The sequence below is a fragment of the Salmo salar genome, chromosome 14, assembly GCF_965601325.2.
Source record: "Salmo salar chromosome 14, fSalSal1, whole genome shotgun sequence".
In the NCBI taxonomy this organism is placed as follows: Eukaryota; Metazoa; Chordata; class Actinopteri; order Salmoniformes; family Salmonidae; genus Salmo; species Salmo salar.
This window is the reverse complement of record NC_138304.1, coordinates 41,911,996-42,056,174: the sequence shown is the minus strand read 5'-3', so window position 1 is coordinate 42,056,174 and position 144,179 is coordinate 41,911,996. Positions and strand designations below refer to the sequence as shown.

The 144,179-nt window shown below is 45.6% G+C and overlaps 2 protein-coding genes and 1 long non-coding RNA gene across 4 annotated transcripts in view; 1 reads left to right on the top strand and 2 right to left on the bottom strand.

Moving 5' to 3' along the window:
• Window positions 1–3,320, bottom strand: part of LOC106569688 (uncharacterized) — a 6,903-nt gene extending 3,583 nt beyond the window's left edge. The window contains exon 1 of the long non-coding RNA XR_001320538.3: window positions 2,712–3,320. This is a non-coding gene — a long non-coding RNA (uncharacterized LOC106569688). The remainder of the gene's footprint in view (window positions 1–2,711) is intronic.
• A 4,238-nt stretch (window positions 3,321–7,558) lies between these two features.
• Window positions 7,559–24,500, top strand: LOC106569687 (transmembrane 6 superfamily member 2). The gene is made up of 10 exons (XM_014141249.2): window positions 7,559–7,863; window positions 8,172–8,293; window positions 8,470–8,567; window positions 8,718–8,821; window positions 8,917–8,999; window positions 9,123–9,247; window positions 10,245–10,346; window positions 21,281–21,373; window positions 23,172–23,291; window positions 23,479–24,500. The coding sequence occupies exons 1-10, from the start codon at window positions 7,778–7,780 to the stop codon at window positions 23,686–23,688; spliced, it is 1,143 nt and encodes a 380-aa protein (XP_013996724.1). The 5' UTR covers window positions 7,559–7,777; the 3' UTR covers window positions 23,689–24,500.
• A 1,291-nt stretch (window positions 24,501–25,791) lies between these two features.
• Window positions 25,792–131,503, bottom strand: LOC106569686 (neurocan core protein). 2 transcript variants are annotated; one of them, XM_014141247.3, is made up of 20 exons: window positions 131,155–131,503; window positions 122,039–122,084; window positions 88,560–88,624; window positions 80,512–80,730; window positions 79,687–79,869; window positions 75,083–75,257; window positions 74,809–74,936; window positions 68,903–69,217; window positions 65,455–65,604; window positions 65,270–65,359; window positions 64,937–65,139; window positions 64,643–64,796; window positions 56,543–57,775; window positions 48,129–48,245; window positions 43,479–43,592; window positions 42,064–42,115; window positions 41,469–41,658; window positions 40,950–41,094; window positions 27,321–27,503; window positions 25,792–27,162 (listed from the first exon to the last, which is right to left on the bottom strand). In XM_014141247.3, the coding sequence occupies exons 3-20, from the start codon at window positions 88,615–88,617 to the stop codon at window positions 27,038–27,040; spliced, it is 3,834 nt and encodes a 1,277-aa protein (XP_013996722.3). In that variant the 5' UTR covers window positions 88,618–88,624; window positions 122,039–122,084; window positions 131,155–131,503; the 3' UTR covers window positions 25,792–27,037. The 2 variants fall into 2 exon arrangements, with proteins under 2 accessions (XP_013996722.3, XP_045550314.2); XM_045694358.2 differs by lacking the exons at window positions 122,039–122,084; window positions 131,155–131,503 and adding an exon at window positions 92,584–92,608.
• Window positions 131,504–144,179: the final 12,676 nt, after the last annotated feature.

The following is a 144,179-nucleotide window of genomic DNA, read 5'->3' as shown; positions in this document are numbered from 1 at the left end:
TGAGTAAATGTAGGGCAGGCAGAGTGCTAATAGGATTGAACAGGAATCTGTCATCATGTCCAGAGATATCAGCTCTCCATCTGGGAGGATTAGTGATATGACAGGGGAGATGTACAGTAATGTACCAAAGAGGCTTATGGTCCCTACTGATCCTGATCCTACACACCACACCATACCTCAACTTATTTCCACCATGGACTAGGTTATATTGTGTGTCAAACCTGAACCTCTACATTTACTGCATTTTTTTGTATTTCTTATCAAATGTGAGGTAGAGCAAGGGAACGACTGAGAAATAGGACAGTCCATCAGGAACTGGTTATGGTGAGCAAAGGAAACTTTCCAGAAGAGAGCAGTGAAGGATTTGAAGACACAGATGTATTCTGACAATAATAAAGGACATGTCCATTGATTTTACAAGGAAGTTATCATGAAGGGTTTAGATGATTTCCTGGAAAGTTACAAGGAAGTTATCATTAAGGGTTAGGTGATTTCCTGGAAAGTTACAAGGAAGGTATCATTAAGGGTTAGGTGATTTCCTGGAAATGTGTAATAAATGGAAAACAAGATCCTGAGTGACTATAAATTCATTTCCATTTTGAATCAGGGATGTGCCGCTCTTACCTTACAAACTTGATGTATAGCTTCCCCTCAGCTATGTTGTCGCTGAGAGAACGTCTAGAAAGTTCTTTGTAAGCAGAAAAAGTCTGTAATCCTGGATGGAAACACGGTAGACTGTTAGGGCCATCACAACAAACCATGCTGACTTCTCTATTCGCATGTTTCTCTACTCAGTGCCAACAAGAATGCTACGTTTCAGGTCAGAGTTTTTGAAGGGGCACGTCCTATCGGTACGTCGGTCTAGCAGGCAGGGTTAAGATTAGAGTTGTTTCCATTGTCAGACTTGAGGGACCTCATCTTCCTCTTGTCTCATGACTCTAGACAGTATCCAGGCCCACCATATGATGGTGATAAGGATGTTGAGGGTGACCTGAATGGCCGTGAAGGGACTGATCATCACCATGGTGGCAGAGGAAGGATGGTCGTAGTGGGATGGAAGGATCTCTCAGGAGAGAGAAATGAAGAGGTGGAGCAAAGAGAGATTAAATGATGGGAGCGATGCCAGCGAAAGGTGGAATTCTTGAAAGAGAGGGGATGGAGAAATGATGAAATAATGAAATGTTCCAGATGTTTTCTCTAGTCGACACTCTTCCTTGGAAGAATCGGTCCACTCTGTTTCACCCCCTACGGCTGCCCTGCTGGTAACACATTGTAACTAGGCCAACACACACAGGAGAGGTAGCAACACAAACTCTGTAACAAGTCCACTCTGAGGTCGCAGACCACCTCACAAGCAATGAAGGGATGAATGGTGGTGCCATGGTGGTGGTGGGTGACGGAGAGAGAAGTGAAGAGGTGAATGAAAAAGGGATGACGAGATGGTAGTCTTGGAAAAGAGGGGTGAAAAAAAGGATGAAAATAGGAGGAGGAGATAATGGACTTGACCTTTTCTCTTCCTGAGACACAAACGCCTACTCAGTGACTAGCCGCTAGTCAGTCTACTCAGTTTTCACCGCCCATGGCTGCCCTGCTGTAATCCTTGACAGGATTTGGTGACTAATTGGGCCAATCCACACAATCCACACCCTAACAACGGTTTCATTTTGTACTATTACAACACATTCTATTCAAAATACAGAATACAGAGAGAAAAGGAGAAGTAGCAACAAGTCAGATTAGTTTTCTTTCCCTGAACATAATGTCAGCTCTCCAAACAAATTCACGCCATTCTTACCTTGTAGCATGCAGAATTGCTCTGTAAGTCCAAGCAAGCATAGAATCCTGGAAGCAACCATGAAGACAGACATAGAGAGTACGCTATTAGGAAAATTGTTTTTCTACTCAGTGGAGTTGAGACTAGATCTTAAGAAGGTTATGTTTCTTTGTCATTCTGGAGAGACATCTTCATCTTCAACCCTGAGGATCCTAGACAAGATCCAAGTCCACTCTGTGATGGTGATTAAGAGGTTGAAGGAGACAATGAAAATCATGATGGGATGGAGCCCCATGGTGGTGGAGGGTAGTTGTGGGGTGGGGGCAGTTGCCAGGGGGAGAGGGATGAGGGTGAAAAGGGTTGAGGTTTGGGAGTTTGGGACAAAGAAGAAAGGGGTAACTATCAGGAGAAAGAGAGGGATGAGGGATGCTAGCCACGTGTATGTGACCAATAAAATTTGAGTTGAGTAGAGTTTGAGGTGAAGTTAAGACGGATCAAAATAGGATGGAGAAATTATGTTAGGCTGAAGTGGTCTGGATCTTTTCTAAGACTCCCAGTCCTCTTCAGGTACTAAAGTAATGTACTTTACCCCCTCCTGGAATCCTTGACAGGATTTGATACTGTAACTAAGCCAATAAACAGAAGCCACACAGAAACGCAAGTGGAGTGTTATTAGCTTGTGAAAATGATATGCAACACCTGTCTGGGACAGGCATTAGAGCTATAGACTTACATGATGTGTGATAAGTGATAATCTGCAGTTTAAGCCGATGAGAACAACAATTCAACCCCTGTGTGACCTTATAATTAAGTAATCTGACCAATGTGCTAATGATGTAAAACAATGAGAGAAATGTTAGATAATAGAAAATAAATGAACAATCTTCAGGCTACTTGAAATGAGAGATGATCATACTGAAGATATAGCCTACTGTACCTGTTTTAGAATGATTCCAGATTGATCCAGATGACCCGATTCTCTACAGATGTGAAACAAGTGAAAAACAGCAGAAAGAGAACCAAAAACAGGATTCCCAATGGAATTCTAAAAACAAAACAAAACCAAAAACATAAAATGTGTAAAGCGATACAAGCTGCTTATATGCCTAGTAAGCTGTCGGTGGTTGTCATAGTAAATTCACAGGTAGGTAGTGGGTTCCATGGCAGCGCAGGCTCAAGCGGGGGTGACCTCACTAAGCTTCTTGGGCTTGTCTTCTTCTCGAGACATCATGTCAATGAAGGTCCCTCCCAGGAGAAAGGACCAGTAGAGGATGGTCAAGGAGGTGTTGAAGGTCACGATGCCTATCATGATGGGGTGCAACATGGTGCCACAGCGTCTGGGTGCTCTGCCCTTAGATATAGGAGTGTATGTGTGGTTAGCTCGTGCAGCAAGAGAGTGTGTGTGTGTTTGTCCTTTCCTCGATCTGACTGAACTCTCTCTCTCTCTCTCTCTCTCTCTCTCTCTCTCTCGCTCTCTCTGGCCCTTGCCCTCTATCTGTTTCTCACTTGGTCTGCTCCGACCCCTTCTCTCTTTACGCCTCCTTCTCTCTCCCTCCTCCTCCCTTTGCATTTACCATGATCATAATTCTCTGAAGCTGCGGTATGTAATCCTCTATTACCACCTCTTTCCATGGAGACGGAGGGGAGATAACCGGCTGTAGCGTATATCACGTCTGTAGCTGAGACCCACAATTAATGGGTTCCTTTTGGGTCACGAGCCTTGGCTTAAGACTGGGTCCTGGCAAGACATTGATTTTGTTTAATCAGTTTGGGAGAAGATTATTTTTTACTTGGTTTAATGTTGAAGAGGACATCTCAACAGTGGATTGATGAACCAAGTCCCATACACAACCCTGTCTGAATGTGTCATCTTTGTCTGTTTGTTCTCATAAACTGGGTAGTTTGAGCCCTGAATGCTGGTTGGCTGACAGCCGTGGTATATCACACCTTGTACCACGGTACGACAAAACATTTATTTTAACTACTCTAATTACATTGGTAACCAGTTTATAATAGCAATAACGCACCTCAAGGATTTGTGAAATATGGTCAATATACCACGGCTAAGGGCTGTGTCCAGGCATTCTACGCTGCGTCGTGCCTAAGAACAGCCCTTAGCCGTGGTATATTGGCATGACAGGAATTCTTGCTTTTCACTGTCACAGAGGGTTCTCTGAGATGAGACACAGATACACTGTGAGAGAGACAAATGATGATTTTGGAAAGGTGTCCTATAGTAGGCTATCTGTCCATAATAATAATAATAATAATAATAATAATAATAATAATGATGATGATGCTGATAATAATAATGACAATAATCTTCACTATCTGTAGTTTATGTATTGCACAGTATTTTATAGTATTTTGAACTCTAATCAGTCAGATAAGTCAGTGAATGTCACGTCCTGACCATAGAAAGCTGTTATTTTCTATGGTAGAGTAGGTCAGGGCGTGACAGGGGGGTTTTCTAGTTTAGTTTTTCTATGTTGGCATGTTCTAGTTTTGTATTTCTATGTTGGGTTTGTTTGGGATGATCTCCAATTAGAGGCAGCTGGTCCTCGTTGTCTCTAATTGGAGATCATACTTAAGTAGGTGTTTTTTCCCACCTGGGTTTGTGGAATATTGTTCTTGAGTTAGTGTTTCAACTCTGCGTCACGGTTTGTTGGGTTTGTTTGTTCGTTCAGTTCAGTGTGTATGTATTGCATAGTTTCACAGTGAAAATAAAATGTGGAATAACACACATGCTGCACTTTGGTCCGCTCCTCCTTACGACAACCGTGACAAAATCTCCCACCACCAAAGGACCAAGCAGCGTGGTATGGACCAGTGGACTATTGAGGAGATAAGGAGGAGTATATCCAGGACTTTGGAGGAATTAGGGGCAGGAGAAAAGCGCCTCCCATGGGAACAGGTGGAGACAGCGAGAGCACGGCAACAAGGGAAGCACGAGAGGCAGCCCCCCCCCAAAAATTGGGGGGGCACACGGGGAGATTGGCAGAGTCAGGTTGGAGACCTGAGCCAACTCCTCATGCTTACAGTGTTATGCGGTGATGCGCACTGTGTCGCCAGTGCGCATTCACAGCCCGGTGCGCTCTGTCCCTGCCCCACGTACCAGGCCTCCAGTGAGTCTATCCAGCCTGGTACGCCCTGTGCCTGCTCCTCGCACTCGCCCTGAGGTGTGTGTTATCAGTCTGGTGCTACCTGTGCCAGCCCCACGCATCAGGCCTCCAGTGCGCCTTCCCAGTCCAGAGCTTCCGGCGACAGTTCCCAGTCCAGAGCTTCCGGCAACGTCCCCCAGTCCGGAGCCTCCAGTGACGTTCCCTAGTCCGGTGAGACTTGTTCCGGCTCCACGTAAGAAGCCTCCAGTGATGATCCATGGTCCGACGCCTCCAGTGATAATCCATGGCCCGGAGCCAGTAGGGATGATCCATGGCCCGGAGCCTGTAGGGATGATCCATGGCCCGGAGCCTGTAGGGATGATCCATGGCACGAAGCCTCCAGTGATAATCCATGGCACGGAGCCTCCAGTGATGATTCATGGCACGGAGCCTCCAGTGATGATCCATGGCACGGAGCCTCCAATGTTGATCCATGGCACAAAGCCTCCAGTGGTGATCCATGGCGCGGAGCCTACAGCGACGATCCATGGGATAGAGCCTGTAGCGACTATCCCCAGTCCGGAACCTCCTGAGACGGTCTGCAGTCCGGAACCTCCTGAGACGGTCTGCAGTCCGGAACCTCCTGAGACGGTCTGCAGTCCGGAACCTCCTGAGACGGCCTGCAGTCTGGAACCTCCTGAGACGGCCTGCAGCCCGGAACCTCCGGTGATGATACACGGGGTGGTGACACAAAAGCGGAGGGATCAGCGGGCGGAGTGGGGGTTACGCCCCGGAGCCGCCTCCTCTGCTGGAGGATTCGCGGGATGAGAAGGTTCTGTATACGCCATAGACATTTGTCACCCTCCCAAACCCTCCCTTTGTTTTTTTTGTTTTTTTGTTTTAGGTGCATTCGGAGTCTGCACCTTTGGGGGGAGGGGGGTACTGTCACGTCCTGACCATAGAAAGCTGTTATTTTCTATGGTAGAGTAGGTCAGGGTGTGACAGGTTTTTTTTCTAGTTTAGTTTTTCTATGTTGTCATGTTCTAGTTTTGTATTTCTATGTTTTCTATGATCTCCAATTAGAGGCAGCTGGTCCTCGTTGTCTCTAATTGGAGATCATACTTAAGTAGGTGTTTTTTTTCCACCTGGGTTTGTGGGAGATTGTTCTTGAGTTAGTGTATGTTTCAACTCTGCATCACGGTTTGTTTTTGTTCGTTCAGTTTAGTGTGTATGTATTGCATAGTTTCACAGTGACAAAATGTGGAACGACACACACGCTGCACTTTGGTCCGCTCCTTCCTACAACAGCCGTGACAGTGAATGTTTAATTACATTTATTTTGGACAAGGTCTGCATGTTCAATTTCCTAAAATGTACATATTTCGACATTGTACTCAGCTCAAATTCAATCCCTACTCTCTGTTCGCTCTTCAGTTAATTATGCCAACATAGTTAGTGTTTTTAAACATGTGTATGCCTACTATTGCTACTCCACTCATTGATAGCAAGTTCTCCAGTTATATCTTTGTAGCTCCAGTGAAATTATTTTCTTACAGTTTGTGCATTCATTTAGAGTATCTGTTTCCGCTTCTCGGAGTTCCGCTCGTGCACATACGCGCTCTACTACAAGGCGCGCCCTCAGTGGAAACATGTACTTACAAAAACAAACTAATCAAATAATATTGTATTTTTCACATGCGCCGAATACAACAGTTGTAGACCTTACAGTGAAATGCTATTTCCAAACGATGCAGAGTTAAAAATGAAAAATACAAAATAAAAACATGTGAGAAATAAAACACACAAGAATTAAGCTATTTACAATGAATCAAGAAGCGTGCACCCCTTTTCCCACGGGTTCTGTCATTTTGTGAACATACTATTCAATGAGATTTGTCGTATATCAGATGGTATACCTGTTTGAGAAAGGCCTGTGAATATTATGTGGCGTTATCTACATGTGTGTATAGCCTTCAGCTCCTTTAAACAGGTCATTGGGTATAGGTATCAAGTTACAGAACCCGCTGGGAAAAGGGGTGTATGCCTCTTGATGCTCAAGGTATTTCCTTAGGCCAAATGCTGATTTTTGGATTGAGTTCAGTTTTTTATTTACACTGAACAAAAATATTAACGCTACATGTAAAGTGTTGGTCCCATGTTTCATGAACTGAAACAAAATATCCCAGAAATTGTGCATATGCACAATGTTTATTTCTCTCAAGAATTACGTTTTCTGTGTGTATGGAACATTTCTTGGATCTTTTATATCAGTTGTGTTTATATTTTTGTCTATGTTTAGAGAAATACATTGTTTGTTTTTGTTCATTTGCTTTTGTTCATCGTTTGACTACATTGTTATTGACCTCTACCACAGTTACCATCACCTTTATTTTGAGAATAAAACATATTTTTGCCACATACCACAAGATGGCAATGACATGTAGACCTACTGTAGGACTAGGTTCCAGTAATCCATTCTTTGTCGATAGATCCAAAAGTCGAAGCCTTGACAGAAAAATATATATACATTTGACAACTATTTAAAACTGGAATGTAATTAATTTATGCATTAATGTATTTTATGCACAACGCACTCTGTGCATAGCCTACGCATTGCGTAAAACTATTTATAGGTTTATAGGCTATATAGACTAGGATACTCTGAGAATAATGCAATCATGAAGTTTGTGAACTTTGAACCAAAGCAGTGAACAGCTGATGTCGAGGGTCAATGAAAGCTTTGTAAAAAGAGTGATCACAATCACCATTCAGGAGACAAGGTGTGGACAGCAGCAGTAATCTTCCACTGAAACTCGGGATATATAGTTTTCCTGTTCCTTTTCAGTTCACTGTTCAGATTATTCACTTTGGCTGAGGTGTTATATGAATCAACGGTACAAAGATGCAGCTGCCTGTGGACATATGTGTTTTCCTTCTGTCTCTTGTGGCTCCTGCGGTTCTCTACACTATGAACAATGTCATAAAACAGTAAGTTGGGTTCATCTCACACACCATTTTATATTGTGTAAAGTAATCATGATCACTTTTACCATGACACACAACACCTGATCATCCATACTTTTTAGTCAAACGTCTTTCCTAGGCTACACCTTCATAGACGGCAGCTACAGTTAGGTCATCATTCTTCAGTGGCTTAGTCATTCATTCGTTCAGTCATTCATTCAGATCGGTGATACCTTCGAGGAGAGGAAAAAAGGCCCCAGAGTTTTTCCCTATGTAGTTTCATAAGGTGTGTGAGTTTGTATTACTGATACATGTGTCTTTCTCCTCCACAGGCCTGTAATGGTGTTGACACTAGGAGCTGCCGTACTGTACATTATACCCTACGTCATGTCTTTCCTCGTCCTCCATCTTCTCGCATTGCAACACTGGGAAAACATTGACCCCTTGTTTTATGGTATGTAGTAGTCAGAGACCGTAAAGGTGGTAGTAGTATGTGAGCACATTATAAAGGGGTGTTGAAGATAATTGAAAAGAATGCGCGAGTGAAACTGAATGAGAGAGGTCTCTCTCTCTCTCTCTCTCTCTCTCTCTCTCTCTCTCTCTCTCTCTCTCTCTCACTCTCTCTTTCAGTGTTGGCTGTGTTTTCCTTCACATGTCTGGTGGGCCTGACCAATGCTTTGGAACAGGATGGCTACATCTCTGGTTACATGGGCTTCTACCTGAAGAAGGTTAGTTTAACTAACAAGTCCTTTCCTTTACCTCATTAATTAATCATTTGTACTAGACTATTGATTGATATGTGGTTTGGAAAATGCTTTGTAGAAACCACATTACCAAGCAATATATCAGCTATTGAACATGACCTGTTGATCTGTCAGGGGGAGCCCCATCTGAGTGCAGCCTACGCTGTGATGATGAATTACTGGGAGGGAGTCCTTCACTTCCTCCTCTTCCTCATCATCATCCATCGCATGTTCAGGGGGTAAGTGGCACTTCGTTACAGTGATTCTACAGTAGTACCAATAGTGGCAATAAGATTTTTGGCGAGATGATTAAATCTATTTCCTATTCATAAAGGAAGTCCTATCGCAGCCTGGCGTTGTTCTGGGCTGGGTCTTCCATCGCCCACCAGATCGTCTTCATCCCAGGAGTAGTCATCGGTGAGTGTGTTTCAAAGAAAGTGCCATTACTGTTACTCTCTGGTATAGTCTAACACGGCCAAATGGTGGCAAACAGGTATATCAGGAACAAACATGTTAATATTGTCATGGCTCCTCACGCAGGTAAATATGGTTCAAACATTCATCCCGCCTTCTGGAGGAATACTCCCTTCCTGTTGCTGCCCGTCTGGGGAGCCATCCTGCTCTTCAGTAGAGAGAGAGAGCTGCCAATCATTCCTGCAGACAAGGTGAGATACACAGATGGAACAGCAGTGCAGTAAAGCTAACTTTCGACTGGACTGATATGTTTGTTTCATCCATGAACTGAATATGATCAATTCACTTTAAGAGAATAACTAACCATCGTGGTGCAGTCACTAATCCCTCCCACACAAAACACACATTCATTACGGCAAACCGTAGAAAAACATTTCTCAACGAAAACAAGGACAAATTCAGGTAGGTCCGTCCCCAGTGACTTCTGTTTGCTTCCGTTTGCTTCCGAGTGACTACAATTGTTGGCTGCTTTTCCTTCACTCTGTGGTCCAACTCATCCAAAACCATCTCAAATGGGTTCAGGTTGGGTGACTGTGGAGGCCAGGTCATCTGATGCAGCACTCCACACACTCTCCTTCTTGGTTAAATAGCCCTTACACAGCCTGTAGGTGTTCTGGGTCATTGTCCTGTTGAAAAACAAATGATAGTCCCACTAAGTGCAAACCAGATGGGATGGCGTATTGCTACAGAATGCTGTGGTAACCATGCTGATTAAGTGTGCCTTGAATTCTAAATAAATCACAGACAGTGTCACCAGCAAAGCACCCCCACACCATCACACCTCCTCCTCCATGCTTCACGGTGGGAACCACACATGCAGAGATCATCCGTTCACCTACTCTGCGTCTCACAAAGACAAGTCGGTTGGAACCAAAAATCTTTCTACTGATTTCTACTGGCCTAATATCCATTGCTCGTGTTTCTTGGCCCAAGCAAGCCCCTTTTTCTTATTGGTGTCCTTTAGTAGTGTTTTCTTTTTCTTTGTTCAACACTTTTTTGGTTACAACATGATTCCATATGTGTTTCATAGTTTTGATGTCTTCACTATTATTCCACAATGTAGAAAATAGTAAAAATAAAGAAAAACCCTGGAATAAGTCGGTGTCCAAACGTTTGACTGGTACTGAACCTGAACCGTACAGTAACCCAGTTGGACTGACACAGGTTGTGTTTGTCTGTATTCCTCAGATTGCAGTAGCACAGAAGAGAAGTCTCCTCTACAGGCCTGTTGACCTGATCCTGTCTCTGCTACTGCTGGGAGCCATGGCCTTCTCTGTCTTCAGGGGCATTGTAAGTAACAGACCAACCACTCACTTCACTATGGGGGGGATTCCAACTCGAGTTGCACACTTTTCTCACCTTCCAATATTTCATGGTTTGAACAATTGGATAATATGACAACTGTCAGGATGAATCAAACCAGTGTATTTTTGATTCATCAATATGCTATTTACCCGCTATTCGGTTGCTGGGGAGCTCAAGTAAAGGAAGATATGATGTAGGTTTGTCTACATATACTCTGTATTCTGACCTTGACTTAATTCCCCTCATAATTCCACCACCTTTATGTGCGATGGAATGAGGAATAAGGTGGAGCAACCTGTCGGTCCTAAGTGGAACAACGTCTACTTTCTGTTTTCCCGATAGAAATAACACCGTTCTCCATGCACTGTAAAATAACACCGTTCTCCATGCACTGTAAAATAACATCGTTCTCCATGCACTGTAAAATAACACCGTTCTCCATGCACTGTAAAATAACACCGTTCTCCATGCATTGTAAAATAACACCGTTCTCCATGCACTGTAAAATAACACCGTTCTCCATGCACTGTAAAATAACACCGTTCTCCATGCACTGTAAAATAACACCGTTCTCCATGCACTGTAAAATAACACCGTTCTCCATGCACTGTAAAATAACACCGTTCTCCACGCACTGTAAAATAACACCATTATCCACGCACTGTAAAATAACACCATTCTCCATGCACTGTAAAATAACACCATTCTCCATGCACTGTCATTTACACATTGATAAGAGCTAGGTAAATAAGTAAGCCATTTGGATTAGTGGGTTGTAAATATAAATGACAATAGTTTTAGATCTATTTTACCTGATCGATGGAGACAAATGTGAAACCAGTAATATGGCTGCAAACTGAAGCATATCAACATATCACCTTTTCCACAGTGAAGTTTATGAAATGCTGGCTTTATAACCAGCAGGGATGAAATTTGGAGACCCAAGCTATAAGCTTCTGTAGCCATGCACAAATGACAGTATAGCGGAAAACCTAACGAGTGGATTTAGGATGTCTAGAAAGTTTTTATTTTATGCCTGGACTTTTCACTGTATGAAAAAAATACATGTATTTTGTTAAATATTAGCCACTATTGGTAGCCACCGTCAGTTAGATATACCCACATTTATATCTGCCACTTTAGTGTTAGTTTCCTTACATTTATATCCTGTCAGCTTTAGGTGTTAGTTTCCTTACATTTATATCTGTCACTTTAGTGTTAGTTTCCTTACATTTATATCTGTCACTTTAGTGATAGTTTCCTCACATTTATATCTGCCACTTTAGTGTTAGTTTCCTTACATTTATATCTGCCACTTTAGTGTTAGTTTCCTCACATTTATAACTGTCACTTTAGTGTTTGTTTCCTTACATTTTGCATCATTCCATTACATCGTTAGTTGACCTTTCTTTCCTCTGTCGAGTTCGTGTGGGTAGCCATAGTGGATCATATTAGGCTAATGTATTCCAAGTTGTGCAATAATTTGGAACAGGTAGCCTATTTGAATCATTAAGGAACACAGACCATAAGTAGCAGTTTAAACCTGGAGCCTGGCTCATGGTTCGTGACAACTGGACCATTTTCATACAGTTCCATGATTAGTGAGGATTATTAGGGTAGATTTTTTGGGACTACGGTTCAATCCCTATTGCACACTTTTCTAAACTTCCAATATTTAATGGATTGAACAATTTAATAATATGACAGCTTTCAGGATTGGATTTTTGATTGATCAATATATTTAGTGCATAAAGGATCTCCAAATGTGTTTAAAAAAAATGATTCATACTTTCCTAACCCCAAAATGTGCCTAAATAATCTACAAAACAAGAGTATTTAGAAATCTACCAGTTGGTGCTGAAACAAAGACGTGTATGTATATATTTAGTTGGCTTTCTTTAATTAATCCCTGTATTCTGAACCCATTATCTCCATGTATTCTAGTGCCTGTCGCCAAAATTCGAATTGAAGATACACCATATTTAAAGGGATGGCTTAAATAAATGTACTGAAAACACTATTGAATGGAAACATCGATGAGTAAATCTGTTGGCCGGCAAGTGGGAAGGTTTTCAGTGATTGAATTAAATGTATTCAGTGCAGGCAAAAAAATCATATCAAATTGTATTGGTCACACACACATGGTTAGCAGATGTTAATGGTCACACACACATGGTTAGCAGATGTTAATGGTCACACACACATGGTTAGCAGATGTTAATGGTCACACACACATGGTTAGCAGATGTTAATGGTCACACACACATGGTTAGCAGATGTTAATGGTCTCCTACACATGGTTAGCAGATGTTAATGGTCACACACACATGGTTAGCAGATTAATGCGAGTGTAGCGAAATGCTTGTGCTTCTAGTTCCGACCGTGCAGTAATATCTAACAGGTAATCTAACAATTTCACAACAATTACCTTATACACACAAGTGTAAAGGAATGAATAAGAACATGTACATAGAAATATATGGATGAGCGATGGATGAACGGCATAGGCAAGATGCAGTAGATGGTATAGAGTACAGTATATACATATGAGATGAGTAATGTAGGGTCTGTAAACATTATATAAAGTGGCATTGTTTAAAGTGACTAGTGATGCATTTATTACATCCAATTTTTAATTATTAAAGTGGGTAGAGATTGAGTCTGTATGTTGACAGCAGCCACTCAATGTTAGTGATGGCGGTTTAACAATCTGGTGGCCTGGAGATAGAAGCTGTTTTTCAGTCTCTCAGTCCCAGCTTTGATGCACCTGTACTGGCCTCGCCTTCTGGATGATAGCGGGGTGAACAGGCAGTGGCTCGGGTGGTTGTTGTCCTTGATGATCTTTTTGGCCTTCCTGTGACATTGGGTGGTGTAGGTGTCCTGGAGGGCAGGTAGTTTGAGCCCGGTGATGCATTGTGCAGACCTCACTACCCTCTGGAGAGCCCTGCGCTTGTGGGTGGAGCAGTTGCCGTACCAGGTAGTGATACAGCCCGACAGGATGCTCTCGATTGTGCATCTGTAAAAGTTTGTGAGTGTTTTCGGTGACAAGACAAATTTCTTCAGCCTCCTGCGGTTGGGTATGAGGAATTTAAGACTTTCCACCTTCTCCATTACTGTCTCGTTGATGTGGTTAGGGGGGTGCTCCCTCTGCTGTTTCCTGAAGTCCACGATCATCTCCTTTGTTTTGTTGAGTGTGAGGTTATTTTCCTGACACCACACTCTGAGGGCCCTCACCTCCTCCCTGTAGGCCGTCTCATTGTTGTTGGTAATCAGGCCTACCACTGTAGTGTCGTCTGCAAACTTGATGATTGAGTTGGAGGCGTGCATGGCCACGCAGTCATGGGTGAACATGGAATACAGGAGAGGGCTGAGAACACACCCTTGTGGGGCCCCAGTGTTAAGGATCAGTGGGGTGGAGATGTTGTTACCTACCCTCACCACCTGGGGGCAGAAAGCCCAGGACCAAGTTGCATAGGGCGGGGTTTAGACCCTTAATGACAAGTTTGGAGGGTACTATGGTGTTAAATGCTGAGCTGTAATCGATGAACAGCATTCTTACATAGGTATTCCTCTTGTTCAGATGGGTTAGGGCAGTGTGATTGCGATTGCGTCAACTGTGGACCTATTGGGTCGGTAAGCAAATTGGAGTGGGTCTAGGGTGTCAGGTAGGGTGGAGGTGATATGATCCTTGATTAGTCTCTCAAAGCACTTCATGATGACGGAGGTGAGTGCTACGGGGCGATAGTCGTTTAGCTCAGTTACCTTAGCTTTCTTGGGAACAGGAACAATGGTGGCCCTCTTGAACCATGTGGGAACAGCAGATTGGGATAGGGATTGATTGAATATGTCCGTAAACACACCAGCCAGCTGGTCTGCGCATGCTCTGAGGACGCGGCTAGGGATGCCGTCTGTGGCCGGCAGCCTTGCGAGAGGGTTAACACGTTTAAATGTCTTACTCACGTTGGCTGCAGTGAAGGAGAGCCCGCAGGTTTTGGTAGCCTGCCATGTCAGTGGCACTGTATTGTCCTCAAAGCAAGCAAAGAAGTTGTTTAATTTGTCTGGGAGCAAGACGTTGGTGTCCACGACGGGGCTGGTTTTCTTTTTGTAATCCGTGATTTACTGTAGACCCTGCCACATAAGTCTCGTGTCTGAGCCTTTGTCTTGCGACTCTACTTTGTCTCTATACTGACGCTTAGCTTGTTTGATTGTCTTGTGGAGGGAATAGCTACACTGTTTGTATTCTGTCATGTTTCCGGTCGCCTTGCTATGATTAAAAGCAGTGGTTCGCGCTTTCAGTTTTGTGCGAATGCTGCCATCAATCCACAGTTTCTGGTTGGGGAAGGTTTTAATAGTCACCGTGGGGTACAAAATCACTGATGCACTTGCTAATAAACTTGCTCACAAAACGGATGGCCCTGTGATAGACTGCATCTAATTTGCTGAGTAGAGTGTTGGAGGCTATTTTGTAAATGACATCGCCAAAGTCAAGGATCGGTAGGATAATCAGTTTTACAAGGGTATGTTTGGCAGCATGAGTGAAGGATGCTTTGTTTCAAAATAGAAAGCTGATTCTAGATTTAATTTTGGATTTGAGATGCTTAATGTGAGTCTGGAAGGAGAGTTTACAGTCTAACCAGACACCTAGGTATTTGTAGTTGTCCACATATTCTAAGTCAGAACCGTCCAGAGTAGTGATGCTGGGCGGCCTGGCAGGTGTGGGCAACGATCGGTTGCCGAGCATGCATTTAGTTTTACTTGCATTTAAGAGCAGTTGGAGGCCACGGAAGGAGAGTTGTATGGCCTTGAAGCTCGACTGGAGGTCAGTTAACTTCTTTGAGATAGGGGGCAGTATTTTGACATCCGGATGAAAAGCATGCCCAAAGTAAACTGCCTGCTACTCAGGCCCAGAAGCTAGGCTATGCATATAATTTATAGATTTGGATAGACAACGCTCTCAAGTTTCCAAAACTGTTAAAATAATGTCTGTGAGTACAACAGAACCCATATGGCAGGCAAAAACCTGAGAGAAATCCAACAAAGGAAGTGGGAAATCTGAGGTTTGTAGTTTTTTTAAAGTGATTGCCTATCCAATATCTTGTGTCTGTGGGGTCAGATTGCACTTCCTAAGGCTTCCACTAGATGTCAACAGTCTATAGAAGTTGTTTCAGGCTTGTATTGTGAAAGGGGATCGAATAAGGGCTGTTTCAACAAGTGGTCAAGCTGAAAGACATTAGTTTAGTCTCGCGCGTGGCCGTGAGCGCGACGCTCGTTCTCTTTCCTTTCTAATGACAATGGAATTGTCCGGTTGGAATATTATTGAAGATTTATGATAAAAACATCCTAAAGATTGTTTATATAGATCGTTTGACATGTTTCTACGAACTTTAATGGAACTTCTTTGACTTTTCGTCTGGACTTTGTGCCCACGCTTTGTGTATTTGGATTACTAGACTAAATGCACAAACAAAAAGGAGGTATTTGGACATAAAGATGAACTTTATCCAACAAAGCGAAGATGTATTGTCTAACATGGAGACCTGGGACTGCCATCAGATGAAGATCATCAAATGTAAGTGATTCATTTTAATGCTATTTCTGACTTTTGTGACACCTCTCCTTGGTTGGAAAATGGCTGTATGGTTTTCTGTGGCTAGGCGCTGACCTAACATAATCGCATGGTGTGCTTACGCCGTAAAGCCTTTTTTGAATCGGACACAGCAGCTGGATTAACAAGAAGTTTATCTTTAATTCTATGTATAACACTTGTATCGTTCATCAATGTTTATGATGAGTATTTCTGTAATTTGATGTGGCTCTCTGCAATTTCAGCGGATGTTTGTTTGAGACAATGCATTTCTGAACATCACGCGCCAATTTCAAATGAGGTTTTTGGAGATAAAGATGAACTTTATCGAACAAAATACACATTTATTGTCTAACATGGAGTCCTGGGAGTGCCATCCAGTGAAGATCATCAAAGGTTAGTGATTCATTTTAAAGCTATTTCTGACTATTGTGACACCTCTCCTTCTTTGGAAAATGGCTGTATGGTTTTCTGTGGCTCGGCGCTGACCTAACATAATCGCAAGCTTTTTTAAATCGGACACTGTGGCTGGATTAACAAGAAGTTTATCTTTAAAATGGTGTATAATACTTGTGTGTTTGAGGAATTTTAATTATGAGATTTCTGTTGTTTGAATTTGGCGTCCTGCAATTTCACTGGCTGTTGGCGAGGTGGGACGCTCACGTCCCGAACGATCCCAGAGAGGTTAACACAGTGTCCAAAGAAGGGCCAGAAGTATACAGAATGGTGTTGTCTGCGTAGAGGTGGATCAGAGAATCACCAGCAGCAAGAGCGACATCACTGATATATACAGAGAAAAGAGTCGGCCCGAGGATTGAACCCTGTGGCACCCCCATAAAGACTGCCAGAGGTCCGGACAACAGGCCCTCCGATTTGACACACTGAACTCTGTCTGAGAAGTAGTTGGTGAACCAGGCGAGGCAGTCATTTGAGAAACCAAGGCTGTTGAGTCTGCAGATAAGAACGTGGTGATTGAGAGAGTCGAAAGCCTTGGCCAGGTTGATGAATACAGCTGCACAGTATTGTCTCTTATCGATGGCGGTTATGATATCGTTTAGGACCTTGAGCGTGGCTGAGGTGCACCTGTGACCAGCTCTGAAACCAGATTGCATAGCGGAGAAGGTACGGTGGGATTCGAAATGGACGGTGATCTGTTTGTTAACTTGGCTTTCGAAGACCTTAGAAAGGTAGGGTAGGATAGATATAGGTCTGTAGCAGTTTGGGTCTAGGGTTTCTCCCCCTTTGAAGAGGGAGATGACCGTGGCAGCTTTCCAATCTTTGGCGATCTCAGACGATACAAAGGAGAGTTTGAACAGGCTAGTAATAGGGGTTGCAACAATTTCGGTGGATAACTTTAGAAAGAGAGGGTCCAGATTGTATAGCCCGGCTGATTTGTAGGGGTCCAGATTTTGTGGCTCTTTCAGAACATCACCTATCTGGATTTGGGTGAAGGAGAAATGGGGGAAGGCTTGGGCAAGTTACTCTGGGGGGGTGCAGGGCTGTTGACTGGGGTAGGGGTAGCCAGGTGGAAAGCATGGCCAGCCGTAGAAAAATGCTTATTGAAATACATCGGTGGTGACAGTGTTTCCTAGCCTCAGTGGGCAGCTGGGAGGTGTTCTTATTCTCAATGGACTTTAAAGTGTCCCAGAACTTTTTGGAGTTTGTGCTACAGGATGTAAATTTCTGTTTGAAAAAGCTAACCTTTGCTTCCTAACTGCCTGTGTATATTGGTTCCTAACTTCCCTGAAAAGTTGCATATCGCAGGGGCTATTCGAAGCTAATGCAATATGCCACAGGATGATTTTGTGCTGGTCAAGGACAGTCAGGTCTGGAGTGAACCAGGGGCTATATCTGTTCCTGGTTCAATTGTTTTTGAATGGGGCATACTTATTTAAAATGGTGAGGAAAGCACTTTTAAAGAATAACCGGACATCCTCTACTGACGGAATGAGGTCAATGTCCTTCCAGGATACCGGGGCCAGGTTGATTAGAAAGGCCTGCTCGCTGAAGTGTTTTAGGGAGCGTTTGACAGTGATGAGGAGAGGTTATTTGACCGCAGACCCATTACGGACGCAGACAATGAGGCAGTGATCGCTGAGATCCTGGTTGATGACAGCAGAGGTGTATTTGGAGGGCAGGTTGGTTAGGATGATATTTATGAGGGTGTCCATGTTTACGGATTTGGGGTTGTACCTGGTAGGTTCATTGATAATTTGACTGAGATTGAGGGCATCAAGCTTAAATTGTAGGACGGCCGGGGTGTTAAGCATGTCCCAGTTTAGGTCACTTAACAGCACGAGCCTTGAAGAAAGATGGGGGGGCAATCAATTCACATATGGTGTCCAGGGCACAGCTGGGGGCAGAAGGTGGTCTATAGCAAGTGTCAACGGTGAGAGACTTCTTTCTGGAAAGGTGGATTTTTAAAAGTAGGAACTCAAATTGTTTGGGCACAGACCTGGATTTTAAGACAGAACTCTGCAGGCTATCTCTGCAGTAGATTGCAACTCCGCCCCCTTTGGCAGTTCTACCTTGTCGGAAAATGTTATGGTTAGGGATGAACATTTCTGGGTTTTTGGTGGTCTTCCTAAGCAAGGATTCAGACACGGCTAGGACATCCGGGTTGGCAGAGTGTGCTAAGGCAGTGAATAAAACAAACTGGCTTCTAATGTTAACATGCATGAAACCAAGGCTTTTACGGTTACAGAAGTCAACAAATGAGAGCACTTGGGGGATGGGAGTAGAGCTAGGCGCTGCAGGGCCTGGATTAACCTCCATCACCAGAGGAACAGAGGAGGAGTTGGATAAGGGTACGGCTAAAGGCTATAAGAACTGGTCGTCTAGTACGTTCGGAACAGAGAGTAAAAGAAGCAGGTTTCTGGGCACAGTAGAATAGAATCAAGGCATAATGTACAGACAAATGTATGGTAGGATGTGAATATAGTGGAGGTTAACCTATGCACTGAGTGACGATGAGAGAGATAATGTCCCTAGAAACATAATTTAAACCAGGTGAGGTCACCACATTTGTGGGGGGTGGAACTAAAGGGTTAACTAAGGCATATTGAGCAGGGCTAGAGGCTCTACAGTGAAATAAGGCAATAATTACTAACCAAGACAGCAATGGACAAGGCATATTGACATTAGGGAGAGGCATGTGTAGCCGAGTGATCATAGGGTTCCAGTGAGTGGCTCGGGCCGTAGACACGGCGATTCAGGCAGCTAGCGGGCCGGGGATAGCAAGCTAGCAGAAGGGCCTTAGAGGGATGTCGCGACGGAAGAAAGTCTGTTGTAGCCCCCTTGTGCTGTTACGTCTGCAGACCAGCCATCGTGGATCAGCAGAGCTCCGTGTGGTTAAAGGATCCAAGCCAATTGGCAGAATAGATGCGTATAGTGGCCAAAGAATTTGTTCGATGGGCCTCTTAAGCTAACAGTCCGATATGCTCTAGACAGCTAGCGGGCCGCGGCTAGCAGGCTAGCAGATGGGCATTCAGGGGACGTTGCGACGGAGGAGCCAGTTGATAAACCCCCTCGGGCGAATTACATTGGTAGTCCAGTCGTGATGGGTCGGTGGGGGTCCAGGCCGATTGGCAAAATAGGTATTGTAGCCCAAGGAGTAGCTGATGGACCTCTTCGGCTAGCCGGGAGATGGGCCTAGCAAGGCTAGCTCCAGGCTAATTGGTTCTTGCTTCGGGACAGAGACGTTAGCCAGGAGTGGCCACTCGGATAGCAGCTAGCTAGCTGCGATGATCCAGATGAAAAGGTTCAGAGCTTGCGGTAGGAATCCGGAGATATGGAGAAAAATAAGTCCGATTTGCTCTGGTTTGAGTTGCGCTGTGCAGACTGAAGAGAGTTGTCCGGTCTAATGGTAGCTGATGACCGCTAGCAGTGGCTAGCTGGCTAGCTTCTGTTAGGGTTCCGGTTCAGAAGTAAGGAAATAGCAGATCCATACCACATTGGGTGAGGCGGATTGCAGAAGAGTATGTTGAAGTTGAGGTTAAGAAAAACATTTTTTTAAATAAATGCGAAGAAAAAAGATATATACATGGGACACGAAAAGACGAGGACAAAAAGACGTTTGACTGCTACGCCATCTTGGAGATTTGCCGAAAGGAGGACTAGGAAGGACTTTGTATGTGTCGCGGAAGTTAGAGTAGCAATGATCCAGAACGCTGCCAGCCCGGGTCGCGCATTCGATATGCTGATAAAATTTAGGGAGCCTTGTTTTCAGATTAGCTTTGTTAAAATCCCCAGCTACAATAAATGCAGCCTCAGGATATATGCTTTCCAGTTTACATAGAGTCCAATGAAGTTCTTTCAGGGTGGTCGAGGTGTCTGCTTGGGGGGGGGGGGGGGGGAGGTATACACGACTGTGATTATAATCGAAGAGAATTCTCTTGGTAAATAATGCGGTCGGCATTTGATTGTAAGGAATTCTACGTCAGGTGAACAAAAGGACTTGAGTTCCTGTATGTTGTTATGATCACACCACGACTCGTTAATCATAAGGCATACACCACCGCCCTTCTTCTTACTAGAGAGATGTTTGTTTCTGTCGGCGCGATGCGTGAAGACACCAGGTGGATGTACCGACTCAGGTAACATCCCGAGTGAGCCATGTTTCCGTGAAACAGAGAATGTTACAATCTCTGTCTCTCTGGAAGGCATCCCTTGCTCGAATTTGGTTTACCTTGTTGTCAAGAGACTGGACATTGGCGAGTAGTATACTCGGGAGCGGTGAGTGATGTGCCCGTCTACGGAGCCTGACCAGAAGACCGCTCCATCTGCCCCTTCTGCGACGCCGTTGTTTTGGGTCGCCGGCTGGGATCCGATCCATTGTCCTGGGTGGTGGTCCAAACAGAGGATCCGCTTCGGGAAAGTTGTATTCCTGGTCGTAATGTTGGTAAGTTGACGTTGCTCTTATATCCAATAGTTCTTCCCGGCTGTATGTAATAGAACTTAAGATTTCCTGGGGTAACAACGTAAGAAATAATACATAAAAAACTAAATACTGCATAGTTTCCTAAGAACACAAAGCGAGGCGACCATCTCTGTCGGAGCCATCTTCCTAACGGGAATCATGTCTGCAAAGCCCGTTAGGCACCAGGATAAGGTAAGTCTGAATACCAATTACTGAGAAGTGCGAAGGCGTGCGTAGGAAAGGCGTACATTTCCTAAGTCTGAATCGTAGGGTTCATATAGCCAGTGTGTTTCTTCTTTAGCCAACAAAATTGTACATCATTGATTGATTGATTGATTGATTCATGTGTTCATTCATTGATCCATTAATCCATTCATTCATCCATTCATTCATTCACTCTCTCTCTCTCTCACTCAGGTGGCCCTTGACTGTCCTCTGGATACCTGCTTCACCTATATCTACCAGTATGAGCCTTACCTCAAGGATCCTGTGGTCTTCCCTAGGATCACGGTGAGTTGAGCCTTACCTCAAGGACCCCGTGGTCTTCCCTAGGGTCATGGTGAGTTGTAGAAAATATACTGCTCAAAAAAATAAAGGGAACACTTAAACAACACATCCTAGTTCTGAATGAAATAAATAATCTTATTAAATACTTTTTTCTTTACATAGTTGAATGTGCTGACAAAAAAATCACACAAAAATAATCAATGGAAATCCAATTTATCAACCCATGGAGGTCTGGATTTGGAGTCACACTCAAAATTAAAGTGGAAAAACACACTACAGGCTGATCCAACTTTGATGTAATGTCCTTAAAACAAGTCAAAATGAGGCTCTGTAGTGTGTGTGGCCTCCACGTGCCTGTATGACCTCCCTTTAACGCCTGGGCATGCTCCTGATGAGGTGGCGGATGGTCTCCTGAGGGATCTCCTCCCAGACCTGGACTAAAGCATCCGCCAACTCCTGGACAGTCTGTGGTGCAATGTGGTGTTGGTGGATGGAGCGAGACATGATGTCCCAGATGTGCTCAATTGGATTCAGGTCTGGGGAACGGGCGGGCCAGTCCATAGCATCAATGCCTTCCTCTTGCAGGAACTGCTGACACACTCCAGCCACATGAGGTCTAGCATTGTCTTGCATTAGGAGGAACCCAGGGCCAACCGCACCAGCATATGGTCTCACAAGGGGTCTGAGGATCTCATCTCGGTACCTAATGGCAGTCAGGCTACCTCTGGCGAGCACATGGAGGGCTGTGCGGCCCCCCAAAGAAATGCCACCCCACACCCTGACTGACCCACAGCCAAACCGGTCATGCTGGAGGATGTTGCAGGCAGCAGAACGTTCTCCACGGCGTCTCCAGACTCTGTCACGTCTGTCACATGTGCTCAGTGTGAACCTGCTTTCATCTGTGAAGAGCACAGGGCGCCAGTGGCGAATTTGCCAATCTTGGTGTTCTCTGGCAAATGCCAAACGTCCTGCACGGTGTTGGGCTGTAAGCACAACCCCCACCTGTGGACGTCGGGCCCTCAAAACCACCCTCATGGAGTCTGTTTCTGAACGTATGAGCAGACACATGCACATTTGTGGCCTGCTGGAGGTCATTTTGCAGGGCTCTGGCAGTGCTTCTCCTGCTCCTCGCACAAAGGCGGAGGTAGCAGTCCTGCTGCTGGGTTGTTGCCCTCCTACGGCCTCCTCCACTTCTCCTGATGTACTGGCCTGTCTCCTGGTAGCGCCTCCATGCTCTGGACACTATGCTGACAGACACAGCAAACCTTCTTGCCACAGCTCGCATTGATGTGCCATCCTGGATGAGCTGCACTACCTAAGCCACTTGTGTGGGTTGTAGACTCCGTCTCATGCTACCAATAGAGTGAAAGCACCGCCAGCATTCAAAAGTGACCAAAACATCAGCCAGGAAGCATAGGAACTGAGAAGTGGTCTGTGGTCCCCACCTGCATAACCACTCCTTTATTGGGGGTGTCTTGCTAATTGCCTATAATTTCCACCTGTTGTCTATTCCATTTGCACAACAGCATGTGAAATTTATTGTCAATCAGTGTTGCTTCCTAAGTGGACAGTTTGATTTCACAGAAGTGTGATTGACTTGGAGTTACATTGTGTTGTTTAAGTGTTCCCTTTATTTTTTTGAGCAGTGTAGAATGAGTAAAACACACATAGATCTTCATTCCATTGTCCGTTATGGCGTACTATCCATATTTGTTCCTGTTCGATGCTGCTTGATAGTGTAGTCGCCATTGCATCCATCTTGATGTCGAACGACACGTGTCTTGTTATTTGATTGCTCTAGATGCTGGTGTATTTGTTCTATGCGTTGCCTCTGCTGGCTGCATTCATATACGGGTTGAGGAACCCTGGTTGTACCTGGATGTTGGACTGGGCCATCTTCTTTGCGGGGGCCATAGCCCAGGTAATAATATTGGTCGCTTCAATGGCAGTTCACACGCAGTGTGATGTACCAGGGATTTAACAAGCAGCTGTGATACAAATTATATTTTTGATGATTTTTTACACAATTGTTGTGTTTCTATTCTGTTCCTATTATTCATCTTCCATTAACGCCCCCTCACACCCACCCTTCTCCTCCCCTTCCCCAGACCCAGTGGTGCCATATCGGGGGATCACTCCACTCCCGAACCCCCTTCACATACCGGGTCCCAACAGACAAATGGTTGACCGTTATGATTCTAAACGGGGTGTATGTAGCTGTACCGATCCTCCTAGCCATCCGATGCCGCCTCAGCCCCACTTTCTTCATGCCTAGTGTACCAGAGGGACAGACTAGCCCGGAGAAGAAGGACAACTAAACCCAGAACACTACAATTCCCACTGAGCATGGACTCAGTGAGCGAATGGTCTAGAATGCTACTGTAAGATCAAGAACTACTGTACCCACGATCCTAAAGAACCCAAACGTTTTGGTGAGGCGAACCACCTATGTTTCTGGAAATGTGACCCTCCAGATTTACAAAACAATGTTATATCAATCTAGAACACATCAAGCAAATTAACTAACATTTCTTACATTATCCGCTCCCTCTGTCGGTTAGAGCCTTTTGGAGTAAAGTTCAGGCCCATGTCTACAACAGCGGAATACAGTACAGTGCATTAAACAGCCAAAACCAAGCCCTGCTACAAGCCATCTATTCTGCAGTAGCACTCCCTATATGGACTATTGGATCGAGATAAAGCCTGTTTGTGGACATGGCTTTATCTATGTGGCTAGTGAGTCAGTGAGACAGTCTCAGGCGGTATACTATAGTAGGGCCTAAAAGGCCTATAAACCTGGACTCTGATCACTGACATTGATACAGCAGGACAGCATTGCCTCATAGAGTTATCACAGAGGAACTGTGAAACTATGGACCATGTTGAGGACTCTTTTTGTTTTTTTTGCTGAACAACTGTGTTGTAGTGCTGCTGATAAGACCAGATAACAAGGCATGTTTCACAAGATGTGGTTGGGATTGGAGAGACCACTATAGGAAGTCATGGTTTGAGGGGACAAATGTTAAGTTAGTATTTATGAAACAAATGATGGCTATTTTTGGAGGGGTTCGGACAGAATTACTTCAATAAATGTTTGTTATGTGAATATATTAAAATATGTGAACAACTACACTATTCTGTTTCTTTGAGTAGTTGTACTCTGGTCCTGGGTTGGTCTGTATCCTGATGTGTCCATATCTCTATTCTTGTGAAATACTCTGTTTACCTTTTTCATGCAAGTCTGCCTGACTGTTGAGGCAACAGGGCAGAGATTCATCAGATACTGAAAGTGGTGGGATGCTCAGTCTTTCACTGGAACATTGTTTTTATCATAATAGTTGCCCAAAACCACTGATGTTGCGGCAGATTTTCCCACCACCTAATGGATAAGCTTTGGACTGGGGGAAATCCTAGGTCTGTGGTTTGAGGCAACTTCTGGCTGGAGTGTTTTTTTCTCACAATCATTGGTCTATTCCAGTTCAAAACTCTCACTGAGTTGTATGTGTTGCTCTAAGACCTCTGAGCTTCCGTCTCTGGTTGATGTCATTGGATCCTGTCTATAGTCAGTGACAGTGCACATGTGGCCTAGTAAACTTTGCCCTGCCTGGCAGGTGGCCTCTGCTGTCATCAGTTGATAAGAAGTGAACACCAGCTAGACAGTATTGTCATACAAAATCAAACTGTTGACAACATACGTGATTTCAGACTTCTGTTTTGAACTAAGTTTGACGTCTGGAAAGTAAAAGCCCAGCATGCTCTCTCTTCCCACATGTTCAGCTCTGGTTTTAATGTCTGTGGTTCACCTGTACGGAAATCACTCTCACCTGATTTCAACAGTCAAGCAACTTTTTAAATATTGCCTTCTTTTTACTCTCAAAACCTCTCTCTGCTCCACAGTTTATATCCCAGTGAATCAGGCTGTGACAGAGAGGGGGGTCAGGTCTCAGAGCCAACGGAGCCAACTGAGATTAAACTAGCAGTGGTTGTCTAGCAGTGGTTGTATTGGACCAATTCCTTTAGATTAACTTTCTTTTATTGGGTTGATTCTTTTAGATGTATTTTCCTCTATAGGGTCCATTCTTACATGTATTTTCCCTCCACAATCCGTTCAAAACAGAGACCAAAGAGAGGAGAAAATATCCTGTTTGTTCCTGACAGAATGAAAACTATTGGCCAGAATGGCCTCTTTCTCTGGGCGGAGAATGAAGTGAGGTGAACAGAGCTGGTAAATGAGTAGAAGATGTTGAAATTATTATTCGGTTTGTTTTGTTCCTGAATGCTGGTTTAGGAGGCATGGGTTAGCTACAAGCTGCTGTCAGTCTTCCGTGTCTGAGGTACAGCGATGGGGTAGAAACGTACAAAGAAATAGAAATACAAGCGTTAAAGCACAGCTTCAATCACAAAACTGACCAGATACGCTGTTGTCGTTCATTTGTTTGTTTTTTAGCTTTATTAAGAATGGAACACAACAGCTGGACAGGACATCATAACAACACCAAAAAAGGGATGACGACCAATCAAGGACCAGATTCATGGCATCCTACCCATCACATATTGGAGGCAAAGACTGGGTCTATTGACGATCGAGTAGATATCTTGGGAATGTTTTGTCTCAGTCCGTAGTATTTTAATCTCTCCTATTTTATTCCATTTAGATCGATGGGGCTGTTTTAGAATATTAGTTGAGATGCCGATGGGAAACACATGGCTGGACAAGGGTCAGGTACCAATCAGGTGTCAGTCAATAACAAACAAACAAACAAAACCACAGTATTTACAGTACAGGCAATCAAAGGGTTAACTTGTTTTTTGGTTAACACTTTTTGATTGTAAGAGAATGGTACATAAAAGAAAACAGGTATTACATTGTTGGATTATGTAAAAAAAAAAAAAAAATCAACATATTAACTAGCGAAGAGTCCATAATAAATAGTGACGTGACATGAAAAGTTAGCAAATATTAGAAAATGGCACATAAGTTGAATAATAAAACAGCCCTACTATTCAGGAGCCCTAAGGGAACATAAGTACAGGATACAGACAAAAGCTCTGGGTTAATTGGGACTGAAAGCTAACTAGCTAACATATTAATTACATCTGTGCTTTATAAACAGAACACAAACATTAGGATGTTCTGAGATGTAGAACAAGCTTCAAACTTATCAAAACACACTCGCATAGGATACACACTTTCTCTCACACACATACACACGCACGAACAGACACACACACACACACACCTCACTTTATTTATGTTTCGACAGTGAGAATAGGTTATTCATAGACATGCCAAGGATTTGCTGTTTCTAAGGTACAGTATTAGCGACTGTGTTAGCGAGAAAGAGACTATTACTGTTGTAAGTAATGGACATGGGTTAAACAAAATCAACAACAAAAGGACAAATCCAAACATGAGATATGGGTGCGTAACACAGAACTTTTTTTGCACTGATGTCAATCGGACATTTGCATGAAAGTTAAAGTTTTGCACACATACAGTATCTCAAGTGAGATTTCAATCCAAAGAGACAGCCTGAAATAGGTCAGGAAAAGAGAACGTTCAGATGTCAACTATTGTCCATTGTGAGGCCTGATTGGTTGGTCCCCTCAGCCCCAGGATAAGTCAGCGGTCAGGTGCAGAGCATTGTGGGAGGTGTAGTATTTGGTTCAGTATTGGCTGTGTGCGTCCTCTCCCCTCTCCATGTGTGCCTCTCCTCCGTATCTCCTGTGGTTCCTACGCTCTCGGCGCTGGCCGTGGCGGTGGTTGCGGCGGTACCGGTGGGATCGCCGAGCTGAGGGAGGGGAACACAGGTAGTTACACCTCAAAATTGGTGCAGTAACAACATTTACCATTCTGTTTCTCATTCAGCCCATACTAGAAGGAATACAGAAAAGCCTACCTGGGTGAATAAAGGTTTGTTATCCGAAAAAAGTGCTGTTTGTCACTCACACTTTGTGCAGATGATCTTGGGCCGGTCCCAGGTGCCATCGGCCCGGCAACGCGCGGTGGGGATGTGGCGCTGGTAGAAACCTTCGGCACACTGGTAACGCACCACCGCATGGATGTCATAATGGGACCGTCGACGGCCAATCAGATGGGCATTCTCCACAGCGGGCGGGGTTCCACACAGCACTGTCAGACGGGACAAGATGAACAATTAAGTCAATTAAGTCAGTGTTGAGCAACAACGAAGAAGATACAGTGTGTACTGTATCTATGGTATCTGGCTTGCTATTTCTTTTTTTCTCCCTAGGTGAAACACTTGCTGCTGAATCCTATTCGCGAGAACAGTTGGAGAGAGATTGAGTGCTGCTCAAAGGGAGAATCTGGGTGCTCTGCAGTTGGCGTGCGGTCCTCTGCAGTTGGCGTGCGGTCCTCTGCAGTTGGCGCGCGGTGCTCTGCAGTTGGCGCGCGGTGCTCTGCAGTTGGCGCGCGGTGCTCTGCAGTTGGCGCGGTGCTCTGCAGATGGCGCGGTGCTCTGCAGATGGCGCGGTGCTCTGCAGATGGCACAGTGCTCTGCAGATGGCGCGGTGCTCTGCAGATGGCGCGGTGCTCTGCAGATGGTGTAGTGCTCTGTCAAGAAATAGAGAACCAAGGCAGCTCCGATATTCTCTCTCTCTCTGTTTCTCTCGCTCTGTTTCTCCCTCTCTCTCTCCCTCTCTCTCTCTCTCCCCCCTCCAAGGAGCTAGGATTCAGGCTATCCCATAAATCCTTGCTCTGGGTCTCATTCCAGTGTCACAGTTACATCAGGGCACCTGACACAGAGATGCATGGTGGGACTTCAGTGAATAGATCTGAGGGCAAGACAGTCACTGGAAATTTAATGCCAGCTTTAAACAAGATGGCAAATATTAGCTTTACAGTCCAAGTGAACATGTGGGGTGAGATAAAACAGCAACAGAAAGAGGCGACGGTTTCTGTTTAGATCAACTGGAAGTTTTAAATATTACAGTTTTTCCCAATTACACACTGGTCCATGAGGAATATTCAGCCAAACCTGTAACTAATTTCGTAGAGCCATACACCAAACCTGTAACTAATTTAGTAGAGCCATACAACAAACATGTAACTCATTTAGTAGAGCCATACACCAAACCTGTAACTCATTTAGTAGAGCCATACAACAAACATGTAACTCATTTAGTAGAGCCATACACCAAACCTGTAACTCATTTAGTAGAGCCATACACCAAATCTGTCACTCATTTAGTAGAGCCATACACCAAATCTGTCACTCATTTAGTAGAGCCATACACCAAACCTGTAACTCATTTAGTAGAGCCATACACCAAATCTGTTAACTCATTTAGTAGAGCCATACACCAAACCTGTAACTCATTTAGTAGAGCCATACACCAAATCTGTAACTCATTTAGTAGAGCCATACACCAAACCTGTAACTCATTTAGTAGAGCCATACACCAAATCTGTAACTCATGGATAAAAAGGCCACAGGTGAGTACTCCTGTGATTGGAGAACAATGGAAGCAAACTTGGAAGGTGGAGGTAGAGGTGGAGGTGGAGGTAGAGGTACTGTAGAGGTGGAGGTGGAGGTACAGGTACTCAAGAGGTAGAGGTGGAGGTACTGTAAAGGTAGAGGTGGAGGTGGAGGTACTGTAAAGGTAGAGGTGGAGGTACTGTAGAGGTAGACGTAGAGGTGGAGGTACTGTAGAGGTAGAGAGGAAGTGGAGGTACTGTAGAGGAAGAGGTAGAGATGGAGGTGTAGGTACTGTAGAGGTAGACGTGGAGGTACCGTAGAGGTAGAGGTGGAGGTACTGCAGAGGTAGAGGTGGAGGTACTGTATATGTACTGCAGAGGTAGAGGACGAGGTGGAGGTAGAGGTACTGCACAGGTAGAGGTACAGTAAAGGTAGAGGTGGAAGTACTGTAGAGGTAGAGGTACTGTAGAGGTAGAGGTAGAGGTACTGTAGAGATAGAGGTGAAGGTGGAGGTACTGTAGAGGTAGAGGTGGAGGTGGAGGAAGTGGTACTGTAGAGGTAGAGGTGCTGTAGCGGTAGAGGTGGAGGTACTGTAAAGGTAGAGGTGGAGGTGGAAGTGGAGGTACTGTAAATGTGTTATAAATGATGTTCCGGAACTCCAATTTGAGCAGCAGCAGCTGAAAAATGAGCTCCTACAAATATTGAAATTTACATGGTTTTTAGAGTGAAGTACATCGGAAAAAAGCAAAAGAAAACTGCAAGACTGAATAGGAGAAAAAACAAGCAACAAACAAAGAAGATAGGCTTTTGAAAAATAACTATTTTTCATAAAATTGTAGTTATCTTAGCTAGCTGAATTGTTTACCAGTTGCTAAGCAGTTGCTAGGGACTCTTTTGGAAGAAGCTAGCTAGCTAACGAAGAACAACAAAGAATATCTAGTTAACAGAAGAAAAGAAAGAGAAAATCAGGACAGAAGAAAAAGGATATCAAAGTGAAACAGTTCTCTAAAGACACAAGAGACAATAATACAAGAAACAACACTTCTGTAGCTTGTCAACTATGTGTCTGTCTATCCCTGTTCTCTCCCCTCTGCACAGGCCATACAAACGCTTCACACCGCGTGGCCGCTGCCACTCTAACCTGGTGGTCCCAGCGCGCACGACCCACGTGGAGTTCCAGGTCTCCGGCAGCCTCTGGAACTGCCGGTCTGCAGCCAACAAAGCTGAGTTCATCTCAGCCTATGCTACCCTCCAGTCCCTAGACTTCCTGGCGCTGACGGAAACATGGATTACCACAGATAACACTACTACTCCTACTGCTCTCTCTTCGTCTGCCCACGTGTTCTCGCATACCCCTAGAGCATCGAGCCAGCGGGGTGGTGGCACTGGAATCCTCATCTCTCCCAAGTGGACATTCTCTCTTTCTCCCCTGACCCATCTGTCTATCTCCTCATTTGAATTCCATGCTGTCACAGTTACCAGCCCTTTCAAGCTTAACATCCTTATCATTTATCGCCCTCCAGGTTCCCTTGGAGAGTTCATCAATGAGCTTGACGCCTTGATAAGTTCCTTTCCTGAGGATGGCTCACCTCTCACAGTTCTGGGTGACTTTAACCTCCCCACGTCTACCTTTGACTCATTCCTCTCTGCCTCCTTCTTTCCACTCCTCTCCTCTTTTGACCTCACCCTCTCACCTTCCCCCCCTACTCACAAGGCAGGCAATACGCTTGACCTCATCTTTACTAGATGCTGTTCTTCCACTAATCTCATTGCAACTCCCCTCCAAATCTCCGACCACTACCTTGTATCCTTTTCCCTCTTGCTCTCATCCAACACTTCTCACTCTGCACCTACTCAGATGGTATTGCGCCGTCCCAACCTTCGCTCTCTCTCTCCCGCTACTCTCTCCTCTTCCATCCTATCATCTCTTCCCTCTGCTCAAACCTTCTCCAACCTATCTCCTGATTCTGCCTCCTCAACCCTCCTCTCCTCCCTTTCTGCATCCTTTGATTTTCTCTGTCCCCTATCCTCCAGGCCGGCTCGGTCCTCCCCTCCTGCTCCGTGGCTCGACGACTCACTACGAGCTCACAGAACAGGGCTCCGGGCAGCCGAGCGGAAATGGAGGAAAACTCGCCTCCCTGCGGACCTGGCATCCTTTCACTCCCTCCTCTCTACATTCTCCTCTTCTGTCTCTGCTGCTAAAGCCACTTTCTACCACTCTAAATTCCAAGCATCTGCCTCTAACCCTAGGAAGCTCTTTGCTACCTTCTCCTCCCTCCTGAATCCTCCTCCCCCTCCCCCCCCCCTCCTCCCTCTCTGCAGATGACTTCGTCAACCATTTTGAAAAGAAGGTTGACGATATCCGATCCTCGTTTGCTAAGTCAAACGACACCGCTGGTCCTGCTCACACTGCCCTACCCTGTGCTTTGACCTCTTTCTCCCCTCTCTCTCCAGATGAAATCTCGCGTCTTGTGACAGCCGGCCGCCCAACAACCTGCCCACTTGACCCTATCCCCTCCTCTCTTCTCCAGACCATTTCTGGAGACCTTCTCCCCTACCTCACCTCGCTCATCAACTCATCCTTGACCGCTGGCTACGTCCCTTCTGTCTTCAAGAGAGCGAGAGTTGCACCCCTTCTGAAAAAACCTACACTCGATCCCTCCGATGTCAACAACTACAGACCAGTATCCCTTCTTTCTTTTCTCTCCAAAACTCTTGAACGTGCCGTCCTTGGCCAGCTCTCCTGCTATCTCTCTCAGAATGACCTTCTTGATCCTAATCAGTCAGGTTTCAAGACTGGGCATTCAACTGAGACTGCTCTTCTCTGTGTCACGGAGGCTCTCCGCACTGTTAAAGCTAACTCTCTCTCCTCTGCTCTCATCCTTCTAGACCTATCTGCTGCCTTTGATACTGTGAACCATCAGATCCTCCTCTCCACCCTCTCCGAGTAGGGCATCTCCGGCGCGGCCCACGCTTGGATTGCGTCCTACCTGACAGGTCGCTCCTACCAGGTGGCGTGGCGAGAATCTGTCTCCGCACCATGCGCTCTCACCACTGGTGTCCCCCAGGGCTCTGTTCTAGGCCCTCTCCTATTCTCGCTATACACCAAGTCACTTGGCTCTGTCATATCCTCACATGGTCTCTCCTATCATTGCTATGCAGACGACACACAATTAATCTTCTCCTTTCCCCCTTCTGATAACCAGGCGGCGAATCGCATCTCTGCATGTCTGTCAGACATATCAGTGTGGATGACGGATCACCACCTCAAGCTAAACCTCGGCAAGACGGAGCTGCTCTTCCTCCCGGGGAAGGACTGCCCGTTCCATGATCTCGCCATCACGGTTGACAACTCCCTTGTGTCCTTCTCCCAGAGTGCTAAGAACCTTGGCGTGATCCTGGACAACACCCTGTCGTTCTCCACTAACATCAAGGCGGTGACCCGATCCTGTAGGTTCATGCTCTACAACATTCGCAGAGTACGACCCTGCCTCACACAGGAAGCGGCGCAGGTCCTAATCCAGGCACTTGTCATCTCCCGTCTAGATTACTGCAACTCGCTGTTGGCTGGGCTCCCTGCCTGTGCCATTAAACCCCTACAACTTATCCAGAACGCCGCAGCCCGTCTGGTATTCAATCTTCCCAAGTTCTCTCACGTCACCCCGCTCCTCCGCTCTCTCCACTGGCTTCCAGTTGAAGCTCGCATCCGCTACAAGACCATGGTGATTGCCTATGGAGCTGTGAAGGGAACGGCACCTCCATACCTTCAGGCTCTGATCAGGCCCTACACCCAAACAAGGGCACTGCGTTCATCCACCTCTGGCCTGCTGGCCCCCCTACCTCTGAGGAAGCACAGTTCCCGCTCAGCCCAGTCAAAACTGTTCGCTGCTCTGGCACCCCAATGGTGGAACAAGCTCCCTCACGACGCCAGGACAGCGGAGTCAATCACCACCTTCCGGAGACACCTGAAACCCCACCTCTTTAAGGAATACCTAGGATAGGATAAAGTAATCCTTCTAACCCCCCCCCCCCCCCTTAAAAGATTTAGATGCACTATTGTAAAGTGGTTGTTCCACTGGATATCATAAGGTGAATGCACCAATTTGTAAGTCGCTGTAAATGTAAAGGTAGAGGTGGAGGTACGGTAGAGGTAGAGGTACTGTGGAGGTACTGTAGAGGTAGAGGTACTGTAAAGGTAGAGGTGGAGGTACTGTAGAGGTGGAGGCACTGTAGAGGTACTGTAGAGGTGGAGGTACTAATGAGGTAGAGGTACTGTGGAGGTACTGTAGAGGTAGGGGTATAGAGTAGAGGTGGAGGAACTGTAGAGGTGGAGGTGGAGGTACTATAGAGGTAGAGGTACTGTGGAGGTACTGTAGAGGTAGAGGAACTGTAGAGATAGAGGAACTGTAAAGGTGGAGGTGGAGGTACTGTAAAGGTAGAGGTGGAGGTACTGTAGAGGTAGAAGTACAGTAGAGGTAGAGGTGGAGGTACTGTAGAGGTAGAGGTGGAGGTACTGTAGAGGTAGAGGTGAAGGTGGAGGTACTGTAGAGGTAGAGGTGGAGGTGGAGGAAGTGGTACTGTAGAGGTAGAGGTAGAGGTACTGTAGAGGTAGAGGTGGAGGTAAAGGTACTGTAGAGGTAGAGGAACTATAGAGGTGAAGGTACTATAGAGGTGCTGTAGCGGTAGAAGTGGAGGTACTGTAAAGGTGGAGGTGGAAGTGGAGGTACTGTAAAGGTAGAGGTGGAGGTACGGTAGAGGTAGAGGTACTGTGGAGGTACTGTAGAGGTAGAGGTACTGTAAAGGTAGAGGTGGAGGTACTGTAGAGGTGGAGGCACTGTAGAGGTACTGTAGAGGTGGAGGTACTAATGAGGTAGAGGTACTGTGGAGGTACTGTAGAGGTAGGGGTATAGAGTAGAGGTGGAGGAACTGTAGAGGTGGAGGTGGAGGTACTGTAGAGGTAGAGGTGGAGGTGGAGGTACTATAGAGGTAGAGGTACTGTGGAGATACTGTAGAGGTAGAGGAACTGTAGAGGTAGAGGTACTGTAAAGGTGGAGGTGGAGGTACTGTAAAGGTGGAGGTACTGTGGAGGTACTGTAGAGGTAGAAGTACAGTAGAGGTAGATGTGGAGGTACTGTAGAGGTAGAGGTGGAGGTACTATAGAGGTAGAGGTACTGCGGAGGTTGAGGTACTGTAAAGGTAGAGGTGGAGGTGGAGGTACTGTAGAGGTGGAGGTACTGTAAAGGTAGAGGTGGAGGTGGAGGTACTGTAGAGAAGGGGTGGAGGTGGAGGTACTGTAGAGGTGGAGGTGAAGGTACTGTAGAGGTAGAGGAACTGTAGAGGTGGAGGTAGAGGTACTGTAGAGGTAGAGGTGGAGGTAGATACTGTAGAGGAAGAGGAACTGTGGAGGTGGAGGTAAAGGTTCTGTTGCGGTAGAGGTGGAAGAACTGTAGAGGTGGAGCTTCTGTAGAGGTAGAGGTACTGTAGAGGTAGAGGTGGTGGTACTGTAAAGGTAGAGGTGGAGATGGATGTGGAGGTACTGTAGAGGTAGAGGAATTGTGGAGGTGGAGGTACTGTAGAGGTAGAGGTGGAGGTGGAGGTACTGTAGAGGAAGAGGAACTGTAGAGGTGGAGGTAAAGGTTCTGTTGAGGTAGAGGTGGAGGTACTGTAGAGGTGGAGGTGAAGGTACTGTAGAGGTGGAGGTGGAGGAACTGTAGAGGTGGAGGTGGAGGTAGAGGTACTGTAGAGGAAGAGGAACTGTAGAGGTGGAGGTAAAGGTTCTGTTGAGGTAGAGGTGGAGGAACTGTAGAGGTGGAGGTTCTGTAGAGGTAGAGGTTCTGTAGAGGTAGAGGTACTGTAGAGGTAGAGGTAGAGGTAGAGGTGGTGGTACTGTAAAGTTAGATATATTCATAAAGTCTTAAATATATTTTGATTTGTTTAACCTCTACGTAACAGCCACTTGCAGCCTGTGGCACGATTTTCAAAACCTTAAAAATCCTATTACTTCAATTTCTCAAACATATGAATATTTTACAGCTATTTAAAGACAAGACTCTCGTTAATCTAACCACACTGTCCGATTTCAAAAAGGCTTTACAACGCTATTTTAAAATCGGACATATCGAGTGCATAGAGGAGTTCTGTATCTATAATTCTTAAAATAATTGTTATGCTTTTTGTGAACGTTTATCGTGAGTAATTTAGTAAATTCACCGGAAGTTTGCGGGGGGTATGCTAGTTCTGAACGTCACATGCTAATGTAAAAAGCTGTTTTTTGATATAAATATGAACTTGATTGAACAAAACATGCATGTATTGTATAACATAATGTCCTAGGTGTGTCATCTGATGAAGATCATCAAAGGTTAGTGCTGCATTTAGCTGTCTTCTGGGTTTTTGTGACATTATATGCTAGCTTGAAAAATGGGTGTCTGATTATTTCTGGCTGGGTACTCTGCTGACATAATCTAATGTTTTGCTTTCGTTGTAAAGCCTTTTTGAAATCGGACAGTGTGGTTAGATTAACGAGAGTCTTGTCTTTAAAATGGTGTAAAATAGTCATATGTTTGAGAAATTGAAGTAATAGCATTTCTAAGGTATTTGAATAACGCGCCACAGGATTCCACTGGCTGTTACGTAGGTGGGACGATTTCGTCCCGCCGGCCCTAGAGAAGTTAATCACGGTACTCCATTCTGTTTATTATTTGTTTATCTGTCGGCCCAAGCCGCGAACTCAGGCTGTGTGCGTAGTTAACCGACCCTCTCTGTCCAGTCATCGCCATTTTACCTGTTGTTGTTGTTTTAGCTGATCAGCTGTTGTCTCACCCGTTGTTGTCTAGCTAGCTCTCCCAATCAACACCTGTGATTACTTTATGCCTCGCTGTATGTCTCTCTCAAATGCCAATATGCCTTGTATACTGTTTCTTAGGTAAGTTATTGTTTTAGTTTACAATGGAGCCCCTAGTTCCACTCATCATAGCTCTGTTACCTCCTTTGTCCCACCTCCCACACATGCAATGACCTCACCCATTATAACCAGCATGTCCAGAGATACAACCTCTCTTATCATCACTCAGTGCCTGGGCTTACCTCCGCTGTACCCGCACCCCACCATACCCCTGTCTGCACATTATGCCCTGAATCCATTCTACCACGCCCAGAAATCCGCTTCTTTGTCCCCAACGCTCTAGGCGACCAGTTTTGATAGCCTTTAGCCGTACCCTCATCCTACTCCTCCTCTGTTCCTCGGGTGATGTGGAGGTAAACCCAGGCACCCTCATTTGTTGACTTCTGTGATCGAAAAAGCCTTGGTTTCATGCATGTCAACATCAGAAGCCTCCTCCCTAAGTTTGTTTTATTCACTGCTTTAGCACACTCCGCCAACCCTGATGTCCTTGCCGTGTATGAATCCTGGCTTAGGAAGGCCACCAAAAATTTGGAGATTTCCATACCAAACTACAACCTTTTTCGTCAAGATAGAACTGCCAAAGGGGGAGGAGTTGCAATCTACTGCAGAGCTAGCCTGCAAAGTTCTGTCATACTTTCCAGGTCTATACCCAAACAGTTCGAACTTCTAATTTTAAAAATGAATCTCTCCAGAAATAAGTCTCTCACTGTTGCTGCCTGCTACCGACCCCCCTACGCTCTCAGCTGTGCCCTGGACACCATTTGTGAATTGATCGCCCCCCATCTAGCTTCAGAGTTCGTTCTGCTAGGTGACCTAAACTGGGATATGCTTAACACCATGTCAGTCCTACAATTTAAGCAACATGCCCTCAATCTCACACAAATCATCAAGGAACCCACCAGGTACAACCCCAAATCCGTAAACATGGGCACCCTCTTAGACGTTATCCTGACCAACTTGCCCTCCAAATACACCTCCGCTGTTTTCAATCAGGATCTCAGCGATCACTGCCTCATTTCCATTATCCGCTATGGGTCTGCGGTCAAACGACCACCCCTCATCACTGTCAAACGCTCCCTAAAACATTTCTGAGAGCAGGCCTTTCTAATCGACCTGGCCTGGGTATCCTGGAAGGATATTGACCTCATCCCGTCAGTCGAGGATGCCTGGTCATTCTTTAAAAGTAATTTCCTCACCATCTTAGATAAGCATGCCCCGTTCAAAAAATGCAGAACTAAGAACAGATATAGCCCTTGATTCACTCCAGACCTGACTGCCCTTGACCAGCACAAAAACATCCTGTGGCGGACTGCAATAGCATCGAATAGTCCCCGTGATATGCAACTGTTCAGGGAAGTCAGGAACCAATACACGCAGTCAGTCAGGAAAGCAAAGGCTAGCTTTTTCAAGCAGAAATTTGCATCCTGTAGCTCTAACTCCAAAAACTTTTGGGACACTGTAAATTCCATGGAGAACAAGAGCACCTCCTCCCAGCTGCCCACTGCACTGAGGCTAGGTAACACGGTCACCACCGATAAATCCATGATAATCTAAAATTTCATTAAGCATTTCTCAACGGCTGGCCATGCCTTCCTCCTGGCTACTCCGGTCACGGGTGCACCTCAGCCACGCTCAAGGTACTAAATGATATAATAACCGCCATTGATAAAAGACAGTACTGTGCAGCCGTCTTCATCGACCTGGCCAAGGCTTTCGACTCTGTCAATCACCGTATTTTTATCGGCAGACTCAATAGCCTTGGTTTTTCTAACGACAGCCTCGCCTGGTTCACCAATTACTTTGCAGACAGAGTTCAGTGTGTCAAATCGGAGGGCATGTTGTCCGGACCACTGGCAGTCTCTATGGGGGTACCACAGGGTTCAATTCTCGGGCCGACTCTTTTCTCTGTATATATCAATGATGTCGCTCTTGCTGCGGGCGATTCCCTGATCCACCTCTACGCAGACAACACCATTCTGTATACTTCTGGCCCTTCCTTGGACAACTAACCTCCAAACCAGCTTCAATGCCATACAACACTCCTTCCGTGGCCTCCAACTGCTCTTAAACACTAGTAAAACCAAATGCATGCTTTTCAACCGTTCGCTGCCCGCACCAGCCCGCCCGGCTAGCATCACCACCCTGGACGGTTCCGACCTAGAATATGTGGACCACTACAAATACCTAGGTGTCTGGCTAGACTGTAAACTCTCCTTCCAGACTCATATTAAACATCTCCAATCCAAAATCAAATCTAGAATCGGCTTTCTATTTCGCAACAAAGCCTCCTTCACTCACGCCGCCAAACTTAACCTAGTAAAACTGACTATCCTACCGATACTCGACTTCGGCGATGTCATCTACAAAATAGCTTCCAATACTCTACTCAGCAAACTGGATGCAGTCTATCACAGTGCCATCCGTTTTGTTACCAAATCACCTTATACCACCCACCACTGCAACATGTATGCTCTAGTCGGCTGGCCCTGGCTACATATTCGTCGCCAGACCCACTGGCTCCAGGTAATCTATAAGTCTATGCTAGGTAAAGCTCCACCTTATCTCAGTTTAATGGTCACGATAACAACACCCACCCGTAGCACACGTTCCAGCAGGTATATCTCACTGATCATCCCCAAAGCCAACATCTCATTTGGCCGCCTTTCATTCCAGTTCTCTGCTGCCAGTGACTGGAATGAATTGCAAAAATCGCTGAAGTTGGAGACTTTTATTTCCCTCACCAACTTTAAACATCAGCTATCTGAGCAGCTAACCGATCCCTGCAGCTGTACATAGTCCATCTGTACATTGCCCACCCTATCTACCTACCTCATCCCCTTACTGTTTTTATTTTATTTACTTTTCTGCTCTTTTTGCACACCAGTATCTCTACATACACATCTTCATATGCTCATTTATCACTCCAGTGTTAATCTGCTAAATTGTAATTATTTTCTCCTATGGTCTATGTATTGCCTACCTCCTCATGCCTTTTGCACACACTGTATATAGACTTTCTTTTTCTACTGTATCATTGACTTGTTTATTGTGTTATTGGCTTGTTTGTTTACTCCATGTGTAACTCTGTGTTGTTGTCTGTGTCACACTGCTTTGCTTTATCTTGGCCAGGTCGCAGTTGTAAATGAGAACTTGTTCTCAACTTGCCTACCTGGTTAAATAAATGTGAAATATATATATATATATATATTTTAAACACTCTTGAAACATTAGAGACTCACTGATGTTGCCAGTGAACTTTACTATACAGCAATTACAGTATTTACTGTCATTTTAGATAATCATGGAGTTGGATGCAAGTCCCATCCCCCAGGAACTCATACTCATAGATGAGGCTTGATTCAATTTAGTGAAGTTGAGGAGGAGAGGAAGGAACATCATTGGTCAACGTGCCATCACTGAGGTACTGTACCTGGCCAGCATGGGGGAAATGTCACCATATGCGCAGCTATGAGCCACAATGGGGTCCTCCACTGCCTTGCCACCCTTGGACCATACAACACTGCCCAATTGGCTAACTGTTTTGTGTTTAGAGTTTTGACTGCCTGAGATGTAGTTTCAGCAAACGTGTGTTAACAATTGGGAAAAACTGTAAATGTGATTCAGACTTCTGTTTGTTGTGTCAGCAATGTTGAAGCTTTATTCTCTTTTCACTCTTCATAGAGTCACCACCTTCCGGAGACACCTGAAACCCCACCTCTTCAAGGAATACCTGGGATAGGATAAGGTAATCCTTCTAACCCCCCCCCCCCTTAAAAGATTTAGATGCACTATTGTAAAGTGGTTGTTCCACTGGATATTATAGGTGAATGCACCAATTTGTAAGTCGCTCTGGATAAGAGCGTCTGCTAAATGACTAAAATGTAAAATGTAAATGTAAAATGTAAATGAAAATATGAACGTGCATTGTGCCTATAGAGGTTTGACAGCCCGCATATCTGTCTGTCTGTCTGTCTGTCTGTCTGTCTGTCTGTCTGTCTGTCTGTCTGTCTGTCTGTCTGTCTGTCTGTCTGTCTGTCTGTCTGTCTGTCTGTCTGTCTGTCTGTCTGTCTGTCTGTCTGTCTGTCTGGAAAATAAAGAATCTTGACAATGTGTCTTCCACTAGTCAATAATAAATAACCTGTTGAACTAAACACTGTGATTGACATGTTTCATCAAAAGGCAATATTTATTTTGGCAACTTGAGTTGATAAAACTGTCATTATGCACTTACACTCTGATGTCAAGAGCGCGTTTCCTCGCCAGACATTCTATTGACAAATCAGAGCAATCCCCAGAGGATACAAGGCTTTGTAGAGTAAATTGGAAAGTCATATGAAACAGTATTTCCAAAGTCCTTATTTGCCATGATGACTTTGTTCCTCCAAATGAACATGACATCCTGTTTCTAGCCTCAGCCCAGTTTAAAGCCGCTATCCAGTAGGAACCCAACATTTACTTAAAAAAATACACGTATTGAGGACGCTATTGTAAATGCATCCTTGTTTTACCTGTACCTTGGCTATGTTAAGTCCTGTGATCCTACCTGCTCCTTTCTGAAGACATGGAGCTGGTTGTACCATGGCTATGTTAAGTCCTGTGATCCTACCTGCTCCCCTCTGAAGACATGGAGCTGGTTGTACGATGGCTATGTTAAGTCCTGTGATCCTTCCTGCTCCTTTCTGAAGACATGGAGCTGGTTGTACCTTGGCTATGATAAGTCATGTGATCCTACCTGCTCCTTTCTGAAGACATGGAGCTGGTTGTACCATGGCTATGTTAAGTCCTGTGATCCTACCTGTTCCTTTAAGAAGACATGGAGCTGGTTGTACCTTGGCTATGTTAAGTCCTGTGATCCTACCTGTTCCTTTCTGAAGACATGGAGCTGGTTGTACCTTGGCTATGTTAAGTCCTTTGATCCTACCTGCTCCTCTCTGAAGACATGGAGCTGGTTGTACCATGGCTATGTTAAGTCCTGTGATCCTACCTGTTCCTTTCTGAAGACATGGAGCTGGTTGTACCATGGCTATGTTAAGTCCTGTGATCCTACCTGTTCCTTTCTGAAGACATGGAGCTGGTTGTACCACGGCTATGTTAAGTCCTGTGATCCTATCTGTTCCTTTCTGAAGACATGGAGCTGGTTTTACCACGGCTATGTTAAGTCCTGTGATCCTTCCTGCTCCTTTCTGAAGACATGGAGCTGGTTGTACCATGGCTATGATAAGTTATGTGATCCTACCTGTGCCTTTTTTGCAGATGTAGGGCAGGTTATAGTTGCAGGGCACGTCGTTCCACTTTCCCTCCTCATGGGCGATGGTCACCACACAGTCCTCTCCGCCTGCGAAGAAGTTATCAGGCTGGCTCTCCCTCCAGTTCTCATACACCTATACAATACCACACACTTCAGTATGTCACATTTTATTCATCTTGGCTTTAAATCTGTTATAAAGTAATACTCAGTTGTTTATACATGGGGTCCTATGTATGTTCCTCTGTAGCTCAGGTGGTAGAGCATGGCCCTTGCTACGCCAGCATAGTGGGCTCAATTCCTGGGAGCACCCATACTTAAACTGTACGAATGAATGACTGTTGCTTTGGATAAAAGTGTCTGCTAAATGGCATGTATATATCATCTGTTGTACAAAGACACACTTTACACACAAAGTGTTCCAACTTTGAGGTTCAAGTACAGGTATATATCACATACAATGCAGTATAATATGAGCTGTTATTGACAGAGAGAAATATAGAACGTCACCAGGTCATTGGTGTCAGTCCACTGGAAGTCCTCCTCCACGGTGCGATCATTCAGGCCAATCCAGGCGTTATCATGGCCCAGTCCATTGATGAAGTCCTGCTCGGTGACCGAGGTGATACTGCTGAGGTGGGCGCTCTGCTCTCTGCAGTCCTTCTCTGCATCCTCCCAGGTGTGTCTGTGAGAGAAGTACCTGAAGTGAAGAAAATGTAGATGTTAAATCAATAGTAGGGCAATATTCAATCCAATATTCAGCGTTACAGCGTGATTTAAATGTAAAGGCAATGTTCTGCATTCATCATAAATGTTGCGTATGTCGGCTCAATAGAAAATGACCTTTACATTTCTATTGCGCAATGCAGATTTCCTTCATCCCTCAGCTACTAAGGCTATACTGTATCAACAGGATTAACAACAACAAGATAATATAGATGACGTCTCAAACTCAAGGCCCGCGGGCCAGATCCATTTTAAGTGTGGCCCACCGGAGCGCCGGTGAAGAGCGAATGCGGCCCGCGGGGGGAAATGAGTTTGACACCCCTGATACAGCTGAATGTTTAGAGGGTAGGTTTGTTGTCAGTTCTTTTTTCTCACATACCTGTAGCAGTGGCCATGGAACTTCCTCCATCCATGCTCACAACCCTCAACATCTAGAGAGAGTAGATGGAGAAAGGAGAGCGTTGAGGGATAGAGGAAGCAGACAGGGATAGGAGAGAGAGGTTAGAGTATGGAAGACGGGAGGGGGCAAAGAAAGACAAATGAAGGAGGCAAGGAAGAGAGATGACGATTGAGTGAAAAAGATAAGGGAGGAAGAGAGATAAAGGAGAGTAGGACAATAGAGGAAAAGAGGGACAGTGACAGAGAGAAGAAGAGAGGTGAAGGGAAGGAGAGAGAGAGGTGGAGGGAAGGAGAGAGAGAGGTGGAGGGAAGGAGAGAGAGAGGTGGAGGGAAGGAGAGAGAGAGGCGGAGGGAAGGAGAGAGAGAGGTGGAGGGAAGGAGAGAGAGAGGTGGAGGGAAGGAGAGAGAGGTGGAGGGAAGGAGAGAGAGAGGCGGAGGGAAGGAGAGAGAGAGGTGGAGAGGAGAGAGGATTATTGTTACACCCTCTCAACCTGTCATTCAGTATTGTGCCTCTCAGGACCTGCAAGGCCACATTTTAATAACGTTGAGACTGAATGAACCATTAAACCTGCAATCATGGATCCTCCATTTCCATTCTCAGCACACGCTGTTCCTCTCTCTGCATTATGAGGTCTCATTAATAACTCCAAGGGTTATGGGTTCATTAACCCTCATTGCTATTAGTGTTTCTGCACACACAGAGGAGGGCAGATGAGGAGGTGTGGGCTGTCTGACTGACTGTGAATCCAGCGAGGTGTGTGTGTGTTTGCGCTCGTTTGAGTGTGTGTGTATCTGTGCTCGTTTGAGTGTTTGTGTGTGTTTGTGTACTGTGTGTGTGTGTTTCGGTGTACATCCATCAGCCAGCTCTCTGCAGCATAGTGACAGGTACCGACAGACACTGCCTGATAGCCGGTGAGTGATACTGCAGTGCTCTCTGGGACTTAGCCTCTGATACATCAGCTGATACTACACATAACAACACTGACCAAGGAGACCTGGACACCAAGAAACATTTTCATAAGGGACTAACTTCATGGGGAAGTAACTTGGGTGGCAGCTCAGTTAAGATATTCCACTGTATAATTTGGAGAGGTGCAAATGCCACTTATTTCTGTGTATTTCAGATAAAAGTGATAATCTATATCTCTCTCTGTTTAGGCTGTGTGTATTGACTAACTAGTACAGGAGGTTGGTGGCCCCTTAATTGGGGAGGACAGGCTCGTGGTAATGGAGCGGAATACGAGGAATGGTATCAAATACATACAAACACATGGTTTCCTGGTGTTTGATGCCATTCCATTAACTCCGTTCCAGCCATTATTATGAGCCGTCCTCCCCTCAGCAGCCTCCACTGCTATGTAGTGTGTGTTGACCAGTGTGTACGCACTCTCTTACCCTTCTCACAGGTGTCTCCTGCATAGCTGGGCAGACAGAGGCAGATGAACGAGTCGATCTTGTCGATGCAGGTGCCTCCGTTGAGACACGGGTTGGACTGGCAGTCATCCACGTCTATCAGAAGAACACACAAAACAGGTTAGAGTGTCTATATACAGAACCCATCCTCTGTAGGCATGGCTCAGACCTTCCTCTGTAATCTCAGACTACGTAACATAAATGGTACTCAAGATTTTAGTTATGGTTCAACTGAGATGAACTTTTTCCGTTTGATGTCAGTGGGAGATTTGTGGAAAACATTCCAGCTGGTCTAAAGTTAGTAGTCAGGATAGAGCAAAGTGAACAGCGCTGCCGTTCTCCCTAAACGGATTGATCGGTGTGACACACAGGAAAGATATTTCCTACGTTTTCTATCTCCATCAACTGAAGCAGTGTGTCACGATTTCCGCCGAAGTTGGTCCCTCTCCTTGTTCGGGCGGCGTTCGGCGGTCGACGTCACCGACCTTCTAGCCTTCGCCGATCCACCTTTCATTTTCCATTGGTTTTGTCTTGTCTTCCTCACACCTGGTTCCAATTCCATCAATTACATGTTGTGTATTTAACCCTCTGTTTCCCCCACATGTCCTTGTCCGGAATTGTTTCTTGTAGTGCTTGTGCACGTTATGCTGGTGGATACCGGGTTTTGTTTGACCCATTCATTGATTGTTCTGTTTACAGTGGTTTTTATGTTTATTAGACGACACCGTTGTAAATCAGTTTTCGCTCTCCTGCGCCTGACTTCTCTGCCGCCAGTACGCACCACGTTACACAGTGGGCTGTGGGTACAACAATTACTCAATTCATAACACCAGGGAACTGTATCCAAAACCAACTAATTTAACCAAGACCTCTCTTGACCCTTGTCTTTCTGTCACTACCACTTGTCTTTCTGTCACTACCACTTGTCTTTCTGTCACTACCACTTGTCTTTCTGTCACTACCACTTGTCTTTCTGTCACTACCACTTGTCTTTCTGTCACTACCACCTGTCTTTCTGTCACTACCACTTGTCTTTCTGTCACTACCACTTGTCTTTCTGTCACTACCACCTGTCTTTCTGTCACTACCACTTGTCTTTCTGTCACTACCACTTGTCTTTCTGTCACTACCACCTGTCTTTCTGTCACTACCACTTGTCTTTCTGTCACTATCACTTGTCTTTCTGTCACTACCACTTGTCTTTCTGTCACTACCACTTGTCTTTCTGTCACTACCACTTGTCTTTCTGTCACTACCACTTGTCTTTCTGTCACTACCACTTGTCTTTCTGTCACTACCACTTGTCTTTCTGTCACTACCACCTGTCTTTCTGTCACTACCACTTGTCTTTCTGTCACTACCACTTGTCTTTCTGTCACTACCACTTGTCTTTCTGTCACTACCACTTGTCTTTCTGTCACTACCACCTGTCTTTCTGTCACTACCACTTGTCTTTCTGTCACTACCACTTGTCTTTCTGTCACTATCACCTGTCTTTCTGTCACTACCACTTGTCTTTCTGTCACTACCACCTGTCTTTCTGTCACTACCACCTGTCTTTCTGTCACTACCACTTGTCTTTCTTTTTCTGTCACTACCACTTGTCTTTCTGTCACTACCACCTGTCTTTCTGTCACTACCACTTGTCTTTCTGTCACTACCACTTGTCTTTCTGTCACTACCACCTGTCTTTCTGTCACTACCACCTGTCTTTCTGTCACTACCACCTGTCTTTCTGTCACTACCACTTGTCTTTCTGTCACTACCACTTGTCTTTCTGTCACTACCACTTGTCTTTCTGTCACTACCACCTGTCTTTCTGTCACTACCACCTGTCTTTCTGTCACTACCACCTGTCTTTCTGTCACTACCACTTGTCTTTCTGTCACTACCACTTGTCTTTCTGTCACTACCACTTGTCTTTCTGTCACTACCACCTGTCTTTCTGTCACTACCACCTGTCTTTCTGTCACTACCACTTGTCTTTCTGTCACTACCACCTGTCTTTCTGTCACTACCACTTGTCTTTCTGTCACTACCACTTGTCTTTCTGTCACTACCACTTGTCTTTCTGTCACTACCACTTGTCTTTCTGTCACTACCACTTGTCTTTCTGTCACTACCACTTGTCTTTCTTACTAACTCTGACTTTCTGTCACTACCACTTGTCTTTCTGTCACTACCACTTGTCTTTCTGTCACTACCACTTGTCTTTCTGTCACTACCACTTGTCTTTCTGTCACTACCACCTGTCTTTCTGTCACTACCACTTGTCTTTCTGTCACTACCACTTGTCTTTCTGTCACTACCACTTGTCTTTCTGTCACTACCACTTGTCTTTCTGTCACTACCACTTGTCTTTCTGTCACTACCACCTGTCTTTCTGTCACTACCACTTGTCTTTCTGTCACTACCACTTGTCTTTCTGTCACTACCACTTGTCTTTCTGTCACTACCACTTGTCTTTCTGTCACTACCACCTGTCTTTCTGTCACTACCACTTGTCTTTCTGTCACTACCACTTGTCTTTCTGTCACTACCACTGACTTTCTGTCACTACCACTGACTTTGCTGACAGTTGTTTTATTGAGTAAACATTTTTAATTACTATGACTGTGGTTGTCCCACCTAGCTATCTTAAAGTGAATGCACAAACTGTAAGTTGCTCTGGATAAAAGCATCTGCTAAATGTACATTTTTTGTAAGGGAGGATGATCATTTCATTCTCACCATGGCAACTAGAGATTAGTGTGGGTGTTTTCTGTTTGTCTGTCTTTGTCCCTCTCCTTCTTGCTGCATGAATCAGAGCACTATGTGACTACTTCAGAACCAAACCACTTATTTCATTATTCCTGTGCCAAGCTCTCTCTCACTCTCTGTTTCTCTCTTGCTCTTTCTCTTTCTTGCTCTCTTGTCCCTGTTTCACTCCAAGAGGGTTTACTATGACCCCTTAAATCCGTTCACACTGCACAAAAACACAACAGAGATATTTTGTTTACATTCACAAATCACAACAACTCGTGTGTTCTACCGAAGGTCGAGCTCTTTTGAAAAATAAAACATTTATCAAATGTCAATGGTGACGGTTTAATGATGAAGAAGGATTTCAGAAAACAGAATCCTGACCCAAGTCTGACTCACGTCTTCTTTTCTCAATTATGAATAACTGTTCCAAACACACTGTCTACTGTATAAACGGTTCAACTCAGAACCTGCATTTATACTCCAAGGATGAAAGGCACCAAACTGTGCTCTCAAAGTCACTTCAAACTAAACTATATTCTATGTTCTGAGTGTTGATAAGGTACCGGCACCTCAAATGTTGTACTGCTTGAGCTCCTGTTCCTCTTATAGAATATTAGCTCAAAGTATTGTGGAGCTCCTGCACCTAAATATAAACAGTACTGGCACCCAAAACGAGTACTGGCACCTATTTCAGCCCAAGTCAAGCATTGGTGTCAGACAAATCCAATCCAGACTATTGCCCCTGTCAATACCTTCTGATTGGGGCTTTGTACCATAAGCCCTTAGGTCTGCATGTCTGGCCAAACATAGCTTTGAATTTCCCTGACAGGTTCTAGGCTACAAAATGTAAAGAGGTGACACCACCTTTTGGGGTAAGATTCTACTGTAAACATTATATTGTGCCTCAGTCACTAGTACACATAGAAATAGATGAGTAACTGAGTGGTCCGTTTCTTCCATAATAGTTCTAGGGGTGCATCCCAATAGTCTAAAGTGGCTTCTTCTCTTCGTCTCTGCATTACAATTTCATAGGCAACACTGTCTTCTGTCTCAAGTGATCACTTCACCCCAGCATGACCTTGAGTGACTCCTCACTGACTCCAAGTCAACCTTTAGCAACATATAATCCAAAACATGCATACATACACACATTCCCTCCAAACACGTGATGCCTTTGTTCCTTATGAATGTGTAATCCATTCATGCATAATGCAGAGGAGTTAGGGCTCCTGAGAGAGATAATCCCACATATACAACAAATCTGCGCGCGCGCGCGCACACACACACACACACACACACACCCTTGTCTCGCCATCATGCTCTAAGCCCATCTCTCAGTCTCCCTGCTCTAGAAGCCAGGAGTATCCAGTCAGACAGATACCTTCTCATCACAGCTGACGGGTAAATATGATCAGTGTCTGGTACTGTCTCTCAGGCACTGAATGAGGGATGACCCTGCAGGGTTTGTTGTGAATCTGAGTCAGGGCTGAGCTAGACAAGTAATGTGACCTTAAGGAAGAAAGTCACAGATTCACACAGTTGCTATTGAGTGTGATGTACAGTAATACAAGGAAGATAGGAGGCTGACCTCTAACCTCCCAACCCTTGTCTAAAGGGTGATGGAACGTTTGACCTTTGACCTACACCTAATTTATTTTAAGATCTCTTAGTTACACACAGACACACACACACATGCATGTGTCCTGGTGTGTGCATGTGTGTGTCTTTGTGGATTCATGTGTGTGTGTGTGTGTGTGTGTGTGTGTGTGTGTGTGTGTGTGTGTGTGTGTGTGTGTGTGTGTGTGTGTGTGTGTGTGTGTGTGTGTGTGTGTGTGTGTGTGTGTGTGTGTGTGTGTGTGTGTGTGTGTGTGTGTGTTGTAAACTCACCGATCTCACAGTTCTCCCCTGTGAAACCCTGTGGGCAGTAACAGCTGTAGCCCTTGCCCTGAGGTAGACACTTCCCTTCATGTACACACGGGTTGGTCACACAGGGCTCCTCCTCACCTGATCAGGGAGAGAGAAACAGAGAGAGAGAGATAGAGAGAGATAGAGAGAGAAAGAAACAGAGAGAAAGAAAGAGAGAGAGAAACAGAGACCGAGAGAAACAGAGAGCGAGAGCGAGAGAATCAGAGAAAGAGAGCGAGAGAAACAGAGAGAGAAAGAGAGAAAGAGATTGAGAGAGAAAGAGAGAATGCAGGATAGAGAGAAAAAGGAAAAGAGATTAGATGATAGTGAAAAAACTGTTTATTCATTCATTTTAGATGCATGACAGACTTGTCAGTCTCAGACAGTCACAGTCCTCAGAAAGGACCCACTGACACACCTAAATGGATGGAGATTCACTTATACAACTACAAAAGACTGGAGTCACTGCTATTATCAGACTTCACACAAGCTTATTGTCATGGTTTAAACAGCTTCTTTGAGCAAAAATACCTCCTTTCTATAACATTTGAGATTGAAGGGGAAAGGCTTTTGGTGAAAATGACTTGAGTTAAATATAAAATAGTAGCCATAATCCAGGTCTCCTTTTGAAGGTGCAAAGCACAGGAGAATGTAGCATATCTTCTCTATCACACACAGAGAGAGGGAGGGTAGTGCAGGTGAAATGACCTTGGTAGGTTTTCTATTCTAATTTCAGTGATAAGCAAGACACCTGCTTTAGCAATCTAAGCAAAAACAGATGAGGTACAGTAACTGCCTAAGGCAGTATGGATGCATGCCAAACAGTATGCACATAGATCTAGTTTTTTGCTGTGCTGTTGCCAGGCATAAAGTAATGAGATATCCTTAGACTGGAGGGCAGAGCTCCTATTTACAATAACCATCCTCAAGTGTAAATAAATTAAGCTAGTAGTTGTAGTAAATGTTGCCAAGAGCACAAACACCTCTGCTGCCTTCTTTATCTTGATGCAATTTACAATCCCCCCTTCCCCCTTTCTCTCTGTTTCTCTTCCCCTCAGCTGTATAGAGACCCATAGCCTACACAACATGCATGCATGAATGCACGCACACACATATACACACACAAATGCGTGCACGCACACAAGCACGCACACACACACACACCACCTCTACCTCCATCTAAAATGACTGAGCCATGAAGTTCATGCATCTCTCTGCAATGGACTGACATGGAAGTGCAGAGTAACCTCAGTGCTATGCTGAGTCTGATTCTGCTACTGGGCTACAGGGCCCAGATTCACAAAACACTTCCTACGCAAAAACTTAAGAAGCTTCTTAAGAAAAAAACAAAAAAAGAAGTTCATAAGATAGTTCGTAAGTGCAATTCTTCAACAATATCTTAAGATTTAAGGATTTTCTTATGAACTTTCTCAAATATCTTCTTAAAAATCTTCTTAAGATGTTTGTTGCTAGGAAACCGTTTTACCTAGCTAACTAGCTAGCAATGGCAATCATGTTAGCATATTTCTTAGTTAGATTACTGTTCTAAAACATGTTCTTGGATTTAAAATAATCAATACTGAAACTTTTACTTTCAGAAGTATGTGAGTGAATTAAACATGTTCAATTGCTTTAATGAGCTTTTTCTCTCACTGCGCTGAGTTTGAAACGAGGGTTCAGATATCTTGGAATTAACAACATTTCCAATAACTTTATTTCAAGAATCTAATTTCTTCTTAACGTTTTGCTTAAGGAGAAACAAGAAATAGCGCCAGAAAATGTCCAATAACCTTTTTGAGGAATAGCAACTTTGCTTAACTTTCTTCTTAAGTCTATAGTTAAGGAAACAATGGCAGTTAAGAATACATTTCTTCTTAAGGTTTTGGGAATCTGGGCCTAAGACACTAAGGACAGGCAACCAACCACACTGGGACCAGGACACTAAGGACAGGCAACCAACCACACTGGGACCAGGACACTAAGGACAGGCAACCAACCACACTGGGACCAGGACACTAAGGTCAGGCAACCAACCACACTGGGACCAGGACACTAAGGACAGGCAACCAACCACACTGGGACCAGGACACTAAGGACAGGCAACCAACCACACTGGGACCAGGACACTAAGGACAGGCAACCAACCACACTGGGACCAGGACACTAAGGACAGGCAACCAACCACACCGGGACCAGGACACTAAGGACAGGCAACCAACCACACTGGGACCAGGACACTAAGGACAGGCAACCAACCACACCGGGACCAGGACACTAAGGACAGGCAACCAACCACACTGGGACCAGGACACTAAGGACAGGCAACCAACCACACTGGGACCAGGACACTAAGGACAGGCAACCAACCACACTGGGACCAGGACACTAAGGACAGGCAACCAACCACACTGGGACCAGGACACTAAGGACAGGCAACCAACCACACTGGGACCAGGACACTAAGGACAGGCAACCAACCACACTGGGACCAGGACACTAAGGTCAGGCAGCCAACCACACTGGGACCAGGACACCAAGGACAGGCAACCAACCACACTGGGACCAGGACACTAAGGACAGGCAACCAACCACACTGGGACCAGGACACTAAGGACAGGCAACCAACCACACTGGGACCAGGACACTAAGGACAGGCAACCAACCACACTGGGACCAGGACACTAAGGACAGGCAACCAACCACACTGGGACCAGGACACTAAGGACAGGCAACCAACCACACTGGGACCAGGACACTAAGGACAGGCAACCAACCACACCGGGACCAGGACACTAAGGACAGGCAACCAACCACACGGGACCAGGACACTAAGGACAGGCAACCAACCACACTGGGACCAGGACACTAAGGACAGGCAACCAACCACACTGGGACCAGGACACTAAGGACAGGCAACCAACCACACTGGGACCAGGACACTAAGGACAGGCAACCAACCACACTGGGACCAGGACACTAAGGACAGGCAACCAACCACACTGGGACCAGGACACTAAGGACAGGCAACCAACCACACTGGGACCAGGACACTAAGGACAGGCAACCAACCACACTGGGACCAGGACACTAAGGACAGGCAACCAACCACACTGGGACCAGGACACTAAGGTCAGGCACCATTCTGGCGTAGTGTTAATGGTACTGGGCTCACCATAACTACTACATTAAGATCCATTTTCATGTTTCTTCTAAAGGACAACTATCCCCAGAACCAAACTTCAACCAGCCATCACCTTCCTGCTGGTCTCTGTTGTCATGGTTACCAGTTGGAAAAGGATCCCAGGCTGGATCTGCAGCGGCTATAGAGGGCAATCCATTTTCATCTTACCTCATTATGTCTGAGGTTAAATACCTCGTTTCTCTCAGCACTTATTAAACTGCTGATATTAATTATGATATGACATAATCATGATATATCGGAAGGAACTGTTGAAGATGGAGGCACAGCACAATCGTGTGTGTGTGTGTGTGTGTGTGTGTGTGTGTGTGTGTGTGTGTGTGTGTGTGTGTGTGTGTGTGTGTGTGTGTGTGTGTGTGTGTGTGTGTGTGTGTGTGTTTTTGTGTGTGTGTGTGTGTGAGTTTACCCAGCATACACAAGGATAAAAATCAATTCCCAGGCTATGATTATCCTGCAGGCTCATTCTGTCTTCCACACTGCAGACGTCTCTGACGGTCTGACATCCTCACACTAATCATCATGTAACAGGAGTAGAACAAAACACACCACCACAGTATGCCATAATAATTGGCTAAATTAAAATCCCTGATATTATACTGTATTTGTGGCCTATGAACAAAGTCATTGCTTTATTCTCTGTCTGGCTCCTGTGCTATGCTTTGGTTTATAAATGTCTTTCTGTCTTTCATAGCAATTGACCCCCACTGTTGGGAGCCTTTATGATAGCCAGAGTACCAATAAAAAAGTGTGTGTGTGTGTGTGTGTGTGTGTGTGTGTGTGTGTGTGTGTGTGTGTGTGTGTGTGTGTGTGTGTGTGTGTGTGTGTGTGTGTGTGTGTGTGTGTGTGTGTGTGTGTGTGTGTGTGTGTTGACAGATAAACCTGCTGTGGCTGGTCGTTCTTTAAAGCGAGTGGAGCAGAGAAATCAATAGGCCAGTGAATGAGCTGACAGGCTCCCTTCACCCTGCACCTGGACCTATGTACCATCACACCAACACACCATCACACCAACACACCATCAGACCAACACACCAACAGACCAACACACCATCAGACCAACAGACCAACACACCATCAGACCAACACACCAACACACTAACAGACCAACACACCATCAGACCAACACACCATCACACCATCAGACCAACACACCATCCCACCAACACACCATCAGACCAACACACCATCAGACCAACAGACCATCAGACCAACACACCAACACACCATCAGACCAACACACCATCAGACCAACAGACCATCAGACCAACACACCATCAGACCAACACACCAACACACCATCAGACCATCAGACCAACACACCAACACATCAACAAACCAACACACCATCAAAACAACAGACCATCAGACCAACACACCATCAGACCAACACACCATCAGACCAACACACCAACAGAACAACACACCATCAGACCAACAACCCATCAGACCAACACACCATCAGACCAACACACCATCACATCAACACACCATCACATCAACAGACCAACACACCATCAGACCAACACACCAACAGACCATCAGACCAACACACCAACAGACCATCAGACCAACACACCATCAGACCAACACACCAACACACTAACAGACCAACAGACCATCAGACCAACACACCATCAGACCAACACACCATCAGACCATCAGAACAACACACCATCAGACCAACACACCATCAGACCAACACACCATCAGACCAACAGACCAACACACCATCAGACCAACACACCATCAGACCAACACACCATCCCACCAACACACCATCAGACCAACACACCATCAGACCATCAGACCAACACACCATCACACCATCACACCAACACACCATCACACCAACACACCATCACACCATCAGACCAACACACCATCAGAACAACACACCAACACACCATCAGACCAACACACCATCCCACCAACACACCAACACACCATCAGACCAACACACCATCACATCAACAGACCAACACACCATCAGACCAACACACCATCAGACCATCAGACCAACACACCATCAGACCAACATACCATCACATCAACAGACCAACACACCATCCCACCAACACACCAACACACCATCAGACCAATACACCATCACACCAACAGACCAACACACCAAAAAAGCAACAGATACTGTATCAAATTAGCATAACACCTTCTTTGGAGCAAATAATTCATACAAAGGAAGACATTAACAATGTACAGACTCAGTGACCATAGCTTGGCGATAGAGACAGGACACCATAGAGAAACATGGAAGGTCAGAGAAGAAAGACTATTTTAGCAGTGTGGGTCGGGTGAAGTACAGAATGAGCAGCACTTCCTACTCCACTGCTCCAAATATGACAGTCAGAAGTAATGTATTTATCTCCTGAAATTCAAAGAAAGAATTGCAGGATTTTCTGTACTGACCTTTGAGGAGATACTATGCATTTTGTTAGGGGAAAACATAGAGACAATAGATCTTGCTGCAGGTTATGTCCTGGCCTTTAATCATATTAGAGAGACAGTAGATCTTGCTGCAGGTTATGTCCTGGCCTTTAATCATATTAGGGAGACAGTAGATCTTGCTGCAGGCTATGTCCTGGCCTTTAATCATATTAGAGAGACAGTAGATCTTGCTGCAGGTTATGTCCTGGCCTTTAATCATATTAGGGAGACAGTAGATCTTGCTGCAGGTTATGTCCTGGCCTTTAATCATATTAGAGAGACAGTAGATCTTGCTGCAGGTTATGTCCTGGCCTTTAATCATATTAGGGAGACAGTAGATCTTGCTGCAGGCTATGTCCTGGCCTTTAATCATATTAGAGAGACAGTAGATCTTGCTGCAGGCTATGTCCTGGCCTTTAATCATATTAGAGAGACAGTAGATCTTGCTGCAGGTTATGTCCTGGCCTTTAATCATATTAGGGAGACAGTAGATCTTGCTGCAGGTTATGTCCTGGCCTTTAATCATATTAGAGAGACAGTAGATCTTGCTGCAGGCTATGTCCTGGCCTTTAATCATATTAGGGAGACAGTAGATCTTGCTGCAGGTTATGTCCTGGCCTTTAATCATATTAGAGAGACAGTAGATCTTGCTGCAGGTTATGTCCTGGCCTGTCATAATATTAGAGAGACAGTAGATATATTTTATTATTGTTGATCAAACATATTGTTAATGTATGTAATACTTCATAAACATTGCTTTGGCAACCACCCATTCATGCCAATAAAGCATTTATTTAAAAGAGAGAGAGAGACCCTGAAGCCCCTCATTGATTACGCAGCCTGATGAGGTCCACTCTGATCCAGTCAGGAAAAACACAAACACTGGCCACCTCTCAACTTTGACAGAACAGAGTGAGAGAGAGCGATAGAGCGAGAGGGGGGGAGGGAGAGAGTGAGAGAGAAAGAGAGAGAGAGAGTAGGGAGAGTGAGAGAGAAAGAGAGAAAAGAAAGTGAGACAGCGAGAGAATAAGAGAGATTGAGAAAGAGAAAGCAAGAGAGAGAGAAAGAGAGGGAGAGAGAGAGAAAGAGAAAGAGAGATGGCTGGTTGGTTGGTTCTGGAGCTCTGTTCACAAACACAAACAGACCCTACAGAGCCCAAGGATAGAAACACATTTAGACCCAAACAACTTATGAGAAAGCAAAAATATAACTATTTGACACACTGGAAAAAATAAACGCAAATTGGAATGCTATCTGGCCCTAAACAGAGAGTACACAGTGGCAGAATACCTGACCACTGTAACTGACCCCAAATCAAGAAAATCCTTGACTATGTACAGACTCAGTGAGCACAGCCTTGCTATTGAGAGAGGCCGCCATAGGCAGACCTGGCTCTTGAGAGAAGACAGGCTATGTGTCCACTGCCCACAAAATGAGGTGGAAACTGAGCTGCACTTCCTAACCTCCTGACAAATGTATGACCATATTAGAGACACATATTTCACTCAGATTACACAGATCCACAAAGAATTTAAAAACAAATCAAATTTTAATAAACTCCCATATCTATTGGGTAAAATACCACAGCGTGCAACCACAGTGTGCAAGATTTGTGACCAGTTGCCACAAGAAAAGGTCAACCAGTGAAGAACAAACACCATTGTAAATACAACCTATATTTATGTTTATTTATTTTCCCTTTTTTACTTTAACTATTTGCATATCGTTACAACACTGTCTATAGACATGATATGACATTGGAAATGTCTCTATTATTTTGGAATTTGTGAGTGTAATATTTAATGTTCACTTTTTATTGTTTATTTCACTTTTGTTTATTAATTTCACTTGCTTTGGCAATGTAAACATATGTTTCCTATGCCTATAAAGCCCTTTGAATGGAACTGAGAGAGAGCGAGAGAGAGAGAGAGAGAGAGAGAGAGAGAGAGAGAGAGAGAGAGAGACAGGGAGCGTGAGAGACCACCACTGTCCTATTAGTGAGACCCAGTCTTCCATGAGTTCCTCTATGCATTGTTTCTGTTTCTGTAGCGGGGCTGCTAATGTGAGGGATGGAAACAAGAGGCTAATACAGGTCGGTAAAATGGCACACTGCTCGCTTTCCCTCCAGAGGCTATCATCTCCATGAACAACACCACATAACATGTGCTATCAATGATATGCTTTTCTCTGGCATCTCTGTCAAAACGATTTACTGTTGTTAGCCACGATCTTTGGTTCTACATTTACGCATCAAATCTCAGCCTCTGATGAATATACAACATATCTACAACATGTTGACAACATCAACTGTTTCCAAGAGAGCAAAATAAATCACCACAGGAATGTGTGATGCAGCAGGAATGCCTAAGAGGAAGCAGGAAATATGGTGCACCAGCTACAAGCCCCATACACAATCAGGTGAGAAACAGCTCTGGAGAGATCAGAGGACTATCTATGGAAGCATGACCACCTTCCTATTCCCTAGTGGGAGTACATACAGGATGGGTCTGGTATGAGGATTCCTGTAGGTCGGAAGGCAACACGCTATTATCTCGGAATTGAAAAACACATTGAATAACAGCACCGAGGAAACAACCGTGGGGATTGTACAGAGATCGCCGTGACTGAGGCCCTGATGGAGAGAAATGAATGAATATGATGCTAGTGTTTTCTTCAGCTTTGTGTGCAAATCTTTGGATTAAAAATGAAATGAAATTTGTTAGATTTATTTATTAACTGACAGACAGACAGGACTTACCAGCTGAGTCCAGAGTTCCGTTGCTTTGGTTGAATCCGGCACCTCTGCCACCTTCCTCGTCCACGTTGCTAGGCAACCCAGAGCCGAGCGAGTGAGACAAGGCTGTCTCCTCCTCCACTGGTGGTTCGGAGGGCACCTCCAGGGGCTCTCTCTCCGGCCCCTCGCCACCCTGCTCTCCAGCTCTCTCCGTGGGGACCCAGGATACGGACGGAGATGCCACCCCGGAGCTGCCCTTGCTGACTGAGGCTGAGGGTGGAGGGGCTGGAGTTCCAGCACCTGCTCTGGATGGAAGGGAAGAGTCTCTGCTGTCTGACCCAGCTGTGGAGCTGCTGACTGGGGGTTGGGTTGTGCTGCCACTGGCTCGTGACTGGTTCTTCCTCATGGTTCTGTTGTTGGATGGAGGGACCTTGAGTTTGGGTTTGGTTGTTCCAACGGGGATACCGGTAAACTGGATCTCCCCTCTGGCCTCGTTGGAGGCCCCCAGGGCACTCCCTTCCTCCTCTTTCACCATCGCTGTCCCGCTCTCAGCGGTGGCTATACCATCTGCTCTAGTGGTACTAGTGGTAACCTCTTCCATTCTCCTATCACCCGGCTGGGGTGAGGTCACACCTGTTGATGGGGTTACTTGGACCCATGTCTCCCTTATGGGCTGAGTAGGGTCTGGGATATCCTCCCTCCCTCCAGTGGTGGAGGTGGAGGCAGAGAACTGGATCTCTGTGGCCGGGGTAGAGGTGAGCAGGGCAGGGGAGGCTGATGGCTCACCAGGGGAGGATGACGGCTCACCAGCGGAGGAAGACGGCTCACCAGCGGAGGACGATGGCTCACCAGCGGAGGAAGACGGCTCACCAGCGGAGGACGATGGCTCACCAGCGGAGGAAGACGGCTCACCAGCGGAGGACGATGGCTCACCAGCGGAGGAAGACGGCACACCAGGGGAGGACGACGGCACACCAGGGGAGGACGAAGGCTCACCAGGGGAGGACGAAGGCTCACCAGGGGAGGACGAAGGCTCACCAGGGGAGGACGACGGCTCACCAGGGGAGGACGACGGCACACCAGGGGAGGACAAAGGCTCACCAGCGGAGGACGAAGGCTCACCAGTGGAGGACGACGGCTCACCAGAAGAGGACGATGGCTCACCAGTGAAGGATGACGGCTCACCAGTGGGTGGTGTATCATCTAGGTCCCCCAGTCCTGAGCCATCCCACCACCCACCACCCCATGAGGATAAACCTGAAAAGGGAAGAGAGGGAAGAGGTTAGATGCGGCAGTGGGATATGGAAAGAGGGAGAGAGAAGGAATGAAGGCGAAAGGAGTGAGAAAAGGGAAGGGACAGAGATGCCCACACCCCATATACAGTGAGGGAAAAAAGTATTTGATCCCCAGATGATTTTGTACGTTTGCCCACTGACAAAGAAATGATCAGTCTATAATTTTAATGGTAGGTTTATTTGAACAGTGAGAGACAGAATAACAACAAAAAAATCCTGAAAAACGCATGTCAAAAATGTTATAAATTGATTTGAATTTTAATGAGGGAAATAAGTATTTGACCCCCTCTCAAACAGAAAGATTTCTGGCTCCCAGGTGTCTTTTGTACAGGTAACGAGCTGAGATTAGGAGAACACTCTTAAAGGGAGTGCTCCTAATCTCAGCTTGTTACCTGTATAAAAGACACCTGTCCACAGAAGCAATCAATCAATCAGATTCCAAACTCTCCAACATGGCCAAGACCAAAGAGCTCTCCAAGGATGTCAGGGAAAAGATTGTAGACCTACACAAGGCTGGAATGGGCTACAAGACTATCGCCAAGCAGCTTGGTGAGAAGGTGACAACAGTTGGTGCGATTATTCGCAAATGGAAGAAACACAAAAGAACTGTCAATCTCCCTCGGCCTGGGGCTCCATGCAAGATCTCACCTCGTGGAGTTGCAATGATCATGAGAACGGTGAGGAATCAGCCCAGAACTACACTGGAGGATCTTGTCAATGATCTCAAGGCAGCTGGGACCATAGTCACCAAGAAAACAATTGGTAACGCAAGGTCCCCCTGCTCAAGAAAGCACATATACATGCCCGTCTGAAGTTTGCCAATGAACATTTGAATGATTCAGAGGACAACTGGGTGAAAGTGTTGTGGTCAGGTGAGACCAAAATGGAGCTCTTTGGCATCAACTCAACTCGCCGTGTTTGGAGGAGGAGGAATGCTGCCTATGACCCCAAGAACACCATCCCCACCGTCAAACATGGAGGTGGAAACATTATGCTTTGGGGGTGTTTTTCTGCTAAGGGGACAGGACAACTTCACCGCATCAAAGGGACGATGGACTGGGCCATGTACCGTCAAATCTTGGGTGAGAACCTCCTTCCCTCAGCCAGGGCATTGAAAATGGGTCGTGGATGGGTATTCCAGCATGACAATGACCCAGAACACACGGCCAAGGCAACAAAGGAGTGGCTCAAGAAGAAGCACATTAAGGTCCTGGAGTGGCCTAGCCAGCCTCCAGACCTTAATCCCATAGAAAATCTGTGGAGGGAGCTGAAGGTTCGAGTTGCCAAACTTCAGCCTCGAAACCTTAATGACTTGGAGAAGATCTGCAAAGAGGAGTGGGACAAAATCCCTCCTGAGATGTGTGCAAACCTGGTGGCCAAGTACAAGAAACGTCTGACCTCTGTGATTGCCAACAAGAGTTTTGCCACCAAGTACTAAGTCATGTTTTGCAGAGGGGTGAAATACTTATTTCCCTCATTAAAATGCAAATCATTTTATAACATTTTTGACATGCGTTTTTCTGGATTTTTTTGTTGTTATTCTGTCTCTCACTGTTCAAATAAACCTACCATTAAAATTATAGACTGATCATTTCTTTGTCAGTGGGCAAACGTACAAAATCAGCAGGGGATCAAATACTTTTTTCCCTCACTGTAGCCCCCCTCAGATCAGACCTATGCCCCTCCTGCCCACCCCATGCCCCACACTCCTGCAAGAGGGCCGCAACATGAAAGACACACATACGCCCAGGCCATGAGCAGGCAAACAGGTCCAACGCCCATTCTTACACAAGTCCAAGTCAATGGCATATACCAGATGCTCAGCAGGCTCCGCTCACACTTACTGGTCTGAGGCCAAACCACACGACTAACAACGTTGGACACTTTATGGAACACAAAGCCTTAACTATCTCATCCTGGAATATCCAAGGCCTGAGGTCATCTGCTTTTGGCCTAAAGAGCATGAACCTGGACCTCACCAAATAACTTAGAAATACAGACATTGTCATCCTACAAGAAACACGGTATAGAGGAGATGGATCCACTGGTTACCCTCTAGGTTACAGAGAGCTGGTAGTCCCATCCACCAAACTGACAGGTGGGTGGTATAGAGGAGATGGACCCAGTGGTTGCCCTCTAGGTTACAGAGAGCTGGTGGTCCATCCACCAACTGACAGGTGGGTGGTATAGAGGAGATGGACCCACTGGTTGCCCTCTAGGTTACAGAGAGCTGGTGGTCCCATCCACCAAACTGACAGGTGGGTGGTATAGAGGAGATGGACCCACTGGTTGCCCTCTAGGTTACAGAGAGCTGGTAGTCCCATCCACCAAACTGACAGGTGGGTGGTATAGAGGAGATGGACCCACTGGTTGCCCTCTAGGTTACAGAGAGCTGGTAGTCCCATCCACCAAACTGACAGGTGGGTGGTATAGAGGAGATGGACCCACTGGTTACCCTCTAGGTTACAGAGAGCTGGTAGTCCCATCCACCAAACTGACAGGTGGGTGGTATAGAGGAGATGGACCCACTGGTTACCCTCTAGGTTACAGAGAGCTGGTAGTCCCATCCACCAAACTGACAGGTGGGTGGTATAGAGGAGATGGACCCACTGGTTACCCTCTAGGTTACAGAGAGCTGGTAGTCCCATCCACCAAACTGACAGGTGGGTGGTATAGAGGAGATGGACCCACTGGTTGCCCTCTAGGTTACAGAGAGCTGGTGGTCCCATCCACCAAACTGACAGGTGGGTGGTATAGAGGAGATGGACCCACTGGTTACCCTCTAGGTTACAGAGAGCTGGTAGTCCCATCCACCAAACTGACAGGTGGGTGGTATAGAGGAGATGGACCCACTGGTTGCCCTCTGGGTTACAGAGAGCTGGTGGTCCCATCCACCAAACTGACAGGTGGGTGGCATAGAAGAGATGGACCCACTGGTTACCCTCTAGGTTTCAGAGAGCTGGTAGTCCCATCCACCAAACTGACAGGTGGGTGGTATAGAGGAGATGGACCCACTGGTTTCCCTCTAGGTTACAGAGAGCTGGTAGTCCCATCCACCAAACTGACAGGTGGGTGGTATAGAGGAGATGGACCCACTGGTTACCCTCTAGGTTACAGAGAGCTGGTGGTCCCATCCACCAAACTGACAGGTGGGTGGTATAGAGGAGATGGACCCACTGGTTACCCTCTAGGTTTCAGAGAGCTGGTAGTCCCATCCACCAAACTGACAGGTGGGTGGTATAGAGGAGATGGACCCACTGGTTTCCCTCTAGGTTACAGAGAGCTGGTAGTCCCATCCACCAAAGGAACATTGTACATTTGGCTTGAAATTCAAAAGGAAATTATTTGAACAGAGAAAAATGTCCTCCTGTGTGCTACCTATATCCCTCCACTAGAATTCCCATACTTTAATGAAGACAGCTTCTCCATCCTGGAGGGGGAAATCAACAATTTCCAGGCCCAGGGACATGTAATAGTCTGTGGTGACCTAAATGCCAGAACTGGACAAGAGCCTGACACCCTCAGCACACAGGGGGACAAACACCTACCTGGAGGTGACAGCAATCCCTCCGCCATATACGCCTCTAGACACAACTATGACAACATAACCAACAAAAATGGGTCACAACTCCTGCAGCTCTGTCACACGCTGGGCATGTATATAGACAATGGTAGATTTAGCGGGGACTCCTACAGTAGGTACACCTATAACTCATCTCTTGGCAGTAGTACTGTAGACTACTTATCACTGACCTCAACCCAGAGTCTCTCAGAGAGTTCACAGTCAGCCCACCTACACCCCTATCAGATCACAGCAAAATCCCAGTCTACTTGAGCAGAGCCATCCTCAATCATGAGGCATCAAAGCCAAAGGAACTGAATAATATTAACAAATACTATAGATGGAAGGAAAGCAGTGGAGAAAGCTACCATAAAACAATGAGGCAACAACAAATTCAATCCCTTTTAGACAACTTCCTGGACAAAATGTTTTACTATAATAGTGAAGGTGTAAACTTGGCAGTAGAAAACCTAAACAGTATATTTGACCTCTCAGCTTCCCTATCAAATAAAAAAATGTCAAGCAGACAACCTAAGAAAATTAACAACAATGACAAATGGTTTGATGAAGAATGCAAAAACCTAAGACAGAAATTGAGAAACCTATCCAACCAAAAACATGGAGACCCAGAAAACCTGAGCCTACGCCTTCAGTATGGTGAATCGCGAAAACAATACAGAAATACACTACAGAAAAAGAAGGAACAGCACGTCAGAAATCAGCTCAATGTAATGTAAGAATCCATAGAATCTAACCCATTTAACCCACTCTGGCATCTTCCCCAATATTTGTAACCAAGGACTGATCACCCCAATCCACAAAATTGGGGACAGATTTGACTCCAATAACTACTTTGGGATATAAGTCAACAGCAACCTTGGGTAAATCCTCTGCATTATCATTAACAGCAGACTCATACATTTCCTCAGCGATAACAATGTAACTGAGCAAATGTCAAATTGGCTTTTTACCAAATTACCGTAAGACAGATTTCAAAAAAGCTTTTGACTCAATTTGGCATGAGGGTCTGCTATAAAAATGTATGGAAAGTGGGGTTGGGGGACATTATAAAATACACAAACAACAAGTGTGAGGTTAAAATTGGCAAAAAACACACACCTTTCTATCCACATGGCCATGAGGTGAGACAGGGATGCAGCTTAAGCCCCACCCTCTTCAACATAAATATCAACGAATTGGCAAGGGCACTAGAACAGTCTGCAGCACCCGGCCTCACCCTACTAGAATCTGAAGTCAAATGTCTACTATTTGCTGATGATCTGGTGCTTCTGTCCCAAAACAAGGAGGCCCCACAGCAGCACCTAGATATTTTGCACAGACTCTGCAAGACGAGCACTGACAGTAAATGTCAGTAAGACAAAAATAATGGTGTTCCAAAAATGGTCCAGTTGCCAGGACCAGAAATTCAAATTCCATCTAGACACAGTTGCCCTAGAGCACACAAAAAAACGATATAAACCTCAGCTTAAACATCAGCGCCACAGGTAACTTCCACAAAGCTGTGAACAAGCTGAGAGACAAGGAAAGAAGTGAATTCTATGGCATCAAAAGGAACACAAAATGTAACATACCAATTAGGATCTGGCAAAAAATACTTTAATTAGTTATAGAACCCATTGCCCTTTCTGGTTGTAAGGTCTGGGGTCCGCTCACCAACCAAGATTTCACAACATGAGACAAACACCAAATTGAGACTGCATGCAGAATTTTGCAAAAATATCCTTCGTATACAACGTAAAGCGCCAAATAATGCATGCAGAGCAGAGTTAGGCCGACACCCGCTAATTATCAAAATCCAGAAAAGAGCCGTTAAATTCTACAACCACCTAAAAGGAAGTGATTCCCAAACCTTCCATAACAAAGCCATCACCTACAGAGAGATGAACCTGGAGAAGAGCCCCCTAAGCAAGCTGGTCCTGGGGCTCTGTTCACAAACACAAACACTCCCCACAGAGCCCCAGGACAACAACACAATTAGACCCAATCAAATCATGAGAAAACAAAAAGATAATTACTTGACAAATTGGAAAGAATTAACAAAAAACAGCGCAAACTAGAATGCTATTTGGCCCTAAACAGAGAGTACACAATAGCCGAATACCTGACCACTGTGACTGATCCAAACTTAAGGAAAGATTTGACTTTGTAAAGTCTCAGTGAGCATAGCATGCTATTGAGAAAGGCCGCCGTAGGCAGACCTGGCTCTCAAGAGAAGACGGGCTCTGTGCACACTGCCCACAAAATGAGGTGGAAATTGAGCTGCACTTCCTAACATCCTGCCAAATGTATGACCATATTAGAGACACATACAGTGGCTTGTGAAAGTATTCACCCCCCCTTGGCATTTTTCCTAATTTGTTGCCTTACAACCTAAAATTAAAATAGTTTTTGGGGGGTTTGTATCATTTGATTAACACAACATGGCTACCACTTTGAAGATGCAAAATATGTTTTATTGTGAAACAAACAAGAAATAAGACAAAAACAGAAAACTTGAGCGTGCATAACTATTCACTTTTGGAACGTTTGTGAGTGTAATGTTTACTGTTCATTTTTTTTATTGTTTAGTATCTATTTCACTTGCTTTGGCAATGTACACATATGTTTCACATGCCAATAAAACACTTTGAATTAAATTGAAAGAGAGAGCGAGTGAGAGAGCAAGAGCGAGTGAGAGAGAGAGAGAGAGAGAGAGAGAGAGAGAGAGAGAGAGAGAGAGAGAGAGAGAGAGAGAGAGAGAGAGAGAGAGAGAGAGAGAGAGAGAGAGAGATACCGACCACAGGAGCTGGAAAGAAACCCTTTATTAGAATAATGAAATAATGCAGAAAATCAATGTCTAAGGTTCCCTTCTCTGTTAAACATTTATGCCTGTGGGTTGAAAGGGGCCAGAGAACATATCTGTATTAATGAAGCCTAGACTACTGAAAAGGCCGTCCTTATTGAATTACCACCCAGACAGTTTTTAACCCAGACAAACATTCACACCCACTCACAAACACACTCTCTCTTTCTCTCTCATGTTCACTGTGTTCCTCTGTAGCTCAGTTGGTAGAGTGTGGCTCTTGCAACATCAGGATAGTGGGTTCAATTCCCTGGCCCACCCGTATGTAAAATGTATACACGTGTGACTGTAAGTTGCTTTGGATAAAAGATCTTTAGTCTTTTGCAAAAAATCTAAATGATGATACATTACTCTGTAGCTGTAAATCTCAGTATCCCAACCAAAATAAAGAAATAAGCACTAACCTGGAGCAGGAGAGCCGGTGGGTACAGCCACACTGTCTGTCAGAGTCCCTGCTGCACTTCCCTTTCTCTCCCCCTCTGGACTGTCTGTTCCTGGGGTACCTTCTGCCAGGTAGTTCCACGGCTTCCACATGGACTTCACTATCTTGGCCATCACCTTTAGACAAAGGCCACCATACACCCAATACAATGAATATACTGTACAGTAAACAATACTAGGGCCAAAAACGTGCCAATATGCCAAAGTACTTGATGATTCAATACTTGTAATAAACGGATGTGGTAAAACTGACCAACCTTTCTGTGAGCTGGGGTCGAGGGTGATAGTTCTTCCTGAGTGGTAGTACTTGAGTTGGGGCTGGGTGTAGCTGGAGGTCTGAGGAAAGCTCCAGAGTCAGGGTCCATGTCTCCCAGGTCTCCCCAGGCTAGTGAGCTCTCTCCTGGGCTCAGCTGCAGGGTGACATACCCCTCAGAGGACTCTGAGGACCAGGGATCTGTGGCTGAGAAGACAAACATGCTGAATTACAGTAACAATAAACAACCAAAACAACCAGTAACTTTGGTCAAAAGTAGTGATCTATATGGTTACAGTAATAGGGTGTTATTTAAGTTGCAAATAATGTTTCTTACAAGAGTGGGCCTCTTCCTCCAGATCAACCAATCCGGTCCAGTTTGAAGGTGTGAGGTCATCAGATGGTGAAAGGTTACGGCTCTCTGTGACTACGGGAGAGAGAGGAGGATTATTGATAGAATCAGAATAGAATAGAAAAATAGAACAGAAAAACATGAATCTATCCATTCATCTCCAAACCCACCAGTGGTCGGTGTGCTGCTGGTGGTCTCAGTAGCCAGGGCAGGACTGTCTGTTCCCAGGTTGTCCGAGTGGCTGGAGCCGGCCAGCTGGCTCCAAGGCTTCCACAAAGATGTGTAGATCCTAGAGATGGGGCCTGGCTTCTTCACGTTCCCTGTGAGGCACAATGAGAGTCAATGAATGACTAATTCAGTCCAGCTTCATTCTGAATGATTAATTCAGTGCAGCTTCATTCTGAATGATTCATTTAGTTCAGCTTCATTCTGAATGATTAATTCAGTGCAGTTTCAATCTGAATGATTCATTTAGTGCAGTTTCAATCTGAATGATACATTTAGTGCAGCTTCATTCTGAATGATTAATTTAGTTCAGCTTCATTCTGAATGATTAATTCAGTGCAGTTTCAATCTGAATGATTCCTTTAGTTCCGCTTCATTCTGAATGATTCATTTAGTTCAGCTTCAATCTGAATGATTTATTTTGTGTAGCTTCATTCTGAATGATTCATTTAGCTCAGCTTCAATCTGAATGATTTATTTAGTGTAGCTTCATTCTGAATGATTCATTTAGCTCAGCTTCAATCTGAATGATTTATTTAGTGCAGCTTCATTCTGAATGATTCATTTAGTGCAGCTTCATTCTGAATGATTAATTCAGTCCAGCTTCAAACTAAATAATGGAAACACATTCCTCATGCTTTAGCTCAAGGAGAAAGCAGACAGATGTCCAAGTTAAATCACATGCCAGTAAACATACGATGAGACCATAAGGAATTGTAAAGTATGCATGCACAGGAGAAGCTAAAAGCCTATGAATGAACAATGACCAAGAATGTACAGACAGTATTTACAATAAATTCATGTCTAATAAGGAATAATCTCTCTCCTCCTTCTCTCACTAAAGCCCTCTTTCACTTCCTAGAAGTATATCCAGCAGTACCCTTCTAAAAACGAGACAGGTTAAAGGCCCAATGCAGCCATTTTTATCTTAATATCAAATCATTTCTGGGATATAACTAAGTATCTTACTGTGATAGTTTTCAATTAAAATGGTCAAAAAGAAACAAAAAAATAGCTTCTTAGCAAAGGGCAATTTTTCCAGCAAGAATTTTGCTAGGACTGTCTGGGAGTGGGCTGAGTGGGGAGGGGAAAACTGAAAACTAGCTGTTATTGGCAGAGAGTTTTGGAACTCTCTTTCTTCAAATCAGAAGAAAGAGAGTTTATTGGTCACGTACACAGTTTAGCAGGTGTTATAGCGGTGCAGTGAAATGCTTATGTTGCTAGCTCATAACAATGCAGTCAAATGTCTATTAACTAATTCATTAACTAATTAACTGCCTGGTGATGTCACCAGGCAGTTACAGGCAAAAACTCCATCCCACCAAAACAGGCTGAAATTTCAGGAGGTCTTTTTAAACAGCTGTTAAACTAAAAGGGCATTATCATAATTTACACAAAGTGTCGAAATACATATAAAACACAGGAAAAGCATGTTTTTGACTGCACTGTGCCTTTTACATCATCAAGAACAAAACCCATGTTGCTATCGTTACGTCCATGAAAACGCATGTCATGGTGGGCAAAAGTGTAGTCATGGTTACTTCACAAGAAATCAATTTGAATGACATGAGCTAAACTACTTCTATGCTTGCTTCGAGACAAATAACACTGAAACATGCATGAGAGCACCAGCTGTTCTGGAAGACTGTGTGACCACGCTCTCCGCAGCCGATGTGAGTAAGACCTTTAAACAGATCAACATTCACAAGGCCGCAGGGCCAGACGGATTACCAGGATGTGTACTGCGAGCATGCACTGACCAACTGGCAAGTATCTTCACTGACATTTTCAACCTCTTCCTGCCCAAGTTTGTAAACCAACATGTTTCAAGTAGACCACCATAGTGCCTGTGCCCAAGAACACTAAGGTAACCTGCCTAAACAACTACCGACCTGTAGCATTCACATCTGTAGCCATGAAGTGCTTCGAAAGGCTGGTCATGGCTCTCATCAACACCATTATCCCAGAAACCCTAGACCCACTCCAATTTACATACCGCCCCAACAGATCCACAGATGATGAAATCTCTATTGCACTCCACTCTGCCCTTTCCCACCTGGACAAAAGGAACACCTATGTGAGAATGCTATTCACTGAATAGCTCAGCGTTCAACCCCATAGTGCCCTCAAAGCTCATCAATAAGCTAAGGACCCTGGGACTAAACACCTCCCTCTGCAACTGGATCCTGGACTTCCTGACGGGCCAGGTGGTAAAGGTAGGTAACATCACATCCGCCACGCTGATCCTCAACACAGGGGTGCGTGTCCCCCTCCTGTACTCCCTGTTCACTCATGACTGCACAGCCAGGCACGACTCCAACACCATCATTAAGTTTGCCGATGACACAACAGTAGTAGGCCCGATCACTGACAACGACGAGACAGCCTATAGAGAGAAGGTCGAAGACCTGGCCGTATGGTGCCAGGACAACACCCTCTCCCTCAATGTGATCAAGACAAAGGAGATGATTGTGGACTACAAGAAAAATAGGACTGCTCGGCCTCCGACCTGAAGGCACTACAGAGGGTAGTGCGAACGGCCCAGTACATCACTGGGGCCAAGCTTCCTGCCATCCAGGACCTCTATACCAGGCGGTGTCAGAGGAAGGCACAAAAAAATTCAAAGACTCGAGCCACCCTAGTCATAGACTGTTCTCTCTGCTACCGCACGGCAAGCGGTACCGGAGCGCCAAGTCTAGGTCCAAGAGGCTTCTAAACAGCTTCTACCCCCAAGCCATAATTTTTTAAAATTGTACCTTTATGTAACTAGGGAAGCCAGTTAAGAACAAATTCTTATTTACAATGACAGCCTAGGAACAGTGGGTTAACTGCCTTGTTCAGGGGCAGAACGACTGATTTTTACCTTGTCAGCTCTGGGATTCAATCTAGCAACCTTTCAGTTACTAGCCCAACGCTCTAACCACTAGGCTACCTGCCGAACACCTAATCAAATGGCTACCCAGACTATTTACATTGACCCCTCCCCCAAACACTTTTACACTGCTGCTACTCTTTGTTGTTATCATCTATGCATAGTCACTTTAATAACTCTACCTACATGTACATATTACCTCAACTAAGCGGTGCCCCCCGCACATTGACTCTGTACCGGTACCCCCTGTATATAGTCTTGCTATTGTTATTTTACTGCTGCTCTTCAATTACTTGTTACTATTATTTCTTATTCATATCCATATTTTTTTATAACTTGAATTGTTGGTTAGGGGCTCTTAAGTAAGCATTTCACTGTAAGGTTTACACATGTTGTATTCTGCACATGTGACAAACACAATTTGATTTGATTTGATTTGACAAGGTGATTCAGTAGAGATGGTCCGGTCATCATAGCTACACCTTGATCACTTGGAATCCAGATCTGGACTTCATTCTCACCTCTGTAGCAATAGGCGTCATAGAGTGGTATGGTGTCCGTAGCATTGGCTGATACGCTGCTGGTTGTGGTTCCATTGGTGTTGGGTACAACGGTCCGGACCCCTGGCTGGTCCCCTCCACAGCCCTGCCTGGGCTGGGTGATAGGGTAGCGGACACTGCCGTCAGAGAGCCAGCCTGGAGCACAGACGTCCAGCCCTGTCCTCCAGGCCAGGTAGAGCTGTCCCACCGTGGCTAACTGTCCCCCCAGGGAGACGCAGCGTTCTGAGGCAGAGGACAGAGACAGACGCCCTGGGACCCAGGAATGAAATACCTCACCTGGACAGAGAGAGACAGAGAGACAGAGAGAGAGAGAGAGAGAGAGAGAGAGAGAGAGAGAGAGATAGAGAGATAGAGAGAGAGAGAGATAGAGAGATTACCGAACTGGCATGGAGGGCACGTGCCCTGATAACATATGAACATGTCAGTTGTGGACCCCCTGGAAGTCCCCCCCCCCCCCCCCCACAGAGGATAGCATCATGAACACGGCGGTTGAAGGCCCCCTTGAGGTCGGGGCCCTCCCCCAGATAGCATATGAACACATCAGTTGATGTTCTCTCAGACTCATGGCAAAATGTATAGAATAGCTTGAGATTAGCTATACAACTGCACATATATCTGTCTGCCCCATGGCAAAATGTGTAGAATTGCAGGAAATTCACTGTAAAGATATCCTACAGTGATTGTTGAAATGTTCCTGTTAAAAAGTGTATATCCCAAGTAAAAATACAGCAAAATACACACACTAAAGGATAGAAAAACATGTTTTGAACAAAATAGTGTTCTTTAGACACAACTGCAAACTTCAAGGAGAAAGACATTCAAAGAGTTGGTCAGATGGAGTTGGTCTGATGGTGTTGGTCTGATGGTGTTGGTCAGATGGAGTTGGTCTGATGGTGTTGGTCTGATGGTGTTGGTCTGATGGTGTTGGTCAGATGGAGTTGGTCAGATGGTGTTGGTCTGATGGTGTTGGTCTGATGGTGTTGGTCAGATGGAGTTGGTCTGATGGTGTTGGTCTGATGGTGTTGGTCAGATGGAGTTGGTCTGATGGTGTTGGTCTGATGGAGTTGGTCTGATGGTGTTGGTCTGATGGTGTTGGTCAGATGGAGTTGGTCTGATGGTGTTGGTCTGATGGTGTTGGTCTGATGGTGTTGGTCTGATGGTGTTGGTCAGATGGAGTTGGTCTGATGGTGTTGGTCTGATGGTGTTGGTCTGATGGTGTTGGTCTGATGGTGTTGGTCAGATGGAGTTGGTCAGATGGTGTTGGTCTGATGGAGTTGGTCTGATGGTGTTGGTCTGATGGTGTTGGTCTGATGGTGTTGGTCTGATGGAGTTGGTCTGATGGTGTTGGTCAGATGGTGTTGGTCTGATGGTGTTGGTCTGATGGAGTTGGTCAGATGGTGTTGGTCAGATGGTGTTGGTCTGATGGAGTTGGTCTGATGGTGTTGGTCAGATGGTGTTGGTCTGATGGTGTTGGTCTGATGGAGTTGGTCAGATGGTGTTGGTCTGATGGAGTTGGTCTGATGGTGTTGGTCTGATGGTGTTGGTCAGATGGAGTTGGTCAGATGGAGTTGGTCTGATGGGAAGTTGTGATGTCATCAGCCTATTGAGAACAAAAGAGGAAAAGCCACCCCTCACTTGTGCTTTGTCATGACTGACCTGGACCACCTATTGAGATGATGGTTAAGTAAATCAGGTGTTAAATTAGGTGAAAAGGAGACTGGAGTGCTACTTTACAGTTTTTTACAATCACTTTGGCACTAATTTCAGAACCTTGATGTCATTTTTCAAAACTCTAGACACAAAACTCACAACCGATGATCAAAATGAATCAACATTTTTCAAAACTCAACACTTTTTCCAATTGCTTGGATACAATACACATATAGCTCAGATCATTTGTTCATTGAACTAAAATCACCTGTTCAAAATGACACAACTTAACATAAAAGTACTACCATTTCAAAATGCACTTCACACATCTGAGATGACTGTCTATTCATTTCATTACAATGATCTAACTATCAATTGATTCAACTGCTCAAAATGATAGTAACTGTTGCATTGCTCTTAATGCATAGTTTTATGGAAACTGACAAACAATATTCCATGTTTAGATCATGAAAGGTTCAGGATAATGAGATCCATTGACACCAATTACCATGGAACATCAACCAATTGGACTACATTATCTATGGATGTAATATTTCATCATCATTCTTTATAAGACACTGTTTCTATGGTCCCATGTACCACTTTTCCAGACCATGTTTTCAGATTTGACATTATTGTACTCTCACCACTCTATTAGGTACACCTATCTAGTACTGGGTAGGACCCCCTTTTGCCTCCACAGCAGCCTGCACACCACTGTTTTAAACGACTGTTATTTGAGCATTTGTGGCCTTTCTGTTAGCTTGAATGAGTCTGGACATTCTCCTTTGACCTCTCTCATTAATAAGGTGTTTTTGCCCACTGAACTGCCTCTCACTGAATGTGTTTTGTTTATCGCACCATTCTCTGTAAACTCTAGAGACTGTAGTGCGTAAAAATCCCAGGAGGGCAGCTGTTTCTGAGATGCTGGAACCACCATGCGTGGCAAGAACAATCATACCACGGTCAAAGTTGCTTAGATTATTCATCTTGCCTGTTCTAATGTTTGGTAGAACAACAACAACTAAATCTCTCTACTCTATATACTCTATATATTGAGTTGCAGGCAGGCACATTATTTGCTGTTCGAAGGAGCAGCCTATTTGCGTTAACACGCAGGTGTACCTAATAAAGTGTATGTATGCAGGCCCTTGTAATTGCTTTTGTGGTCAAAGGAATAGCAGGGGACAAGCACCCCTTCTGAGAGGTGGTCGTGGGCCTCGTTTGAGAGGTGTGGGGAAACGTGGTAGAGGACAAGGCCATGGACCAAGACAGCGGCAGCAACAGCAAAGAGTGTCCAATGAAATCCGAGCAATAGTTGTAGACCATGTGGTAAATCATGGCATGACAATGACTGAGGCAGCTACAATGATTCAACCAAACCTCAGAAGATCAACCGTGGCCTCAATCATCAGAACTTTCCTCAATGAGAACCGGTAAATCTTCAGCATGCACTAAACATTAGGCTACTCTCAATTGTCAAATGACTGTATACTGCATGCCAATGTGTACCACAGAGTAGGTGATGTGACTAAATGTGTTCTTATTGTAATTTTCCCTGCAGAATTGAGACTAGGCCAAATAGGGGAGGCAGAGGCAAAATTCTGACTGACCAACAAGAGCGGGCTGTGGTCAATTTGGTTCGGGCCAGAAATGATATTTGCCTTACAGAAATTCGACAGCACATCTTGGACAATGACGACATGTTCAAAAATGTGGAAGCCATAAGTTTGCTGACTATTCCACGCATGCTGAAAAGGCACCAGGTGTCTCTAAAACAGCTATACCGTGTGCCTTTAGAAAGAAATGCAGACAGAGTGAAGCAACTGAGGACTGAGTATGTTCAGGTATGTTCAGTTTCAAAATGCCTGTTGTGAAAAATTCTACATCATTGTAATCAGTAAATCTCTTTCCAAAATGTATTTTTAGAGGGTGATGGAGATGGATGCTGATAAAAACCATCACAAATTCCTCTTTCTGAGCGCGGCAAGCTTCAACCTGGCCAAGACAACGAGGAGAGGTCGGAATTTCATTGGCCAGCGGGCAACCGTCCAAGTACCTGGACAACGTGGGTCCAACATCACCATGTGTGTGGCTATATCGGAAGATGGTGTGGTGGGACGCAGACCTTGTATTGGATCATATAATGCAGCTCTCCTTGTAACCTTCCTTGATGAGCTAAATCAGGTCTGATGACGTGACCTATGTCATTGTGTGGGATAATGTCAGGTTCCACCATGCTCAAATGGTGCAAGCATGGTTTCAGGCCCATCCACAATTTACCACCCTGTACTTACCCCCATACGCTCCTTTCCTTAACCCGATTGAGGAATTTTTCTCCACATGGAGGTATGAGGTATATGATAGGCACCTTCACGAACAAGCCACCTTTCTCCAGGCCATGGATTCACCATGCAATGACATCACGGCAGACCAGTGTCAGGCCTGGATTCACCATGCAATGACAACACAGCAGACCAGTGTCAGCCTGGATTCACCATGCAATGACATCACAGCAGACCAGTGTCAGCCTGGATTCACCATGCAATGACAACACAGCAGACCAGTGTCAGGCCTGGATTCACCATGCAATAACAACACAGCAGACCAGTGTCAGGCCTGGATTCACCATGCAATGACAACACAGCAGACCAGTGTCAGGCCTGGATTCACCATGCAATGACAACACGGCAGACCAGTGTCAGGCCTGGATTCACCATGCAATGACAACACAGCAGACCAGTGTCAGGCCTGGATTCACCATGCAATGACAACACGGCAGACCAGTGTCAGGCCTGGATTCACCATGCAATGACAACACAGCAGACCAGTGTCAGGCCTGGATTCACCATGCAATGACAACACAGCAGACCAGTGTCAGGCCTGGATTCACCATGCAATGACAACACGGCAGACCAGTGTCAGGCCTGGATTCACCATGCAATGACAACACAGCAGACCAGTGTCAGGCCTGGATTCACCATGCAATGACAACACAGCAGACCAGTGTCAGCCTGGATTCACCATGCAATGACAACACAGCAGACCAGTGTCAGGCCTGGATTCACCATGCAATGACAACACAGCAGACCAGTGTCAGCCTGGATTCACCATGCAATGACAACACGGCAGACCAGTGTCAGGCCTGGATTCACCATGCAATGACAACACAGCAGACCAGTGTCAGGCCTGGATTCACCATGCAATGACAACACGGCAGACCAGTGTCAGCCTGGATTCACCATGCAATGACAACACAGCAGACCAGTGTCAGGCCTGGATTCACCATGCCCGAAGATTATTCCCCAGATGTTTGGCTAATGAAAATATCCACTGTGATGTGGATAAGAACCTGTGGCCAAATCCACAAGACAGGGTTGATGGAAATATAGAAGTACAGTAATCAATTCTTTGTTCTGGTTCTTACAGTAAGCCAGGTGAGGAACACTGCAGTTGACGTTAATTATTTTTGCTTTGATTCAAAGAAACTTATGTTGTGATTTTATATTATTTCTTAAAATGTCAGATTTTGATCAATTACTCCACTGTGCCTGTAGTATTCTCTCTACTAGTCCTTTTACAGTGCAGTTGACGTTTTACTGTATTTTTTTTTGTGTAGCAAATTATTTTTACTAGTCCATTTACAGTGATGTATTTACATGTAGTACCATAATTAAACATGTATCACATATTTTGTACACCAATATTTAATGATTGTACGAACAACTACACAGTGAAACTATCGGTATCTTGTGTGTGGGTGATCTAAACTAATGTTCCTATGGTATTTCATGATAAATTAGTTATTTGAACCAATGATTCTGCAAGTGCAAGGTTTCTTTAAAGATATGAATACACAATGCAATGTTTTGAACATTGGACAGCCTGTGTTACAAGTGATGACCATTTTGAGTTTTGTGTCTAGAAAAATGACCACAAGGTTCTGAAATTAGTGCCAAAGTGATTGTAAAAAACTGTAAATTAGCAATTCATTTTCTCAATCTCATGGCAAACCCCCTGTCCTCGCCCCGTCCCCGCCCCAAAAAGTATAATAATCCGGATGGAGGGGAGACCACTGAAGGTAGGAGCCCCGAGGCATAGATTTGGTAGTCCAGCCCTGCGATCAGAAGTGGAAGTGAGATGTTTGTGTGTATCTGTGTGTGCATGTGTGTGTGCATGTGTGTGTGTGTGTGTGTTTGTGTGTGTGTGTGTCTTACCCTCCAGTTCCCTGCTGAAACAGTAGACATCGAACAGCTCATTAGCGTCTCTTTTCCCATAATTCCTCACACCAGATGAGTATTCCTGGTGTCCATAGCAACCAAGCTCTGGTGACTGGATAGGATAGCTATGGAGATAGTATTATTAGGATCAGAGCCAGAGGAAACTAGCCTGCACCCCAATGTTAAAACTATCAAACAATGGTTGTCCTCCAAACAGAATGTAGTCTGAGTATTTTAAAAAGTGTGTGTGTGTGTGTGTGTGTGTCCTCACCGGACAGTCTGGTCGGAGAGCCATCCGGCAGCACAGTTGGAGTAACCGTCATGGAACGCTGCCCACAGCTGGTTGGGCGTGGCGATGAGGGCGGAGTTCTCCTGACAGGCCCACTTAGCGTCATCAAATGAGAGGGCGTAACGGTCGCTAGGAGACCAGTAATGGAATACCACACCTGAGGAGAGAGACACCGAGGTGAGGTGACAGACAGACACATTCTCTCTCTCTCGCCTTTCTCTATCTGTCTCTCTCTCTGCCTCTCTTTTTCTGCCTCTCTCTCTCTCTATGCTTCTCTCTCTGCCTCTCTCTCTCTGCCTCTCTCTCTCTCTCTCTGCCTCTCTCTCTCTGCCTCTCTCTCTCTGCTTCTCTCTCTGCCTCTCTCTCTCTCTCTCTCTCTGCTTCTCTCTCTGCCTCTCTCTCTCTCTCTCTCTCTGCCTCTCTCTCTCTGCCTCTCTCTCTCTGCCTCTCAATTCAATTCAAGGGGCTTTATTGGCAGGGGAAACATACGTTAACATTGCCAAAGCAAGTGAAATAGATGATATACAAAAGTGTTGACACATATCTCACGGTAGTTATTGGGGTCAAATTTCTCTCTAATTTTGTCCATTGGGGTGATCAGTCCTTGGTTCCAAATATTGGGTAATATACCAGAGCTGAGGATGATGTTAAAGAGTTTAAGTATAGCTAATTGGAATTTGAGGTCTGTATATTTCATCATTTCATTTAGGATACCATCAACCCCACAGGCCTTTTTGGGTTGGAGGGTTTGTATTTTGTCCTGTAGTTCATTCAATGTAATTGGAGAATCCAGTGGGTTCTGTTAGTCTTTCATAGTTGATTCTAAGATTCATATTTGATCATGTATATGTTTTTGCAGTATGTTCTTTGTTATAGAGCCAAAAAGATTGGAGAAGTGCTTTATTCCTTCTTTTTCCGTAGTGTATTTCTGTATTGTTTAAGTGATTCACCATTGTGAAGTCTCTCTCTGTCTGTCTCTCTGTCTCTCTCTCTCTCCCTCTCTTTCTCTCTCTCTCTCTTGCTTGCTATTTCTCAATCTCTCTATCTCTCTCTTGCTCGCTCTCTCTCTTTCGCTCTCTCTCTTTATCTCTCTCTTTATCTCTCAACCCCTCCCCATTCTATTTTCTTTCTTGATCAACACCACCCGGACACACACATACAGTAACTGTATTCACAAAAAATAAACAAGTACACTATTCACATGGGGCTGTTTTAGCAGCGTTCCTGTATGAAACAGCCACACACAGGTTTGTGTTGCGATGCCAAGTGTGTCCTTGTCTCAGCCAAACAGATGGGAGCTTGTACAAGCAATTAAATCATTAGGATGTTAATTCACTCATGAAGGTCACCCAATGAAATGTTACTCTCCATGTGGCAGTGTAAGACACTAAATGAGATGCTAATATCAACATTGGAATGTAGCCACAATGTTACAGTATGTGGAGTATTTTCTAAGCAGGAGATGTGTTCTCACTTATGATCATTCCTCTGCACTAACAAATTCAAATTTATCAGCATGGAAAGGGTTACCACATACATTGCCAAAGGAAACACATAGACACATATCAAATCAATGATGACGCAGATATATAATAATAATAATAACACTAGGAAAAATAATAATACTCAATGAGTAGTAACATTTAACAGGACACTTCAGTAAGGACAATGATGCAATAGTACATACTATTATATATTTTTTAAAAGTAGGGCTATATCATGCACATCAGATGCAGTATATACAGTGGAAGTCAGAAGTTTACATACACCTTAGCCAAATACATTTAAACTCAGTTTTTCACAATTCCTGACATTTAATCCTAGTAAAAATTCCCTGTCTTAGGTCAGTTAGGATCACTACTTTATTTTAAGAATGTGAAATGTCAGAATAATAGTAGAGAGAATGATTTATTTCAGCTTGTATTTTTTTCATCACATTCCCAGTGGGTCAGAAGTTTACATACACTCAATTAGTATTTTGCAGCATTGCCTTTAAATTGTTTAACTTGGGTCAAATGTTTCGGGTAGCCTTCCACAAGCTTCCCACAATAAGTTGGGTGAATTTTGACCCATTCCTCCTAACAGAGCTGGTGTAACTGAGTCAGGTTTGTAGGCCTCCTTGCTCACACACGCCTTTTCAGTTCTGCCCACAAATTTTATATAGGGTTGAGGTCAGGGCTTTGTGATGGCCACTCCAATACCTTGACTTTGTTGTCCTTAAGCCATTTTGCCACAACTTTGGAAGTATGCTTGGGGTCATTGTCCATTTGGAAGACCCATTTGCGACCAAGCTTTAACTTCCTGACTGATGTCTTGAGATGTTGCTTCAATATATCCACATAATTTTCCTACCTCATGATGCCATCTATTTTGTGAAGTGCACCAGTCCTTCCTGCAGCAAGGCACCCCCACAACGTGATGCTGCCACCCCCGTGCCTCACGGTTGGGATGGTGTACTTCGGCTTGCAAGCCTCCCCCTTTTTCCTCCAAACATAACGATGGTCATTATGGCCAAACAGTTCTATTTTTGTTTCATCAGACCAGAGGACATTTCTCCAAAAAGTACAATCTTTGTCCCCATGTGCAGTTGCAAACCGTAGTCTGGCTTTTTTATGCCGGTTTTGGAGCAGTGGCTTCTTCCTTGCTGAGCGGCCTTTCAGGTTATGACGATATAGGACTCGTTTTACTGTGGATATAGATACTTTTGTACCTGTTTCCTCCAGCATCTTCACAACGTCCTTTGCTGTTGTTCCGGGATTGAGTTGCACTTTTCGCACCAAAGTACATTCAACTCTAGGAGACAGAACGCGTCTCCTTCCTGGGCGGTATGACGCTGCGTGGTCCCATGGTGTTTATACTTGCGTACTATTGTTTGTACAGATGAACGTGGTACCTTCAGGTGGTTGGAAATTGCTTCCAAGGATGAACCAGACTTGTGGAGGTCTACAATGTTTTTTCTGAGGTCTTGGCTGATTTCTTTTGATTTTCCCATGATGTCAAGCAAACAGGCACTGAGTTTATCTCAGACTGGCCAATAGAAAGAAAAGATTAAGATGGGCAAATGAACACAGACACTGGACAGAGGAACTCTGCCTAGAAGGCCAGCATCCCGGAGTCGCCTCTTCACTGATGACGTTGAGACTGGTGTTTTGCGGGTACTATTTTATGAAGCTACCTGTTGAGGACTTGTGAGGTGTCTGTTTCTCAAACTTGATACTCTAATGTACTTGTCCTCTTGCTCAGTTGTGCACCGGGGCCTCCCGCTTCTCTTTCTGTTCTGGTTAGAGCCAGTTTGCGCTGTTCTGTGAAGGGAGTAGTACACAGCGTTGTACGACATCTTCAGTTTCTTGGCAGTTTCTCGCATGGATAAGCCTTCATTTCTCAGAACAAGAATAGACTGATGAGGTTCAGAAGAAAGTGCTTTGTTTCTGGCCATTTTGAGCCTGTAATCGAACCTACAAATGCTGACGCTCCAGATACTCAACTAGTCTAAAGAAGGCCTGTTGTATTGCTTCTTTAATCAGGACAACAGTTTTCAGCTGTGCTAACATAATTGCAAAATGGTTTTCTAATGATCAATCAGCCTCTTAAAATTATAAACTTGGATTAGCTAACACAACGTGCCATTGGAACACAGGAGTGATGGTTGCTGATAATGGGCCTCTGTACGCCTATGAAGATATTCCATTTAAAAAATCTGCCGTTTCAAACTACAATAGTCATTTACAACATTAACAATGTCTATACTGTATTTCTGATCAATTTGCATGTTATTTTAATGGACAAAAAATGTGCTTTTCTTTCAAAAACAGGGACATTTCTAAGAGACTCCAAACTTTTGTACGGTATGTTTATATAAACATTACTACATCTGATGTTCATGATATAGCCCTACTTTTAGATGATTATAAAAATAGACTGTTTGACAAGCCAATAGGTTTATTTAGAACAGATCAATCGGAAACCAGCTGTGTGTTTTTAGCTGCATTTCATGGAAGAGCAGTCACAGCCACAGGCCAGTTGTCATTGGTATTCAATCCATGCACTTAATTACAGTGTTACGGACTATTAGCCTGTTAATATGAACCCATAATGAAAATACAAACAGAAGCAGAGTGTAATATTGGGAGGCAAACTCCAAATGTAATACATTTCAACTCTATATCTGACATGGTACAGGTGTCTTCTTTTTTAAGCCCATAACCATGTGTGTGAGGTGTAGACTTTTTTCAAAGTAGATTTGTTTAAGACCCCCAAGAATCTGCCCTGATATAGTAAAAGGTTGTCAAGTAAATGGTCACAATTTCCCACTGCGGTGTCTCAGATGTCATTAACGAGCATTTAAAGGGACAAATAGGTTTTTAATCCACAGGATGGATTAATTTAGTTTACAGACATCTTCACAAAATAAATATTTTCAGAAGTATTGATAAAGTCTACTCCAAGGTTGTAGTAATTTACAAAAGAAACAAAAGAATTCACAGACAATACTTATTATAATTGTTCAGAACAATCAAGATGTGTTGTATTGTGTGGGGAAAGAAGGTACCTCACCTTCTGAATCACACCAGCTATAAACCACTCACCTGTGACCACAAGGGGCACTATGTCTCGCTCGTAGTCATCTACAACCACAATCTGGCAGTGGTAGGTGCCTGTGTCGTTGCTACGGAGGCCTGAGATCTCCATGGTAGCATTTAGGTTGTTAGCAGCATATCCAAGCAACCTGACCTGGCCAGCGAAAGCCTTATTCACCTTCACCATATCACCTTTGGAAAATAATGAAAAATAAAACAATTTCTATGAAAGTGTATAGACCTTTTCAACTGTCAAAACAATAACCCTTTAATCATTTTGTCATAACAAATGAAGCGTCTGACAAACAGCCAAATATGGCATGTTTAAGTCCATGTTGATTGAAACTAATATCATTGAATCACTAGCTTTAATCTAAAAGAAGCAGGACCATCCTTAATAAAGCCTTTTCCCACAGTCAAATTACCTAGTGGCCTCATGGGTGGAATGTTATTCATTGTAATAAGTTCATAATTAATAAACATTCTTTTTTTTTAAACGCCGAAAGATTTCAGTATTATGTGATGTATATAAAGTGTAACATTAGGATGAAAACTCAAAATGTAATACATTTCAACTTTATATCTGACATGGTCCAGGTGTCTTCTTTCATTTCTAATCCCATAACCATGTGTGTGAGGTGTATACTCTTGTTTCAAAGCAGATTTGTATAAGACTACCAAAAAACGCTCTGTGTGAACCTGATTTACCCCACTGGAGTAAAAGGTTAAAGGAAGTGGATAAAACCGCTCAACACCGAACCCCATGGAGGAAGTTAGTGAATGACCTACGCTCCCCAAAGAGAAAAAGGGTTTAATTCAAGTTAGATGATTTACCCTTCGCTGAGAGAACAGTCTGCTCCTGTGGACCCCCCTCTCCACCCTGCGGTATCCAGGTTCGGGTCCACTGGATGTGGGGAGGCTGGCTGGAAGGGCTGAGCTCACTGGGCTGGTGGGTGAAGACACAGGGGAGGTGGGCGATGCCAGCCAGGGGCTCTCGTATGGTAGGGTGGGTGACTCTACGCATGTTTACTATGGAGGATGCCCCGCTCATACCTACAGAAAGGAGATACAGGAAGAATGACAGGGTCATGAGTTGAAGGAAGAAGGGAAAAAGAGAAAGAAGGAGAGGAAGTCTCAGAAATAGATTTTACTCCTATGGGTACATCTAATATGGCTGCCGGTCCACCCACCACAGAACATTTCTCTTGAATGGTATTTTCCCTTCTAGTAATTCTATTTCTATGGAAGGTCCTCAGCGTTCTGTCAGTACAGGAGGAAGGGTTAGTGTGACAAGGACATGTTCTGTCAGTACAGGAGGAAGGGTTAGTGTGACAAGGACATGTTCTGTCAGTACAGGAGGAAGGGCTAGTGTGACAAGGACATGTTCTGTCAGTACAGGAGGAAGGGCTAGTGTGACAAGGACATGTTCTGTCAGTACAGGAGGAAGGGCTAGTGTGACAAGGACATGTTCTGTCAGTACAGGAGGAAGGGTTAGTGTGACAAGGACATGTTCTGTCAGTACAGGAGGAAGGGTTAGTGTGACAAGGACATGTTCTGTCAGTACAGGAGGAAGGGCTAGTGTGACAAGGACATGTTCTGTCAGTACAGGAGGAAGGGCTAGTGTGACAAGGACATGTTCTGTCAGTACAGGAGGAAGGGCTAGTGTGACAAGGACATGTTCTGTCAGTACAGGAGGAAGGGTTAGTGTGACAAGGACATGTTCTGGCAGTCTGGTCTATTGAGAGAGCAGAAGACGAATGAGAGGACCTGAGATTCCAGGGAGGCATCAGTTAGTTAACCAGACTGAGATTCATTAGCAGCATAACACCACTCAGGTTTCAGAAACCAAGAAAAACTCCAGTCCCATTCCAGCAGAGGTGACAACACCACCGTGTAGAGTCACACAGACATTTGCAGACATGCACGGCACGCACGCACACCACACACACACACACACACACACGACTCACACATACATACATACATACATACATACATACATACATACATACATACATACATACATACATACATACATACATACATACATACATACATACATACATACATACATACATACATACACACAAACATGCACACACACACATTTAACAATTGGCTGGCTAGACAGATAATTAATTCAAATTTCAGTATGTTAATTTCATCACACTCATATCTGCACTCAAACCTGCTCTCCAGTCACTCTCTCTCTCTTTCTCTAGCCCACTCCCTCTTTTTGTCTCGCCATCTCTCTGTTCCTATCCCCCTGCTTTCTTTCTCTCCTCTATCTGCCCCTACAGTCGCCTATCTCTATCCCCCTCTCTGTCCTTTCCTCTCTTTTTGATCGGATGTAAAAGGGTCGTGGACGGTGTTGTCGCGCAAAGCGTCAGGGTTCATCGCTCTGCACATAGGTATCAGTAATTCACTCAGTCCAGTTGCCGTGAGATACAGCCTCAGGGTAACCATGGAAACATGAATACCGGTAAAGACTACCTACCAACCCCTCCCCCATCCCCTCCACCCCACTCATCTTTCTGACTTCCCCCTTAAATCATCACCATCTGGTAGATATACAGTTCCTACCATCTACCAAAAACTATTACATCATCACCATCTGGTAGATATACAGTTCCTACCATCTACCAAAAACTATTACATCATCACCATCTGGTAGATATACAGTTCCTACCATCTACCAAAAACTATTACATCATCACCATCTGGTAGATATACAGTTCCTACCATCTACCAAAAACTATTACATCATCACCATCTGGTAGATATACAGTTCCTACCATCTACCAAAAACTATTACATCATCACCATCTGGTAGATATACAGTTCCTACCATCTACCAAAAACTATTACATCATCACCATCTGGTAGATATACAGTTCCTACCATCTACCAAAAACTATTACATCATCACCATCTGGTAGATATACAGTTCCTACCATCTACCAAAAACTATTACATCATCACCATCTGGTAGATATACAGTTCCTACCATCTACCAAAAACTATTACATCATCACCATCTGGTAGATATACAGTTCCTACCATCTACCAAAAACTATTACATCATCACCATCTGGTAGATATACAGTTCCTACCATCTACCAAAAACTATTACATCATCACCATCTGGTAGATATACAGTTCCTACCATCTACCAAAAACTATTACATCATCACCATCTGGTAGATATACAGTTCCTACCATCTACCAAAAACTATTACATCATCACCATCTGGTAGATATACAGTTCCTACCATCTACCAAAAACGATTACATCATCACCATCTGGTAGATATACAGTTCCTACCATCTACCAAAAACTATTACATTTTAAGGGGATTTTGTTATTCTGAAATGGTCACTCTACATGGTCATGTTTTGGAGAACATAGTACTTACTACTGTACCTAAACCATTTTAATTTGACATTTAAAAAAAGTATACCTTAACATGGGTGTTTGCCATCAGTCTCAACACAAGACATCTACAAATACCATGGTAGTTATCCGGTATGGCTGTGACTTAAATCTGCTCATCTGTAACACTAAGATAAACACGCAGCATATCGACCACAACAGTCAAGTCTCAAGATCCTTAGGTCAACTAAACTCCAATTTTTGGGGGGATTTTTCTTCAGATTTTTGCACATCCTTTTGTGTTCCCTTTCAATTTCACCTCCTTTCTTAAACACATCCATTTTGTAGATATTTAAAACAAATGTGGGCCTAAAGGGGAAAACGCTGTATGAAAAAACAAAGGTTTATTTTGCCCGGTGTTGCAATAATGTGTTTAAGCCGCATGGTTGGGAGGGATGGTTGGTGGAATCCCCAGAAGATATCTCCCATCTCCATTTAGATTGGAATGTTTTCACAAGCGGAACCCCCCTAGAGAGAATCCCCACGTCTGTGTTCTAAAAGCATGATGCCGCTTCAACCCAAACCAGACGTAATCACAACCACTGTTTGGTATGGAGAGGGGGGGACAAAGAGAGAGAAGGAGAGTGAGGGAGAGAGAGAGAAGGAGAGAACAGACTGACAAAGACAGAGATATGTATTTTAGTTTTTCCTAGCTGCTGTGCTTCTACAGCTGCATTGCATGCTGTTTGGGGTTTTAGGCTGGGTTTCTGTTTAAGCACTTTGTGACATTTGCTGAAGTGTAAAAGGGGCTTTATAAATACATTTGATTGATTGAGGTAACCTCTGTGAATGAAAAAAAAACACGAGAAGTATGGAAATGACAGCAAAAACAAAAGAAAAGAGGGGGAAAGAGGGAGAGATCTTCAAAGCGAAACGAGGATGGAGATGACATGGATGACTCTTACTGTCGTTAACAGAGGGCGGTTTACGGTATTCTTGTCTGAGGGGCAAACTATGTATAGCGATGTAAATTGCTAGTCTTACTAAGTGTCCTTCAAGGCTGTTCTCTCATTTTCCTCATTCTTGTCCCTGCCTATTACTCACTGTTGATAAGCTTCATGGAGTGTAGCACTGACATACAGGAGCCCTGCCGGTGCTCTGAGAGAGAAGCACATTATCCAGTCATGTCTGTTCTGCTACACACAGCTGTCTTCAGGTTTGATGGGCTAGTCCAATGAGATGGTCCCTCTGTTTCAAGTCAGTTTAATGCCTACAAGATAGATTTGATGGATGCACACAGACAGGTAGACACCCCCCCCCCCCCCCCCCACACACACACACACACACACACACAATCATCATACAGCAAAGCCCAGCAGATTCTCAGGCCTCAGGGCATTCTCTCCCAGCACCTGCAGCCATCAATCTATAGGCTGGGATATCCATGGCAACAGCAGCTGGAGGATAGCTGGCCAGATAGGTAGTGGTGTGTGGTGTGTATGTGTGGTGTGTGGTGTATGATCTGTATGTCTGTCAGTGGAGGCTGCTGAGGGGAGGACGGTTCAAAATAATGGCTGGAACGGAGCAAATGGAACGGTATCAAACACATGGAAACCATGTTGTTTGATGTATTTGATACCATTCCAGCTATTCCGCTCCAGTCATTACCACGAGCCCGTTCTACCAATTAAGGTGCCACCAGCCTCCTGTAGTGTGTGTGTGTGTGTGTGTGTGTACATGCGCACACACATGCGCACACACACACACACACACACACACATATATATATATATATACACAAATATATATACACATATATACACACACATATATATATATATATATACACACAATAGCAGTCAAACGTTTGGACACACATACTCATTAAAGGGTCTTTATTTTTTCTACTTTATAGAATAATAGTGAAGACATCAAAACTATGAAATAACACAAATGAAATCATGTAGTAACCAAAAAAGTGTGTAGTAACAAATCATGTAGTAACAAATCAAAACATATTTTCTATGCCAAGCCACTCTTTGTCTTGATGACAGCTTTGCACACTCTTGGCATTCTCTCAACCAGCTTCATGAGGTAGTCACCTGGAATGCATTTCAATTAACAGGTGTGCTTTGTTAAAAGTTAATTTGTGGAATTTCTTTCCTTCTTAATGCGTTTGAGCCAATCAGTTGTGTTGTGACCAGGTAGACGTAGTATACAGAAGTTAGCACTATTTGGTAAAGCACTAAGTCCATATTAAGGCAAGAACAGATCAAATAAGCAGAGAAACAACAATCCATCATTACTTTAAGACATGAAGGTCAGTCAATTCGGAAAATGTCAAGAACTTTGAAAGTCTCTTCAAGTACAGACGCAAAACCATCAAGCACTATGATGAAACTGGCTCTCATGAGGACCACCACAGGAAAGGAAGACCCAGAGTTACCTCTGCTGCAGAGGATACGTTCATTAGAGTTACCAGCCTCAGAAATCGCAGCCCAAATAAATGCTTCACAGAGTAGCAGACACATCTCAACATCAACTGTTGTGATAGAAAAATTACGTATTTGCCTGATCTATTTGATATTAATGGTTAACAATTAATATTTAACTAATAGTAAGACATTTATGTCCTACTAGTGTTTGTTTTTTTATGGTCTCCACTCTAGTTCCCTGCAGTTAATCTGGGCGTACGGTCACCAGAGATTGCTTGAGCTGACAAATGAGTTAAAGACGGCATTACATAGACAAGATGTGGTGGGTGTAACTGAGATCAAGAGAGCCTGGAAGAGTTTATAACAATCCCTCATTGTCTCAAAATCATCCTTGCATATGGGAAACTAAGCCAGGGTGGGGTTAAGACAACACCCCCCAGTGCAGATAACAACAGGATGAACCCAGAGTGCCTTATGATGCCCCAATCTGCATGGGAGGGGTGGAACCAACCATGACTAAGCATTCTTAGTGTAGCTATATAAAGAACTCTGCATTTGGGTAAAGGTTAGGCTACTTGGCCCAACAGTCAAGACTGTGGGGTTGACTAGTCTCATTATTGCAATAATTAATTGATATTGAATAAAGATGATTGTTTGAAGAAATTACAAAGTCTCTCTCACTTGATTAGAATATTACGACACTGTTCAGAGGAGACTGAGTGAATCAGGCCTTCATGGTCGAATTGCTGCAAAGAAACCACTACTAAAGGACACCAATAAGAAGAAGAGACTTGCTTGGGCCAAGAAACACAAGCAATGGACATTAGACCGGTGGAAATCTGTCCTTTCTTCTGATTTTTAATTCCAACCGCCGTGTCTTTGTGAAACACAGAGTAGGTGAACAGATGATCTCCGCATGTGTGGTTCCCACCGTGAAGCATGGAGGAGGAGGTGTGATGGTGTGGGGTTGCTTTGCTGGTGACACTGTCTGTGATTTATTTAGATTTCAAGGCACACTTAACCAGTATGGCTACCACAGCATTCTGCAGCAATGTGCTTAGCGGCACTATCATTTGTTTTCAACAGGACAATGACCCAATACACCTCCAGGCTGTGTAAGGGCTATTTGACCAAGAAGGAGAGTGATCGAGTGCTGCGTCAGATTACCTGGCCTCCACAATCACCTGATCTCAACCCAATTGAGATGGTTTGGGATAAGTTGGACCACAGAGTGAAGGAAAAGCACTCCAGGTGAAGCTGGTTTAGAGAATGCCAAGAGTGTGCAAAGCTGTCATCAAGGCAAAGAAAGGGTGGCTACTTGAAGAATCTAAAATCTAAAATATATTTTGATTTGTTTAACACTTTTTTTGGTTACCACATGATTCCATATGGATTATTTCATAGTTTTGATGTATCCACTAGAATTCTGCAATGTAGAATATCGGTTTTTTTTTTAACTTGAATGAGTAGGTGTGTCAAACTTTTGACTGGTACTGTATAAACACCATATGACCAAAAGTATGTGGACAGCAGCTCGTCGAACATCTCATTCCAAAATCATGGGCATTAATATGGAGTTGGTCCCCCCTTTGCTGCTATAACAGCCTCCACTCTTCAGGGAATGCTTTCCACTAGATGTTACAACATTGCTGTGGGGACTTGCTTCCATTCAGCCACAAGAGCATTAGTGAGGTCGGGCACTGATGTTAGGGGATTAGGCCTGGCTCGCAGTTGGTGTTCCAATTCATCCCAAAGGTGTTCGAAGGGGTTGAGGTCAGGGCTCTGTGCAGGCCAGTCAAGTTCTTCCACACAGATCTCGATAAACCATTCCTGTATGGACCTCGCTTTGGGCATTGTCATGCTGAAACAGGAAAGGGCCTTCCCCAAACTGTTGCTACAATGTTGGAAACAGAAAATCGTTTAGAATGTCATTGTATGCTGTAGCGTTAAGATTTTTCTTTACTGGAACTAAGGGGCCCCAGACCAGTGTTCCTCCTCCACCAACTTTACAGTTGGCACTATGCATTGGGGTAGGTAGCGTGCTCCTGGCATCCACCAAGCTTAGATTCGTCCGTCGGACTGCCAGATGAAGTGTGATTCATCACTCCAGAGAACGTGTTTCCACTGCTCCAGAGTCCAATGGAGGCGAGCTTTACACCACACCAGCCGACGCATGGCATTGCGCATGGTGATTTTAGGCTTGTGTGTGGCTGCTCTGCCATGGAAACTAATTTCATGAAGCTCCCGACGAACAGTTATTGTGCTGATGTTGCTTCCAGAGGCCGTTTGGAACTCGGTAGCGAGTATTGCAACCAAGGACAGATGATTTTTATGCGCTACGCGCTTCAGCACTCGGCTGTCCCGTTCTGTCAGCTTGTGTGGCCTACCACTTGGTGGCTGAGTCGTTGTTTCTCCTAAAGTTACCACTTCACAATAACAGCACTTACAGTTGACCGGGGCAGCTCTAGCAGGGCAGAAATTCGACAAACTGACTTGTTGGAAACGTGGTATCCTATGATGGTGACACAAGTCACTGAGCTCTTCAGTAAGGTCATTCTACTGACAATGTTTGTCTATGGAGATCGCATGTCCCACATTCTGACAATTTGTGGGCCCTCTAACATCACATTCACTAACCACAGGCTTAGATAGACTTCCGACACAGAGTTATTCTGTCTTTGTTGTTCCAGCACAGGTTAATTTGATGCAGTGTAATTGAACAGACGGTCGACTAAAGTTCCATCAATAGGTTTGGAACCGTTCCAGTACAGTTCCACAGAGCCTTTCTGCAAACACCCACTGCCTCTTAACTCTCAGTTAGCCACATCACTCAGATTATCACAATAGTCTTTTGTTGGATGACAACAATGTTTTTCCATATAGTGTTACTATGGATCAGAAACTTGTAAGCTACAGATGTAGGATCTTAATTCTGGGATCTAACTCAAACGTGGGTTATGCATTATCTTGGGGTGGGGTTCAAGTTCTGCTTTTATCTTTTGAAATGTGCCTGTGATTTCCAGCAGTACCTCATGTTGTCCCAGACTGACAGGTTAGTAAATAAGATGGCTCACCAAGCAGCAGCAGAGACAGGACAGCCTGCAGACCAGCTACACACACAGCCACCGCCATCCTTGACCTGCAGAGACAAAGAAAGAGAGAGAGGGAGAGACAGACAGAGACAGAGAGAGTGAGAGAAGGAGAGACAGAGAGAGAGAGACAGAGAGAGAGCGAGGGGGAGAGGGAAAGAGAGACAGTGAGAGAGAGACAGACAGAGACAGAGAGAGAGAGAGAGAGAGAGAGAGAGAGAGAGAGAAAGATCATTAAGATTCAAAGTGCATGGTTATAGTAGTATCTGTCTGTCAATCTCTCTCTCTCTCTCTCTCTCTCTCTCTCTTCCACCTCTCCCCAGGTAGAAACATTCTGTAGGTCAATGCATGTGCACGTTCATATGTGTACGTGAGTGTGCACATCTATGTACACATACACTGTGGGTGTGTTCTGTGTGATATTCATGTCTCCTTTGCTGTATTTGTACCAAAAGCTGCAGAGAGATCCAACTCTTCTTTATTCTATATTCTTTGACTCTATTATGCAGGGGGTCTTTGTAACGCTCCCTATTGAGCTGCTAGATCGCTTTCACTGTGAGTAGACATGGTGACCTTCGACCTCTCCGCCATGTTGGAAATCCTGACCCACATGATTAATGAGCCCCTGGCAGAAAGAGAGCCTAGGGAGAGAGCCTGGTGGGGAGAGAGCCAGGTGGGGAGAGAGCCTGGTGGGGTGGGGAGAGAGCCTGGTGGGGAGAGAGCCTGGTGGGGAGAGAGCCTGGTGGGGTGGGGAGAGAGCCTGGTGGGGAGAGAGCCTGGTGGGGAGAGAGCCTGGTGGGGAGAGAGCCTGGTGGGGAGAGAGCCTGGTGGGGAGAGAGCCTGGTGGGGTGGGGAGAGAGCCTGGTGGGGTGGGGAGAGAGCCTGGTGGGGTGGGGAGAGAGCCTGGTGGGGTGGGGAGAGAGCCTGATGGGGAGAGAGCCTGGTGGGGAGAGAGCCTGGTGGGGAGAGAGCCTGGTGGGGTGGGGAGAGAGCCTGGTGGGGAGAGAGCCTGGTGGGGAGAGAGCTGGTGGGGAGAGAGCCTGGTGGGGAGAGAGCCTGGTGGGGAGAGAGCCTGGTGGGGAGAGAGCCTGGTGGGGTGGGGAGAGAGCCTGGTGGGGTGGGGAGAGAGCCTGGTGGGGAGAGAGCCTGGTGGGGAGAGAGCCTGGTGGGGTGGGGAGAGAGCCTGGTGGGGTGGGGAGAGAGCCTGGTGGGGAGAGAGCCTGGTGGGGTGGGGAGAGAGCCTGGTGGGGTGGGGAGAGAGCCTGGTGGGGTGGGGAGAGAGCCTGGTGGGGTGGGGAGAGAGCCTGGTGGGGAGAGAGCCTGGTGGGGAGAGAGCCTGATGGGGAGAGAGCCTGGTGGGGAGAGAGCCTGGTGGGGAGAGAGCCTGGTGGGGAGAGAGCCTGGTGGGGAGAGAGCCTGGTGGGGTGGGGAGAGAGCCTGGTGGGGTGGGGAGAGAGCCTGGTGGGGTGGGGAGAGAGCCTGGTGGGGAGAGAGCCTGGTGGGGAGAGAGCCTGGTGGGGAGAGAGCCTGGTGGGGAGAGAGCCTGATGGGGTGGGGAGAGAGCCTGGTGGGGAGAGAGCCTGGTGGGGTGGGGAGAGAGCCTGGTGGGGAGAGAGCCTGGTGGGGTGAGAGCCTGGTGGGGAGAGAGCCTGGTGGGGAGAGAGCCTGGTGGGGAGAGAGCCTGGTGGGGTGGGGAGAGAGCCTGGTGGGGTGGGGAGAGAGCCTGGTGGGGTGGGGAGAGAGCCTGGTGGGGTGTGGAGAGAGCCTGGTGGGGAGAGAGCCTGGTGGGTTGGGGAGAGAGCCTGGTGGGGTGGGGAGAGAGCCTGGTGGGTTGGGGAGAGAGCCTGGTGGGGTGGGGAGAGAGCCTGGTGGGGTGGGGAGAGAGCCTGGTGGGGTGGGGAGAGAGCCTGGTGGGGAGAGAGCCTGGTGGGGTGGGGAGAGAGCCTGGTGGGGTGGGGAGAGAGCCTGGCAGAAAGAGAGCCTAGGGAGAGAGCCTGGTGGGGTGAGAGCCTGGTGGGGAGAGAGCCTGGCAGAAAGAGAGCCTAGGGAGAGAGCCTGGTGGGGTGAGAGCCTGATGGGGAGAGAGCCTGGTGGGGAGAGAGCCTGGTGGGGTGGGGAGAGAGCCTGGTGGGGTGGGGAGAGAGCCTGGTGGGGAGAGAGCCTGGTGGGGTGGGGAGAGAGCCTGGTGGGGAGAGAGCCTGGTGGGGAGAGAGCCTGGTGGGGTGGGGAGAGAGCCTGGTGGGGTGGGGAGAGAGCCTGGTGGGGAGAGAGCCTGGTGGGGTGGGGAGAGAGCCTGGTGGGGTGGGGAGAGAGCCTGGTGGGGAGAGAGCCTGGTGGGGTGAGAGCCTGGTGGGGAGAGAGCCTGGTGGGGTGGGGAGAGAGCCTGGTGGGGAGAGAGCCTGGTGGGGAGAGAGCCTGGTGGGGAGAGAGCCTGGTGGGGTGAGAGCCTGGTGGGGAGAGAGCCTGGTGGGGAGAGAGCCTGGTGGGGTGAGAGCCTGGTGGGGAGAGAGCCTGGTGGGGTGAGAGCCTGGTGGGGAGAGAGCCTGGTGGGGAGAGAGCCTGGTGGGGAGAGAGCCTGGTGGGGTGGGGAGAGAGCCTGGTGGGGTGGGGAGAGAGCCTGGTGGGGTGGGGAGAGAGCCTGGTGGGGTGGGGAGAGAGCCTGGTGGGGTGTGGAGAGAGCCTGGTGGGGAGAGAGCCTGGTGGGTTGGGGAGAGAGCCTGGTGGGGTGGGGAGAGAGCCTGGTGGGTTGGGGAGAGAGCCTGGTGGGGTGGGGAGAGAGCCTGGTGGGGTGGGGAGAGAGCCTGGTGGGGTGGGGAGAGAGCCTGGTGGGGAGAGAGCCTGGTGGGGTGGGGAGAGAGCCTGGTGGGGTGGGGAGAGAGCCTGGTGGGGAGAGAGCCTGGTGGGGAGAGAGCCTGGTGGGGAGAGAGCCTGGTGGGGTGGGGAGAGAGCCTGGTGGGGAGAGAGCCTGGTGGGGTGAGAGCCTGGTGGGGAGAGAGCCTGGTGGGGAGAGAGCCTGGTGGGGAGAGAGCCTGGTGGGGTGGGGAGAGAGCCTGGTGGGGTGGGGAGAGAGCCTGGTGGGGTGGGGAGAGAGCCTGGTGGGGTGGGGAGAGAGCCTGGTGGGGTGTGGAGAGAGCCTGGTGGGGAGAGAGCCTGGTGGGTTGGGGAGAGAGCCTGGTGGGGTGGGGAGAGAGCCTGGTGGGTTGGGGAGAGAGCCTGGTGTGGTGGGGAGAGAGCCTGGTGGGGTGGGGAGAGAGCCTGGTGGGGTGGGGAGAGAGCCTGGTGGGGAGAGAGCCTGGTGGGGTGGGGAGAGAGCCTGGTGGGGTGGGGAGAGAGCCTGGTGGGGAGAGAGCCTGGTGGGGAGAGAGCCTGGTGGGGAGAGAGCCTGGTGGGGTGGGGAGAGAGCCTGGTGGGGTGGGGAGAGAGCCTGGTGGGGAGAGAGCCTGGTGGGGAGAGAGCCTGGTGGGGTGGGGAGAGAGCCTGGTGGGGTGGGGAGAGAGCCTGGTGGGGTGGGGAGAGAGCCTGGTGGGGTGGGGAGAGAGCCTGGTGGGGAGAGAGCCTGGTGGGGTGGGGAGAGAGCCTGGTGGGGTGGGGAGAGAGCCTGGTGGGGAGAGAGCCTGGTAGGGGGCCCAAACCCTCTCAGCTCAGAGTCTATACAGAAGACAACACAGAAATGTCTCAGGGGGATAGAGTATTCACAAATGTAATGTGAGTTTGGTATCTTTGTGGTATAGGAAGATTTTTATAATGCAAAGAGTATTTATGTGCAAATTGACAATAATGTATTATTCCATCAGCCCTGAATTCAATCCATCTGTATCTCATTCCTGACATACAGTATATCACCTACTGTACAATAAAATCAGACTGAATTCAGAGGGTGTAGAGTAGATGTTCATCGGATGAAGACAATCAGTCTGGCATTCAGGGTGTAGAGACAAGTTAGGTAAAGATCAAGTGATTTGTGCTAAGGAGTGGCATCCAGGAGACGTTCAGCCTGTTTAGCATTTACCAGGGTAACGCCAGTCATCTCCAAGGAATCTCTGCTGCTCTGAGCTGACTGCGTTGGTTGTTTAGCTAGCGAACCCATTCAGAGTGGACCTGCCATTGAGCGGGTAAAGATACAAAGATATTTCGTCATGGATAGTAAAGTGTTGTATGACAGTTAACACATTCCACATTTAACTGTCATTAAAAAGCAATCCCTCCTGTCCTTTTATGTACTAGTGCCCAGGTGGTCTGTGGACCCCTAGGCAGAAGGTGACTAGTATTGGTGAGACCCAACTGTGCTGAACACTCAAGTTAGACTAACACAGAATTTCCCTAGTGGTGGGTTCAGGACCCACATTGCTGATTAATTTTGGGTCACGTCTTCAGTTTGGCTCCCGGTTAGACACATTGGTTATGCTCACCGGGTGGGCCACACAAACATTGTAAAGCGGTTTGGTTGGGTCATGATGAGGGCACATCTGCTGTATGACATTATTATTATTATGCTGGGTTACAGAGCTGCAGTAGAGGGTGTGGGATTGGCCACGACCCAACAGCCACTGCAGTCACAGCTAGCATACCGAGTAGAAGAGTAGGGGCCTGCCTATGGGCATCACCGTGGAAACCATACAACTCTCCCTGCTATAGACGGCCCATTCAGGCCTTTGATTCCGGGGATTTACAACAGTACACTATGGACCTGAATGCACCAGCTGTATACTAACCAGCCTCACCTATTGTTGCAGAGGAACCATCGGATGTAGTTAACGCCATCCTCTCCTTTCTGCTCTCCTTTATTTATTTCACACGCAGGGTTGTCTTAGGCGGAGAAAAGACCTCAAGGAGGCTCTAGAATGTGTCTGTGAATGGGGGTGTCCATTCTGTCCATTCCGTCCATTCTGATTGTATGGGCTGAATAGGAGACATTCTAAGAGGCCTGACAGAGCATACGGTGGGACCGACTGAGATGCAAGCAGACAACCACCCCTGTGACAGGACTGGGAGAAGATAGATACAGTCGTGCTCTGTGCTGAGCTGAGCTGTCTATTGGTGCAGAACAGCAAATGCACTGAACCCACTGACTTCACTATCATGATGACTTCAGCAGGAACCTAGACCCCCAATCCCCCCATCCTGCTGGACTGAAAGAATTCTACCAAGTCTTTCAGGGGACTTTTCTGCTGTTGCCAACCTTGAAGGTTTGCAACATTTGTGCACTACCAAACCTAAATAGAAAAACTGAACGGAAAAACTGCTAAGCTCCACCAGATAAATGAAAAGTCGGTGGAATACACAGAATCGAACCATCCATCTTTCCACCCCATGGGTGTTGTAGGAGGGGGGAAACCTCTAAATCACTCCCCATGATCGCATACATCTAGTGGGCATGAGCTCTCCCCTCTGCCTGGTCTCATTACCACAGATACAAGCAGGCCTGTGTGTGTGTGTGTGTGTGTGTGTGTGTGTGTGTGTGTGTGTGTGTGTGTGTGTGTGTGTGTGTGTGTGTGTGTGTGTGTGTGTGTGTGTGTGTGTGTGTGTGTGTGTGTGTGTGTGTGTGTGTGTGGTGTGTGTGTGTGGTGTGTGTGTGTGTGTTTTTCACGGCCTCCCAACTCTGCTCAGACCCACAGAGTCAGCGGAGACAGAGGGCTGTTAAGTCTCTTTAGTTAATCAACCCACTGGCTGTTAAGTCTCTTTAGTTAATCAACCCACTGGCTGTTAAGTCTCTTTAGTTAATCAACCCACTGGCTGTTAAGTCTCTTTAGTTAATCAACCCACTGGCTGTTAAGTCTCTTTAGTTAATCAACCCACTGGCTGTTAAGTCTCTTTAGTTAATCAACCCACTGGCTGATAAGTCTCTTTAGTTAATCAACCCACTGGCTGTTAAGTCTCTTTAGTTAATCAACCCACTGGCTGTTAAGTCTCTTTAGTTAATCAACCCACTGGCTGTTAAGTCTCTTTAGTTAATCAACCCACTGGCTGTTAAGTCTCTTTAGTTAATCAACCCACTGGCTGTTAAGTCTCTTTAGTTAATCAACCCACTGGCTGTTAAGTCTCTTTAGTTAATCAACCCAGCTGGCTGTTAAGTCTCTTTAGTTAATCAACCCACTGGCTGTTAAGTCTCTTTAGTTAATCAACCCACTGGCTGTTAAGTCTCTTTAGTTAATCAACCCACTGGCTGTTAAGTCTCTTTAGTTAATCAACCCAGCTGGCTGATAAGTCTCTTTAGTTAATCAACCCACTGGCTGTTAAGTCTCTTTAGTTAATCAACCCACTGGCTGTTAAGTCTCTTTAGTTAATCAACCCACTGGCTGTTAAGTCTCTTTAGTTAATCAACCCACTGGCTTCTCCGGTCTTGATTCATGATACACAGGCCTGGGCTGCCATATTGGCATCATTAGTGTATTATAGAGCTCCACATCAAGCCCTCGACCGCGGTCTGAGGCTCCTCAGAGCTCTTCATCTGTCTCTGAGGGGCACACACGGATAACTAGAAATGCACACACACACACACGCAGATAACTAGAAATGCACACACACACACAGATAACTAGAAATGCACACACACACACAGATAACTAGAAATGCACACACACACACAGATAACTAGAAATGCACACACACACACACAGATAACTAGAAATGCACACACACACACACACACAGATAACTAGAAATGCACACACACACAGAGATAACTAGAAATGCACACACACACACAGATAACTAGAAATGCACACACACACACAGATAACTAGAAATGCACACACACAACACACACAGATAACTAGAAATGCACACACACACACACAGATAACTAGAAATGCACACACACACACAGATAACTAGAAATGCACACACACACACACACACACACACACACACACACACAGATAACTAGAAATGCACACACACACGCAGATAACTAGAAATGCACACACACACACAGATAACTAGAAATGCCACACACACACACAGATAACTAGAAATGCACACACACAGACAGATAACTAGAAATGCACACACACACACACACACACAGATAACTAGAAATGCACACACACACACAGATAACTAGAAATGCACACACACACAGATAACTAGAAATGCACACACACACACACACACAGATAACTAGAAATGCACACACACACACAGATAACTAGAAATGCACACACACACACAGATAACTAGAAATGCACACACACAGACAGATAACTAGAAATGCACACACACACACACAGATAACTAGAAATGCACACACACACACACACACAGATAACTAGAAATGCACACACACACACAGATAACTAGAAATGCACACACACACACAGATAACTAGAAATGCACACACACACACACAGATAACTAGAAATGCACACACACACACACAGATAACTAGAAATGCACACACACACACACAGATAACTAGAAATGCACACACACACACAGATAACTAGAAATGCACACACACACACAGATAACTAGAAATGCACACACACACACAGATAACTAGAAATGCACACACACACACACAGATAACTAGAAATGCACACACACACACAGATAACTAGAAATGCACACACACACACAGATAACTAGAAATGCACACACACAGATAACTAGAAATGCACACACACACACAGATAACTAGAAATGCACACACACACACAGATAACTAGAAATGCACACACACACACAGATAACTAGAAATGCACACACACACACACAGATAACTAGAAATGCACACACACACAGATAACTAGAAATGCACACACACACACAGATAACTAGAAATGCACACACACACACAGATAACTAGAAATGCACACACACACACACACACACAGATAACTAAAATGCACACACACACGCAGATAACTAGAATGCACACACACACACACACACACAGATAACTAGAAATGCACACACACACACACACACAGATAACTAGAAATGCACACACACACACAGATAACTAGAAATGCACACACACACACACACACAGATAACTAGAAATGCACACACACACACAGATAACTAGAAATGCACACACACACACAGATAACTAGAAATGCACACACACAGACAGATAACTAGAAATGCACACACACACACACACACAGATAACTAGAAATGCACACACACACACAGATAACTAGAAATGCACACACACACACACACACAGATAACTAGAAATGCACACACACACGCAGATAACTAGAAATGCACACACACACACAGATAACTAGAAATGCACACACACACACAGATAACTAGAAATGCACACACACACACAGATAACTAGAAATGCACACACACACACAGATAACTAGAAATGCACACACACACACACAGATAACTAGAAATGCACACACACACACAGATAACTAGAAATGCACACACACACACAGATAACTAGAAATGCACACACACACACAGATAACTAGAAATGCACACACACACACAAGATAACTAGAAATGCACACACACACACAGATAACTAGAAATGCACACACACACACAGATAACTAGAAATGCACACACACACACAGATAACTAGAAATGCACACACACACACAGATAACTAGAAATGCACACACACACACAGATAACTAGAAATGCACACACACACACAGATAACTAGAAATGCACACACACACACACAGATAACTAGAAATGCACACACACACACAGATAACTAGAAATGCACACACACACACAGATAACTAGAAATGCACACACACACACAGATAACTAGAAATGCACACACACACACACACACACACAGATAACTATAAATGCACACACACACGCAGATAACTAGAAATGCACACACACACACACACCACACAGATAACTAGAAATGCACACACACACACACACACAGATAACTAGAAATGCACACACACACACAGATAACTAGAAATGCACACACACACACACACACAGATAACTAGAAATGCACACACACACACAGATAACTAGAAATGCACACACACACACAGATAACTAGAAATGCACACACACAGACAGATAACTAGAAATGCACACACACACACACACACAGATAACTAGAAATGCACACACACACACAGATAACTAGAAATGCACACACACACACACACACAGATAACTAGAAATGCACACACACACGCAGATAACTAGAAATGCACACACACACACAGATAACTAGAAATGCACACACACACACAGATAACTAGAAATGCACACACACACACAGATAACTAGAAATGCACACACACACACAGATAACTAGAAATGCACACACACACACAGATAACTAGAAATGCACACACACACACAGATAACTAGAAATGCACACACACACACAGATAACTAGAAATGCACACACACACACAGTGCTCCCTGAATTCTTCATGATATACTTAATCTTTCTCTGGGGCAATAAAGCACACGCACACGTCACAAACACACAGCACACACACACGTCATACACCACCCCACCCCCCCACCCCCCCCCACACACACACACATATACACACGTCATACACCCCCCCACCCCCCCACACATATACACACACACGTCATACACCCCCCCCCACCCCCCCCACACACACGCATATACACATACACGTCATACACCCCCCCACCCCTCCACACACACACATATACACACACACGTCATACACCCCCCCACCCCTCCACACACACACATATACACACACACGTCATACACCCCCCCACCCCCCCACACATACACACACACGTCATACACCCCCCCCCCCACACACACGCATATACACACACACGTCATACACCCCCCCACCCACACACACACACATATACACACACACGTCATACACCCCCCCACCCCCCCACACATATACACACACACGTCATACACCCCCCCCACCCCCCCCACACACACGCATATACACATACACGTCATACACCCCCCCACCCCTCCACACACACACATATACACACACACGTCATACACCCCCCCACCCCCCCACACATACACACACACGTCATACACCCCCCCACCCCTCCACACACACACATATACACACACACGTCATACACCCCCCCACCCCCCCACACATACACACACACGTCATACACCCCCCCCCCCACGCACACGCATATACACACACACGTCATACACCCCCCCACCCACACACACACACATATACACACACACGTCATACACCCCCCCACCCCTCCACACACACACATATACACACACGTCATACACCCCCCCACCCCCCCACATATACACACACACGTCATACAACCACACACACACACACACACACACGTCATACACACACGCAGACAATGAACCGTTTTTGTTTTCTGCTGGGTTTGTTGTCCCTCTACCTGGCTTGGATATAACCTCACTGTAGTCTACTCCCACTGGCAGAGCACAAAAGTCTCAATGCCTCCTGGGGAAAGGACTTCAGTAACAGTTCAATTATGTTATTTGAGTTGATTAAGAGAACACGCTCTCATTGACAACAAGGACCTGGGGAAGGGTTTCAGAGGGGCCAGTGATGGAGGAGGGGAACGACAGAGTGACGGAGGAGGGGAACGACAGAGTGACGGAGGAGGGGAACGACAGAGTGACGGAGGAGGGGAACGACAGAGTGACGGAGGAGGGGAACGACAGAGTGACGGAGGAGGGGAACGACAGAGTGACGGAGGAGGGGAACGACAGAGTGACGGAGGAGGGGAACGACAGAGTGACGGAGGAGGGGAACGACAGAGTGACGGAGGAGGGGAACGACAGAGTGACGGAGGAGGGGAACGACAGAGTGACGGAGGAGGGGAACGACAGAGTGACGGAGGAGGGGAACGACAGAGTGACGGAGGAGGGGAACGACAGAGTGACGGAGGAGGGGAACGACAGAGTGACGGAGGAGGGGAACGACAGAGTGACGGAGGAGGGGAACGACAGAGTGACGGAGGAGGGGAACGACAGAGTGATGGAGGAGGGGAACGACAGAGTGATGGAGGAGGGGAACGACAGAGTGACGGAGGAGGGGAACGACAGAGTGACGGAGGAGGGGAACGACAGAGTGACGGAGGAGGGGAACGACAGAGTGATGGAGGAGGGGAACGACAGAGTGACGGAGGAGGGGAACGACAGAGTGATGGAGGAGGGGAACGACAGAGTGATGGAGGAGGGGAACGACAGAGTGACGGAGGAGGGGAACGACAGAGTGATGGAGGAGGGGAACGACAGAGTGATGGAGGAGGGGAATGACAGAGTGACGGAGGAGGGGAACGACAGAGTGATGGAGGAGGGGAACGACAGAGTGACGGAGGAGGGGAACGACAGAGTGACGGAGGAGGGGAACGACAGAGTGACGGAGGAGGGGAACGACAAAGTGACGGAGGAGGGAACGACAGAGTGACGGAGGAGGGGAACGACAGAGTGACGGAGGAGGGGAACGACAGAGTGACGGAGGAGGGGAACGACAGAGTGATGGAGGAGGGGAATGACAGAGTGATGGAGGAGGGGAACGACAGAGTGATGGAGGAGGGGAACGACAGAGTGATGGAGGAGGGGAATGACAGAGTGACGGAGGAGGGGAACGACAGAGTGGCGGAGGAGGGGAACGACAGAGTGACGGAGGAGGGGAACGACAGAGTGACGGAGGAGGGGAACGACAGAGTGACGGAGGAGGGGAACGACAGAGTGACGGAGGAGGGGAACGACAGAGTGACGGAGGAGGGGAACGACAGAGTGACGGAGGAGGGGAACGACAGAGAGGAGAAGAGAATGGATGAGAAGACAAAAGAAGAGAAGAGAGGAGAAGAGAAGAAGAGGAGAGAAGAGAAGAGACGAGAAGAGAAGACAAGAGAATAGAGAAGAAGAGAAGAGAGGAGAAGTGAGAGGAGAATAGATGAGAGAAGAAAAGAGAGGAGAAGAGAAGAGAGAAGAAGAGAAGAGGAGAGAAGAGACGAGAAGAGAAGACAAGAGAATAGAGAAGAAGAGAAGAGAGGAGAAGTGAGAGGAGAATAGATGAGAGAAGAAAAGAGAGGAGAAGAGAAGAGAGAAGAAGAGAAGAGGAGAGAAGAGACGAGAAGAGAAGACAAGAGAATAGAGAAGAAGAGAAGAGAGGAGAAGTGAGAGGAGAATAGATGAGAGAAGAAAAGAGAGGAGAAGAGAAGAGAGAAGAAGAGAAGAGGAGAGAAGAGAGAAGAAGACAAGAGGAGAGAAGAGAAGAGAAGAGGAGAGAAGAGAGAAGAGAAAAACAATTACCTCTGGAGTGACGGAGGAGGGGAAAGAGAGTGACAGAGGGGAACGACAGAGTGAGGGAGGAGGGGAACTACAGACAGAGGAGGGGAACGACAAAGTGACGGAGGAGGGGAATGACAGACAGAGGAGGGGAACGACAGAGTGACGGAGGAGGGGAACGACAGAGTGACGGAGGAGGGGAACGACAGAGTGACGGAGGAGGGGAACGACAGAGTGACGGAGGAGGGGAACGACAGAGTGAGTAAGGGCTCCAAATGATGGACAGACAGAGGAGAGAGGAGAAGAGGTAAGAGAAGAGGAGAGAAGGAAGAGAGGAGAGGAGAGGAGAAGAGAGGAGAAGAGAGGAGAGGAGAAGAGAGGAGAAGAGAGGAGGAAAAGAGAAGAGAGGAGAAAAGAGGAGAAGAGAGGAGAAGGGAAGAGAAGAGAGAAGAAGAGAAGGAGAGAATAAGAGGAGAAGAGAGGAGAAAAGAGAAGAAAAGAGAGGAGATGAGAAGAGAGAAGAAGGGAAGAGAAGAAAAGAGAAGAAAGGAGAAGAGAAAAGAATAGAATAGAAGACAGAAGAGAGGAGAAGACAATGGATGAGAAGAGAAGAGAAGAGAGAAGAAGAGAGAAGAAGAGAGAAGAAGAGAAAAGAGAAGCGAGAAGAGAAAAACAATTACCTCTGGGGTGATGGGGGATGGGAAGGACAGTGACGGAGGAGGGGAACGACAGAGTGAGTAAGGGCTCCAGATGATGGACAGACAGAGGAGAGAGGAGAAGAGGTAAGAGAAGGGGAGAGAAGGGAAGAGAGGAGAGGAGAAGAGAAGAGAGGAGAAGAGAAGAGAGGAGAAGAGAGAAGAGAATAGAGGAGAAGAGAGGAGAAGGGAAGAGAAGAAGAGAAGAGAGGAGGAGAGGAGAAGAGAGGAGAAGAGAGAAGAAAGAGAAGGAAAGAAAGAAAGGAGAAGAGAGGAGAGAAGAAGAGAAGAGAAGGGAGGAGAAGAGAGAAGAGAGGAGAAGAGAGAAGAAGAGATGATAAGAGAAGAGAAAGAACAGAGAAGAGAGACACTTAAAAAGGACTTTGAAAATGGACAGGCTGTCATGGATGGCAGCCTGGTATAATACTGTGTGGACTGGTGCTGTGCCTCATGGGTTGTCTTGAGCTTTGACACTGTGAATGTATTTCAATTGCTATACTCTACTGTATTCTAGGAACAGAACATTATTGGTGCCATAATGTTGTGTAGGTAATGTGCTGTAGTTAGGCATTACTTTATCATTTGCAATAGCATTGTTTTGTATGTTATATAGGACCAACATGGTGTTGTGGCATAATAACAAGAAAGACAGATTCTAATATCTTGGTAAGGGGTAGGAAGTAAACAGAGAACTACAGTTATTGCTTAAGATATTATCAGAAAATAACAACTTTGCACCTCCAACTGCTCATTCCAATTCCTCTTCTGAAAAAGTTCTACCAGAAAAGCAAATTGAGCTGAATCAGCCGTTATTCTCTTCCTGGTCCCCCAGTTATTGTAGTCTGTGTGTTTGCCTGCACATGTGTGTTGAATAAGTCTGATGAATAATCACACTCTAAGCAGCTAATGACTCATGCAAATGCTGCTGCTGGGACACATGAGGAGGAGAAAGAGGCTGAAAGCTTTAGGTAAGATAGGACCCAGCGGTGAGGAGAGGAGGGGATGGACGGGGAGGGACGGGGAGAGGAGAGGAGAGGAGGAGATTAGAGGAGAGGAGAGGAGGGGATGGAAGGGGAGGGACGGGGAGAGGAGAGGAGGGGAGGGGATTAGAGGAGAGGATAGGAGGGGATGGAAGGGGAAGGGAGGGACAGGGAGAGGAGAGGACGGGATTAGAGGAGAGGAGAGGAGGGGATGGAAGGGGAGGGACGGGGAGAGGAGAGGATTAGAGGAGAGGAGAGGAGGGGATGGAAGGGGAGGGACGGGGAGAGGAGAGGATTAGAGGAGAGGAGGGGATGGGAGGGGAGGGACGGGGGGAGGAGAGAAGAGGAGGGGATTAGAGGAGAGGAGGGGATGGGATGGGAGGGGAGGGACAGGGACAGGGAGAGGAGAGGAGAGGAGGGGATTAGAGGAGAGGAGAGGAGAGGAGGGGATGGAAGGGGAGGGACAGGGAGAGGAGAGGAGAGGAGGGGATTAGAGAAGAGGAGAGGAGAGGAGGGGATGGAAGGGGAGGGACGGGGAGAGGAGGGGATTAGAGGAGAGGAGAGGAGGGGATGGAAGGGACGGGGAGAGGAGAGGAGAGGAGGGGATTAGAGGAGAGGAGAGGAGAGGAGGGGATGGGAGGGGAGGGAAGGGGAGAGGAGAGGAGAGGAGGGGATTAGAGGAGAGGAGAGGAGGGGATGGAAGGGGAGGGATGGGGAGAGGAGAGGAGGGGAGAGGTGGGGAGGGGATTAGAGGAGAGGAGGGGAGGGGAGGGGAGTGGAGAGGCCGAGAGGGGAGGGGATTCGAGGAGAGGAGAAGAGGGGAGAGGAAAGGATTTTACATGGAACCCAAAAGGGTTCTACCTGGAACAAACAAGGGTTCTTCAAAGGGTTATCCAATCGGGACAGCCGAGGAACCCTTTTAGGTTCTAGATAGCACCTTGTTTTTTCTAAGAGTGTATGGTATGATGGGGAGGGAGAGAAGGACAGCATGACAAAGACAGAGCGAGCAGGGAAACAAAGAAAGATAAGAGAAATAATGAAGGTTTAGGACAAAGAGAGACAGTTTGACAAAATAATCACAAAAAGACAGAGGCACAATGATGTGGAAAAGAGACCTCGTAGCTAGGCAACCAAACACCACATCTTATTTTTTTTCACGGCATCAATTGCAGGTAGGGAACTTAGGCATTGATTTCCATTAGGCTTGATTATTGGAGCAAATGGCCTGGGACCATGCAGCGGTCAGCACCACAATATTGAGGTTACTGTCCAGAACATAACCAAGACAGATGGTGGTAGCTATACAGCAAGACATCGACTATAGGTCTACTTAATCAGACTGTACCACCCTACCAACCATACCCCACTCTCTGTCCCTCCAGACTGTTGTCACCCTACCAACCATAACCCACTCTCTGTCCCTCCAGACTGTTGTCAGTCTACCAACCATAACCCACTCTCTATCCCTCCAGACTGTTGTCAGTCTACCAACCATAACCCACTCTCTGTCCCTCCAGACTGTTGTCAGTCTACCAACCATAACCCACTCTCTGTCCCTCCAGACTGTTGTCACCCTACCAACCATAACCCACTCTCTGTCCCTCCAGACTGTTGTCACCCTACCAACCATAACCCACTCTCTGTCCCTCCAGACTGTTGTCAGTCTACCAACCATAACCCACTCTCTGTCCCTCCAGACTGTTGTCAGTCTACCAACCATAACCCACTCTCTGTCCCTCCAGACTGTTGTCACCCTACCAACCATAACCCACTCTCTATCCCTCCAGACTGTTGTCACCCTACCAACCATAACCCACTCTCTATCCCTCCAGACTGTTGTCAGTCTACCAACCATAACCCACTCTCTGTCCCTCCAGACTGTTGTCACCCTACCAACCATAACCCACTCTCTGTCCCTCCAGACTGTTGTCAGTCTACCAACCATAACCCACTCTCTGTCCCTCCAGACTGTTGTCAGTCTACCAACCATAACCCACTCTCTATCCCTCCAGACTGTTGTCAGTCTACCAACCATAACCCACTCTCTATCCCTCCAGACTGTTGTCACCCTACCAACCATAACCCACTCTCTGTCCCTCCAGACTGTTGTCTCCCTACCAACCATAACCCACTCTCTGTCCCTCCAGACTGTTGTCAGTCTACCAACCATAACCCACTCTCTATCCCTCCAGACTGTTGTCAGCCTACCAACCATAACCCACTCTCTGTCCCTCCAGACTGTTGTCACCCTACCAACCATAACCCACTCTCTGTCCCTCCAGACTGTTGTCACCCTACCAACCATAACCCACTCTCTATCCCTCCAGACTGTTGTCAGTCTACCAACCATAACCCACTTTCTATCCCTCCAGACTGTTGTCAGTCTACCAACCATAACCCACTCTCTATCCCTCCAGACTGTTGTCACCCTACCAACCATAACCCACTCTCTATCCCTCCAGACTGTTGTCACCCTACCAACCATAACCCACTCTCTGTCCCTCCAGACTGTTGTCACCCTACCAACCATAACCCACTCTCTGTCCCTCCAGACTGTTGTCACCCTACCAACCATAACCCACTCTCTGTCCCTCCAGACTGTTGTCACCCTACCAACCATAACCCACTCTCTGTCCCTCCAGACTGTTGTCACCCTACCAACCATAACCCACTCTCTATCCCTCCAGACTGTTGTCACCCTACCAACCATAACCCACTCTCTGTCCCTCCAGACTGTTGTCACCCTACCAACCATAACCCACTCTCTGTCCCTCCAGACTGTTGTCAGTCTACCAACCATAACCCACTCTCTGTCCCTCCAGACTGTTGTCACCCTACCAACCATAACCCACTCTCTGTCCCTCCAGACTGTTGTCACCCTACCAACCATAACCCACTCTCTGTCCCTCCAGACTGTTGTCACCCTACCAACCATAACCCACTCTCTATCCCTCCAGACTGTTGTCACCCTACCAACCATAACCCACTCTCTGTCCCTCCAGACTGTTGTCACCCTACCAACCATAACCCACTCTCTGTCCCTCCAGACTGTTGTCACCCTACCAACCATAACCCACTCTCTGTCCCTCCAGACTGTTGTCACCCTACCAACCATAACCCACTCTCTATCCCTCCAGACTGTTGTCAGTCTACCAACCATAACCCACTCTCTGTCCCTCCAGACTGTTGTCAGTCTACCAACCATAACCCACTCTCTGTCCCTCCAGACTGTTGTCACCCTACCAACCATAACCCACTCTCTGTCCCTCCAGACTGTTGTCACCCTACCAACCATAACCCACTCTCTATCCCTCCAGACTGTTGTCAGTCTACCAACCATAACCCACTCTCTGTCCCTCCAGACTGTTGTCACCCTACCAACCATAACCCACTCTCTATCCCTCCAGACTGTTGTCAGTCTACCAACCATAACCCACTCTCTGTCCCTCCAGACTGTTGTCACCCTACCAACCATAACCCACTCTCTATCCCTCCAGACTGTTGTCAGTCTACCAACCATAACCCACTCTCTATCCCTCCAGACTGTTGTCACCCTACCAACCATAACCCACTCTCTATCCCTCCAGACTGTTGTCACCCTACCAACCATAACCCACTCTCTATCCCTCCAGACTGTTGTCAGTCTACCAACCATAACCCACTCTCTGTCCCTCCAGACTGTTGTCACCCTACCAACCATAACCCACTCTCTGTCCCTCCAGACTGTTGTCACCCTACCAACCATAACCCACTCTCTGTCCCCCTAGACTGTTGTCACCCTACCAACCATAACCCACTCTCTGTCCCTCCAGACTGTTGTCACCCTACCAACCATAACCCACTCTCTATCCCTCCAGACTGTTGTCAGTCTACCAACCATAACCCACTCTCTATCCCTCCAGACTGTTGTCACCCTACCAACCATAACCCACTCTCTGTCCCTCCAGACTGTAGTCACCCTACCAACCATAACCCACTCTCTATCCCTCCAGACTGTTGTCAGTCTACCAACCATAACCCACTCTCTGTCCCTCCAGACTGTTGTCAGTCTACCAACCATAACCCACTCTCTGTCCCTCCAGACTGTTGTCAGTCTACCAACCATAACCCACTCTCTGTCCCTCCAGACTGTTGTCACCCTACCAACCATAACCCACTCTCTATCCCTCCAGACTGTTGTCAGTCTACCAACCATAACCCACTCTCTGTCCCTCCAGACTGTTGTCACCCTACCAACCATAACCCACTCTCTATCCCTCCAGACTGTTGTCAGTCTACCAACCATAACCCACTCTCTGTCCCTCCAGACTGTTGTCAGTCTACCAACCATAACCCACTCTCTATCCCTCCAGACTGTTGTCACCCTACCAACCATAACCCACTCTCTGTCCCTCCAGACTGTTGTCACCCTACCAACCATAACCCACTCTCTGTCCCTCCAGACTGTTGTCACCCTACCAACCATAACCCACTCTCTGTCCCTCCAGACTGTTGTCAGTCTACCAACCATAACCCACTCTCTGTCCCTCCAGACTGTTGTCACCCTACCAACCATAACCCACTCTCTATCCCTCCAGACTGTTGTCAGTCTACCAACCATAACCCACTCTCTATCCCTCCAGACTGTTGTCACCCTACCAACCATAACCCACTCTCTGTCCCTCCAGACTGTTGTCACCCTACCAACCATAACCCACTCTCTATCCCTCCAGACTGTTGTCACCCTACCAACCATAACCCACTCTCTGTCCCTCCAGACTGTTATCACCCTACCAACCATAACCCACTCTCTGTCCCTCCAGACTGTTGTCAGTCTACCAACCATAACCCACTCTCTGTCCCTCCAGACTGTTGTCACCCTACCAACCATAACCCACTCTCTGTCCCTCCAGACTGTTGTCACCCTACCAACCATAACCCACTCTCTGTCCCCCTAGACTGTTGTCAGTCTACCAACCATAACCCACTCTCTGTCCCTCCAGACTGTTGTCAGTCTACCAACCATAACCCACTCTCTGTCCCTCCAGACTGTTATCACCCTACCAACCATAACCCACTCTCTGTCCCTCCAGACTGTTGTCACCCTACCAACCATAACCCACTCTCTGTCCCCCTAGACTGTTGTCAGTCTACCAACCATAACCCACTCTCTGTCCCTCCAGACTGTTGTCAGTCTACCAACCATAACCCACTCTCTGTCCCTCCAGACTGTTGTCACCCTACCAACCATAACCCACTCTCTATCCCTCCAGACTGTTGTCACCCTACCAACCATAACCCACTCTCTGTCCCTCCAGACTGTTGTCACCCTACCAACCATAACCCACTCTCTGTCCCTCCAGACTGTTGTCACCCTACCAACCATAACCCACTCTCTGTCCCCCTAGACTGTTGTCAGTCTACCAACCATAACCCACTCTCTGTCCCTCCAGACTGTTGTCACCCTACCAACCATAACCCACTCTCTGTCCCCCTAGACTGTTGTCAGTCTACCAACCATAACCCACTCTCTGTCCCTCCAGACTGTTGTCAGTCTACCAACCATAACCCACTCTCTGGCCCCCAGACTGTTGTCACCCTACCAACCATAACCCACTCTCTGTCCCTCCAGACTGTTGTCACCCTACCAACCATAACCCACTCTCTGTCCCTCCAGACTGTTGTCACCCTACCAACCATTACCCACTCTCTATCCCTCCAGACTGTTGTCAGTCTACCAACCATAACCCACTCTCTATCCCTCCAGACTGTTGTCACCCTACCAACCATAACCCACTCTCTATCCCTCCAGACTGTTGTCACCCTACCAACCATAACCCACTCTCTGTCCCTCCAGACTGTTGTCAGCCTACCAACCATAACCCACTCTCTGTCCCTCCAGACTGTTGTCACCCTACCAACCATAACCCACTCTCTATCCCTCCAGACTGTTGTCTCCCTACCAACCATAACCCACTCTCTGTCCCTCCAGACTGTTGTCAGTCTACCAACCATAACCCACTCTCTATCCCTCCAGACTGTTGTCAGTCTACCAACCATAACCCACTCTCTGTCCCTCCAGACTGTTGTCACCCTACCAACCATAACCCACTCTCTATCCCTCCAGACTGTTGTCACCCTACCAACCATAACCCACTCTCTATCCCTCCAGACTGTTGTCACCCTACCAACCATAACCCACTCTCTGTCCCTCCAGACTGTTGTCACCCTACCAACCATAACCCACTCTCTGTCCCTCCAGACTGTTGTCACCCTACCAACCATAACCCACTCTCTGTCCCTCCAGACTGTTATCACCCTACCAACCATAACCCACTCTCTGTCCCACCAGACTGTTGTCACCCTACCAACCATAACCCACTCTCTATCCCTCCAGACTGTTGTCACCCTACCAACCATAACCCACTCTCTGTCCCTCCAGACTGTTGTCACCCTACCAACCATAACCCACTCTCTATCCCTCCAGACTGTTGTCACCCTACCAACCATAACCCACTCTCTATCCCTCCAGACTGTTGTCTCCCTACCAACCATAACCCACTCTCTGTCCCTCCAGACTGTTGTCAGTCTACCAACCATAACCCACTCTCTGTCCCTCCAGACTGTTGTCAGTCTACCAACCATAACCCACTCTCTGTCCCTCCAGACTGTTGTCAGTCTACCAACCATAACCCACTCTCTGTCCCTCCAGACTGTTGTCAGTCTACCAACCATAACCCACTCTCTGTCCCTCCAGACTGTTGTCACCCTACCAACCATAACCCACTCTCTGTCCCCCCAGACTGTTGTCACCCTACCAACCATAACCCACTCTCTATCCCTCCAGACAGTTGTCACCCTACCAACCATAACCCACTCTCTGTCCCTCCAGACTGTTGTCACCCTACCAACCATAACCCACTCTCTGTCCCTCCAGACTGTTGTCACCCTACCAACCATAACCCACTCTCTATCCCTCCAGACTGTTGTCACCCTACCAACCATAACCCACTCTCTGTCCCTCCAGACTGTTGTCAGTCTACCAACCATAACCCACTCTCTATCCCTCCAGACTGTTGTCACCCTACCAACCATAACCCACTCTCTGTCCCTCCAGACTGTTGTCACCCTACCAACCATAACCCACTCTCTGTCCCTCCAGACTGTTGTCAGTCTACCAACCATAACTCACTCTCTGTCCCTCCAGACTGTTGTCACCCTACCAACCATAACCCACTCTCTGTCCCTCCAGACTGTTGTCAGTCTACCAACCATAACCCACTCTCTGTCCCTCCAGACTGTTGTCACCCTACCAACCATTACCCACTCTCTGTCCCTCCAGACTGTTGTCACCCTACCAACCATAACCCACTCTCTATCCCTCCAGACTGTTGTCAGTCTACCAACCATAACCCACTCTCTGTCCCTCCAGACTGTTGTCACCCTACCAACCATAACCCACTCTCTATCCCTCCAGACTGTTGTCACCCTACCAACCATAACCCACTCTCTGTCCCTCCAGACTGTTGTCTCCCTACCAACCATAACCCACTCTCTGTCCCTCCAGACTGTTGTCAGTCTACCAACCATAACCCACTCTCTGTCCCTCCAGACTGTTGTCACCCTACCAACCATAACCCACTCTCTATCCCTCCAGACTGTTGTCACCCTACCAACCATAACCCACTCTCTGTCCCTCCAGACTGTTGTCACCCTACCAACCATTACCCACTCTCTATCCCTCCAGACTGTTGTCAGTCTACCAACCATAACCCACTCTCTATCCCTCCAGACTGTTGTCACCCTACCAACCATAACCCACTCTCTGTCCCTCCAGACTGTTGTCACCCTACCAACCATAACCCACTCTCTATCCCTCCAGACTGTTGTCACCCTACCAACCATAACCCACTCTCTATCCCTCCAGACTGTTGTCTCCCTACCAACCATAACCCACTCTCTGTCCCCCCAGACTGTTGTCACCCTACCAACCATAACCCACTCTCTATCCCTCCAGACAGTTGTCACCCTACCAACCATAACCCACTCTCTGTCCCTCCAGACTGTTGTCACCCTACCAACCATAACCCACTCTCTATCCCTCCAGACAGTTGTCACCCTACCAACCATAACCCACTCTCTGTCCCTCCAGACTGTTGTCACCCTACCAACCATAACCCACTCTCTATCCCTCCAGACTGTTGTCACCCTACCAACCATAACCCACTCTCTATCCCTCCAGACTGTTGTCAGCCTACCAACCATAACCCACTCTCTGTCCCTCCAGACTGTTGTCACCCTACCAACCATAACCCACTCTCTGTCCCTCCAGAATGTTGTCACCCTACCAACCATAACCCACTCTCTGTCCCTCCAGACTGTTGTCAGCCTACCAACCATAACCCACTCTCTGTCCCTCCAGAATGTTGTCACCCTACCAACCATAACCCACTCTCTGTCCCTCCAGACTGTTGTCAGTCTACCAACCATAACCCACTCTCTGTCCCTCCAGACTGTTGTCACCCTACCAACCATAACCCACTCTCTGTCCCTCCAGACTGTTGTCAGCCTACCAACCATAACCCACTCTCTGTCCCTCCAGAATGTTGTCAGCCTACCAACCATAACCCACTCTCTGTCCCTCCAGACTGTTGTCACCCTACCAACCATAACCCACTCTCTGTCCCTCCAGACTGTTATCACCCTACCAACCATAACCCACTCTCTATCCCTCCAGACTGTTGTCAGTCTACCAACCATAACCCACTCTCTGTCCCTCCAGACTGTTGTCACCCTACCAACCATAACCCACTCTCTGTCCCTCCAGACTGTTGTCACCCTACCAACCATAACCCACTCTCTATCCCTCCAGACTGTTGTCGTCCCTACCAACCATAACCCACTCTCTGTCCCTCCAGACTGTTGTCACCCTACCAACCATAACCCACTCTCTGTCCCTCCAGACTGTTGTCAGTCTACCAACCATAACCCACTCTCTGTCCCTCCAGACTGTTGTCACCCTACCAACCATAACCCACTCTCTATCCCTCCAGACTGTTGTCACCCTACCAACCATAACCCACTCTCTGTCCCTCCAGACTGTTGTCAGTCTACCAACCATAACCCACTCTCTGTCCCTCCAGACTGTTGTCACCCTACCAACCATAACCCACTCTCTGTCCCTCCAGACTGTTGTCAGTCTACCAACCATAACCCACTCTCTATCCCTCCAGACTGTTGTCAGTCTACCAACCATAACCCACTCTCTGTCCCTCCAGACTGTTGTCAGTCTACCAACCATAACCCACTCTCTATCCCTCCAGACTGTTGTCAGTCTACCAACCATAACCCACTCTCTATCCCTCCAGACTGTTGTCACCCTACCAACCATAACCCACTCTCTGTCCCTCCAGACTGTTGTCACCCTACCAACCATAACCCACTCTCTATCCCTCCAGACTGTTGTCACCCTACCAACCATAACCCACTCTCTATCCCTCCAGACTGTTGTCACCCTACCAACCATAACCCACTCTCTGTCCCTCCAGACTGTTGTCTCCCTACCAACCATAACCCACTCTCTATCCCTCCAGACTGTTATCACCCTACCAACCATAACCCACTCTCTGTCCCTCCAGACTGTTGTCACCCTACCAACCATAACCCACTCTCTGTCCCTCCAGACTGTTGTCACCCTACCAACCATAACCCACTCTCTGTCCCTCCAGACTGTTGTCACCCTACCAACCATAACCCACTCTCTGTCCCTCCAGACTGTTGTCACCCTACCAACCATAACCCACTCTCTGTCCCTCCAGACTGTTGTCAGTCTACCAACCATAACCCACTCTCTGTCCCTCCAGACTGTTGTCACCCTACCAACCATAACCCACTCTCTGTCCCTCCAGACTGTTGTCACCCTACCAACCATAACCCACTCTCTGTCCCTCCAGACTGTTGTCACCCTACCAACCATAACCCACTCTCTGTCCCTCCAGACTGTTGTCAGTCTACCAACCATAACCCACTCTCTGTCCCTCCAGACTGTTGTCAGTCTACCAACCATAACCCACTCTCTGTCCCTCCAGACTGTTGTCACCCTACCAACCATAACCCACTCTCTGTCCCTCCAGACTGTTGTCACCCTACCAACCATAACCCACTCTCTATCCCTCCAGACTGTTATCACCCTACCAACCATAACCCACTCTCTATCCCTCCAGACTGTTGTCACCCTACCAACCATAACCCACTCTCTATCCCTCCAGACTGTTGTCACCCTACCAACCATAACCCACTCTCTGTCCCTCCAGACTGTTGTCACCCTACCAACCATAACCCACTCTCTGTCCCTCCAGACTGTTGTCAGTCTACCAACCATAACCCACTCTCTATCCCTCCAGACTGTTGTCACCCTACCAACCATAACCCACTCTCTATCCCTCCAGACTGTTGTCACCCTTCCAACCATAACCCACTCTCTGTCCCTCCAGACTGTTGTCAGTCTACCAACCATAACCCACTCTCTATCCCTCCAGACTGTTGTCACCCTACCAACCATAACCCACTCTCTATCCCTCCAGACTGTTGTCAGCCTACCAACCATAACCCACTCTCTGTCCCTCCAGACTGTTGTCAGCCTACCAACCATAACCCACTCTCTATCCCTCCAGACTGTTGTCAGTCTACCAACCATAACCCACTCTCTGTCCCTCCAGACTGTTGTCACCCTACCAACCATAACCCACTCTCTATCCCTCCAGACTGTTGTCAGCCTACCAACCATAACCCACTCTCTGTCCCTCCAGACTGTTGTCAGCCTACCAACCATAACCCACTCTCTATCCCTCCAGACTGTTGTCAGTCTACCAACCATAACCCACTCTCTATCCCTCCAGACTGTTGTCACCCTACCAACCATAACCCACTCTCTATCCCTCCAGACAGTTGTCACCCTACCAACCATAACCCACTCTCTGTCCCTCCAGACTGTTGTCACCCTACCAACCATAACCCACTCTCTATCCCTCCAGACTGTTGTCACCCTACCAACCATAACCCACTCTCTATCCCTCCAGACTGTTGTCAGTCTACCAACCATAACCCACTCTCTGTCCCTCCAGACTGTTGTCACCCTACCAACCATAACCCACTCTCTATCCCTCCAGACTGTTGTCAGTCTACCAACCATAACCCACTCTCTGTCCCTCCAGACTGTTGTCACCCTACCAACCATAACCCACTCTCTGTCCCTCCAGACTGTTGTCAGTCTACCAACCATAACCCACTCTCTGTCCCTCCAGACTGTAGTCGTAGTGGGATTGTCTAACTTATACTGTAACATCCTCTTATCACCAAGCTTACGAGATGAGATGAAGTTGTAATGAAAGGCTAAGATTTGTCGATCATCATACACACACCGTTAGGAGATATACCATAAATAATAACTGTTTTCAGTCCTCGTGCACGACCTTGGCTTTTTGCATTTCGAAACGCCCCTAATTAACCATATATGGTAAAAACCACCCCTTAAAAGCCTGTGGGGAATATACAACGACATACCCTAAAACATACAAAGTCGCAACAACAAAAAGTCTTATAAAAAAACGTTCATGAGACTGAAAAGCTTTTATTTGACTAGCTCAGTTGTGGCTTTACAGTAAAAATATGAACATAGCTTCAAAGAGAAGACCATTGAGAGAATTCAAGTTGCAATGGCAAATATACTTCAAATTAGTAGGCAACACTCCCCAAGGTGTTATAGGCCAACATTGCTGTTCTGCAGAATGACCTAGTCGTGCGTTCCACCTGGCCACCACATTCAGCAGCATCTTTTGCTCATCACATAACCTATCCCTTGCACATAGACTGGAAGCCTTTTCTGTTCACGTAGTTGAACTCGTTTTGGGATGGTTCTTTTATAGCGATCTGGGTATCGTCTGTTGCTCCGTTCGGATTTGGGAACTCATTGATGGTAAAGAAACTCCTATTGAATTGAACCTGTTGTGCGATGGTGTATTGAAATTGAATGTAACTTCATATTGCTGATAATTGCATCCAACACATCCTCTCATCGAGGGCTGTGAGATGCCGATCGGCTCCAACTAAAAAGTGCCTGTTGCCAAAAACCTGAGGGTGGATAGCAATTGGATGTGCACCGAAATGGTACGTGTTTGCCTTTCTAAAGTAGGTCTTAAAATGTTAAATCATCGCAAATATCCTATAAGATTGGTGTGGGGAATGATATCTGAGGATTTAATCAGTACTTTCAGAAAAAAAGTCCCACCTGTCTCTAAAAATGCAGCTTGTGCCAAATTTTCCAACAGAGCAAGATCAGCCATCTCTCATTAGATTTCCCATTATCTACGTTTTTTATAGTATTTTAACAATGGTTTCACTTTCACTACTGTCTCTAATTTAACTAATTACTGTACTTTAAATGAATTATTATGGTAACTAATACATTATAGGACATACAGTAGCCTGTCAAGAATCAGTATTTTGTACGAATTCACAATGGAAATACACTGAAATGTGTTATTTTTACTCTCCCAATTTCACACATATTCAACATACAGTATATTTCCCCCAGTCACTAGGCTACTCTTTATTCCACCACTTGGCCCTGTGCATACGCATGGTATAGGCTGTGCGTAAATCCACGCACACTCTCAAGCAAACGTTCATATTGATACACTTTGTGTGGAAATGAGCCCACACATGGTTTACGCATAGATTTGTGCCAATGCATGATTGGTAAATGAGGCCCTTGAAGTCCTCACAAGAATAGTAAACCAACTAAAATTCAGAGAAGTAAGGACATTTTGCTGGTCCTCAATTGTAAAAAAGGAAATTTTAGGCTTAGAGCTTAAGGTTTAGGGTTAAGGTAAGAATTAGGGTTAGAATTAGGGTTAGGGGTTAGTGTTTAGTGTTAGTAGTTAGGGCTATGTTTTGGAGTTAAGGTTAGGGTTGGGGGTTTACCCTGACTACACTGTATGTTATTCAATTATTGCACCCACACTGCTCGGGTGCGTCAACGAGCGTCTGCGTTGCCAAGCGCTAACATAGAAGTCATTCCTATTTCTGACGCAGATCACGCTGCAAGTCCTGCCCCTCACATCTCCTCATTGGTTTATAGAAGCAGGTACCCACGTGCCATCTCCTCATTGGTTATACCCACGTGGGTGATTGAAAGACGAACTGTGTTGCTGGAAGTCGTGGTAATACTATGAAAGTTTAGATGCCAATCACCATATAAGTTCAAAGATGAAAAAGCCTGGAAGGAGGAGAGATGACTAGAAATGATTCGGTTGGCCGTTTTATGTGTGGATTAATTGTCGGAGTAGAGGACCTTGTGCATTTCAGGTAAAATAATAACTTAATGTTTATATCCCAGGACAAATTAGCTAGCAACAGCAAGCTAGCTCATTAGGACAAATTAGCTAGCAAGTGCAAGCGAACTAGCTAAATTGCCATAAATGTTTAATGCTTTTCGACCTGTCCCCAAATTAATGTCATTGGTTCAGAGTTTGTTTTGATATTTTAACCTGCGTGTCGTGATCGCGTTTGGTGTAGGGGGACAAAATAAATGTATGCACGATGGCGCACGATGGCGCACGCGCACAGACAGTTTGGGTTCCGTGTTATGGTTAGGTTTAGGGTTAGGGGTTAGGGAAAATAGGATTTTGAATGGTAATCAATTGTTGGTCCCCAAAAAGCCCCCACAAATATAGTAAGTCTGTGTGTGTGTGTGTGTGTGTGTGTGTGTGTGTGTGTGTGTGTGTGTGTGTGTGTGTGTGTGTGTGTGTGTGTGTGTGTGTGTGTGTGTGTGTGTGTGTGTGTGTGTGTGTGTGTGTGTGTGTGTGTAAGTAAGTTTATAATAATTAGAGGAGCTGAAGGGTGGTACTAAAAATAACAAGATAACTAATATAAAATATACTGTGTCTGTAAAATTTATATACAGTAAGTTCAGAACTTTTGTGAAACAGCACAGTTGAAAAACAGAAATCAAAACGGGATGGTCTTCAGAGATACCAGGGAGGGGTTGAGGGTAGCTGAAGGATGGGAATAAAAACAAACAAAAGATAACTAGTACAAAACCTACTTTCTGTAAAATGTATATAGTATGTATAAGCTGGAAGTAGAAGCCTAAATGTTATTGTCCATTAGCTTACTCCAAATAGGGGATGGGTGGTAGGGTTAGGGGAAAATAATGAGGGGAAATATGTCTCGGTTGTCGTAGGGTAAAGCGGACCAAGACGCAGCGGGGAAATGTGCACTCATCTTCTTTTATTTCAACGGACAAAGAAGGTAAACCAAAAATAAATACGTACACCAAAAAAAACACAACGACAAATAACAGGCCGGTAAGGCACAGAGCTATACACAGCACAATCTCCCACAAATATTAAAACAAACACATACCTATTTATAGAACCCTCAATCAGAGGCAACGAGAAAACACCTGCCTCCATTTGAGGGTTCAACCCCCAATAAACCAAACATAGAAATACAAATAACTAGACTAAACATAGAAATACATTAACATAGAACAGTGCCCAAAACCCCGGAAAAATAAATCAAACACACCACTAAACACACAACCACCCCGAACCACATAAAACAAATACCCCCTGCCACGTCCTGACCAAACTACAATAACAAATAACCCCTATTACTGGTCAGGACGTGACAAAATATATATTTTTTAAATATATATATTGCATATAGGTACAGTACCAGTCAAAAGTTTGGACACACCTACTCATTCCAAGGTTTTTCAATATTTGTACTATTTTCTACATTGTAGAATAATAGTGAAGACATCATAACTATGAAATAGCACATATGGAATCATGCAGTAACCAAAACAGTGTTAAAAAGTGTTTAACAAATCTAAATACATTTTATATTTGAGATTCTTCAAAGTAGCCACCCTTTGCCTTGATGACAGCTTTGCACACTCTTGGCATTCTCTCAACCAGCTTCATGAGGTAGTCACCTGGAATGCATTTCAATTAACATGTGTGCCTTGTTAAAAGTGAATTTGTGGAATTTCATCAGATGACCTGACCTCCACAATCACCTGACCTCAACCCAATTGAGATGGTTTGGGATGACTTGTACCGCAATGTGAAGGAAAAGCAGTCAACAAGTGCTCAGCATATGTGGGAACTCCTTCAAGACTGTTGGAAAAGAATTACAGGTGAAGCTGGTTGAGAGAATGCCAAGAGTGTGCAAAGCTGTCATCAAGGCAAAGGGTGGCTACTTTGAAGAATCTCAAATATAAAATATATTTACATTTGTTAAACACTTTTTTGGTTACTACATGATTCCATCTGTGTTATTTCATAGTTTTGATGTATTCACTATTACTCTACAATGTAGAAAATAGTCAAAATAAAGAAAAACCCTTGAATGAATAGGTGTGTCCAAACTTTTGACTGGTACTATATATATATATATTTTTATATATATATATATATATATAGTGTACAGTTGATGTCGGAAGTTTAGATACACCTTAGCCAACTAAATTTAAACTCAGTTTCACACAATTCCTGACGTTTAATCCTAGTAAAAATTCCGTCTTAGCTCAGTTAGGATCACCACTTTATTTTAAGAATGTGAAATGTCAGAATAATAGTAGAGAGAATGATTTATTTCAGCTTCTATTTCTTTCATCACATTCCCAGTGGGTCAGAAGTTTACATACACTAATTTAGTATTTGGTGGCAGTGCCTAAATTGTTTAACTTGGGTCAAACATTTCTGGTAGCCTTCCACAAGCGTCCCACAATAAGTTGGGTGAATTTTGGCCCATTCCTCCTAACAGAGCTGGTGTAACTGAGTCAGGTTTGTAGGCCTCCTTGCTCACACACGCTTTTTCAGTTCTGCCCACACATTTTCTATGGGATTGAGGTCAGGGCTTTGTGATGGCCACTCCAATACCTTGACTTTGTTGTCCTTAAGCCATTTTGCCACAACTTTGGAAGTATGCTTGGGGTCATTGGTAGACCCATTTGGTAGACCCATTTGACACCAAGCTTTAACTTCCTGACTGATGTCTTGAAATGTTGCTTCAATATATCCACATTTCCCTCCCTCATGATGCCATCTATTTTGTGACGCGCACCAGTCCCTCCTGCAGCAAAGCACCCCCACAACATGATGCTGCCACCCCCGTGTTTCACAGCTCAGCATTTAACACCATAATAACCTCCAAACTCGTCATCAAGCTCGAGACCCTGGGTCTCGACCCCGCCCTGTGCAACTGGGTCCTGGACTTCCTGACGGGCCGCCCCCAGGTGGTGAGGGTAGGTAACAACATCTCCACCCCGCTGATCCTCAACACTGGGGCCCCACAAGGGTGCGTTCTCAGCCCTCTCCTGTACTCCCTGTTCACCCACGACTGCGTGGCCATGCACGCCTCCAACTCAATCATCAAGTTTGCAGACGATACTACAGTGGTAGGCTTGATTACCAACAACGACGAGACGGCCTACAGGGAGGAGGTGAGGGCCCTCGGAGTGTGGTGTCAGGAAAATAACCTCACACTCAACGTCAACAAAACAAAGGAGATGATCGTGGACTTCAGGAAACAGCAGAGGGAGCACCCCCCTATCCACATCGACAGCACAGTAGTGGAGAGGGTAGAAAGTTTTAAGTTCCTTGGCGTACACATCACAGACAAACTGAAATGGTCCAACCACACAGACAGCGTGGTGAAGAAGGCGCAGCAGCGCCTCTTCAACCTCAGGAGGCTGAAGAAATTCGGCTTGTCACCAAAAACACTCACAGACTTTTACAGATGCACAATCGAGAGCATCCTGTCGGGCTGTATCACCGCCTGGTACGGCAACTGCTCTGCCCATAACCGTAAGGCTCTCCAGAGGGTAGTGAGGTCTGCACAACGTATCACCGGGCGCAAACTCCCTGCACTCCAGGACACCTACACCACCCGATGTCACAGGAAGGCCAAAAAGATCATCAAGGACAACAACCACCCGAGCCACTGCCTGTTCACCCCGCTATCATCCAGAAGGCGAGATCAGTACAGCTGCATCAAAGCAGGGACCGAGAGACTGAAAAACAGCTTCTATCTCAAGGCCATCAGACTGTTAAACAGCCATCACTAACATTGAGTGGCTGCTGCCAACATACTGACTCAACTCCAGCCACTTTAATAATGGAAAAATTGATGTAATAAATGTATCACTAGCCATTTTAAACAATGGCACTTTATATAATGTTTACATACCCTACATTACTCATCTCATATGTATATACTGTACTCTATACCATCTACTGCATCTTGCCATCTTGATGTAATGTATCACTAGCCACTTTAAACAAAGCCACTTTTATATGTTTACATATCCTACATTACTCATCTCATATGTATATACTGTACTCTATACCATCCACTGCATCTTGCCTATGCCGTTCTATACCATCACTCATTCATATATTTTTTTAATGTACATATTCTTATTCATTCCTTTACACTTGTGTGTATAAGGTAATTGTTGTGAAATTGTTAGGTTAGATTACTCATTGGATATTACTGCATTGTCGGAACTAGAAGCACAAGCAATTCGCTACACTCGCATTAACATCTGCTAACCATGTATATGTGACAAATAAAATTTGATTTGATTTGGATGGTGTTCTTCGGCTTGCAAGCCTCCCCCTTTTTCCTCCAAACATAACGATGGTCATTATGGCCAAACAGTTCTATTTTTGTTTCATCAGACACTCCTTGCTGAGCGTCCTTTCAGGTTATGTCGATATAGGACTCGTTTTACTGTGGATATAGATACTTTTGTGCCTGTTTCCTCCAGCATCTTCACAAAGTCCTTTGCTGTTGTTCTGGAATTGATTTGCACTTTTCGCACCAAAGTACGTTCATCTCTAGGAGACAGAACGGGTCTCCTTCCTGAGCGGTATGATGGCTGCGTGGTTCCATGGTGTTTATACTTGCGTACTATTGTTTGTACAGATGAACGTGGTACCTTCAGGCATTTGGAAATTGCTCCCAAGGATGAACCAGACTTGAGGAGGTCTAAAAAGCTAATTGGAGTCAGGAGTCAGCTAACCTGGAGTCCAATCAATGAGATGAGATTGGAGATGTTGGTTAGAGCTGCCCTGCCCTATAAAAAACACTCACAAAATGTAAGTTTGCTATTCAAAAGAAGCGTTGCCTGATGTGAACCATGCCTCAAACAAAAGAGATCTCAGAAGACCTAAGATTAAGAATTGTTGACTTGCATAAAGCTTGAAAGGGTTACAAAAGTATCTCCTAAAAGCCTTGACTTTCATCAGTCCACGGTAAGACAAATTGTCTATAAATGGAGAAAGTTCAGCACTGTTGCTACTCTCCCTAGGAGTGGCCATCCTACAAAGATGACTGCAAGAGCACAGTGCAGAATGCTCAAAGAGGTTAAGAAGAATCCTAGAGTGTCAGCTAAAGACTTACAGAAATCTCTGGAACATGCTAACATCTCTGTTGAAGAATCTGCGATACGGAAAACACTAAACAAGAATGGTGTTCATGGGAGGACACCACGGAAGAAGCCACTGCTGTCCAAAAAAAACATTGCTGCACATATAAAGTTCACCAAAGAGCACCTGGATGTTCCACAGCACTACTGGCATAATATTCTATGGACAGATTCAACTAAAGTTGAGTTGTTTGAAAGGAACACACAAAACTATGTGTGGAGAAAAAAAAGCCACAGCACACCATCATCAAAACCTCATCCCAACTGTAAAGTATGGTGGAGGGAGCATCATGGTTTGGGGCTGCTTTGCTGCCTTAGGGCCTGGACAGCTTGCTATCATCGACGGAAAAATGAATTCCCAAGTTTATTAAGACATTTTGCAGGAGAATGTAAGGCTATCTGTCTGTGAATTGAAGCTCAACAGAAGTTAGGTGATGCAACAGGACAACAACCCATTAGACAGAAGTAAATCAACAACAAAATGGCTTCAACAGAAGAAAATACACCTTCTGGAGTGGCCCAGTCAGAGTCCTGACCTCAACCCGATGGAGATGCTGTGGCATGACCTCAAGAGAGTGGTTCACACCAGACATCCCAAGAATATTGCTGAACTGAAACAGTTTTGTAAAGGTGGTCCAAAATTCCTCCTGACTATTGTGCAGGTCTGACCCGCAACTACAGAAAACATTTGGTTTGAGGTTATTGCTGCCATAGGATGGTCAAGCAGTTATTAAATCCAAGGGTTCACATACTTTTTGCACCCTCCACTCTGAATGTTTACACGGTGTTCAATAAAGACATGAAAACATATAATTGTTTGTGTGTTATTAGTTTAAGCAGACTGTGTTTGTCTATTGTTGTGACTTAGATGACAATTAGATCACATTTTATGACCAATTTATGCAGAAATCCAGGTAATTCTAAGGGTTCACATACTTTTTCTTGCCACTGTACATGTGAAAAACAGCAGATATACAATACCTAATAATACATCTATTAATATTACATTCTCATGCCCAACATTAAGATACATATACTTACATTGAATTAAATAGGCTACAAGCCATGACAAAATTGTCCCTCTGTCTTACCTTTAGAGAGGAGTCTGACGGCGTCCTGACGAATCAGCAAGGGTCCCTGGAGAACCGACACGGAAAAATTACATTTACATTTACATTTAAGTAAAATAATTAATAATTCATAATTAATAAAAAATTGACATGTAATGTTTCATTTAATATGTAGCTAACGCTGCTAGCGAATGACCATCCCCCTCTCATAGCCTATTACACTCCAACAGGATATAGAGGACAGACAGACCAATTTCACTTCAGTCCACAGGAAAAGAAGGAGGTGAAGAGGTCCCTGATAACATGTAGCAGGGTCAGATGTAGCTAGGGACTGTTAACACACCTGCAGAAAGCCGTTACTCCAGCTGTACTGCATGTCTGGCCGGGGTCAGGGGTTAAAGTTCAGTGGTTTTAGGTGAGAGGTTAGAGGTGAGGGGCCAATGTGGTATGTAAAATCAGGTGTAGGGGATCAGGTGCATGGGCAGTGGCTTTGACTTCACTCCACCCACTAGGAGAACTGGGGTGAATCTGAAATGGCGCTCTCTTCCCTATACAGTATAGTGCATTACTTTTGTAGTAACTTAGGGAATAGGGTGCCATTTTAGACATGGCTATGAAGTGACATCATAAAGAAAAATAATAATATAATCAAGTTAAGAGGTGCTGGTGCCCTGGAGATAAGCTACTTCCATTTCCATGGCTGCCACTTCATCCAGGAGTTTACATGTTTAATGACCCGCACAGGAGTTGCTCAGTCCACGGAATATAAAATAGGTTCATACAGAATGAGTTATTGCAGATAGAGCCTTCGTCCGAGCACTGGAGTGTCGGTAATCAACCGTTTTTATTGAATGTGCATCAGAGTTGAATCTATCACTTTTTCATCCCCATACGAAATAACGACGGTTACAAAATGGGATCATCATTGGACACTATGACGTCACTAGACACTGGGGACACAGCACTTTGTTTATATGGAGTCTCCTGGCTCCCAGCTACTGTCGGCTAAACTGAAGAACACAAGGATCAACAGATAACATCATAATATTGTCATTTAGCAGACACGTTTTATCCAAAGCCACTGACAGTTCACTTATATGTACAGTTGATGTGTCTCGTGCAGGAATCGAACCAACAAGCTGAGAAGCTCCAACCAATCACATCAAATAGCCTGTTCCCGACCAGCTCAAACAGGGATAGCCAACATGACAGCATTACCTTCAGCATCTGCCACATGTCAATAGCAGAGAAAGGAGGCTCTACTCTGGCCAGAGACAAAGAGAGAGGCCATTCTCTTTATGTGAGAGCCTTTTAGCTGTGGTGCTATGGTCTCATCCAGACCTGTATGCTGATTGGTTTGAAGGGAAGTGTTAGTCCCTCCCTGCCAGGGTGCAAAAAGAAAACTTGATTGATTGCTCACTCCGTCCAACCCCCCTCTGGGCTTCTCGCCATTGGAGACTTCACAACAGGGGAGAGGAAGAGAGAGAGCGAGAGAGATGGAGAAAGAGAATCTGAGGTGGAAAATATCTCTCCCTCTCTGCTGTTCTTTTATCAGCTTGAAATGGTTGAAATTCAAGTCATGTCGTCCATACACAGAGAAAATAAATATTTCACTCAAAACCTCAACTTTCAGTCTGATTCAATCTTGCTGTATAGAACATAATCGGTTCACACAATAAGAGCCACATACTTTTCTTCTTAAAAATACATTTAAAAAAACAGTAGCAAAGCCAAATCCAACCAAAATATGCACCAAATCCAATCTAAAAGGTAAATAGCAGTTAAAGCCCTCACTGGTATATGACTCCAGTTTTCAGTGTAAGACATAATACCTACATGCTAATCAAAGATACTGCATAATACTTTTCTGTGGTAGGTTTACTTGAATCTGTTGCTCAGTCACAATGGACCTGTCCAGTTGTGAAAAGCTCCCCAATAAGCCAGAGAAGACAAAGAGTGCCTGTTCTCCTGTTGTTTGTGTAAAAATGACCAGATGATTAAGTTGGCGCAGTACAGCTCTACGAAACCAATCCTCTGGGCTTTTGGTACAGTTTTTAGTGAGCCAAAGGTTGTGGGTTCAATTCCAGCAAGGGACAGCTAGTCCCCAATATTATTGCATTTGCTAAATGCTAGTAAGCATAACAAAATAATGCAGACCCTCAAGCAAAGGGAGACATTATACTTCTGTATACTGCTGACCGTAATAATGAACACTTCTCAAACTGAAATCACTTTATATTGTATACTGGAATTCCCATTTACCACTAATGTGTAGCAACCACCTGAGAAGTTTGTATCGAAACAGTTTGATACCACACAGATCATTGTACCAGACCTCATGTCTGAAGATAAAATCCAGCTGTCCAGATCATAAATCTCAACCTTCTGGCTACTGAAAAACATTGAAAATGGCAACTGAAAAGAGAAACTGTAGTCTACTAGATTGTGTATCATTCCAGGTATTTAGTTTTCCTCTCCAGGCCTGACATTCACTCCGAGGACAGTTTATTAGGTACACCCATCTAGTACCAATTGGTATCAAGGGACCTAACGTGTGCCAGGAAAACATTCCCAACACCATTACACCACCAGCCTGTACCGTAGACACCAGGCAGGATGGGGCCATGGACTCCACACCATTACACCACCAGCCTGTACCGTAGACACCAGGCAGGATGGGGCCATGGACTCCACACCATTACACCACCAGCCTGTACCGTTGACACCAGGCAGGATGGGTCCATGGACTCCACACCATTACACCACCAGCCTGTACCGTTGGCACCAGGCAGGATGGGACCATGGACTCCACACCATTACACCACCAGCCTGTACCGTAGACACCAGGCAGGATGGGGCCATGGACTCCACACCATTACACCACCAGCCTGTACCGTTGACACCAGGCAGGATGGGGCCATGGACTCCACACCATTACACCACCAGCCTGTACCGTTGACACCAGGCAGGATGGGTCCATGGACTCCACACCATTACACCACCAGCCTGTACCGTTGGCACCAGGCAGGATGGGGCCATGGACTCCACACCATTACACCACCAGCCTGTACCGTTGACACCAGGCAGGATGGGTCCATGGACTCCACACCATTACACCACCGCCACCAGCCTGTACCATTTGCACCAGGCAGGATGGGACCATGGACTCCACACCATTACACCTCCAGCCTGTACCGTAGACACCAGGCAGGATGGGTCCATGGACTCCACACCATTACACCACCAGCCTGTACCGTAGACACCAGGCAGGATGGGGCCATGGACTCCACACCATTACACCACCAGCCTGTACCGTTGACACCAGGCAGGATGGGTCCATGGACTCCACACCATTACACCACCAGCCTGTACCGTTGACACCAGGCAGGATGGGTCCATGGACTCCACACCATTACACCACCAGCCTGTACCGTTGACACCAGGCAGGATGGGTCCATGGACTCCACACCATTACACCACCAGCCTGTACCGTTGACACCAGGCAGGATGGGGCCATGGACTCCACACCATTACACCACCAGCCTGTACCGTTGACACCAGGCAGGATGGGGCCATGGACTCCACACCATTACACCACCAGCCTGTACCGTTGGCACCAGGCAGGATGGGGCCATGGACTCCACACCATTACACCACCAGCCTGTACCGTTGACACCAGGCAGGATGGGACCATGGACTCCACACCATTACACCACCAGCCTGTACCGTTGGCACCAGGCAGGATGGGACCATGGACTCCACACCATTACACCACCAGCCTGTACCGTTGGCACCAGGCAGGATGGGACCATGGACTCCACACCATTACACCACCAGCCTGTACCGTTGACACCAGGCAGGATGGGGCCATGGACTCCACACCATTACACCACCAGCCTGTACCGTTGGCACCAGGCCGGATGGGTCCATGGACTCCACACCATTACACCACCAGCCTGTACCGTAGACACCAGGCAGGATGGGGCCATGGACTCCACACCATTACACCACCAGCCTGTACCGTTGACACCAGGCAGGATGGGGCCATGGACTCCACACCATTACACCACCAGCCTGTACCGTAGACACCAGGCAGGATGGGGCCATGGACTCCACACCATTACACCACCAGCCTGTACCGTTGACACCAGGCAGGATGGGTCCATGGACTCCACACCATTACACCACCAGCCTGTACCGTTGGCACCAGGCAGGATGGGTCCATGGACTCCACACCATTACACCACCAGCCTGTACCGTTGACACCAGGCAGGATGGGGCCATGGACTCCACACCATTACACCACCAGCCTGTACCGTTGACACCAGGCAGGATGGGGCCATGGACTCCACACCATTACACCACCAGCCTGTACCGTAGACACCAGGCAGGATGGGGCCATGGACTCCACACCATTACACCACCAGCCTGTACCGTTGACACCAGGCAGGATGGGGCCATGGACTCATGTTGCTTACTCCAAATCCTGACTCTGCCATCAGCATGACACAACAGGAACCAGGGTTCGTCGGACCAGACAATATTTTTCAGTGTTGGTGATGGCGTTCCCAGTGGAGCCGCTTCTTCTTGTTTTTAGCTGATAGGATGGGAACCCGGTGTGGTCGTCTGCCACAATAGCCCGTCCATGACAAGGGCCAATGAGCTGTGCGTTGCGAGATGCCATTCTGCACACCACTGACGTACTGCGCCGTGATTTTGCTGTTGGTGGCCCACCTGTTAACTTGTATGATTCTTGCCATTCTCCTTTGACCTCTCTCATCAATGAGCTGTTTTCACCCACAGGACTTCCACTGACTGGATGTTTTTTGTTTGTCGCTCCATTCTCAGTAAACCCTAGACACTGTCGTGCGTGAAAAGCCCAGGATACCGGCTTGCCTGGCACCAACGATTATACTGCGCTCAAAGTCACTTAGGTCACTTGTTTTGTCCATTCTAAAGTTCAATCAAACAGTAACTGAATGCCTCGATGTCTGTCTGTCTGCTTTATATAGCAAGCCACAGCCACTAAATGACTAAATGTTGTTATTTATTTATTTTATTTCACCTTTATTTAACCAGGTAGGCTAGTTGAGAACAAGTTCTCATTTACAACTGCGACCTGGCCAAGATAAAGCAAAGCAGTGCAACACAAACAACAACACAGAGTTACACATGGAATAAACAAACATACAGTCAATAACACAATAGAAAAAGTCTATATACAGTGTGTGCAAATGGTGTAAGGAGGTAAGGCAATAAATAGGCCATAGTAGCGAAGTAAATAAAATTTTGCAAATTAACACTGGAGTGATAGATGTGAAGATGATGATTGTGCAAGTAGAAATACTGGTGTGTAAAAGAGCAAAAAAGTTCATAAAAACAATATGGGGATGTAGAAGTTAGATAGATGGGCTGTTTACAGATGGGCTATGTACAGGTGCAGTGATCTGTGAGCTGCTCTGACAGCTGGTGCTTAAAGTTAGTGAGGGAGATATGAGTCTCCAACTTAAGCGATTTTTGCAATTCGTTCCAGTCATTGGCAGCAGAGAACTGGAAGGAAAGGCGGCCAAAGGAGGTGTTGGCTTTGGGGGTGACCAGTGAGATATACCTGCTGGAGCGCGTGCTACGGGTGGGTGTTGTTATGGTGACCAGTGTGCTGAGATAAGGCGGAGCTTTAACAAGCAAAGACTAATAAATGACCTGGATGTCTGTAGGTGCGAACCATTTTCGTGAACAGGGTGGTGTACCTAGTAAACCGGCCACTGAGTGTATATTAGTGTCTGTGGTGTGCTGAAACTGATCTTATCTGCACATATGGACAACTAAAACCAACATGTTACCAATTCAGACAAACCTCTCTATCCCGGCTGTGCTTATTCTTTAGGCTATTTCTAACATGCTATACATCTGCACCACATTTCCCTACACAGATCAGTGGTTCTGGGATATGATCCATGTATAGTTTTGGGAATTGTATTGGGAATTACTTTTCTTGGGAATTTCCGTTTGAGAAAAATGCACCATATTTCTAATCACAAACCTGTAATTTGCTGTGGCATAGAGGGAGCTGGCTGTACAAACACTGGTATAGGTTATGTCAGCATCTGGCCTAGGCCTCCTATAACCACTTGCCGTCCAGCATCTAAGGTAATTGGTTACCAGAATTGTTTTATTGCTTTGAGCTATAAAATATATTTCTTGCCCCAACCTTGTAAATCACCCAGGAAGAGCTAGCTACAACACCATTTGGGAAACACTGGCACAGGTTACAGTAAAGACGTCTGGCCCTGCCGTGGTTAACCATCCTGCCCGTAGATCAGGCTAGCCTACCAGTCTTCTCTGTTTCTCCTTCAGCGGGTCGGCTCCTCCCATCCACTCCTCCCGGTGGGAGTGCACAGCCTCTCTCTGATCTGATGGGCTGTGAGGGAGGTCTGTGATGCCTCTGGCAATGAGCCAGGAATCCCGGGAGTGAACTCTCACGCACGCACCCAGACAGAATAAAAAATGCATGGGGGCCACTGGAGAAGTTTCAGTCTGGTTGGTGAAATCCTCATTCTCTCTGTCTCTGTCTCTCTCTGACTCTCTCTCTGTCTCTCTCGGTCTCTCTCTCGCAGTCCCTGTCAGTCTCTCTCTCTCTCTCTCTCTCTCTCCTCTCTCTCCTCTCTCTCTGTCTCTGTCCCTGTCCCTGTCTCTCTGTGTCTCTGTGCCTGTTTCTCTCTCTGTCTCACTGTCTCTTTCTCTGTCTCTCTGTCCCTGTCTCTCTCTCTGTCTTTCTCTCTCTGTCTTTCTGTCTTTCTGTCTCTCTCTGTCTTTCTCTCTCTCTCTGTCTTTCTCTCTCTCTGTCTGTGTCTATTCCTGTTTCTGTCTCTCTAACTCTCTCTCTCTCTGCCTCTCTCTCTGCGTCTCTCTCTGTCTTTCTAACTCTCTCTTGCTTTGTCTCTGTTTCTCTCTCTTTCTCTCTCTGTCTCTCTCTGTCTCTCTCTCTCTGTCTCTATCCCTCCCTTTCTTCTCTTGTGTTCCTCTCTTTCTCCTCCTTATTTCATTATTTCATCTCTTTGCCTGCCTATCTCTCCTCTCTACCTCCCTCCCTCCCATCTCTCCTCTCTCCTCTCTCTCCATCTATCTCTCCTCTTTACCCCCTCCCTCCCGATCCACCCCCACCTACCTCCCTCCCTCCCTCCCATCTCCCATCTCTCCTCTCTCTCCATCTATCTCTCCTCTCCCCCCCTTTACCTCCCTCTATCTCTCTGTGTGGTTTCACAATGACATCAGCCCAGACTCTGTGTTGTTAAAGCTAGACTTGTTAACCTCACCCTGCTAACCACAGTTTTATAGGACATACACTGCCGGTGGTAGACTCCCTTCTTCACAAGGCCTACCAAAATAGGGTGACTATTTTATATGCAAAAACAATGAATAGACCAAGACAAGGCTTTGAGCTGTTAGGCCACTGATAATCTCACACAATAGATCTTATTTGTCAAGGTGACTGAAACAGTTGCGCTCCCTCAGAGTGATTGGTACATTTCAATGTGTTTGTTTAACAAGCTCTAATGTGTGACTTAGACTTTTAGAGTATTTAGCACCTGTGTAATTTACAGCTGGTATATGTGGAGAAAGACTATATTATTAGTGACCAGACCACCAAACAGGAATGTCTGTACTTTTCCCCAGTTTCCATCATTCTGATGTTGCAAATATGCTGACCCTGTTTCCTTGCCTCTCATGTTTCCAATGAGCACATTGCATGAAGCACATTTGAAATAGACAAATATACTGTATGCCACAAGAACCTATTCTATCATTGTCTAGGGGAGTGTTGACAGAGGAAGTGCTAACCTTCTGTCATTTATCTCTCTTATTTCATGTATCTCTGATGTCATGCCAGGGTATTGGGGTTACTAACATTGGCCACACCTCTGATTGGCCCGAGAGGTTAGAGTGGGCGGGACCATTATAAATAATGATAGGTATGCAGGTGTTCTGATCTCTGATCTATGTTCCATCAGCTGTCTGTGGAACCACCCCTCTTTCTATTTCTCTCTCTCTTTTGTTTCCCTCTATCACTCTCTAATCTCTCCCTCTGATCTCCCTCTCTCTCTGCCTCTCTCCCTCTGTCTCTCTCCCCCTCTCTCTGTCTCAGTCACTCATTCTTTTTTCTTGCACACACACAACATTAACTTGAGGACCATTATATATTGAGGATGCTCTTTAAATGCCACAGAACATTTAAGCCAGTGCCATAACTTTATACGCTTCTTACAGATTACTGATAGCCCGCAGTATTAGAGTTTTGTGTCTCCCATCAGGCCCCTACTGAGGAAGCCTATTTTTCTCCTAGCCTCCTGTATGAGGGCAACTCTGAGACAAGCCCAGAGGACCTCTGGCCCATTAATGGCCCATTATTTAGAAAGTATTTCTTCTTCTCTGTGATTTTACATACAAACCAGTGTATCTGAAGAAGCTGTGTTGGGGATACACTAAAACAGGTCATTCAGTGGTCTAATGTTTATACATGGGTCCTAAATATAAGCTTGGATCTAAATCATCAAAAAGATCCCAAAAATAAGCTACTGTAAAGCTCAATGTGTGCAACGTGCGAGTCTTTTCAGAGACACAGTTAGAGGTAGGCACTGAGGTCATCATCCATGAGCTTATAGATGACTGCATCTTTCATGCAAAGTTGGATACATGTCAGAAGAAAATAACATGTCAGAAGAAAATAACATGTCAGAAGAAAATAACATGTCAGGAAGGTACGAAATAATAGCTACAGAACGCATAACATGTCCATACAAAAGTCACGTTAAAGTCCTGTATTATACAGTGCCTGGAAAGCAGGACCTGGCTATGTAATTTTCATGGTAAAGCACCTGAAAGTACTTATAATTGGGCTGAAATCTTGGCATGGTTGGTTGGCCAACAAAGGTTTGTACAGTACCAAATGCCTTTTCAACAGAGTAAGATAAGCAATGCATTAATTCCATTCCCTGTGGCCAGACGCCGCTGATACCCCGGTCTGCATGCAGGCATTACCCAATATTGTTCATACAGGGTTCAATATCCACAAATCCTTTATCTCAAACAAATTTAAAAAGTTGACAATTTGCAGCCAGTGAAAATATGTTCAATCTTACCTGAAGGTAGTAAAAAAAAAATCCGCAGGAATGTATGATCGGAACGCAGCGCTTTTGTGAAGGTGCTCCAATCGTGTCGTCTGTCAACGATCGGTCGAATGGGTGAAACAGCAAAAAAGAACCCGTAAGTGAACAAAAATTATTCAACGTCCCAAGCTACGCTTCACACCTTCAAAAAATAAGCCACTAGTCTGCTTCACGATTAATATGCAGCATCTGCCACATGCCCAATTTAGAGCTATCTAAATCTAAATCTGGATAGACACTCGGTGCCGGTGCTCACTCCCCGTACGCAGGTGGCGACGCTGAGGGTGAGGAGCTGAATCGGTTTGAACAAAGAGGCGAGCACTGACACAGACGGTTCAAGCGCCCCCCATTCAACTGAAGAAAAAAGGGGGGGGCGAGGATTGGAGGAACGGATTGGTGAAAGGGGGTATTTTACATGACTATAATCCGATTCCATACATAAACCTCAAAGGTTGATCCCTTGTCTCTGAATTAAATTAGAATTCTCATGTCATGAGCTCATAACTAGGCTGGAAATCTCCCAGGGGGGGTTTCATGCATTTTTACTCCAGTTTTCCTCAACCCCTTACAAAAGGCCTACAGGAAAGTAAATGCACCTGCAGTAATTCATGTATTATGCAATAGTCTGTAAACTATTGTTTATTACACTAAAATCCATAAATTTTCTCATATTCAGTTAATAAAACACGAAAAACATGTTCCTATCTTATTGATAAGTGGAAGGATATTATAAGTCATTGTGTTATATAGTGTAATAAAAACAATGTTATTAGTGGCTGTGAAATCACACAGGTGACCTTACTGAGAGCCATCCCTTGTCAATACCACAGTGCTATGGTAGCCACGATAATGCCTTATAGAACATGGTTGTCTGAGATGTATCATTTGGCTAACTCAGCATGGCAGCAGCTCACATTTCAGCACTGCAGTGCAGGGACAATAGCAACGAAGCTGCATCCATCCTCATTATAAGAGGAAGAAAATGTCTCTTTGTGTTGATATTAGGCCCACTGCCAGATAATATAAAATATATTACTGTGGGTTGTGTGTCAAGTCATGTCTTAATGGAGGTAGTTGTTTGGGTGTGCAACTTCAAAGACACCAATTAGGATAGTCACATAGCAGATGAGGCCGATTCCATGACTTTGAACTCAAGGGAACATACTGTTCAATCAGATATTTGCCAGTGGCGTATGCTCGGATCATAATAATGGCTTCTCTTTCAAGGTCCCTCTGTATCGATGAATATGACAAAGGTTCTGCATCATAGCATTTACAGGCACACTACATACTTACATGCACTCACTCACTCACCACACACACACACACACACACACACACACACACACACACACACACACACACACACACACACACACACACACACACACACACACACACACACACACACACACACACACACACACACACACACACACACTGACAGTGGTGTACTTAAGTAGTACTTTAAAGTATTTTTTCTTAAGTCGGTTTTTGGGGTATCTGTACTTTACTATTTATATTTGACAACTTTTACTTCACTACATTCCTAAAGAAAATAATGTATTTTTTAATCCATACATTTTCCCTGACACCCAAAAGTATTCGTTACATTTTGAATGCTTAGCAGCACAGGAAAATGGTCCATTCACGCACTTATGAAGAGAACATCCCTGGTCATCCATACTGCCTCTGATCTGGCGGACTCACGAAACACAAATGCTTCATTTGAGTGTGCCCCTGGCTATCTGTAAATAAAAAGAAAAAAAAAGAAAATGGTGCTATCAGGTTATAATATAAGGAATGTGAAATTATTTATACTTTTACTATACTTTTACTTTTGATAGTTAAGTATATTTTAGCAATTACATTTACTTTTGATACTTAAGTATATTTAAAACCAAATACTTTTAAACTTTTACTCACGTAGTATTTCACTGGGTGACTTTCACTTTTACTTGAGTCATTTTCTATTGAGGTATCTTTACTTTTACTCAAGTAAGCTTGGCACATCTAGCCACTGGGATATTTGCCCATTCTTCAAGGCAAAACTGCTCCAGCTCCTTCAAATTGGATGGGTTCCACTGATGTACAGATATCTTTAAGTCATACCACAGATTCTCAATTGGATTGAGGTCTGGGCTTTCTAGGCCATTCCAAGACATTTAAATGTTTCCCCTTAAACCATTTGAGTGTTGCTTTAGCAGTATGCTTAAGGTCATTGTCCTGCTGGAAGGTGAACCTCCGTCTCAGTCTCAAATCTCTGGAAGACTGAAACAGGTTTCCCTCAAGAATTTTCCTGTATTTAGCGGCATTCATCATTCCTTCAATTCTGACCAGTTTCCCAGTCCCTGCTGATGAAAAACATCCCCACAGCATGATGTTGCCACTACCATGCTTCACTGTGGGGATGGTGTTCTCGGGGTGATGAGAGGTGTTGGGTTTGCGCCAGAAATAGTGTTTCTCTTGATGGCCAAAAAGCTACATTTTAGTCTCATCTGACTAGAGTACCTTCTTCCATATGTTTGGTGAGTCTCCCCCATGCCTTTTGGCGAACACCAAATGTGTTTGCTTATTTTTTTCCTTAAGCAATGGCTTTTTATGGTCACTCTTCCGTAAAGCCCAGCTCTGTGGAGGGTACGGCTTAATGTGGTCCTATGGACAGATACTTCAATCTCCGCTGTGGAGCTTTGCAGCTCCTTCAGGGTTATTTATCTTTGGTGTCTTTGTTGCCTCTGATTAATGTCCTCCTTGCCTGGTCCATGAGTTTTGGTGGGCGGCCCTCTCCTGGCAGGTTTGTTGTGGTGCCATATTCTTTCCATTTTTAATAATGGATTTAATGGTGCTCCGTGGGATGTTCAAAGTTTCGGATATTTTTTGTAACCCAACCCTGATCTGTACTTCTCCACAACTTTGTCCCTGACCTGTTTGGAGCTCCTTGGTCTTTATGGTGCCGTTTGCATGGTGTTGCAGACTCTGGGACCTTTCAGAACAGGTGTATATATACTGAGATCATGTGACAGATCATGTGACACTTAGATTGCACACAGATGGACTTAATTATGTGACTTCTGAAGGTAATTGGTTGCACCAGATCTTATTTAGGGGATTCATAGCAAAGGGGGTGAATACATATGCACGCACCACTTTTCCATTTTTTCAAAATAAACTTCTTTTTTTTCACTTGACCAATTTTGACTTTTTTTGTGTATGTCAGTTATGTAATGAATACTCAGGGAGAAAAAGGTGTAGATTCACACGCAGAGCACGGCAGTTGTTTATTTCGCTTTCGCAGAAATCGTCGTCACAGGCAGGCAATGGTCATACTGTCACAGTTGTCATTGGTAATGGAGGACCAAAACGCAGCAGGTATGTGTATACTCATCTTCTTTATTATAAGGAAAGAAGGCAAACCCAAAATAAACACGTATACAAAAAGAAACACACCGACAATAAACAGTCCTGTAAGGCTTGACGCTATACACGGAACAATCTCCCACAAATGACAAGCACACCCTAATATATGGGACCCCGGAATACTTAAATCAAATGCCCCTTCAACAAACACACCACCCCGAACCACATAAAACGAATACCCTCTGCCACATCCTGACCAAACTACAATGACAATTAACCCTTATACTGGCCAGGACATGACACATAGGCAAACAGGCAGGTGAATCAAAACTAGGACTGAAGGCTATAAGTTGTTCTCACAAATGAGCTAGGAAAAGGCTTAGTAGAGCCAAAACAAACAATACCTCACAAAGGCACAAACGGAATGAAATGAACTAAATAAGGAGCTGATGAGACCAGGTGAGTAACTAACACAGGTGAAATCAATGAACAAAAATGAAAGACAGGGCTACGTTCAAGAACACAACGAGACAGAACCTTACACATTACATGAAATCCAAATCTATTTTAATTACAGGTTGTAATGCAACAAAATAGGGAAAAAGCCAAAGGGGATGAATACTTTTGCAAGGCACTGTAAGCGCAAATATTGATATAATAACCATCATATCGAAGTAAGCTTGGAGTCACGTGATGATATGGTGTTTGGGCCTTGGACTACGACTCGGTAAACCATGCAGTTTATTAGGCTACAGATGAAATGTTATGATGAACTTTACAGCATGCTGAAAGTGCACGGTGATGAGCTTGATGCTGCTTTCCATTAAATATTCATGGTCTTATTCTGGTGACATGATGATCGATGCTTGGCTGATGTTTGACAAATAAAAACATTCTTGCTCTTATGCATAATCTCATGTAGACTAGCCTACCTGCAGAACCTACTCACACTGTATCTGCCAGCTGTTGGCTAGAGCCCACGTGCCAAGATCAGAGGAGGCACATTTGCTATTTAACGCAACATTTTCTGTAACAATACTATCGGTAGAGATTAAAATGTGATGGAAACACATAGAACATCACATTTTTATTCAGAACATGAAAACTTAAGCAAAAAAGTACATTTTGCGTGTACTACGTCATCACACTGATTTATCTGCAACAAGTCATTTTGGTGGAAGCACAACACCAGCGGGAAAATGTGCATATTTACTTTGTGGATTTTAGAATATTTGAATGCATATCAGTCATCAATTGGATGGAAACCTAGCTAGTGAAACAAATAATGGTTTGTATCAATGGTCTCTCTCTCACACACACACAGTATTGTTTAGCTAAGCTTGTGGGGACATACAATTCAGTCCCATTCAAAATCCTATTTTCCTTAACCCTAACCTTAACCCTAACACCAACTCTAGCTCCTAACCCTAAAGCTAACCCTAGCTCCTAACCCTAATTCTAAACCCCCTAGAAATAGCATTTGACCTTGTGGGGACCAACAAAATGTCCACAGTTGGTCAAATTTTTGTTTGTTTACTATTCTTGTGGGGACTTCAGGTCCCCACAAGTATAGTTAAACACACACACACACACACACACACACACACACACACACACACACACACACACACACACACACACACACACACACACACAGAGCAAGGCTGATCAGCGAGGTCTAGGCGTGTGTGGTGACTTTTAGAAATGTCAGGCATCTACCCAAACAGACATGAGATGTCAATCACTCACAGCTAGAAGGCAGACATCCACAGATAACACTGTCTGGTCTAACTACCACACAGGCTTCTGAAGGGACATTCTCAAAGGATGATCTGCTGCAATAAACACTTTCAATTAATCATCTAATGTGAGCAAACACCAAAAAACACAATGAATCATCATAGACAAGGTAGAGACTTCAGGGTTTAAAATCATATTTGCTCTCCTATTGAAAAATGATGGCCTCAACCAGACTCAGATGTATTCATGATATGTAGATGTATACACAAATAATATGTATGCACAGTAGATATGACCGTGGCCGAAACCACACAATGGCAAACTAACAGTTGGTTTGGAGCAGGATGGCATGTTGGTTTGTGTGTGTGTGTGTGTGTGTGTGTGTGTGTGTGTGTGTGTGTGTGTGTGTGTGTGTGTGTGTGTGTGTGTGTGTGTGTGTGTGTGTGTGTGTGTGTGTATTAGCCTTCACTGGACGCAGTCTTTGTGCTGATGGGACAGTCAATCAGACTTGGCAGCCATTCTGGGGCCAAGTGTTCCCATGCCAACAAGCCCCATCTGTGCAACAGAATTGCAACTGCAACTGTGGAGAAAGTGAGAGATGCCGGTGAGCTTCCATCTTACTGTAAACCCAATTAAGCTTATGCACATGTTAATATACAGGATGTGCTGCATGTAGGTAGTACATAGTACTCTATGCTAATACCGGAGCCATGAATATGCATAAACATAAAGGACTTTAAACTGTTTAGAGCAATATGTTGTTTGTCCCACATGTCCTCCAAAACAGTTGTGAAATTCACATTATACTGGATCAGGCTTTGTAAAATCTTGTTTCAACAAAACTGTATTAGTAGCAAGGGAGATACACAACACACAGCAATGTTCTTCTTCCCCCCTGCGTCAAACTTCAGTTGGCTCCAAAGACAAAGCGGAATGAATTCCTTCATTTGAATGTTAATTTGCCTTTAATTAGGACCAGCGACACTATACATGGAACTGAATGTGAACCCTTCAACCGAATAACCATATATCTCAGTTTTAGAACATTTTGGTGATATGGTACATTTCTAGCAGTGGATATGAATAATCCAGAGTCTTGATATTACTTAGACTATAAATAGACACCATGGTCAATTGCCAACTCTGGACATTACAGTGAACTTGTAAGATACAAAATCAGTAATGATCTGAAAATGCAAAATGCACATACAGATGTAGGATCTTCATTTGATCACCCTGTTGCAGGATAACCTTAAAAAGGCTTCTGAAGTTTGTAATATCCACTTAAATTTCAAACTTGATTTTCCCTTATGAAAAATGTGTCAACCCCTTCAAAGATGTCCATTAATTATACTCCACATAATAATTCACATTTCCTGTTGCTGCAGAATTCTGTTCCTGCTGTAGCAAACTGGCTCAAATTAAGATCCTACATCTGTGTGGTTGGTCTGTTGAAGGGTTCATATGTATTTGGACAAAAGGCTGCTGGGGAGTGGAGAGAAAGAAGAACAGAAAAAGCAGGGAGAACAAAAAAAAACAAGAAATCTCCTGTTTTAAAGGAATGTCTTAAAGGGTCTCCAAGTGGCCATATGGTGAAGAGTTTAAAATGTTTACTTTGTGGTGATAATGTCTCCTGTTCATATTACAGTGTAATAATTCACGGTATACGTGTGCGTGTTAGTGTGTGTGTACACTGTTTGATGTGTGACGGACATAAAGGAGCAGCCTGGGCGACAGCCTCCAAACAACGAGAAAACGTTTTACACTGGTCCACCTAGGCGCTTAACAATCAAGTCATGCACGAAGTGGCAGCTCTTTGTATTTATAACAAACCCAAGTGGATTTCCGCTGATGATGTCATGGTAGCCTAGTCCGAGACCTGGATCCCAGAGATAATGTCTTTATCTTGGTGGACTAACATGGTCTTGATTTATCTTGGTGGACTAACATGGTCAAGTGACACATACTGTTCAATTCCCTGTAGCTTACACCCTGAGGTTCTTGTATAGTTGTTAGAACTTGTCATGGTAAATCAGGCAATAGGCTGCTTGGGAGATTCATTCTCATTGCATCAGCCTGGTTGTGATGTTTGGAGATGCGAAGAAAGGTTGTACACACACCTCCACAGGCAGCCTCTGCCTGCAATAAGTAAGTAGCCTTAAAACCTGTTGGGGCTAGGGGGCAGTATTTTCACGGCCGGATGAAAAACGTACCCAATTTGAAAAGGTTACTACTCTGGCCCAGAAACTAGAATATGCATATTATTAGTAGATTTGGATAGAAAACACTCTGAAGTTTCTACAACTGTTTGAATGGTGTCTAAGTATAACAGAACTCATATGGCAGGCAAAAACCTGAGAAAAATACAAGCAGGAAATGAAAATCTTGTGGCTGTACTATTTTCGAGTCATTGCCAATGGAACACACAGTGACAAAGGATTCATTTTGCACTTCCTAAGGCTTCCACTAGATGTCAACAGTCTTTATAAAGTTGTTTGAAGCGTCTATGATGAACAGAGACCGATGAGAAGGAAGGGAAGTTGTTGTCCCTGGGATGACGTCACTTCATTATTGCGCGTTCATGCGAGATGAGACCTTGTGTTCCAAACGTTTTTCAAGACACAGGAAAGGTCCGGTTGAAATATTACTGACGTTTCACGTTAAAATGGTCCTAAAGATTGATGCTAAACAACGTTTGACATGTTTGAACAAACGTAAATAGATTTTTTATTTTTTTTACTTTTTGTCGTGACTTTTACCTCCCGCGCCCTACATTGAGTAGCCTACTGAACGCGCTAACAACATGGAGTTATTTGGACATAAATTATGAACTTTATCGGGAAAAAAACCCAACATTTGTTGTGGACCTGGGATCCCTGGAAGTGCCTTCTGATGAAGATTATTAAAGGTAAGTGAATATTTCTAATGTTTTTTATGATTTTAGATGATTCCAACATTGCAACTATCTGTATTGCGTAGTGTATTTTTCTGAGCAGAGTACTCAGATTATTGCAAAGTGTGCTTTCCCAGTAAAGTCATTTTGAAATCTGTCAATGCGGTTGCATTCAGGAGATGTTAATCTATAATTCTTTGAATAACAGTTTAATATTTTATCCACGTTTAATGAGTATTTTTGTAAATTCACCAGCAGTTTTGGGGGAGATACATTTTCTCAACGTCACGCGCCGATGTAAAATGCTGTTTTTGGATATAAATACGAACTCGATAGAACCAAAAATGCGTGTATTGTCTAACATAATGTGCAAGGATTGTCATCTGATGAAGATCACCAAAGGTTAGTGCTGCATTTAGCTGTGGTTTTGGTTTTTGTGACATATGCTTGCTTTGAAAATGGCTGTGTGTAATGTTTTGTCTATGTACTGTCCTAACATAATCTAACTTTATGCTTTCGCCGTAAAGCCTCTGAAATCGGACAACGTGGTTGGATTAAGGAGATGTTTATCTTTCAAATGGTGTAAAATAGTTGCTTGTTTGAGAAATGTAAATTATTAGATTTTTGCTGTTTTGAATTTCGCGCCATGCATCTTGTCAAGCAATCCTGTTACCGGGATAAGAACGGGAAGGGGTGGCCCCAACAGGTTAAACAAGCCTTTCCTGTTTCTGTAGAGAGGCAGCTTAATGTACAAGTACACCCACTAGACAGGAAACTAGTCTATTTTCTGTAGCAACTTGATGTACAAGTACACCCACTGGACAGGACACTAGTCTGTCTCCTCTTTCTGTAGTGTGAGGCAGCTTGATGTACAAGTACACCCACTGGACAGGACGCTGGTCTATTTTCTGTAGCGTAAGGCAGCTTGATGTACAAGTACACCCATTGGACAGGACTCACTTTGTACTATCTTCCATTAAAGTACATTCAGGTTGATTCTTATTGCATCTGGCTGTATAGTGTTACCTACTTCAGCTCTGTACATTCATAGATCAAAATGAATTGTAATCTGTTTTGTCTGCTTGTCTATCCAGATGTCTATTTCTCTTCCTGCCTCTACAACTTTTCTGTCTTTATACAGGAGCCAACTATCCTATCATTCTGCCTCTGAGCAAGGCAGTTAACACACTGCTCCCCGGGCACCGCTGATGTGGATGTCATCTACCTCCCTGATTGAGGAGTCTCGTTAAATGTGTAAGACACGTTTCAGTTGAACTACTGACTAGGTATCCCCTTTCCCTTTGTTCAGCTGAACAGTGATCAGTGTGCCTTGGTTGGTTTGTCTTCTCAGCTCAACAGATAGCATTCTATCCCCAAAAGTACAAAAGAACCTCAGTCGAGATTAGTTCTGTTGTCATTTACTGTTATGCATGCCTCTTGGAGGGGGGGAACGCAACACCCTGTGACATGCAACTTCACGTGGAGTGAAAGAGGTGATTGTAGGTGCGGGTAAGGATGACAGAATATTACTGTTTACAGAGAATTTATTTCCTTAACATGGTAATGTGGGGAAAAAGGGCTGGACAGAACCAAAGCAAAGAAAGTAAAATTTGAAGAGTCCCCTCTCCTACCTTACCTGCCTACCCACTACTTACCTAACCTTTAACTACCTCCTGGCGCACTAACCAAAATACAGGGGGTGGTCCGCCCAGGTCTTACCCAGTGTGCATAGACAGAGTACATACTACGGGTATATGTATGCCCACAGGCCTCTTGCCTAAACACTCCCAAGTTGCCTTCCCCTTCCCCCCTGGGAACAAAAACAGAATTACTCACGTAAAATGAACAATTTCAATAATCAAAAACAGTCCTTTTGACATACGTCTGCAGGACCGGCTACAAAATACTTTACAAATTTACCAGACCAACCACCAACACAGCACATACAAAGAAGCTCTCTCCTAAAAAAGGAACACTGGCTTTTCAAGCTGAAGAAGCAGTCGGTAATTGCAGACAGCTGTATCCCTTGACGAGAGGGCGGGGTCAGAGCTCCAATCTGCAATGGGGCCGACTAATCAGCTGCTTTGGAATCCAGGAAGCCATTTCCTGATAGACACACATACATATATACAAACAAACCCAAAACAACACAGAAACTGGGGAACATAACATTTACAAACACATAAAATTGATATAGGAAAAGGCAGCACTGAGGACGTGACCATTGAGTGATGTACCCTGCTGTGCCCTTTCTTCCTATTAGAGCCAGCTCTAGCCTTTTGGGGGCCCTAAGCGAGATTCGGTTAGGGGGCCCCTCACCTCACTGCAAAACATTTTAGTGGCGCCTCTCTTGACAGCGAAGATAAAAATGTAGCAATTTTACAAAAAATTTAATGCAATTCTACTCATTTTGCCATGGGGCAGAGATACAGCTTTACAGCTAATTTCCTGCAATTCTATCCATTTTGCCATTGGGTGGAGAGTCATTTTTGCTGTTTTAAACGTACACAAGAGCGGAAATTCTATTTTTTTGTGGGAAATCCAACTTGGTAATTTCGGATATTTTCTGTGCCAATGCTACGTTTCCCGTATGATATGATGTGCTAATACTTTTTAGTCTACATTTCTTTTCAGGGCTTGGTTTCTTTTCAGTCTAGGTTTCTTTTCAGGGCTGGGTTTTATTTGAACATTACCACCCACCAGCATGGCATTGTTTATTAATCAGAAACACGTTCAAAGTTCTCCCTCTTCGTGAGTCGCGACTGATCTGAGAAATATTATAGATCATCTCTGGAAGAGCCAAACAGCTTTTCTCTGTAGCCGACACTTGGCCGTCTGAGCCACGGAGCAAATTCAAATGGGGGTGCAAACTTGTGTTTTTGCACCTCCATTTTTTACCAGCAAATTATCATAATCCATTAGATAATTTGTCAAGTTTCACTTATTTTTGAGCTAGTCTGTATAAACAAATATGACAATTTTATAAATGGTAAAATTGCGTGTGATATGATTGCATTTTGGAACCCCACTCCCGCCATTCTCCCCAAGATGAATGGTTTTGACCATGCTTCACTGCTTTGATTGGTGCAGCTAAAAGTCACAATGAAAAGACACCCGTGAAAGAAAATTCCACAAAGTTGTTTATCTATTTTGTGCTGCTGTTGCATTTGTATTGATGTTTCGTTTTGTGTCCGATGCGCTCAGGGTGTTGTTACATATAATTTGCTGCGTGCATCATGACCAAAGTCATTGGCGCCCCCCCCTTGGGTTGTGCCATGGCGGAGATCGTTGTGGGCTATACTCGGCCTTGTCTTAGGACGGTAAGTTGGTGGTTGGAGACATCCCTCTAGTGGTGTGGGGGCTGTGCTTTGGAAAAGTGGGTGGGGTTATATCCTGCGTGTTTGGCCCTGTCCGGGGGTATCATCGGATGGGGCCACAGTGTCTTCTGATCCCTCCTGTCTCAGCCTCCAGTATTTATGCTGCAGTAGTTTATGTGTCGGGGGGCTAGGGTCAATCTGTTACATCTGGAGTATTTCTCTTGTCTTATCCGGTGTCCTGTGTGTATTTAAATATGCTCTCTCTAATTCTCTCTTTCTCTCTTTCTGTCTTTCTCTCGGAGGACCTGAGCCCTAGGACCATGCCTCAGGACTACCTGGTATGATGACTCCTTGCTGTCCCCAGTCCACCTGGCCGTGCTGCTGCTCCAGTTTCAACTGTTCTGCCTGCGGCTATGGAACCCTGACCTGTTCACCGGACGTGCTTGTTGCACCCTCGACAACTACTATGATTATTATTATTTGACCATGCTGGTCATTTATGAACATTTTAACATTTTAACATCTTGACCATGTTCTGTTATAATATCCACCCTGCACAGCCAGAAGAGGACTGGCCACCCATCATAGCCTGGTTCCTCTCTAGGTTTCTTCCTAGGTTTTTGGCCTTTCTAGGGAGTTTTTCCTAGGGAGTTTTTCCTAGCCACCGTGCTTCTTTCACATGCTTTGCTTGCTGTTTGGGGTTTTAGGCTGGGTTTCTGTACAGCACTTTGAGAATATCAGCTGATGTACGAAGGGCTATATAAAAATAAATTTGATTTGATTGTAGCCTATCATTTCACTGTGAGCTGTGAGAACCAAGGCACGAGCACTGGCTGACTTGGCATTGCTGTAGCATAGCCACATAGCCTGCTAGCAGTTTACCAAAGGCTGCACTGTGTCCATTACAATGTAGAAAAAGACGTCTCTTGTCCAAACCGTTCAATAGTTAGGCTATCCATATTACCAGAGCTTCATCTTATTCTTTCTATTTCTATGGCAGATTCGCGGCCGCAATTTATGCAACATGCCAAAACTTGAGATAACAATAGATGGCAAAGTCAAAGATACTGGTTTCCCCTATCCATCTGTTGTGAAGTTCTACCCAAATGCTTATGACAAATCAAGCTCCGTCTGTCAGTGCCCTACTTGTTGTTATTTGTCCACCTCATGTGGAAATCACCACAACTTTCCCACCTCCTATTCGTGAAAATGTATTAGCAGCCCGCGTCATTCTTCGGAGGTGGAACCTAAACACAAATTTCCACTATAAAACAGGAATTACGGTGAAATAGGGGTGGCATTTCCCTCTGGTTTTTGCCATGACCTATGCCATGTTAATATGATATCTGAGTGAGAATATCTAACAATGGGGGCCCCATGCAGGTCAGGGCCCCTGGGCACATGCCCGGTCGGTATTCGGCCATGATTACTACAAGTTTAGATAGCTGGCTAAACTAACAGCCAATCTAAAAATATACATGGCTAATTGTCAGGTAATTGACATAACAAGAGAAAACTGCTTATGCACAACTAAATATTGCACCTGGTGTATTTGACTATTCTTACCCGACTGAGTTCGTAAAAAAATAACAATTTGGGGGGTTGAGGGCCCCCTAGTCACTGGGGGCCCTAAGAGACCGCTAATGTCGCTTATGCCTGGAGCCAGCCTTGCATCCTATACAAAGAGTTAA

Bases quoted from the DNA above. Each gene is read 5' to 3' on its own strand.
- LOC106569687 (XM_014141249.2), top strand. From the start codon at position 7,778: ATGCAGCTGCCTGTGGACATATGTGTTTTCCTTCTGTCTCTTGTGGCT. The intron at 10,347-21,280 runs GTAAGTAACAGA...TCTCTCACTCAG, and splicing joins TCTCTGTCTTCAGGGGCATT to GTGGCCCTTGACTGTCCTCT. The intron at 23,292-23,478 runs GTAATAATATTG...CCCCTTCCCCAG, and splicing joins TTGCGGGGGCCATAGCCCAG to ACCCAGTGGTGCCATATCGG.
- LOC106569686 (XM_014141247.3), bottom strand. From the start codon at position 88,617: ATGGCGGTGGCTGTGTGTGTAGCTGGTCTGCAGGCTGTCCTGTCTCTG. The intron at 74,937-75,082 runs GTGAGGACACAC...CTATCTCCATAG, and splicing joins CTCTCCGACCAGACTGTCCG to CTATCCTATCCAGTCACCAG. The intron at 65,140-65,269 runs GTAAGAAACATT...TTGTCTTCTCAG, and splicing joins GGAGGAAGAGGCCCACTCTT to CCACAGATCCCTGGTCCTCA.